The sequence below is a fragment of the Mixophyes fleayi genome, chromosome 3 (genome assembly GCF_038048845.1).
Source record: "Mixophyes fleayi isolate aMixFle1 chromosome 3, aMixFle1.hap1, whole genome shotgun sequence".
Lineage (NCBI taxonomy): Eukaryota > Metazoa > Chordata > Amphibia > Anura > Limnodynastidae > Mixophyes > Mixophyes fleayi.
Window position 1 is genome coordinate 262,890,632 of NC_134404.1, and position 131,684 is coordinate 263,022,315.

The 131,684-nt window shown below is 43.4% G+C and overlaps 2 protein-coding genes across 6 annotated transcripts; both read left to right on the plus strand.

Moving 5' to 3' along the window:
• Positions 1 to 43,974: 43,974 nt before the first annotated feature.
• LOC142144539 (histone H3-like centromeric protein A) lies at positions 43,975 to 113,511 on the plus strand. Of its 5 annotated transcripts, none has more exons than XM_075203540.1 (6): positions 43,975 to 44,019; positions 104,658 to 104,705; positions 106,602 to 106,721; positions 107,111 to 107,247; positions 107,347 to 107,424; positions 111,071 to 113,511. In XM_075203540.1, the coding sequence occupies exons 3-6, from the start codon at positions 106,631 to 106,633 to the stop codon at positions 111,203 to 111,205; spliced, it is 441 nt and encodes a 146-aa protein (XP_075059641.1). In that variant the 5' UTR covers positions 43,975 to 44,019; positions 104,658 to 104,705; positions 106,602 to 106,630; the 3' UTR covers positions 111,206 to 113,511. The 5 variants fall into 5 exon arrangements, with proteins under 5 accessions (XP_075059641.1, XP_075059640.1, XP_075059639.1 ...); XM_075203539.1 differs by lacking the exon at positions 43,975 to 44,019 and adding an exon at positions 44,499 to 44,578; XM_075203538.1 differs by lacking the exon at positions 43,975 to 44,019 and adding an exon at positions 44,566 to 44,639.
• LOC142144538 (uncharacterized) lies at positions 49,752 to 52,853 on the plus strand. Its single transcript, XM_075203536.1, has 2 exons — positions 49,752 to 52,231; positions 52,316 to 52,853. The coding sequence occupies exon 1, from the start codon at positions 49,752 to 49,754 to the stop codon at positions 51,390 to 51,392; it is 1,641 nt and encodes a 546-aa protein (XP_075059637.1). The 3' UTR covers positions 51,393 to 52,231; positions 52,316 to 52,853.
• Positions 113,512 to 131,684: the final 18,173 nt, after the last annotated feature.

The window sequence follows — 131,684 nt, forward strand, 5'->3', positions numbered from 1 at the left end:
CTTCTGGCATGCGTATCCCCACGCCTGAAAAATACGATGGAGATCCCAAGAAATGCAGGGGTTTCTTGAACCAGTGCTCCATCTAGTTCGAGTGCAATGCAGGAGCATTTCCTTCAGAGCGAACAAAGGTGGCGTTTATGATCTCCCTCCTGAGTGGTCAAGCACTAGCCTGGGCTTCGCCTTTGTGGGAGAATGGAGACCCTCTTCTTAATAACACCGGCTCCTTTATTGAAGCTTTCAGGAGAGTCTTCGATGACCCTGGGAGAGTAGCCTCTGCTGCCACCAGTTTGCTGAACCTGCGTCAAGGCAACTTATCTGTCGGGCAATATGCCATCCAGTTCCGGACCTTAGCGTCAGAGCTGAAATGGAACAACGAGGCGCTGGTCGCAACTTTTTGGCAAGGTCTAATCGACCGTATTAAGGACGAACTAATTTCTCGGGATCTTCCCTCTGATCTTGATACCCTAATTGCGCTATGTATTAAAGTAGACCTACGTTATCAAGAACGCACCCAGGAACGTCCTGTCTCTAAGCGGGTGGTTCCTCGTCTGGCTCCTCAATTTCAAAACCCAGTTTTGCCTATGGATGAACCCATGCAAGTAGGACGTTCCCGTTTATCCCCAGAAGAAAGAGAGAGGCGCTTCAGGCAGCATCTCTGCCTTTACTGTGGCGATTCCGGACATGTTCTCAAGGTCTGTCCTAAGAGACCGGGAAACCCGTCCTCCTAAACGGTAGCAGGGAGGCCGATTTAGGAGTATCCACAGTTGCTCCCTACTCAAAAAACACCCCTGAGCTTCTTATGGCAGTCACCCTGAGCACCCCTAGAGGTCCCTTCTCCACCACGGCCTTTGTGGATTCCGGCTCCTCCAGGAACTTCATTTCTGCCACTCTCGTTGCTGGGCTTCAAATTCCAACTCTCCCCTTGCCTCAATCATTATCATTAACGGCAGTGGATGGGAACCGTGTCAGCAGTGGCTCCATCTCCTTCATCACCTCACCTATTCGGTTAATGGTAGGAGCCCTCCATAGCGAGATGATTCAGTTGTTGGTGTTGCCAAAATCCATCAATCCCATTATCTTGGGGCTTCCATGGCTACGAAGACACTCTCCGCAGATGGATTGGGATCGAGCTCAGGTTACCCGTTGGGGTACAGAATGTCATCATAGATGTCTACCTAGTGTTCTGCCTCCTGGTTCCCAAGTTGTTGCTCAGTCCACGGTTACGGAATTTAGCCTTCCAGCTGCATACACTGACTTCCAAGATGTATTCAGTAAAACTGAGGCCGAGTTATTACCTCCCCATCGGCCCTGGGATTGTTCCATCACCTTGCTTCCCGATCAACCTATACCCAAGGGGCGAACTTATCCCCTTTCTCACCCAGAGACCTTGGCAATGTCTCAATATATCAAGGAGAATCTGGAACCTGGTTTTATTCGCAAGTCTACCTCTCCTGCTGGGGCTGGATTCTTCTTTGTCAAGAAAAAAGATGGGTCTCTGCGCCCATGCATTGACTATAGACCCCTGAATCGTATTACCATCAAGAATCGGTACCCGTTACCTCTTATCTCCGATCTATTTGACAGGATCAGCGGGGCTCAAGTGTTTACTAAATTAGACCTACGAGGGGCCTACAACCTCATTCGTATAAAGAAGGGTGACGAGTGGAAGACCGCCTTCAATATGAGGGATGGTCATTTTGAATACCTGGTAATGCCCTTCGGTCTTTGCAATGCCCCTGCCATCTTCCAGAATTTCGTTAATGACATCTTTCAAGATCTGTTGTACACCTCCGTAGTCGTTTATCTAGACGACATTCTAGTGTTTTCTAAAGACTTGAGTTCTCATCAAGAACAAGTGAGGGAGGTCTTACGAAGACTGCGCAAATATCATCTCTATTGCAAATTGGAAAAATGTGTTTTTGAAGTTCTCCAAGTGTCCTTCCTTGGGTTTATTGTGTCCGGCTCTGGGTTACAGATGGATCCCACCAAGGTGTCGTCCATCTTGTATTGGCCTCAACCGCAGGGTCTTAAAAGTATCCAAATATTCATTGGATTCGCCAATTATTATCGACAGTTCATCCAAGATTTCTCTTCCATTATTGCTCCAATTACAGCATTAACTAGGAGATCTGCCAATCCAAAGATATGGTCTCCAGAAGCTGTTTCTGCCTTTACTACTCTGAAGAAAGCCTTTTCCTCGGCCTCTGTTCTCTCTCAGCCGGATCAACAGCGACCTTTCTTTGTGGAGGTAGACGCCTCTTCAATAGGCATTGGAGCCGTTTTATTCCAAAAGACACCTTCAGGTACCCATTCTCCATGCGGGTTCTTCTCCAGAAGATTTCTTCCCAACGAGATTAATTATGGAATCGGAGACAAGGAGCTTCTCGCTATTAAAGCACCTTTGGAGGAATGGCGACACTTATTAGAGGGAGCCCTATTTCCGGTTACCATCTTTACAGATCACCGAAATTTGACATTCATTCGGGAAGCTCGCTGTCTGAATCCTCGGCAGGCCCGCTGGGCATCATTCTTTGCTCGCTTCAACATGATTCTTACCTTCTGTCCCGGTGCTAAGAATGGGCTAGCAGACGCTCTATCTCGTTCTTTTGATGATACAGACCACCTGAATCCATCGATTCCTCATTGCATTATTGACCCTTCGAACATCATTGCTATTACCAATACTGTGAAGGATGCTCCGCCCACAGGACGATCATTTGTGGAACCACAATTACGACTCAAGGTATTGCGTTGGGCCCATTCGTCCTGTATCGCGGGTCACGCTGGCATAAAGAAGACCACATTCCTTCTCTGTCGTCGTTTCTGGTGGCCTACCATACGTGCTGATATACGGGACTTTATTGCAGCATGTACCATTTGTGCCCAACACAAAACTTCCAGGAAGGTTCCTGCTGGGTTGCTCCAACCCCTGCCTACGCCTGATGCTCCCTGGGAGAGTATAGCCATGGATTTTATTACTGACCTTCCCTGCAGTTCTGGATTTAATACCATCTGAGTTGTCATTGACCGATTTTCTAAAATGGTGCATTTCATTCCTCTTTCAGGTCTACCTTCGGCCAGTCACTTAGCCGACACATTTATCAAGGAGATCTTCAGACTTCATGGTTGCCCTAAGGAAATTATCTCTGACAGGGGAGTGCAATCATCTCCCGGTTCTGGAGGGCTTTCTGTAAAAAACTGGGTACGGAGTTAAAATTCTCATCGGGATATCACCCCCAGACCAATGGTCAGACCGAGCGGATCAACCAGGATTTAGAGACTTTTCTCCGTTGCTTTACCGCGGATAATCAAAGCAGATGGTCACAATTCCTTCCCTGGGCAGAATTCTCACACAATCACCATGTCCATGAATCTACCGGGTTTTCTCCATTCTTTATTGTGATCGGGATGCATCCTATTATCCCAGATCCGTTTCCAAATTCTTCCTCCTCTGTTCCAGCGGTGGACTCACTCTATCGAGAATTCTCTCTCATTTGGGCCACAACCAAAGCAGCTCTGCAAAAAGCATCACAGCACCATAAGACCTTTGCAGATCGCCACCGAAGAGCTACTCCCCTATTGAAGGTAGGGGATCAAGTATGGCTTTCCACTAAAGATTTAAAACTCAAAGTACCATCTATGAAAATGGCTCCACGTTTTATTGGTCCTTACATCATCTCACAAGTTATTAATCCTGTGTGTGTTAAATTAAAGCTACCGGCTTCTTTACGATGTCATAATACTTTTCATGTGCCACTACTCCGGCCATTGGTGCTTAACAGGTTCTTTGTACCTACATCTCGACCTCCTCCTGTTCAAACCTCCTCTGGAACAGAGTTTGAGATCAGCCGGATTCTGGATGTCCGCATTCGCTACGGGCGACAACAGTTCCTTGTGCACTGGAAGGGATTTGGTCCGGAAGAAAGATCTTGGGTGGATAAACCGGACCTTCACGCTCCTCAGTTACTCAAGAGATTCCTCCAAACAAGGGGAGAAGGAGGAGGGCATACTGTCAGGCGCCGCTCGGCGGCCGCCCGCCCGTCCGCACTTCCCCTTCCGCCCGGCCGGCCAGCTACAGACCTGGAAGCGTTCCCATTGCTAGGCAATGGGACGCTGCATGAAGATAGCGCTACGGCGCTAAAGGATGACTAGCGCTACGGCGCTGGAGCTATGACAGCACTACTAGTGCTGAGGGCATTGGCTAGCAGCACTATTTAAGTCCCTCTGACCCCACCTCCTGTACCAGAGTTTCTGGTCCTTTCCTGTCCTCCAGCGTTCCAGTGTTCCTGTGATTATCTGTTTCCTGACCCTTGCCTTCCTCCAGTTTATTGCCGTTTGCCTGTGAACATTGTGACCCGGATTGCCTTAACTACCCCTTTTGGATCTCCCTTTTGTACCTCGCTGTCAGAACGTTATCGACCCGGCTTGATTCACTAACCGTTCGGATTCTCCTTGTGTACCTGCATTGCCCGCACCGTTGCCGAACCTGCCTGTCTGACATTCCTCTTGTGCTTCGCTATCTGACTCGTGGAAGGACCGCGACCTGCGTGTTTCCTGCAGCTAAGTCCATACCTCCTTGCGGGGGTCCCTGGAGAACACCAGGGGCACGTTAGACTCCGCACCTTCCTCCGAGTAGTGCCAACGATAGCAGGTACGCTATACTAGTCGTGACACCAGCCATGTGCGGATGCTGATTGTATCTGTTGTATTGCCAGAGACTATACACTATCAGTTTCACACTATGGTTAGGTTTGAAACCGTCTTGAATGCAAATGACATTTGTCCTTTACACAATAGAAATATTTATTTTCAGGACAAAGGGTCTCTGGGCCAAAGGCAAACTGTAGTAGCATCATGGTCTGGTAAATTTAATGTTACAGTACACACATTATGGGAAGTGGAAAATGCTATATGAGGCATAAATATGCCATTCAACAGAACAACGTATCTAGGCTTTATTAAAATTGTGTAGTGAAATTATGGACCTATATACCAAAGCACTGTTAAGGGTTGGGACGGATTCTCTACTTTAACCTATAAATTAAAATTTGATATGTTGAGTGATAATACACTCTGTACTATGCAGTGAAGATGCAGGAACACTAGAATAAATAACTAGAATCTGATTGGCTGCTATAGGCAACATCTCCACTTTTCAAACCCACCAGAAACTAGCAGTTTAATAAATTTACCCCTAGAGTATAACAGCTTAAGGAATTAAGGCAGAGGATTTGTTAGGCCTCGGATATTTTTCAAATTGGTTGTTTTTTGAGGTTCATAACTTATTTGACATAAATGGTTGCATTATTTTAACATCCATATAGATTTTTTTGGGGGGGAAATCTGTGTTTCATTATGTAATGCACTGTTACGGTGACATGGTTTTAATCATTTTTTCAAAATAAATTTACTGATTCCTAATTTGTTTATTTTTCCTTACAGAACTAGCCTTAGACTAGCTCCTGCTTTGTGATGTCTAGCTTCAAGACAGAAGCATACTTTGCCTGACTTACCATATGATTATGGTGCACTACAGCCCTACCTCAGTGCTGAAATTATGCAGCTCCACCACAGTAAACACCTGCTTATGTAAACAACCTAAATATTGCAGAGACAAAATATGCAGAGGCTCTAGCTAAAGGTATCAAAAATCACTGTATGCAATAACGACTCCAGTACCTGTCACAATTTAGCTGTGTAGCCACCTGGTGGACATTATAGTTGTGTTTGTTACTAGCACCTACCTCTGAAATACCCTTGGGCCTGCCACTTCATTCTAGCTCAGTCTCTCATCTCAGGTTCTTGTGGGAATTCAGTGAACAGGAGCCCTAAACCATGCAGGTTTAGTAATAAATACTTTGTATGTTATGTAGCTGCAGCAAGTATAGTGGGGTACAGTTATCACTTGATATAGTAATGTGCTCTAGACCATACTTACCAACATAGGCAAGTTGTTTCCCGGGAGATCCGGAGGGCAGGAGGGTGTGTGGGGCTCAAAGAATCATGTCATCACTATACTGGGCCAATAAAAACAAGGGGGCACAACGACGCGAGCACGCCGTCACAAAGCCCAGCCCCCTCCGTTCGATTTACAGAGGTGGCCAAGATTGGGGAGAATTGCCTGCTCTCCCGGGAGTCTGGGAAGACTGCATGAAATTTGAGAGTCTCCTGGACATACTGGGAGAGTAGGCAACTATGCTCTAGACCATGGTTGTCCAACCCAGCATGCCTGTAAATGTGGCCCAGCAGGAGTTTTGGTTGTGGCAAGGGGGCAGCACTGAAAAAAAAAATAAATAAATACTTACCTTGCGGTCACGTCAGCTGGCGCTCCGGCTCCCTCCCTGGCTACTCAGTGTGGCGCTCGCAGTGAATGTCGGGGGTGACGTCATCACACCCGACATCCATTGCGTAGCACAGCACAAGGGAGTCACCCGCGCGAACTATCAGCAGCAGTGAAAGATTATCCAGTATCTTATTGTTGTTACTCTGAATTATTTCTGTACCATGCAATTATGAACTAGCTGTGTTCTCTGTATGTATCTAATATAAATATTAAGAGATAATTGTATTTTTAATATTTTAAACCATTTTAAATGTGCAGTGCTGAGTAGGGTGAAATTATCACCCACTGTTACCCTCATTGGAGGCGGCTCCATGAGCCATTTTTCCCGCCACCCTATCTTTGAATCTCTGTAGATTTCTATTAGTCCTCCTGATGCTACCTATACCAGTGACCATTTCAAACCGGTCAATAAAAAAAATGATTCATGGCTGCAGAAAGAGAGGAAAAAAAAGTTTTTGGCATTTAATTCCCCGAACCCCACTAAGGGACAGATGCAGGTAAGTTAAATTGTAGCTGGTAATGGGACTACTGCTTTAATCATGATTCTGCAACAGGTTTCCTAACTCTTACTAACTTCATTTCCAAGTAAGTTTAATATGTTAACTATGTTTTCTATGTTTTTTTTCGATGATCAGCTATCGTTATTGTTAGTGTATTTTATGTGCGGCCCAAACCAACTCGTCGTCTTCCAATGTGGCCCAGGGAAGCTAAAAGGTTGGACACCCCTGCTCTAGACCATCTCTGTCTTTAATGGAAAAAAAAAATGTAGCTTAATTGACAATCATTAGCATCATTGACAATTTATGCTCAAGTACAGTTCTTGGTTACTTGGCAATATTTAACAAGTGGCAACACTGGACAAAGCAGCATTGCATGATGGGCCTGTTGTCCTGTATGTAGCAGTCACATTGGATACATATACACTCCTCACTGGCCTCACTCAATAAGCTAACATAGACAGTATCACTACTCACAAGTGTCTCTCATGGGCAGAGCTGGATTTAGACCTCATGGGGCCCTAGGCAAGATACTGGTTTGGGGCCCCCTCCCTGAAAAAATCCATAGCACTATAGTTTTTTAGCATAACATATACCACTATTCAGGGGCTGGCTGGCAGACTTTAGCCTGGGGGGGGCAAGCATATAGAACTAGACCATAAGTAGCGGCCCATTTTTAAAGGGTGGTCTCACTGCAGGTCCTGGGAGGGCCCTGTGGGGACCGCTGGGCCTTAGGCAATTGCCTAGGTTGCGTAGTGGTAAATCCGGCCCTGCTCATGGGAAACTATGACTCGGACATCACTTTTCAAAAAGGTAAACACTCTCCCAAAAGACTAGCAACTTTATCTCGACTCCTGGTTCTTATTTTTTAAACATTCAGATCCCGAAAACCATTCCAACCATGGTTTCAGGGTGTTATACTTGCTCAAACATCCCATGGACCTCTGTCTCGTGTTATATTTGGAATTGTAGGCCCTGGTTATGTCTGGCAAAAACCTGGCTGCACAAACTATTGCTTTTGGAGGAGTGAACTTTGGTTTTCCATTGAGACAAATTTAGGCATCTTAGTAGATCACAGATAATATTTAGACTTTTTTGAGAAAATAGAGTTGATAGAATAATCTTTTTTTTTCTCTATTCAGTTTTTTAAATATGTTGGGAGAAGCCCTAGAAGAGTATGATTATTAAACTCTTTTTTTTTTTTTTTTTAATCTTTTTATAAAATAGCCTGAAGTATAATAAAGTTTTGGATTTTTAAAACACCTGCTAGTGTGATGTTGTCATCTCACATTTTGGATTCATAGTCCTATACAAACCTAAATTCATTGTAGTTTAAAGTATGTCTGTATTTGGAATCTAATTATCATTCCATTTTTAGGTGATGTTACTGTCAGGTCTCTCTCCAGCCTGCCCTTAAATTTAATGGTTGTGGCCATATAAATCACACCATCTTCTGGACAAATCTTTCTCCCAATGGGGGCGGAGTACCTCAAGGTCAGTGTATGTTTCATATCAAATGTTTTGTTGTCTACCGACTTACATGACATTGTTTTGTATTTTTTCCTCATGATAATACATTTTGCTGTATTAGGTGAACTTTTACAGACAATAAAACGTGACTTTGGCTCCTTTGAGAAGTTTAAGGAGAAGGTCACCACTACATCCGTTGCAGTGCAGGGATCAAGATGGGGCTGGCTAGGTTACAACAAAGAATCCAATCGACTACAAGTGGCTGCTTGTGCTAATCGGGACCCCCTGCAAGGAACAACAAGTGAGGAGGAACATTACAATGTATTCTGAAAGATACTAATTATTGGTTGTGGTTTTTCCTTTTTTCCCCTGCCCCTTCCAGCCTGAGGTGCTGTTTTAGAAGTGTTATTGGGTGTAAAAATATAGCATAATTAATTATAATTTTACATTTTCTGAAAATGAGACATATTGATTAGAAATCACAAAATGGTAGCGTGTGTAGTAGGTATAACACTCTCGGGAGTAAGTTCATTTTGACGACATTAACTCTACCTATCAGGGAAAAGTCCTTCTGAAGCCAATCCCTCAGATTGGAGCATATGGTCGCCGTAATAGGTAGGAAGTTATCTGCGTATATTTTTGAATTGTCTTTGTTTATGATCACCCCAAATACTTAAGGTGCGTGGGGTGCCAGACAAAGGGAAAAGCCGACTTCAGACCTTCAATTATGTTGGGTGGGGAGGAAATATTAAGGGCCACTGACTTTGAATAATTAATTTTAAAATGGGATAGTTCTCCATAAACACGAAATTCCGACACCAGGTTCGGAATTGAGACGGTCGGATTCGTAAGGATGGCTAGAAAGTCATCCGCAAAGAGGGCTAATTTGAATTCCCTCTCTCCCACCCAAATCCCGGAAATGTCTGGGTTTGCTCTAATAGCTCGCGCGAGTGCCTCCATACATAGGATGAATAATATGGGAGAAAGGGGACAGCCCTGCCTCGTTCCGTTAGCTATATTAAAGGGTTCTGATAGGTCCCCGTTAATTCTAACTCTTGCCGTTGGGTGTGTGTACAATGTTTGAATTCTCGCCAACCCCACCGGCCCCAGACCCAAATGACTAAGTGTTCCCTGTATGAAATCCCAATCCACTCTATCGAAGGCTTTTTCCGCATCTGTAGATAATAAAACGGTGGAAGATTTGATAATAGTGGCATGCTGGATCAAATCAATTATTTTAGTAGTATTGTCACTAGCTTCGCGCCCTGGGACAAATCCTACCTGGTCTGAGTGGATAATTTTGGACAGGAGTGGTTTCATTCTCCAGTGCTGGTACACTTGGACTGGTACTTTTGACAGCTTAGTATGGATCAGGGTGCTGTGGATGGATCCCCCCTGGCCTATCACACCGGCCAGAGCTGCTGGGTAGCAGCAGAGCGATGGTACTGGAGAGCTGGGTCCAAACCTCAAACGGCCGGAGGACGGATTAGATTTAGGGTCTAATCTGTAGGTCACAGAAGTACAGCAATATTGAAGAAGTTGTCAAGTAGGGTCCTGAAGCAAAGAGTGATGTTTATTTCGCTCAAGTGTCCTGACAAGGACAGTTCCACTGATTAAAGGTATCAGTGGTCAGGTCAGATGAAACATCAGAATGTTACATTTCAGTTTACAAGGGCTCTTTTTTTTTTAATACAGTATTAGACACAGCCTCACAGGCTATTTTTAGAATCGGGATGCAATTTGTTTATCCAAACATGGATTTACATGCAATGCAAAGCTAGTAATATTTACGCTTTACTGTGATATCCTAAAACCTTGCTGTGATTTCCTGCATCTTACAGTGGACATCTGACAGCAAGTCTAATTATCCCTACTTTTCCCTTAAGGGGTATTGGACACTCACATTAAAAGGTCTAATTAACATGAGATTAGCATGGGTGCTTTCTTCCAATAGTTGCAGAATACCCATTTCATCCAAAAAAAGAATTCCCCAAGAATAATGCATTTCCTCTAGTAAGGTTTAAACTGAAAAAACAAACTTTCTCCCCAGGTCTCGAGAAATAAACAATTCCTATATTAAAATATACACAATATCGTAACTTTTGAGCTTTTGACATCTCATTCTGATCCTGAAGGTCGTTTTCTAATCCTAGTGGGCAAACTCAATAATACTATATGCACCCTAGTTAATGTATATGGCCCAAATCAAAATTGGCGTTTATTCCTGGCTACCCTGGATTCTTTGCTCTCTCAGGTACGCCAGGGAGAAGTGATTATGGCAGGGGACTTTAATGTTGTAGTAGATACTATAGATAGGTCGTCCACTTTGCTCCCTCCCATCAGTGGCTCGGAGTCCCGTAAATCTAAGGCCTTTGTATCCCTTCTTTCCCATCATCTCCTCTTTGACTCCTGGAGGCTCAGGGAACCCTCATCCCGAGATTACACATTTTACTCCCTGGTCCATGGTACCTACTCACGAATAGACATCGTCTTTCTCAGCCACGATCTGTCTTTAAGACTCAGGGCGGCTCACATACACCCGATGGTTTGGTCTGACCACTCTCCTATATCAGCTGACCTATCAGACATAGTACCCCGTCCTCGTCCCGCCTCGTGGCGCATTAATGACTCCATTCTCCATGATCATTCACTTATCTTAGAGCTCCGGACCCTCCTTGACGAGTATTTTCTATTTAATGACCTTCCTGATACTTCCCCTATGACCCTCAGGGAAGCTCATAAGGCAGTGGTGCGTGGCCATCTTATTAGCATGGCCTCACGCCGTAAGAAGCTGGCCACCTCTAAACGTGCGTCACTAACTATTCAACTCCAGACTTTGGAGAGACAGCATGAACTCTCCCCTAATGAAGAGGTACTGACCAAACTTCTAAAGGTGAGATCTGATTTGAACCTCCTTCTCTCTGAATCCACTGCCTCGGCCTTGAAACGGCTGAGGCAGACGTTCTACGAAAAGGGAGATAAAGCTGACAGAATACTAGCTTCCCGTCTGAGGGCTCAAAGATCTCAAAACAACGTCATGGCGCTGAAGTTGCCTTCCGGCCTACCTATTTACCGTCCCAATCAAATAGGACGAGAGTTTCTGAAATTTTATTCTGCACTGTACAACTTGGATGCTCTAAATCCCGGGAGTGCCCCTCCTGCGGACACAATAGCAGCTTTCTTGAGGCAAGCGAACCTCCCTACCCTTTCCAACAGCCTAGTCCAACAATTAAATGAGATTACTTTGGAGGAAATAATGGCAGTTATCAAGGCCCGAAAGACCTCCAAGGCCCCAGGGCCCGATGGCTTCTCCGCAGCCTACTATAAAAGATTTTCCCAGAGTTTGGTTCCCCACCTCCGCTCCCTGTTCAACGCTGTCTTACATGGTGAACCCTTTCCGAAATCAATGTTAGAGGCGCGTATTGTAGTTATACATAAGGAGGGAAAAGACCCTAGCGACTGTGCAAGCTACCGTTTCATCTCCCTTCTCAATGTCGACATTAAGCTATACGCAAAGATCCTGGCTACCCGTCTGAATAAAGTCCTTCCGGGTCTAATCCATTATGATAAGTGGGTTTCATCCCGGGTCGCCAGGCGAGGGATAATACTCGCCGCGTGATCGACCTTGTTCAAATCATAAATCAAAGGCGCCTCCCGGCCATGATGCTCTCACTGGATGCCGAGAAGGCGTTCGATCGGATTTCTTGGGATTTTATGACCTAGCTTTGAAGGTGTACGGCTTTGCGGCTGAATTTCTGACCGGAGTATCTGCCCTCTATAACTCTCCCTCAGCCAGGGTTCCGGTTAATGGATCTCTTTCCGACCCTCTCTTCCTCTCCAACGGGACAAAGCAGGGCTGCCCCCTTTCGCCCTTAATTTTTGCATTAGTGATAGAACCTTTGGCGGCGATGATCAGACAGTCGACGTCGATTTCAGGTGTGACAGTGGGACCGCGGGAATTCAAGGTCTCTCTCTTCGCAGATAACATACTTCTTTCTCTGACGAATCCTCAGGAGTCTTTACCCGCCCTTTATAAACTTATGGATGAATATGGCCTCCTGTCTGGCTACAAAATTAACTTTGTTAAATCTGAGGCCATGCTCCTCCATGCTTCAACTTACCTTAGGTCCAGTTTACAGACTAATTTTGCACTACGCTGGCAGGTAAATAAGATAAAATATCTTGGAGTTTATATCACCTCGTCCTATGAGAGATTGTATCGGGAAAACTTCCCCCCCTTCTGTCAAAAATCAAACAGGACCTGGAGACTTGGAAGAGCTATATCATATCGTGGCTGGGGAGGATTATTGCTATTAAGATGAACTTGATCCCTAAACTTCTATATCTTTTCCAGACTCTCCCTGTGAGAGTTCCCGACTCTTTGTTTAGGGATTTGCATTCCTCCTTTCTTAAGTTTATATGGCGTGCCAAGCCCCCTAGAATTTCGATTGCAGTGCTTAAGAAGCCCAGTGTCACTCACCGGACTGTGAGTGCTACTTCTAAGGTAGCTAGGAACCGTGTCCGTCCATTATAATGAGGTACTGCGCATGTGCAGTCCCTTTTAACCTTCAGTTCTGTTCCTTTAACTTAATTGGCTGATCAGGCAACACTCCCTATATTAAGCACCTGTGGTCAATACCACGTTGCCTGATCTTGGAGTCTCATTCCTCATGAGTCTCTGAAGGTGTTCCAGTGCCTGCTCGTGTGTTCAGCTGATGCTGATTCCTGTTTGCCGTTTGTGGTTTCCAGACCACTTCTACTCCTTGTGTTCCTAGTGTCTTCAGCAGCTGATTCCTATCCGCTGCCTCCGTATATCTACAGTTACAGATTACTTCAAACTCTCCTGTGTTTCATCGTGACTCCAGCAGCTGATTCCTACCCGCTGCCTCCGTGTGTCTAACAAGTTACAGATCTCTCCAACTCTCCTGTGTTACATCGCTACTGTTCCAGCTGATTCCTGTTAGCTACTTCAGCATGTCTACAGAGTCCTGCTCGTCTCAGCGCTCCAGTCTGCATTCTACCTGCCGTCAGCTGACCCGCTGCCTACTGCTTCTACAGTGTGTCCATTTGTGTCAACTTGCCTGTTAGCATCGAGTCTACGCTCCTCGGCTTCCAGCTCTGCTACATCGCTTCAGCTCTCCCGTGGTCTCCTGCTGTTCAATTCGATATACTACTGCTTCCTGAGTATTTGTCGTCCTTGCTGGCCTACCTACAGTGCGCTGCACCTACCTGCCGCTTCCATTCTGCAAGGACTTCTCATCTCGTCAGTTCCCTGCCGCTCAGGTATCCCTGCAGCTATCTCTAACAGCCTGCTCATCTGAACCACGGTATGCATACTTCTCATTGACTGTGCTGGTGTATTGCATATCCATCTGGACTGAGTTGTTCTCCTCCTGAGTTTCCATCCTCTGAGACTATTGCTATTATTGAATGTGTTTCCTTTTGCTGGACTATTCTAGTGACTTTGTTTATCTGTGCAGTGCTGTTCATTCATTATTATTATTGTGTGCAGTTCAACGTGGGATCAAGTTCAGTGTACCCGTGTAGACTCTGCATAGCATTTATCTCCTCGTGTCCTTCCTCACATATATATTCAGTGGTACAACTTGCTAGAGGCAGACCACTGATTCCTGTTTCCCTGTGTCACCAGTTGCATATATCCTCTCACATAAGCAGTGGTACAACTTGCTACACGCAGACCACTGACTTCCCCGTTACCTTCACCTGGATTCCATTCCTTCACTACAGACAGCGGTACAACTTGCTATACGCAGACCGCTGACTTCCACCTCCTTATTACTCCTGGACATTCTTCTCACTATAGCAGTGGTACAACTTGCCGTGCGCAGACCACTGACTACCCTCACGTGTCCTTGTCCATCCAGATCCTCGTGTTCAGTTACCTATTGTTTACCAGTGCTGCTAGTCATAGACTTTCTGAGCATTCTCTAACCATCTGCTGTTTCCAGTTCCATTATCACCCTGCCATCAGAGTATCATATACCAACTCTACTGCTCTGATAAGACCATCAGCGGGTGATACTGGGTAAAGACTCCTAGTGCCCGTGACAGTAAGATCAGGCCATGACAGACCCAGATTCGGAACCCACAGCTAAAGAGATGCTGCAGCATCTGGTCACCCGTGTGGAACAACAGGATGTTCGTCAACAACTATTACTACAATGTTACCAGACGTTAGTCTCCCAAAGAACGTCTGGGCAGAATATTACAGCTTCTGTTGATGCTCCTGTGCTTTCCTCCGTTTCCCCAGTGCCATCCCAGGTGTCTACGGCTTCCACGCTTCACCTGCCAACTCCGTCAAAGTATGATGGAGATCCCAAAACATGTAGAGGTTTCCTCAACCAATGCTCAGTACATTTTGAGCTCCAACCTCAAAACTTTTCGACTCATCGTTCCAGAGTGGCCTATCTCATCTCATTATTCTCCGGACATGCTCTCGCATGGGCTTCCCCTCTGTGGGAAAGAAATGATCCGTTGTTACAGGATAGTGCCAAATTTATTTCCATGTTTCGTAATGTATTCGATGAACCAGGTCGTGTTATTTCCGCTGCCTCCAGCATTCTTCGTTTACGACAGGGTTCTCGTACAGTAGGACAGTACGTCATTCAATTTAGGATCTTAGCCTCTGAGCTTCAGTGGAACACTTGCCGCCTTCTGGCAGGGGCTCTCGGACAAAATTAAAGATGCACTGACTACTCAAGAACTCCCTACGTCTTTAGAAGATTTGATTTCTCTTTGTCATCGTGTGGATCTCAGATTTCGTGAGAGGGACTCTGAGAGAACTACTTCAGCTAAAACATCTCTTCGTCCCACTTCTCAAATTCGTCCTGCTTCACCTCCGGTAATACCGATGGAGATTGGACGTTCCAAACTAACCTCTGCAGAGAGGAATCGAAGAATTAAGAATAGACTTTGTATCTATTGTGCTGATGCCACACATATGCTCCAGTCATGCCCCAAAAAATCGGGAAATGCCAGGCCCTAACTAGTTCTGGAGAGGTGAAGTTAGGGTCCCTGGAGTCCTCTCCATCTTCTACGAAATCAAAAATCTGTGCATTTGACGTTACCATTTCATTTGCTACTAAGTCTTTTGAGTCCCAAGCTCTGATTGATTCAGGAGCTGCGGGAAATTTCATTTCTGAATCCCTTGTAAATCAATGGTCCCTACCAGTGATTACCCTGAAGACTCCTATCACGGTGACTGCTATCGATGGATCACGTATTATCAACGGTCTCATCACCCAAAGTACGTCTTCAGTGACGCTTCAGATTGGTGTCCTACACCGAGAAGAAATTTCCTTTTTAATCCTTCCTGTTACTACAAGTCCGATTGTTTTAGGCCTTCCATGGCTTCAATGTCATTCTCCCCAGATTGACTGGCGCACTCCTCAAGTTACGTCTTGGGGACCTGAATGTCACCAACATTGTCTTTCTCGTGTTGTTCCTCGTAAAATACAGCAAACCTCCATTTCACCTTCCTCACCGGGACTTCCTCCTCAGTATGCTTCATTTGCCAACGTCTTTGATAAAGCTCAGTCTGAACGTCTTCCCCCTCATCGTTCATGGGATTGTCCGATTGACCTGTTACCTGGCAAGACTCCACCTAGGGGTCGTGTTTATCCACTTTCATTACCTGAGACTCAGGCTACTGCTGAATACATCCAAGAGAATCTCCAGCGAGGATTTATTCGACCTTCTACTTCCCCCGCTGGAGCTGGGTTCTTCTTCGTGAAGAAGAAAGATGGATCATTACGCCCCTGCATAGATTTTCGTGGACTTAATGCTATCACTATCAAAAATCGGTATCCCATTCCTCTGATTACTGAGTTGTTTGATCGGATCAAGGGAGCCCGGATTTTTACTAAGTTGGATCTTCGTGGTGACTACAACTTGATTAGAATCAGGTCCGGTGACGAATGGAAAACAGCTTTTAACACCAGAGATGGGCATTATGAATACTTAGTAATGCCCTTCGGGTTATGTAATGCCCCTGCTGTTTTCCAGGGCTTCATTAATGAGATATTTCGGGACTTGTTATATGTATGTGTCGTAGTATATCTGGATGACATACTCATCTTTTCCCAAGACCTGCCTTCACATCACCAACAAGTGGCCGAAGTTCTTTCCAGACTCCGTAAAAATTCATTATTCTGTAAATTAGAAAAATGTTCATTTGAGTTGCCCCAGATTCCATTTTTGGGTTATATTGTTTCCGGAGTTGGTCTACAAATGGATCCAGAAAAGGTGAATGTTTTGTTACTTTGGCCTCAGCCAACTACTCTTCGTGCCATTCAGCGTTTTTTAGGCTTTGCCAACTACTATAGACGCTTCATTCAAGACTTCTCTTCAATTGCATCTCCCATTGTGGCTCTAACTCGCAAAGGGGCCAATACTAAGCAATGGTCATCTGAGGCTCTCCAAGCCTTTCAATTTCTTAAAGAGTCCTTCTCCTCTGCTCCCATCCTTCGACAGCCTGATGTGACGCTTCCCTTCTTCCTAGAAGTAGACGCCTCTAATGTTGGTTTAGGAGCCATTCTCTCCCAGAAATCGGAGCAACAAAAATTCCATCCTTGTGCCTTTTACTCTCGGGGTCTTCTGCCTGCGGAGAAGAATTACACCATTGGGGACAAGGAGTTGCTGGCTATTAAAGTAGCATTGGAGGAGTGGAGATATTTGTTAGAGGGAGCTCGTCATCCGGTGACAATTTTTACGGATCATAAAAATTTGTCATACCTACAGTCTGCTCAATGTTTAAATCCTTGTCAGGCAAGATGGTCTCTTTTCTTTTCCCGTTTTGATCTAATCATAACCTTCAAACCAGCTGCAAAGAATAAAAAAGCAGACGCTCTATCTCGAGCCTTTGTGGCGTCCTCAGACGTTGAAGAGATTCCTAACCACTTTATTTTAGACCCCAAATGTGTTTCTCTGGCTGCTTCTTCCACTAAAGTGCTACCATTTGGGAAGACCCTCGTGCCTCCTGCTCTTAGGAAAAAAATCCTTTCATGGTTTCACTCTTCTCGTTTCTCTGGACACGCTGGTGAACGCAAGACCTTTGAAATCCTCTCTCGAAGTTATTGGTGGCCTTCTATGAGGAGAGATGTCAAAGAGTTTATCGCGGCATGCGATTTATGCTCCCAGTTCAAGACCCCCCGCAGAACTCCAGCGGGGTTGCTTCAGCCACTATCCATTCCATCTAAGCCTTGGACCCATATTAGTATGGACTTTGTTACTGAGCTTCCTCCTAGTAAGAATTGCAACACCATTTGGGTAGTGGTGGATAGATTTTCGAAGATGGCGCATTTCGTTCCCTTGTCTGGTTTACCTTCTTCTTCTACCCTGGCTGAACATTTCATTAGAGAAATTTTCCGTATCCATGGATGTCCGTCCGAGATCGTGTCAGATAGAGGAGTACAATTCGTTTCCAGATTCTGGCGGGCCCTTTGCAAGACCTTGGGCATACGATTAGCACTCTCATCTTCCTACCATCCTCAATCGAACGGACAAACTGAAAGAGTCAACCAAGATCTTGAGACTTTCTTAAGGATGTTCTCGTCAGCCAATCAAGACAACTGGGTAGAATTACTTCCTTGGGCTGAATTCGCTCATAACAACATGTACCATGAGTCATCATCTAAAACTCCATTCTTTGTGGTTTACGGTCACCATCCGTCTTTCCCGGAATTTCCTGCCCTCCCGCCCACCCAAGTTCCTGCTGTTGAGACTTTGTGTCAAACCTTCAAAAATATTTGGGCTCAGGTAAAAACCTGTTTAAAGAAGACATCTCCCAGATATAAGTCTTTTGCGGACAAAAAGAGACGGGCTATTCCACCATTGAAAGTCGGAGACCGGGTGTGGCTATCTACTAAGAATATTCGTTTGAAGGTTCCATCTATGAAATTTGCTCCCCGTTTTATTGGTCCATATAGGATCATTCAAGTTATAAATCCAGTTTGCTTCAAACTTTTACTTCCCAAGAGTCTTCGTATTTCCAACGCCTTCCGTGTTTCCTTGCTCAAACCTCTCATCATCAACCGTTTCTCGGTCCCTCCTTCAGCACCTCGGCCACTTCAAGTTCATCAGGAGGAAGACTTTGAGATTACTCAGGTTTTGGATGCTAAAATTTTGCGAGGAGTTCTTCGTTTCCTCGTGCATTGGAAAGGCTTTGGTCCTGAGGAGCGTTCATGGATCAAAGCTGAAGATCTCAACACTCCAGCCCTCTTGAAAAAGTTCTATACCAAATTTCTGGACAAACCCGGTTACAGGTGTTCTGTGCCCACCTTTAAAAGGGGGGGTACTGTCACTCACCGGACTGTGAGTGCTACTCCTAAGGTAGCTAGGAACCGTGTCTGTCCATTATAATGAGGTACTGCGCATGTGCAGTCCCTTTTAACCTTCAGTTCTGTTCCTTTAACTTAATTGGCTGATCAGGCAACACTCCCTATATTAAGCACCTGTGGTCAATACCACGTTGCCTGATCTTGGAGTCTCATTCCTCATGAGTCTCTGAAGGTGTTCCAGTGCCTGCTCGTGTGTTCAGCTGATGCTGATTCCTGTTTGCCGTTTGTGGTTTCCAGACCACTTCTACTCCTCGTGTTCCTAGTGTCTTCAGCAGCTGATTCCTATCCGCTGCCTCCGTGTATCTACAGTTACAGATTACTTCAAACTCTCCTGTGTTTCATCGTGACTCCAGCAGCTGATTCCTACCCGCTGCCTCCGTGTGTCTAACAAGTTACAGATCTCTCCAACTCTCCTGTGTTACATCGCTACTGTTCCAGCTGATTCCTGTTAGCTACTTCAGCGTGTCTACAGAGTCCTGCTCATCTCAGTGCTCCAGTCTGCATTCTACCTGCCGTCAGCTGACCCGCTGCCTACTGCTTCTACAGTGTGTCCATTTGTGTCAACTTGCCTGTTAGCATCGAGTCTACGCTCCTCGGCTTCCAGCTCTGCTACATCGCTTCAGCTCTCCTGTGGTCTCCTGCTGTTCAATTCGATATACTACTGCTTCCTGAGTATTTGTCGTCCTTGCTGGCCTACCTACAGTGCGCTGCATCTACCTGCCGCTTCCATTCTGCAAGGACTTCTCATCTCGTCAGTTCCCTGCCGCTCAGGTATCCCTGCAGCTATCTCTAACAGCCTGCTCATCTGAACCACGGTATGCATACTTCTCATTGACTGTGCTGGTGTATTGCATATCCATCTGGACTGAGTTGTTCTCAATCAAGTTCAGTGTACCCGTGTAGACTCTACATAGCATTTATCTCCTCGTGTCCTTCCTCACATATATATTCAGTGGTACAACTTGCTAGAGGCAGACCACTGATTCCTGTTTCCCTGTGTCACCAGTTGCATATATCCTCTCACATAAGCAGTGGTACAACTTGCTACACGCAGACCACTGACTTCCCCGTTACCTTCACCTGGATTCCATTCCTTCACTACAGACAGCGGTACAACTTGCTATACGCAGACCGCTGACTTCCACCTCCTTATTACTCCTGGACATTCTTCTCACTATAGCAGTGGTACAACTTGCCGTGCGCAGACCACTGACTACCCTCACGTGTCCTTGTCCATCCAGATCCTCATGTTCAGTTACCTATTGTCAGAGTTACACCCCAATAGTGTAACTTATCAGCTCTGGTACCTGTGAAACAAATGGGTTATCAATCGATAGAGAAGAGACACACTCAGTTTTTTAGGGCTGAATGAGAATCAATTCTGACTGCCCCCTAGTCAGAATGCTTTATTTATACATGAAAAGTGTGCTCGCACGCACATTTGTTATCTAGAAATTATTGCATTTTCTCAAGAGAAAATTAGACATAGTCTCAACAGAAAGAGTCTATACATCTATTATTTCACTTCTCAGGGATGCTGCTATAAATGTCAAGGCCTGTAACTCCTGTAACTCCTTATCTTCAAGGACAGTCCATAGCCTTAGTCTCCACCACGGCCTCTGGGCGTATTGCCAAGCTCAGCATATTCACATGAGAAAGAAACAGAAAAGAGCTGGTGTCAATATCATATTCAGAAAAGCAAAGAAAAGCATCTTTTATTTTACAAGTTTGATCAATATATGTACTTTTTACCATATTAACTCTCACAGATCCTCCTTTTTATCATACTTTTAAAATGCTACCTGTCTCTTTTTATGTCTGTGGATTACACCTGCCCTTTACCTACTTCAATGAATGGAATCCCTTCTGGACCCTAGACGCTGGTAAAGATACATTCAGTCAAAGTCTTATAATCCACATACATTCATCTTATTATGGTATGACAATAGGAGGTATCCGGGGGGGCTTAGTAATATAAATCAGGGGTAGATTAGGTATAAAAATATGCAGTGCGCTCAGCAAGTGTCTTAGTCACTTATTTCACTAAAAGGGGGATCACCTTTTGTGCTGCATAGTTTGAATAGGAAGGTGAGGGTAAGGTATCAATATAGCTGAAAAGGTCTGGGGGCGCAAAACATTTTATAGGCAATAAAGCAGTTCCATAAGCGGAGTAGTAAAATGATTATACATAGTATCAATACTGGGTGTATCAGCATATTTAACATTGCAGATACTGTGGGGGATGCCCCTGTGAATACATCCCACCAATGCTTTTCCAAATCCTCCTTCAATTTGGTAGCCATGCCTCTTAGCTCATTTCCTTCAATAATAGTTACCATTTTAGCATGATTATTGGTATAATTTACCTGTTTAAGATGCTCATTTAGTAACTTGGTTTCATTAATTACCCTCACTATCATCCCTATATCTAAGGTCAGTTGAGGTAATGTTAAATCATTATACATGAACATTTTGTCCACCTGTGTCATTTTATCTTTATAGAACATTAGCAACTTTCCTTGCCATTGTAAGTGTGTTACATTTATTAAGCACCCTGAGAACGGGTAAACTAGTCCATAAGTTTGTGTTATTGCTTCATCATATGTGATGAGGCAAACCATCTGAGGAGCTACCTCTATTAATGTCTCATATTCTTTTCCTTTTGGATGCAATGTCCATATACAAATGTTGGTATTATGCTGTAGTAAACATGGTTCAAACATAACAGTCTGTTGTGGGCATACTGGTCCCATGTCCGTGTCATCACAGAGGTCTAAATTATGTGACCTGTTTTTGTTATCAATATAATGTCCCTTAAATTCAGGTGTCCATAGGTTACCATCCTGCAAAATCATGGGCATAACAATAAATTTACATACTTGAACTTTTGTTTTTATTGTATATGTTTCTAGAGTCCCTGCACAGAAGGTTCCTTCACATCTTATTTTTCTTCCATCTAACTTAAACCTTTCTTGGTTTGTCAGATTAAACATTTTTCTATAGAATAATATGTTTCCAGTCATAAGCTTTGTTTGTGCAGTGTCCTTCTGCTGCTTTTGATACAAATATTGCAACGTACACTGGGTCCAATTTACAAATTTCGTAATGTTTACTTGTGTACTCCAGCTATTAAGTATGGTTCTGTTGTATATCTGCAAAAACTCTTTATCCCACTGTATGTTTTTAGTCAAAGGGTTGAAGACTGTGGGCATCCAATCAGCTTGCATGTGAACTATTTTACTGAGATCTGCTCCTGTTTTGCTAAGTTTCGTGTCTATGACCTCAGTGTCTATTGTATTCATTATGCCTAATCCTGTCCCTGTAGCTCCTAACAAGGTATCATACCACTTGCACTTTTTTTGACTATGTGCCGGGAAAGTAATGTTCCACCTTATTATTGTTCTTTGTTTTCTTATTCCCATCTTTAGACATGTAGATGGGACCCTTACAATTGTGTTGGTTACCACCTTAGGCTGTAATTGCAAAATATAAAATCTAAGCCTTAACCCTAAGGTGGAATTTTGCATCTGTGTATTATTGGCACAAACTATTACTCTATCTTGATAGTTTGTAACATTATTGGTTTGGTTATACTTTATAGTATCAGTTTTATTTCCACACTGATCTATTTGATTCGTTGCCTCATAGCTTTCTAGCCATTTCAGAAAAGGCTGCTCACAACATTGAGTTTCATTGGTTCCTTTTAGCTCAAAAGTACTATTCAATTCTGCTGCCCATATTATGTGAGTGTGTGTATCTCCTAGAATTTTGTACACCTTTCCACCTTTTATTTTTACACTTAATTTGTCACATGGCCAGACAAATTCCTGAGCTCCAGTTTTATTTTGTATTGTGTCTTCCATGTCCCAAGTGCCATCTCTCAAATAGCTTTTAAAACATGAATCTGCAGTTACATTTCTCCCTATGCTTGAGAAATCTGTAATATTCCATTCGCATATAGTCATATTGTTTTTTGGTAGTTCCTGGTGTATGTAACCTCTGCCTGTACAATTTGCTATATTATCTTGAAATAGGTCTGGAGTGGCAGACATTACTATAGTCATGTGATGAAAAAGGAAAACACATATGTGCATACTGTGTTGCATTTTTCACATGTTCCGTGTTATCCACATATATTACCTCAATTAGTGGTCAGGATTGGGATCTGGTGCTGTAGCTTTCTTGCAATGACTAGCATGTATCCAAGATCCTTTTCCTTCCAGTTTTACTGAAGTGGAGGTAATTAGTAGGACTTGGTATGGTCCTTCAAATCTGGGTTCCAAGGTCCTTCTGACGTGCCTTTTTACGAAGACGTAATCTCCTGGCTTCAAACAATGGGTACCAGACAAGTTATCTGGATCTGGAATGGAAGAGAACACTAGACCATGCACTTTAGTTAATTGTCTTTGTAACTCTCCCATATAAGTCACCATATTGCCATAGTTATGTTCCATCTGTTGTGGAAAATAGCACCCTGTTTTGGGTGGCCCACCAAACAATATTTCATAAGGGCTAGCTTATTCTTTTTGTTGGGGGTCACTCTTACAGAATAGAGAGCTAAGGGCAGACATTCTACCCAGGATTTACCAGTTTCTCTCATAGCTTTCTGTATTTTTAATTTTAGTGTCCCATTCATTCTGTGCTGTTGCTCCCCTTTTTTTCCCACTCTCCCTTTTCCGTGGGCATTGCTTGTTTCTGTAATTGTTTCAACACCTGCAAGTCTATTGGTTTCCCTCGGCCTAGGGTGACCTCATAGTATATGGCTACTGCTTTTAAAGCTGCATCCTTGGCTGCTTTATCTGCTAATGTATTACCTTTTACTTCAAACATTTGCTCCTTAGTGTGTGATTTTACCTTTAGAATAGCCACTTCTGTAGGGGCTGCTAAGGCCTCAAATAATTCTTTTATGAGGCTTGCATGCTTTATTGGCTTACCATTTGCCCCCAGTAAGTTCCGGCTACGTCATATGGGGCCAAAATCATGTGATACCCCAAAAGCATACCTGGAGTCTGTGTATATATTAACTCTCTGCCCTTCAGCCATAATAAAGGCATCTATTAAGGCTTTCAGTTCCACCTCCTGTGCTGATTGCCCTGGGTCTAAGGCCTCTTGGACGAGTATTTGCTGTTCAGTAGTTACAGCATACCCTGTGATAGTATCTGGAACCATCTACGAATAAGATCATATCAGGATTTGTTAGTGGCTCTTTGAACACATTGGGAAGCCCTTGATGCTCAGAATCCATCAAAGCTAAATAGTCATGAGAAAAATTTGTAGTGTGATCTGAGCCCTGCGCATTAAACTCCTCACTGAAGTCATCATGCTTATGGCTACTTTACAGACTACTACTCCCCTCTTTTAAATCCTCTTCCTCATCCTGTGGTAACAGGGTGGCTGGATTTAAAACTGTACACCTTTTAATGGTTAGGTTACTTGGACTTAATAATGCAACCTCATATTTAGTAAGTCTGGCAGTTGACAGATGTTTGGTTTTAGCTTGATTTAAAATTTCTGTTACTGCATGCGGTACTTGTAATGTGAGGGAATGGTCTAACACTATATCCCCCACTTTGTCTTTTAGCAGAGCGGCCGCAGCTACTGCTCTTATGCATGAAGCTGAACCTCTGATTACAGGGTCTAGTTTTCCTGAGTAATACCCCAAAGGTCGTTGTTTACCACCATGCTCTTGCGTTTATACACTGTGTGCAAAGCCCTTCTGCTCATGACAGAATATACAAAGGGTTTATCATAATTTGGTAACTTCAGGGCTGGTGCTTGTAAAGTAAAACATCAACCTGTTTATCTGTAAGTTGCAATGGGCCCTTGTTATTACCCTTGGTGGTTTCATACAGAGGGTCTAATAATGCAGAGATGTTGGGTATCCATTCTCTGCAATAACCTACCAAGCCTAAAAAGGCTCTTAATTTTCACACTGTAGTGGGCACAGGAACATCTTTTATAGCATTTATTTTGTTCCTTTTCCTATACAGTGTCCAAAAAGATTACTTGGGATTGTGCCACATGCAATTTATCCTTGCTTATTTTGCATCCTACCTTATGTAAAAACATAAGTAGTTTTATTGTTTCTGTTTTACATTGTTGTTAATTTGTTGCACACAATAACAAATCATCCACATATTGTAACAACCTTGTCTCTGGATACTGTGGCTGCCATTGCTGCATTACTGTCTTTCAAACCATCTGATATAAAATTTGGTTTAAAAAAACCCAAAAATAAACTTAAACACTATTTCATATTCAACTTCAATGTTAGTCTATTTCTCCTTTTCCCTTTAAAAACATCTTCTCACCTTCTTCGACATACAGAAAAACCACCTAGTTCATGCATTTTACTATGCGAATAGCCCATAAACTCTAATATCTCTTTCCAAAACAAGGTAATCATTACTCAGCAGAATCTACGTTCTTTAAATCCTTCATTAGTTTATACTTATGTTTGTTGTGGCTGTTGACCAAAACATATTGCAACTTCTATTCATTGGTAGTTGGATCAATGCAATCTGCATTGCCTAAATGGTCTTTTTTGCTGGAGATCTGTGAAGAAAAAACTTTTGCATAGAGATTAACATTTATTCACTAGGAATTACAGTAACTGTTATTAATTCACATTGAACAGCTGCTAATACAACACTTGTTTAAAAGTTTCTCTTTGTAGCTTAACTGTGACGCTATGCGTTCCATGCAATGAAAAACTGATTTCCTCAAAAGGGCAGTCCCCAATATCACAAACAGGGAATGTCAAAGTGACGAGACCTGGGCGAGTGTTCAAAGCCACTCCTTTCTCATCATCTCTTTGTAAACCAAATATTCAGACATATTTCCAGATTCTGTGATTTCCATGTTTAAAATACAAATATATATTCACAATTCTCGCTCACAGACGACATTTTATCTCGTAACATTTCATTATGGGCATAACAAACCCTCCTGATTTCTGAGAACATTTATCAGCGCCATTTTACACAGATAAAAACAGCTTGTAATATCTCTCCATGTAAAGCTCACTCCCACAATTCTCAACTTCAGAAACGAAATTACTTTGTTCAAATACAGAAACGGCTTGTTGGACCCCAGCCAACTTTGTTCTGCAACCAGTAATAGTGATAATGCACATTATTTACAGTCTTGTGACGAACCAAAGATTTTAAAACTTTTTTGCATCTCTTCAAAAGCATTACATTTGCAACTGTACAGCTTTTTCAACCTTGAAACATGTCTCTTAAAACGGTCAAGACAGACAAACACGAATCTCCCTCACACGCAGTAAGACGGAGATCAAACTCACATACAGAAAAGAAAACTTAACTGCTATCTTCCAGCCTACTGCTGTGGAACTACAAGTCCCAGCATTAGACTAAATACACATTAGCTTCAACATGTTACTATCAATCAGCACTCCGGACATATTTTCCCTCTTGAAATATTGAAGCAATGTTATATACATTTTCAGATAACAAAAAAACAGCGTGCTTCTTATCTCAACACTGAAATCTTTTACACAGAATAAGGGAGGGGCACATCTCACTCTTTAAGCTGCGCAACATCAAACATACATTTTTAGTACACAACCTACTTGATTCATTGTTTTAGTCATTATATCATTTAGCTTGTGATACATTGTTCAAGATAACCTTCTTTTAATGACTGCTTGTGATGTCCTTTAATAAATTTTTTCCATTTGTCTGCTTTTAATGTCCCTTGCTTAGGAAATCCTGCCGCCTTAAAAACTTTTTCCATGCCTGTAGTGAGGGAGCTTCCCCCATGCCTGTATGCATATTCCCAGGGGGTATACCCCCAATAATTTTCTGAATCCTTATCGGTCCTAGACTCTTTATTACCCACGTCTGGGTACACCTTATGTCTTTACTCTTAGCGGACCGTCAGATAATTATATCTTTATTGTTTATATAAAGGCAGGATTACCAGGGGGACAACAAATCTGTAGGGTTCAATCCCCTTCTTATGTTGCAGACTATCTTTATGCAAAGTATAAGAAATAATATTGTTATTACACAGCTAAGTATTATTATTCCTTCTGGGCAATCTAGAAATATCCACTTTATAATTTCTGTACATATTCTTGCAATAGTTGCCTTTAGTTGTTTGTGGTGTTGTCTTAACAACTTTTGCCACCAGTCTAATTTTAGTGTGCCTGTTTCTGGAAAACCTGCTGCTTTATCTACCAAGGAGATAACAGGTCAGTGGCACTACGTCCTCTCTTTATATTTAGAACTACTTTAATCAACAGGGCAACAGGGTAATGAATAATATTGCAAGTATACAACAAAGTACTGTAATCCCGGACGAGCCCCCACTGAAACTGTCAGAGTTACACCCCAATAGTGTAACTTATCAGCTCTGGTACCTGTGAAACAAATGGGTTATCACTCGATAGAGAAGAGACACACTCAGTTTTTTAGGGCTGAATGAGAATCAATTCTGACTGCCCCCTAGTCAGAATGCTTTATTTATACATGAAAAGTGTGCTCGCACGCACATTTGTTATCTAGAAATTATTGCATTTTCTCAAGAGAAAATTAGACATAGTCTCAACAGAAAGAGTCTATACATCTATTATTTCACTTCTCAGGGATGCTGCTGTAAATGTCAAGGCCTGTAACTCCTGTAACTCCTTATCTTCAAGGACAGTCCATAGCCTTAGTCTCCACCACAGCCTCTGGGCGTATTGCCAAGCTCAGCATATTCACATGAGAAAGAAACAGAAAAGAGCTGGTGTCAATATCATATTCAGAAAAGCAAAGAAAAGCATCTTTTATTTTACAAGTTTGATCAATATATGTACTTTTTACCATATTAACTCTCACACTATTGTTTACCAATGCTGCTAGTCATAGACTTTCTGAGCATTCTCTAACCATCTGCTGTTTCCAGTTCCATTATCACCCTGCCATCAGAATATCATATACCAACTCTACTGCTCTGATAAGACCATCAGCGGGTGATACTGGGTAAAGACTCCTAGTGCCCGTGACACCCAGGGCTCGGGGAGGCAGGGGTTTTCCAGACATTAAATTTTACTATTTAGCATCCCACTTGACTGAGGTGGCGGTAACTTATGCGCCTTATCAGTCCATAGCCTGGGTGGACCTGGAGACCCACTATGTTGGGGTCCCCTCCATGGCATCACTCTGGGGTTTGGCTAATATAGATAGACCACTAGCGGCCTCCTCTCTTCCACCTCTTAAATTCTGTTTATCCCTCTGGGACACATGCCGGGTCAAGTATAAATTGTCCTCCCCTATTTCACTTCTGACCCCTCTCTGGGGCAACCCACGCTTCCCTCCTGGGAATTCAACCCAGCAATTTAAACACTGGATAAAAGCGGGACATCGGGTGGTTTCGGACCTGCTGGTTAATCAAACTTGGGCTTCTATGTCAGAACTTTATCATAATTTTGAACCGTTTCGTCTGCTCTTTTTTGAGTACTTCCAGGTTCGACACTTCGTCATGTCTTTGCCCCCCTAGGAGGCTCTTCGGACCCCAACCTCTTTTGAGTACATGTGTTTACATTCACCTCTCACTAAAGGGATGATCTCCCAGATATATAATTGGCTCATAGATTACACTTTCGATACTCCAGGCCGACATGAGCGGTAATGGGAAAACGACTTGGGTCCTCCTCCAGATGACTTATGCTGGGAGGAGGTCAGGGAGGGGATTGCCAAGAGCTCGATCTCTACACTGATTAAGGAAACTGCTTATAAAGTGTACTACAGGGGGTACTATACTCCTGATAAGCTGTCTCGGATGTTTCCTACGGCCACTCCGAGCTGCTGGCGGGAATGTGGCCAGAGAGGTACGATGCTACATATATGGTGGACCTGCCCTCGCATAGTTTCTTTCTGGAACATGGTTCATACACTCATAAACTCTGTGTCAGAACAACAGTTAAGTAAGGATCCTTGGTCATTCCTTCTCTCTCGCCCTATACCTAATGAGAGCGCGCCTTCTAACAAGCTTATCTCCCATATTCTGGCAGCCGCTAAATCCCTAATAGCAAATCACTGGATAGACCCTAGGGCTCCCTCTATGCAGGAGTTACGGTCATACATAGGGCATGTCGCAAGCATGGAGAGTATAACGTGCTACCTCCGTGATAAATCATATAACTCCGATAAAGTGTGGGCCCCGTGGTACTTTCTAGAAAGCCGTAGCTGCCTATTCAATACGGCTCCACCTCCTGTAGATGTAACATAACTCGTGGGCCGCCTCTGGACCCCCCCAGGCTGGACATGGCGCGCGGCTGGTGAGTAATGTCTGTATGCTACTTCTCTTTCGGGTAGTCATAGTAACTGTGTGTCCCAGCTTTTCTTGGCAATGTTCCAAGACAGCGCGCCTATTTATTTATTAGCTATATTGTTGACAATGTTTGTGCCTTTCTTAACCCCTCCCTACCTTCCTTTCTCACCCTCCCCACCTATATAAAAGTATAAAACTCAGAGGAAACACCTTGATTACTAAGATTTTTCTTGTCAAAAATGTTGTCTGTACTGTTCCTGTTGTTTCCTCTTCAAATAAAGAGTTTAAAAAAAAATAAAAATATACACAATATCAAATATAAGTGCATTGGCAAACTAAAGGAAATAGTGCAGGGCGCTTATTTATATATTTAAATTTATACCATAAGTTACTTCTAAGTAGAGATGCTCATTGACTGATTTGGATTACCGTCGGGTTTTGTTTTTCCAAACCGTCATTGCGTGTTTTGGTTTTGGTTTTGTTTGGTTTTGTTTTGCTATTTTGTTTAAAAATCAATTTTTGGGGCCTAAAATAACCAAATTTAGTGCTCCACCTGTTTCTTGGATAACTAATGTAATTGTAAAGCTAATAAATTATCCAAAAAACAGTTTAATTCCTGGTAGGCCTTCATTAATTCTACACACAAACTAGATTGTCTTCCTCTCCATCTATGCATATTGGCAATACAGCCATCGTCTTTGGATGTATATTACACCCTACACTTATAGTTAAATATGTAAACAAATGGACAAAGGCAGTTTGGTTTCTGTCTCTATAGGCCCTCCTCCACTTGTATAAAATACCAAAAAATTCAGCCGTTATAGACTGTACAATATTAATTGAAATGGACAAAGCCAGTTTGGGGTCAGTCTGTGTATGACACCCTACCCTTAATGAGAAATTGCCCAAACAGCAGCCTTTCAAGACGGTACGTGATATAGAAATGCCCCAAGTCCCTTTCCTCTTTGGGGGTAGATTGCACCCTACACTTAAATAGAAAGTTTTAAAAAGATGTTATCGTCATCATCTTCAGCTTCATCCTCACCCTCACCCTCATCAGTGTGTACGTCATCATCACAGACTATCAATTCATCGCCGCTTGAATCTGCCATTAGAGAACTGTCAGTGCTTGGATGTTTTTGATGGTGAAGGCCTTCCTCATTAAAGATATAGTTCATTTTTCTGAACATCATTTTCTCTACATTTTTGAAAGTAACCTCCTAAGGCGATCACTGACTAGGTTCCCGGATGTGCTGAATACTCGTTCAGAGTACACACTGGAGGGTGGGCAGCTTAGGTATTGCAAAGCAAGTTTGTACATGGGTTTCCAAATGGCCTGCTTTTCTTCCCAGTAAGGAAAGGGACTGTCTGCAATTTCCATATCAATTACCTCTTGAAAATAATCCTCCACCATTCTTTGCATGTTAATACTCGGATTGGATGGAGTTATGGGCATGGTCACACATTTTCTTGAAAAATCTTTCAAACCAGCCCAGATGTTCAACTGTTCTGGTCTGCCAAATGCGTCTTCCCTGCTTCGCTTTGAAAAATTTAATTTTTTACGAGCAGCAGCTGCTTGAGAAACTGAAGGAGGACACGTCATCAAGCCAAGGCCCAGTTCAGTGGCCAACTTGCTGAACAATAGCTCCTTGCAAAAGTTCACATCTCGCTCATTTTGAAGCAAAGACTCAATGTAGGTCTTAAACCTTGGATCAAGCACAGTGGCCAAAACGTAGTGATCCGAGTTCAAGATTTTAATAACTTGAGGATCATTGTAAAGCGAATTAAGTACTTGATATACAAGGCCAACATACTTTGCGGAATTGCTTTCTTTCATCTCCTCCTTCAGTTTCTCAAGCTGCTTTTCCAATAGTCTAATTAAAGGAATGACTTGGCTCAAGATAGCAGAGTCTGCACTCACTTCACACGTCACAACTCCAAATGGTTTCAGCACCTTGCACAGCACTGAAAGGATTCCCCACTGTGCAAGAGTGAAATACATTCCCCCTCCTTTCCCAATGTCATGGCTTGTGCAATACGCTTGGATGGCTTTGCGCTGTTCCCCCATCCTCTGAAGCATGTACAGGGTGGAATTCCACCTAGTTAACACCTCTTGCTAAAGTTGGTGGTAGGGCAAGTTAAACTGTTCTTGGAGCTGCTGCAATCCCCTACATGCTGTGGCAGAATGCCTGAAATGGGCTGAAATTTTACAAGCCACCGAAAGCATCTCCTGCACCTCACGGTTATTTCTTAGGAAGCTCTGCACCACCAAGTTGATGGTGTGAGCAAAACAGGGAATGTGATGGAATTCACCCAGCTGTAATGCTCGCACTATATTGTTGGCGTTATCAGAAATGACATATCCTGGGGAGAGTCCAAGTGGTATAAGCCATGTATCAATCACATCTCTTAGTTTTCGTAACAAATTGTCAGCTGTATGCCTGTTAGTGAAGCCGGTGATACAAAGAGTAGCCTGCCTGTGAGATGTTACTTAGTGGTGTACATGCTGCTGCTGTTCCTGCTGGTGAAGGCGAATGACCAACCTAGTGGGCTGTCGCAGTCATATAGTCTTTGGTTTGTCCACATATCTGTGGTTAAGTGGACAGTGGGCAGCATGGCATTTTTCAGTGTAATCTCTACATTTGTACACACTTTTTGGTGTAGTTGTGGAATAGCTTTATGGGAAAAATGGTGTCGGGATGGAATTCTGTAATGCGGACACAAAACCTCAATGAACTGTGAAAAACCAGCTGCGTTTATTGGGGATATTGGACGCAGATCTAACACCAACATGGTAGCCATGGCGTCTGTGATTCGCTTGGCGACTGGGTGACTGCTGTCATATTTGCTTCCCCTAGCAAATGATTGTTTCACAGTTAATTGTTGTAATGTAGGACTGCTCTTTTTCTTGGCCTTCCTCTGGGCTGACGATTCACCCCCAGCAGCAGCAACAGTGGGACCAATGCTTTCTTCAGAGGAATCAATTAGAGTGCAGGAGTCATGCAGCCTTAATAAGTGGGATGCAGGGCTAACTCTGAGCGCTACTGAGGATATTGATGAGGATAGTGTTGTGGGTGTATTTTGTAGCCGTCGGAATGTCGGTGACCGAAGAGTCCTAGCTGATAATGGAGTGCTTGTAATTTTTTTGGAAGAACTTTCAGCTTTTCCCAACACTTTGCCATGAACTCTCGTCAAATGGCGTAACATAGATTAGGTTCCAAGATGGTTAAGGTCCCTCCCTCGACTGACTGTGGCTTGACATACACTACTAATGGCTATACAACTGTTGTCTGGATTTGGGTAGAAATAATTCCACACATAAGAAGTGGATTTTTTTGTTTTATGCCCAGGCATGACAATGGCCTTTTTCTTGTCACGTGCCAGAACTGCTGCTACTGGTGCAGGACTTAGACAAACAACCTCATCCTCATCAACATCCTCATTAGCGCCCTCGTCGCCTACACAAATCTCCCCCTCATCCTCTTCTAATTCCATAGTGGCATCCTCAATTTGTGTATCACCGGCTACACTTGGGCTGTTCTGGCACACATCAACAGAACTGCTGAAAGGGCCCTTCTTTATGGGTACACAAACAGAATGCTCACGATTAGACATACCACTGGTGGATGTACTCTCCACAGGGATTGGTGTCATTTCTGATTCAGAGCGTACATTATCCTCTAATGCCTTACTGTTTTCTTGCAGCTCTGCTTTCACGCGTAACAGTAGTTGTGCACCACTTTTAGACTCCAAATTACTTGGTCTTGCTCGGTCACGAGTGACTGTGCAAGAAGGCTCAGTAACATTTTTAGATCTGGCAGTAATAGAGAAAGGTGAAGGCCTCATTCTTTCTTTGCCAATGCGTGTGTAGAATGGTATGTTGGCAATTGGTTACACTTTTCCGCTTCAGCACGGTAAAAATTTTTGGGGTGTGTGTTTTTTTCCCTGATTTAAAAATACTATGTACTCTTACATAGGCTTTACCAGATGACGTACTGGGAACACTACCATCAGGAATGGTGCCAGCACCTGCTTGCTGATCCTGCTCATATGTGGACTGCTTTGAATCCATTTTAATGATCCCATTTTGTACTTGTAGTGCAAAATATTCAATAGATACTGCTGACTTTTTACAGCCAGAAAAATTAGTGTTTCACACTGGGGAATATAAGACACCCCAAAGCACTTGTAGTGCAAAATTTTGGGGGAAAAAAAGCCCCCTTTATCCTCTTCTAACAATTGCTGATAGAATTGGTATCAGAATTGCAATAATAATTTAAAGAATAAGATATACAATTAATGCTCTGTCCCTGCTCTAATACAGCCTGTGACCTAACCCTGCTCTCTCCCTCTGTCAAATGGCGATGGATTGCTGTGGAGGCGGGTATTTATGCATTTCAAATATCGCGAGAACCGAGCCCCGAGATCCGACGACATCACAATGACGTTTTGCCTCGATTTCGATTCCGAACGGGCGGGAGAGTACCGAGCCTGCTCGGCTCGATACTCGCATAGGCAAAGTTCGGGCGGGTTCGGATCTCGGGGAGCCAAATTTCCCAGTTAAAGCATATTTCCCAATCTAATAATCAGAATGCAACAGTGGCAATTCCAGTTAAAATCATATTTAAATGTTTTAGCACCTCTAATGATAGATGTGTGGTGGTCGAGTATTGATGGGAAATCCTTCCCTTACCGTGTCTTCCAGATACGAGTCAGGTTCTTTTCAGTTTCGGATATCCGGTGGCCAGGAGATGAAAACTTCAATGAAAGGGACAAGGATTGATCAAACAACTTGGGTTTATTGAGAATGCGGTAAGAATGGATTTAGTAGGCCACCGCACCACTGACCCCCTCAGCCCAATAGTAATGACAAAATAATGCGTCTGGTCAGTATAGAGCACAATAGCATTTAACATATAACATACACCTGATGCGTATAAGGCACAATAGCGATAACATCTACAATGTTCTTTGTCTATTAAGGCACACTGGTAATCACAGGTACTACTTTCAAGTTAACGATATCTGACTGGTGATGATGCAAGTAACCATCAATAATAACCAATCAAGACTCTTACGGTCACTACCGCGCCCACTAGAGGGCTCCTTCCAATTCAGGTGTTTGGGGTACCGTGCTATTCCCTCTGGGTTAACTTGAATCGCAGCGGTACCGCTAACACTGAATGTCACACCTTAACTATCACTAACTCTTAGGTAAATCACATAACATTAACATCCATCTAAAACATTTGGTGCACCAATATTATCCCCGGTAACGTTACCATATTTTCAACTCGGTCCTGGGCCGACCTGTACACAGGAATTTGGTAGTGTTGAAATGTCCTGCAGAGGTTTCCAGAAAGGTTAACAGTCCCGGTTAAGGCTCTGTATTTTCTCTGAAAAAGGGAGCTGTTAAAACTGTAGGCTGGGTTCATTATTATAGTAAAACACAGGGCTGTTGCTCAGTTCAACCACAAGATGGCGCTGTTCTCTCACAAGTCAATGCGTCTCTATTAGCACATGTGCTCTGAAACAGGGGATAGGTCCAGATATCAGCAACACACAGGATATAGCTGAAACGACAGTCTTAATTGTTCCCTGCAGCCTGTGTAAGGTATGATCTGGGGGAAAAGCTCTCACAAAGGGAACAGTGTCCTACCTTGTACAAGAATGCAATGTCAGTTTTGGATAGATTCTCTCAACACTCTTCCCTCTGACACTGGGGTGTGTGCAGTACACTGCAGGCTAGGGTTTTACCTTGAGAGGGTTCTGCAGTTAGTGGAGACTGTCTTTGGCGCCCCACTGCGTGTCCCCAGCCGTTCTCCGTCCGCGTGTGCTGGCAATGTCACCTGTTCCGGCAGCAGCTCAGTCTCCTCTCTGCTCGGCTGCACATCAGCTCCCCTTTCTCCTACCATGACACTCTCTCCTCCTCCTTCCTGCACATCCTCTTCCTGTTACTCCCCCAGCCAATCAGGGTCTTCATCCTCCTCCTGTCAATCACTCCTGGGCACAAGTCTCCAGGAGCACAATTAACCCCTTGTAGCCCTGCATTTTAAAAGCGCTTATGCACTCCTCTGTGCTGTAAAAACAGGGCTTTGGGGCACCACAGATGGATGAGTCAACATTAATTTGCACAATTGTTGGTAATACCCCCTATGATCCTTTTAAACTGACAACTGTATGTAAACATATACTCACAAGTAATGCTTGCAGTTGGAAGCTGTGGGTTGAAAGAGATGGTATTAACAGGTAGCAAATTTAAATTATATCATAAAAGGCTCATTTACATATTGGGGGAATGACATATTGGCACTGAAGTGAACTAATTACGTGTTAAAATGACTGATTCCTATGCCTGTGTACACAGGGCTGCCAAGAGGAATTCAGGGCCCGGGTACAACAAATTCATGGGGCCCCCCTCATAGTCGAGTAAGCCCCCAAAAAAATTTGCGCTGTCAAGGGTGTGGTCATACATTCAGGGGCATGGCAATGCGTCGTTGGGGCGTGGCTAGCCTAACAGCGGTGCAAATTTTTTGGGGTGTGTGGTCATACATTTGGGGCGTGCCAATGCGCCGTTGGGGCGTGGCTAGCACATCAAAATCACTAGGTCCTGAATTCACCAGAGCGTCACATATGTCCCAACACTCTTGACTTTTAAGACATCTACCACCACAGTGTAGTATACAAAGAATGCAGTGTGTACACAAACAGTTCAGTCTTGGCCTGCACCTTACATTGGGCACGACACTCACCAAAAATTCCCATTGTCCCTACTAGAATCACAACATTTCACACACTCTGCTGCTCTCTCTTACCTGTTCTTCTCACTTTCACCACCTGTAGCTGCTGGTTTCTTTAGTTGCGACTTTGTCTGGATCCTGGAATGTTGAAGGACCTATTTGGGGGAAAAAATGGCTACATTTAGAAAATTACAGCCAGACGCAGCGTTAAAAAACAATAGCACCCACGATTAATAATTAGGCCTTCCTCCAGCCCCAACATTAAAATAATAGTATTCACATTTAATAAATAAACCTATTTCCCTTCCTGCAAACAGCCTAGCAATACCTATTTCCCGCAACCATCACTGCCATTAATAAATTCATAGTCACATTTAATAAATAGACCTCATTCTCCCTAAACTCACCCCAATATTCAATAGCCCCCAAACCACCCCATCTTAAATTAATAGTCCCCACTATTAAATGTGCCTCTCCCCTTTTTTTTTTAACTCTGTGCTTCTCTCCCCTTTTTTATTTATTCTGTTTCTCTCCCCTTTTAATTTTAACTCTGTGCTTCTCTCCCTTTTTATTTATTCTGTGTTTCTCCCCCTTTTTAACTATTCTGTTTCTCTCCCCTTTTTTATTTATTGTTTCTCTCCTTTTTTATTTATTGTGTCTCTCCCCTTTTTTATTTATTGTTTCTCTCCCCTTTTTTATTTATTGTTTCTCTCTACTTTTTTATTTATTCTCAGCCTCTCTCCCCCGTTGTTTTACTCCCCCTTCTTTATAGCACTGTCCCTTTACTCCCCTTGCCTCTCCGTTTCTTTACTTACCTCCTGTCAGCTTCTTTCTTCTTCTCTTCTTCTCTGCTGTCTTCTCTTCTTTCTTCTAGCTGTGTCTTGTCCGGCGCTCCTCACTGACTGACGGGCGTGACTTGATGACGTCACGCCCGGCAGTCAGTGTGAAGGGAGAAGAGGAGGGACGCGGCGCCGCGGTCACGTGAGTATTATTTTGTTTTATTGTTCCAGCTTCCCCCATCAATGAACCGACCCGACTCCCCCCCCCCCCCCCCCCCCGCCCGCCGTGGAGAAAAACAAATACATTAAAAAAAAAAGCAAGATAAAAAAAAATAAATTAAAAATTAGAACCGAGGGCCCAGCCCGGGCCCGGGTAAAATGTACCCGCTCCCCCCCCCTCTCGGCGGCCCTGTGTGTACACCCTCCATTCACATATTAATGTGTGTTAAAGTTCATTGCGTGAATTTCTCTAACTCACTAAACATGTCATGGCCATTAGGTCATGCTACTGCAATTACTGATGAGGAAAGACACTGATCATTTAGTACAGTATTGCACACCTGACACTGACTTTAATAGAATTTGATTGCAGCTTGTCTGACCATGTTACTTACTAATTGTTATTAAGCTACATAAAATAGTAAAAGATAATGCTGTACAAAGAACCAATAATGCAATTTTTTTATATTCTCATTTAACCTACAAATCATTTTGTCATTGGGTTAGTTACACTGACATAACTACTGTGGTGGCAGGCTACAGCTGTTTGCAGATGTGGGTAGAAGAAGACAAGGGGGCAGGCAAGGGGGGATGAGATTCCTTCCGAAACTGGGACCATGACCCAAAAGGTAAACTGTTATTCAATAAGTAACTAATCTAACATATTCACTAACAAGCCACTGTGCACTTACCACTCCTAGTCCGTATAAATTCAATCTGTTAAAGTAAAAATTTGGATTAATACAAATAAAATATACATCAAACAGAACTATATAATGTATATCTATCCCTGATTGATAAGAAAAGCTGTTGTGAGAGAAAAAGAATCCAGGGGCACAGCACAAGATTAGGAACATTCCACATTTGCTTTACCTATTTATATATTATGTGTATACATACTCGTTAAGTACTACCTACAGTATATGCAGCTAACATTATATGTATGGAAGCCCTAACAAAGCCTACAAATTACTTACAATTGCATGAAACAGAAGATAATGATGGTCCTTTCAAAATGAGCTTACAACCTCTAGAGGTATGGGGAGCACTTGGTACATAAGGTAGCAGAATAACATTTGTATTTGCAGGTAGGGAAGCTGTGTGTAGCCACAATAATAAAGCAGACATTAGTGACTGGCATTTCTGTGAAGTTACCAGTGGAATGAGGAGAGACAGTGCCAGGTGGAAACATGAGAAATGAACTAGTCATTGTAGAAATCTTAAAACAGCAGCTGGCAACCATAAATGTACTTAATCATTTATCTTAAATGAACCTCCTTCCTATTCTAGAAAAGGCTGTCATGACAATACAAATTGCTGCTAAACAGCATATTTAATAAATAATGACCCTTTAAATAGTGTCTCGATATCTGCTTCAATATCATTATAGAGCTTTATAGACATTAAGAAAATGCTCTGGCATATTGAAGAGCTTTCCTTCTTAGTTATGAAAATATCTTGTGTGATATTACTAAAACAGGGACAAATTATTAGCGCCTAATTATTTATAGCAATACAAAACACAGGTGTAGATCAGCTGTTTCTTTTCATTATGAGGATTGAGAGCCCAGCAGAAGGAGCCGGTAAACAGACGATGATCTGAGATCCCTATGAGCGACCGCCTACCCTGACAAATACAAGTCCTCCTGTCACCTTCTATCACGGGTTCTCTGACCTCCCTGTTACCTATAGGTGCTGCAGGTCCGCTGGCCCCGGCATGTTGTAAGATAGGGCTGGTATACTGGCTGCAAGAAGGTCTCATTGTATATAACTGGGATTTTGTCCACCTGTCTCAAACAGACCCCTGTGAGAGAGCTACAAAAAAAAGGAAAACAAGGCAATAGTTTCTTGTTTGACCAAATATACCATGGCTAAAGTACAGTATACACAGTAATAGGCTATATCCGGGAGATATCTAATTAACTGCTAGTACCAGTTTTTTTTAAAAAAATAATTTAATTTATATCCACTTCTATGTCTATCTATAGACAGCAGGAGAACAGCGCCACCTGGTGGGCAAGTCATGACAAAGAAAAGTTGTAAAATGCACTTTTGACAAGATAAGACAACAACCTTTAAATACAGCATCTCTCCTTATTTTACAGGAGACAAATCCCCATATAAAATATTTTTTGTTACTCTAAATATATACGTTCACTCTGCATTAGTCAGGGCTAATTGCAAGATTTCAGAGATGGCTTCCAGACGCTAAATAGGAATTTAAGGGAAAACACACAGGGGTGGAACGGTGCCAGGACCCATAACAAAATTTGGCTAAGGGCCTGGCAGTGGCCTCTGGGCTTCAGGAGCCTGTGATCTGATTAGTGGTGTGCCTTTTTTTTCCCCCGGAAGGCCTGATTAGTGGTGTGCCTCTGGGGTTTGATCGGGTTTTACCTTTGTGTGAGTAACTTACCCGTCCCCGAATCCGTTTCTCCCCACTTCCCATTTTCTTTATGCAGCTATGCTCCATGCTCGTCTGATGGGCTGCCTATGTCATCCTCTATGTGCACCATGGTGCTGTGTGTAATGGTCATGCAAATGTTGCAGTGCTTAACACTTTATCTCTTCTTGCAGGTGGTGTGGTAGCTGTGAAAAATATTTGGATCATCGGCCACTCATACATATTTTGGGCAGCTAAACAGACAGAGGTTAAGACAAAGTTCAATAGTATGTGGAATAGTCGGATTTATTGGTTAGGTAAACGGGGTTTGGTTTGGGGTAATCTCTTACCCTGGTTAAGACAACTGATAGAGCGGTGGGGAGTCCCCAAAATACTAGGTATCCATTTAGGAGGGAATGATTTGGATAAAGGTAAATCCCTGGACCTGATTATTCAGATGAGAGAGGACTTGCATTATATTAAGGCTACATGGCCAACAACCAAAATCTGTTGGTCCGCTATGATACCAAGGTTGTCTTGGAGATCTCCAATCCCGTTAAAAAAGATCCTTATAATGGCGCGAAAGCTTAATAGTGCAATTTGGAGAGTAACTAGATCCCTCGGGGGATTTGTGGTGGATCACCCAGGTATAATAGCAGACAGGTTGAGTCTCTACAGGAGAGACTGTGTGCACCTCGGGATGAGGGGTTGCAGATGTTTATGGAGAGCATTTGGTTGGAGCTGAGGAAGGTGCTCGGTTTGGTGGCAGGCTGCTTTGCCCATAGGGCAGCAGCGCGGGAGGAAGGCACTGCGATCAGCAGCTAATATATACGGCTTTATCGTGATTGGCCGCAGGTATCTGTCCCCTTTCGATGCAAAGGTAACTCTTGTCCCTTCGGTGGGGAGGGGCCTCGCCCGGCTCAGTGAGTGAGTAGTGAGGTGAGAGCAGTTTACTCTGACACCAGGTTAGGGCCGGCCAAGCAGTTTGGGTCATAAGAGGAATGGGTGGACTACAGGCGGTACACCATGTACACGCTTGGTTACGGGTATCAGCTGGAGCTGATCCGCACTGCTCTTTCTCCGCCACCAAGATAATTAGTTTATAATAAAATACTTTAGTTTGCCACTTTACCTAAGTCTCTGTGTCTTTATTTTATATAAGTTGGTTATTTTATATAAGGTATTGTGAAGGTGATGAAGGGCATACACGGTGAACTATTTATCAGAACCAGAGATATTTCAGATAACGTTCATTGTGATAGTTGTTTGGGGGATATTTTTTTCCTTTGCATACCAGACTTCTTGTCAATAGACTTTCTGAAGGGCACAGGAAATGGACCATATTTTATCCAGTAAGTTACTGACAACAGAGGACACTGAGTTTATATTTACATGTGCAGTGTAAGCTAAACATCTCAAGTTATGGAAATCTTTATACACATATCTGTACACACATACACCATTAGTAGCTCGTTTATACAGGGCATCTCATATTTTAATGGTTATTTCATTGTACTATCATCATGGGCAGTGGTCGGGTTACGTTGGGAGATTACATGCTACATGCAATGTGCATATGGTCACCAGTCAGTAGTATAATATCCATGGAAAGTATTTACAAATATTGACACTTGTTTGTGATATATATTGGTGAGCAGGGTGAGAAGATAAAAAAAAATATCTTTCCCTCTGACTTCCCTGGAATCCTGTTCCTTGACGCCCGCTTATCTCACTCCTGGCACTCAGTCCCCTAATACCTCCTCTCTTATCCCGACACCCTCTACGCTGTACATGACACCCTCTCCTGGTACCATAACACCCTCTATTCTGACACCATCTCTCTGACCCGCTATCCCAGGTCCTCCAACACCCTCTCCTCTGACACCCTCGCTTTGGCCTCCTCTTCCGCTCCCCTGGGGCACCCTGTCTGCTGCCCTGGGATCACATCACTTTGTATCCTATCCCCTGACACTCTCACTCTAGCCCCATCTCCCGCTCCCCTGGAGCACCCTGTCTGCTGCCCTGGGATCACACATGTCTTTGTATCCTCTCCCCTGACACCCTCGCTCTGGCCCCATCTCCCGCTCACCTGGGGCACCCTGTCTGCTGCCCTGAGATCACACCCCTTTGTATCCTCTCCCCTGACACCCTCGCTCTGGCCTCCTCTCCCGCTCCCCTGGGTCACCCTGTCTGCTGCCCTGGGAGCACACCCCTTTGTATCCTCACCCCTGGCACCCTCGCTCTGGCCTGATCTCCTGGGGCACCCTGACTGCTGCCCTGGGATCACACCCCTTTGTATCCTCTCCCCTGACACCCTCGCTCTGGCCTCCTCTCCCGCTCCCCTGGGGCACCCTGTCTGCTGCCCTGGGATCACACCCCTTTACATCCTCTTCCCTGACACCCTCGCGCTGGCCCCATCTCCCGCTCCCCTGGGGCACCCTCTCTGTTCCCCTGGGATCACACCCCTTTGTATCCTCTTCCCTGACACCCTCGCTCTGGCCTGCTCTCCTGGGGCACCCTGTCTGCTGCCCTGGGTTCACACCCCTTTTGTATCCTCTCCCCTGACACCCTCGTTCTGGCCTCCTCTCCCAATCTCCCGCTCCCCTGGGGCACCCTGTCTGCTGCCCTGGGATCACACCCCTTTGTATCCTCTCCCCTGACACCCTCGTTCTTGCCTCCTCTCCCATGACACCTTCGCTCTGGCCAAATCTCCCGCTCCCCTGGGGCACGCTCTCTGCTACCCAGGGATCACACCCCTTTGTATCCTCTTCCCTGACACCCTCGCTCTGGCCTCCTCTCCTGCTCTCCTGGAGCACCCTGTCTGCTGCCCTGGGATCACACCCCTTTGTATCCTCTTCCCTGACACCCTCGCTCTGGCCTCCTCTCCCGCTCCCCTGGGGCACCCTGTCTGCTGCCCTGGGATCACACCCCTTTGTATCCTCTTCCCTGACACCCTCGTTCTGGCCTCCTCTCCCAATCTCCCGCTCCCCTGGGGCACGCTCTCTGCTCCCCTGGGATAACACCCCTTTGTATCCTCTTCCCTGACACCCTCGCTCTGGCCTGCTCTCCTGGGGCACCCTGTCTGCTGCCCTGGGATCACACCCCTTTGTATCCTCTCCCCTGACACCCTCGTTCTTGCCTCCTCTCCCATGACACCTTCGCTCTGGCCAAATCTCCCGCTCCCCTGGGGCACGCTCTCTGCTACCCAGGGATCACACCCCTTTGTATCCTCTTCCCTGACACCCTCGCTCTGGCCTCCTCTCCTGCTCTCCTGGGGCACCCTGTCTGCTGCCCTGGGATCACACCCCTTTGTATCCTCTTCCCTGACACCCTCGCTCTGGCCTCCTCTCCCGCTCCCCTGGGGCACCCTGTCTGCTGCCCTGGGATCACACCCCTTTGTATCCTCTTCCCTGACACCCTCGTTCTGGCCTCCTCTCCCAATCTCCCGCTCCCCTGGGGCACGCTCTCTGCTCCCCTGGGATCACACCCCTTTGTATCCTCTTCCCTGACACCCTCGCTCTGGCCTGCTCTCCTGGGGCACCCTGTCTGCTGCCCTGGGATCACACCCCTTTGTATCCTCTTCCCTGACACCCTCGCTCTGGCCTCCTCTCCCGCTCCCCTGGGGCACCCTGTCTGCTGCCCTGGGAACACACCCCTTTGTATCCTCTTCCCTGACACCCTGGTTCTGGCCTCCTCTCCCATGACACCCTCACTCTGGCCAAATCTCCCGCTCCCCTGGGGCACCCTGTCTGCTGCCCTGGGATCACACTAAACCAAACAGAGTGTAGCACCTTACTGTCAATAAAGTCCTCACCAGAAATCATCTCAGAGTTTCTTCACCTGGCTAAATACCACATAACGCTGCTCGTTGGTTTCTAATATCCTTATATTTTATAGTAAAGGGTACATTATTCACATTATATTTTATTGGGTAATGTCATAAATGCACCATGTGGTCTAACAAGTCTTTATTGCTGTAACGAAGGTTTCACTTTCATGGAGGAGCCATTTTCTATGTAAATAACCTCAGTATACATGGATGTTAACCTTTGATACTCACAATGCAAATTACAAAGTTAAACAATACTGTAAAACTTATTTTGAATTACCCCGAATTAAAGCAGCGTATCCTGCTACAATGTTTCTAGGTCTGCATGGCTGCAATCTTGTTTTACACACAAGAGTCCAGAAACTAAGGATCGCTCCCCCCTATTGTGGCATCCATGAATAAAAACTAAACTCAGCATACTGAATAAGAGAAGTGGCACTGAGCACTGCGTGCAGTTGCCAATACAGAGTAAGGACACACATTGACGGCAGAAGTGGTACTGTGCAATTATCCAAAAATACTCTGGTTGTAGAGCCTTCGCATTTGGGTTCTTGCTATAGTTGCCACCTGCCCCTATTTTCCAGGGACTGTACCAATATTAATCAGTGGCACGATAATGTGCATGTTGAAGCGTTTCTTACCAGCTTATTCCAGGTGATTTCAAAATAAGTATTTATTAACAAGTAGTATTTAAAAGGAAAAAATGCATGTTATAATCCAATTTAGTAAAGTGGGAGTGTAGTGGAATAAGTTCGACCTCGATGCACCAAGTTGTTTTAAAATGTTTGCACAGTTTAGTAGTCCTGCTTGTATCCGTGCTGTACCGTACATTGTTGGGGCCCCGGGGCAGATGATAGGCACTACCCTTGGAGCCCCAGCATAGATACGCCCCTGGCTTGCAACATATTTTATAAACAGGTACCGTACTGGCTTACTCTCCTGGAACGTCCGGGAAACTCCCAGATTTCGAGGAGTTCATCCAGGCTCCCTGATCCAAACCAATCTTCTTCTAAAGAGGGAGGGGTGGGACCTAGTTGACTCGGCTTACACTATGAGACCCCGCTGGGCAGGTCACGATAGGGCAATTTGCACCATCATAGCCTGTTCCAACACTGTACAGCGGGTAGGTCCTGAAAGTAGGCAAACGTGAGGAACACTTTGCATGTAACCAGTTGATTTGACTAAGATTTCTGCTGGGACAAATGGCTGCACCTACAGTATGTTCAGTTTACATTGCTAATAATGATCAGAAAGTAAAACTGGTGGCAACGGCTACAAAAATTACACCCTGACTGACTTTTCCTTTTTCAGTATGTGTAATTCAAGCTTTATAGGGTTTAAGATATACTTCTAAAACACGTCTTTGTTCTCTTATACTGGATATCTACGATAAAAGTCATAAACACCTAAGGGCCTTTTTCTTAAGAACACAGAGGTCAGGTGTGGAAAATGACGTCTGTCTCCTGGGTGTGGCAACAGAAAGATAAACGATAATTGCATATTCCATACCCCCCAAAGGTCCCAATGTTGGATGGACATCTTTATTCGCTGACCGCAAAAGGGGTGGGGCTTAACAGAAAAGCGGGTGGAGTTTCACCCAAAGGCACCCATTTGTGAGCGGAGTTTTATCAGAACTGAGTGGGCTTGTTTTGTCCAGCTTTCGGGATTCTAAATGTTGGGAGGTATGATACTCATCCTTGTCTGCACCCAACAGGGAATACCCCTAGTCAGGACAGCTAAACGGTACAACATATTAACCCTCCCCCTCTCACACTCTTTTTTGCAGTTACGTAAATAAGCATTTGAGTGATACAACATATGACAAAGGAGGAGAGATTGGGAAATGAACTATATGTGAAGCAGGTAGATTGAATAAAGAAAAATATACATGGGAATGGGACAAATGTATGGAGGTAAAATAACTACATGAAAGTAAAGATCTAACGGATAACATTTCATTACATAAGTTATAGTTCTGTGTTTATTTAAACCATACACAGGATCTTTGAGCATATCTGTTACTGCAAAGCCTACACGTCTACTGTCTTTCACAGAAACAAGACTCTAGAAGCGGAGACTTCAACTCTTGGTCTAAAACCCCCGAAGGCACGCAAGACAGGGACCACCATAGCCGGGATTATATACAAGGTATGACAAAGGAATGGAGCAGGGGCTGGTCCTTACTTTGCTTCACTGATTAATCTGTGGTTGAATATACAGGACGGAGTCATCCTTGGAGTGGACCGGAGAGCTACTAATGACATGGTCAGTGACATCACTGAAGTTCCTCAGTGACATCACTGGTTCCTAGTGTACTGATTGGCTTATGAATCTTGGCTCAACACCTAAAATGGCTGCCTCCACACTATGCATTTCCACATTACTCTTAACGTTGAATTTATTTTATTTTTCATGCCCGGTTTTATTTTTCTATTGGCGTTTAGGTAGTAACGAGAAAATATTATCATTATTTATACAATTTTTTTTGTTTTTCAGATTTTCTGACCATAATTCACAATCTCCACTTATGAGAATATAACAGTTGGTGTACACCAGTGCTGTCCTAGTCTATACATGAAGAGGGCTGTATATACGTTTATGTTAGAATCATGAGCTTGTGGCACAAATTATATAAAACTGAATAAGTAAATGTCACAAAGTGGAGCCTATGGAGATTGTCACTGATAGTGATGGCCCCTAAAACTCCTCAAATTGCCCTGGGCTGCCGATTGGACAGCCTTGGTGTACACTGTACAGATTTTTTAAAATAGCAAGGGAAGTACCTTTTAAGCATTTGATAGTCATTTTTCTTAGCTGCCCTCCTCCAAATCAATCTCCTTTTCAAAATATCTTTGGAGGGGGGGCGGGGCCAGGTAGCCATCTAAGACGGTCGCATTTGCCTGGAGCTCCGTGCCAAAAGCATAAAAATACCAATTACTGGCGACCCACACCCAAATAAAATTATCCTGAAGCGCTCTACTTTCCCCCTGAGAGTTACTGCTGGCATATCCAACGGCCTGGAGCCCTCCCCACAGCCCTGGCAGTTTGAGAAGCGCTGCTATTTTAAAAATCTGACAGCTCCAATCGGACGACCGTGAGGCGGGTGTCTCGCTACTTACTTACATTGCCCAGACGATTGGGACCTTTTTCCTGGGTGTTCTTGTTGTCCCTGAGGATTGGGGAAACTTGGTGCTGCGGGACCGGAAGTCCTTGGACGCCATCGCGCCCTTCTCTTCCGGCGAGTGGACTCTCGTGGTGCCTGCTGGAACATGTTGTGAAGTGGAGAGGGGTGGAGTCACACTTCACTACACAGCGGAGGTAGGAGAAAACATCCCTCCGATAATAACAAGCTCCCCGGCAGCAATCTCTATTGCTCAGAGAGGCAGTTAGTTTATTCATTCAACCATACTGCCGCTGAAGACATTCCTGAAGGCTAGTGAAGCACATAGTATATAGTGGCTGTTAAAGCCTCGTTGAGACTGCTTCCATTCACATTCAGATGCAGAACGGGGGAGTGACTTAGGTCACAGAATGAAAGACAATCTGACTGCAGAGCACCACAACAGATATCAGCACATTAAAAGTTTCCAATAGGGCAGAGAGAAGTGTCAGTCATTACAGCGATGCCTGCATGTTTGAGGCTGCGATGAGAGATTCTAACTCACACTAACAAGTAACTAATGGAAGTTAGTTTATCTTAAAAAAGTCTGCTGTTTCTGTCTCTACGTTACCTTGGCAGCACGCCAACAGCACCTAAATAATCATTGCTGCCATCTAGTGTGCAATACACCACAATACAATTTGTGCCTATTGAATCTATGCACAATCCCAAAGGAAAAAAAAACAAAAAAAAACACAGCTGCTGGAACTACATGTGTTTAAAAAATTAAAGGGGGTGTGAGAGATATCCATTTAATCAGTTTCTGAAAAATGATACATTTTGTATAATTAATGTCTGAGCAACAATCTGCAGGGCTCTGCAGATTGTTACCACGTAACCGATACCTAAACCTTTTTGTTCTTCTGCTTTGTTTCACATGTTCTTAAGAAGTCTGCACATCTAGCAGTTTCCTGTGAAAACCCCACACCATTGAAACCGCAGCCATTTCCGCCTCAGGTCTGCGCGACTGAAACAAGAACATCTGCTGATCCTAAATGTCAAACTGCTGTTTTGTTGTGTAACCATATATTTTTTTATGTCATCTTCTGTGTATAAATAAAACTACTCTGACTGGGGGCTGGTCAGAACCAGATGGAGTTTCAGCCTTACAACTGAACTTTGTCTGTCTCTCTATCGATCGATACCCACTTAAGACAGGTGCCAGGGCTCGAGAGAAAGGACCCAATAGAGGCTATCTCTGACAGTTTCAGTGGGGGCTCGTTTGCCGGGATCCCCAATACATCAGACCTTTCGACGCCTTTGGGACCTCTTCTTTGTACACAGACAGACATCAACAAAATCCAGCTGGTGAGTAAAAAGCTTTATTTTTACTCTTTTACAGTGCTGTCTCTGTATAAGGAGGTAGTGTCTTAGTTCGAGGGTACCTCAGTCTGATTGACGGGGATCTCTGAGCTCTGGCAACAGATACTATTAAGGGTATCAAGGTAGATTAAAAGGTTGAATTTTTTGTTTAACAAAATTACTGTATTACATCTATATGATAAATGTCTAATGTGACCACATCTGAAATAGGAGAAGTGAGTGAAATCACTTTAGAAATTGTTACAGTATAGTTTATAATTGTCTTTTTCTGTTGGATTTTATTGAAAGTTATGAGAAATATTAAAAAAAGGCAGAAGTCCTGCAAATTTGTTATAAAAATCCTCATTCAAATAAAGGGTCCATAAAGGGACCATAAGGTAATTCCTAATGGGAAATAAAGGGTCCATAAAGGGACAACAAAGACCCGAAATATATGACGGTCTGAGTCCAATACAGTACGTGTCTAAACGTGGAGGTAAAGACCTCACTAAGGGAATGAGGAAATTATTTAAAGTAGTAGGACTGTCTGAAGAGGGCACATTAAAAGTTGCATTCTGGAAACAGTTTGTGAAAGACAATGAGAAAGTTTTAAAGGAAAAAGGATATTTTAAAAGGTGTCAGATGTGGTGCAAATTGGCAGAACAGTTAGAAGATGATGATATCCCCAGTAATATGTTACAACTGACAAATTTAAGTGATACAGAAGAAGAAACACCAGTGGTGGGGGTCCCTGGTGTTCCAAATAATAATAATAATCCATTTCTACCCCCATATCCACCCTCCCCATCAGGACCCATCATGTACCCTGATTTAAGACCCCTCTCTAATAACCAATCAGACTTGAATTTAAGACAAAGACCCACGAAACAGCCCGATTTCTATGGACAATGGGCGTTTCCTCTGGTCACCGGACCACCGCCATATAATCCTAATACTAAACCTTTCAACAATAAAGTCAAAAGTGATCTCCCTTACGGAACCACTTGTAAAAAATGTTTTAGATGTGTCCCCCCATATTCAGAAGTCTGTCCATTCTGTGGCCGTCCCCAGGAATCCACTGATGAGAAGTGTGATCCCCCACAGTTAACCACGGATATGTTCCCCTTGGGAACTTCCACCACATTAGATAATACAGACCCCCCTGCAGTAATATGCAGAACTGTCCAACATAGACCATGGACCCCGAGTGAGTCAAGGGATATCTGTGATAAGAGTCCCGATCCCAGAAAACATCCCACCCAGTGTCTTGCCTACTTTAGAAGAATGAATAGAATTTACACTTGTACATGGTCAGACTTGGAAGAATTAGCCAATATTATAATCGGCCCGAGTGGAACTGCAGTCCTTAAAAACTCAGATAATGTAGAATGTCCCGTAGATAATATCTGAATCTGCAACTACCTTTTTAGCCAAAATGAATGTATGGGCAGCTGCAGAACAACGTAAAGTCCCGGTAGGCACTCCCTTAAAGCAAGATAACGGGAAAGACTGCCGTAAGTGGTATGATCGGTGCTTAATCAATCACACGGACGGAGGATTCGGCACTGCTGAACTCCGTGAAGTACAATTACTAAAAAATACCTTTCTCATGGGTCTTAAACAAGAAATGAGAGAATCTCTATTCAGAAACAGACCAGAGGCAGGTAGTATGGACATGGAAGTCCTACTTGATATATTACGGGTAATGGAAGATAGGGAAGAGCAGAAAAAGAAAAAAAACCCTATTTATATTATCCAAACTACCAGTGATAAAAGAGGGGCAAGAGACCCTAGTGGCACAACCCTCGGAGCATGTTTCTTTTGCAAACAGACAGGACACATGAAAAGAGATTGTCCCAAATCCCCATGAATTACTCAATGACATTCCAGCATCATTTACCAGGTTTTCTGTAATTGATTTAGCAAATGCATTTTTCTCTGTACCACTACACCCAGATAGTCAGAAATGCACTGCGTTTACAGTAGATGATGCACAATATTGTTGGACTAGATTGCCCCAGGGAGCGGCCATTTCCCCATCGGCCTTCTCTGAAGCCCTGCATACAGTCCTAACTGCATGGGCACCAGAACATGAAAATACACGTTTAATACAGTATGTAGATGATTTGCTGCTCTGTGCAGACACTGAAACAATTTGCTTAAAGGAAACAAAAAGTTTGCTAAAATTTCTAGCACAAGAGAAATGTAAAGTCTCAAAAGAAAAATTACAGTGTGCTTTACCTCAAGTACAATTTTTGGGTCACTGCATATCAGCAGGCGCTAAACACCTGTTGAGTTCTAGAGTAACTGCCATACAAAAGTTCCCGCCTCCCACCACAGTGAGACAGTTACGTGCCTTTTTAGGACTTGCTGGCTACTGCCGGGAGTGGTTAATGAATGCTTCAGAACTCCTAGACCCTCTTTACACTGTAACTAAGGGAAACGCCACAGGCCCAATCACTCTAACAAGTGAACAACTAATAGCCTTTGAAATAATAAAGGAATTGATTGCAAGTGCCCCGGCTCTTGGCCTCTCTAACTATGAACTACCGTTCAATATGTTTTGCCACGAACAAAATGGTCATGCACACGGGGTACTGACACAAGAACATGGGGGTAAACAGAGACCACTAGCATACTACTCTCAAAAGCTAGACCCTGTTATAACAGCAGCTCCCACGTGTATAAAAGCAGTAGCTGCGGCTGCGTTACTGCTACAAAAAGTTGCAGACATAGTGTTGGACCACCCACTCACCATTCAGGTTCCACACTCAGTAATGGAAATACTTAATCAAGCCAGAACAAAACACATTTCTGCAGCCAGACTAACCAAATATGAAGTGGCACTTCTCACACCCTCGAATGTCACACTAAAAAGATGTACAGTTTTAAATCCAGCAACATTGCTCCCAAGTTGCATGGATATAAAAGAGGGGAGTAGCAGTAAGAAAGACGGTGACATCCGCCCGGGCACTAATGACAGTGGCATCTGCCTAAGCACTGATGTAAGCGCAAACAGCACACACAGTGACAGCGCAGAGAGTGCACAATCTGTGACAGGGCAGGAAATGCAACTCAAAAATTTTCACAGTTTTAATGATCATGACTGCTTAGCCCTAATGGACTTGGAAACCACACCTCCAGGCAATGTAAAAGAAACACCACTAGCAAATCCTGACCTACTACTATTCGTAGACGGGTCCAGGTACTACGAGGAGGGTTCCCCTAAAACGGGGTATGCAGTCACAACTGAAACTGAAATATTGATTCAGCAACCCCTTCCACCCAGCTTTTTAGCACAGCAGGCTGAACTAGAAGCACTAATCAGTGCATGCCAATATGCAGAAGGGAAAACAGCTAATGATTACACAGATTCCAGGTATGCTTTTGGGGTAGCACATGATTATCAAAGCATCTGGAAAAACAGACATTTTATGGCCTCCAATGGGAAACCAATAAAAAATGCAGACATCATTTTGAGATTGTTCACAGCTTTAGAACTGCCTGAAGAAGTGGCAGTCATAAAAATAAAAGCGCACACAAGGGAACAAACCTTAGAGGTAAAAGGAAACAGACTGACAGACCAAGCTGCTAAGGCAGCAGCAGATTTACCATTGGTCAAACATTATCTACTGACCACTGCCACTCCCACATTCCCTGTAGACCTAGAGATGCTTAAAATTTTACAAAAACAGGCTACAGAGTCAGAAAAAGAGGAGTGGAAAAAGAGAGGAGCAGAACCTGAAAAGGGATTATGGGGATCAGCAGACAAACACTGTCTTCCCAGAGCCCTTTTCCCCACACTGGCCACACTAGAACATGGTCCCACACATGTCTCAAAAGATGGGATAATTAACTCTGTGTTTAAACACTGGATTGCACCAGGCTTCAGCACTGCTGCCAGTAATCTGGTAAAGGCCTGTGCCATCTGTAACACAAACAATCCTGGTCACACAGTGACCGTACCCCTCAGAGTAACCCCAAAACCTCTCTACCCATTCCAACGTATACAAAGAAACTACTGTCAGAAGTAGTATGCAGATATGGTGTCCCAGAAGTGATAGAATCAGACAGGGGCACCACCTTTACGGGTGAAGTAATGACAACTATCATGTCAGATTTGGGGATCAGTCAGGCATTCCATACCCCCTACCATCCACAGAGTAGTGGCAAGGTGGAAAGGTTAAATGGCACTCTGAAACTTAAGATACAAAAAGCCATGAAAAGCACAGGAATGCCCTGGTTACAGTGCCTCCCCCTTGCCCTATACTCAGTCAGGACGACACCAAACAAAAAACACAGGCTAAGCCCCTATGAGATATTATTTGGGGGGCCGCCAAAAACAGGGTGTTATTTTCCTCAATCTATGGTAAAACACCAAGGTGAACTGACTAATTATGTGAAAGAATTGCAGAAGTCCCTCACTAATACACATTCTCGAGTTTTCTCTTCTATCCCAGATCCAGAGGATTGTGTTGGAACACATGTCTTAGTACCGGGAGACTACGTTGTTGTGAAGAGACACGTCAGGAGGGCTCTGGAACCACGATTTGAAGGACCATACCAAGTCCTGCTGACCACACCCACTTCAGTGAAACTAGAGGGGAAAGATCCTTGGATCCACGCCAGCCACTGTAAAAAGGCCACGGTGGCTCAGGATCAATCATGAAGGGTGTGTTCATTCTGTGTTTTGCAATAACTATAAATGTATGTTTCAATATGGATAGCCAAGATATGCATTTCAATATTGATACTATATGTTGCTTTTAAACTAAGCTTATGTTTTTTCCAATGCTGTTTGAAAAGATGCAAAAAAGACATCAAGATAAAAAGGTCACTTAAGAAACATCTAAAGTCCGATCCAGAAACCCAGGTCCAACTCGCTCTCACTAGACTCTGAATAAGTTACATACTTAAAAAGGTTCTCCCTTATGTCTTATTATTTTCAAGAACCCAGGTGTACATAAACTATAGACCTGGCTGAATGTACATTTACCATCCTCTAAGGGCCTGCTAGGGGTTCCATTGAATTGAATGAAGTAGGTCAGGTGCAGGAATACTTTGTGCACACCAAAAGGATAGGCAGGATAATTATAAAAATGATAAAAAGAGGGGTTTATGTGAGAGATATCCATTTAATCAGTTTCTGAAAAATGATACATTTTGTATAATTAATGTCTGAGCAACAATCTGCAGGGCTCTGCAGATTGTTACCACGTAACCGATACCTAAACCTTTTTGTTCTTCTGCTTTGTTTCACATGTTCTTAAGAAGTCTGCACATCTAGCAGTTTCCTGTGAAAACCCCACACCATTGAAACCGCAGCCATTTCCGCCTCAGGTCTGCGCGACTGAAACAAGAACATCTGCTGATCCTAAATGTCAAACTGCTGTTTTGTTGTGTAACCATATATTTTTTTATGTCATCTTCTGTGTATAAATAAAACTACTCTGACTGGGGGCTGGTCAGAACCAGATGGAGTTTCAGCCTTACAACTGAACTTTGTCTGTCTCTCTATCGATCGATACCCACTTAAGACAGGTGCCAGGGCTCGAGAGAAAGGACCCAATAGAGGCTATCTCTGACAGGGGTAACCTGGATATCGCTTTGGGCAAACAAGATACTATAAAATACTGTATTAAAACTGGGATAAAGTTAACCCATTGCATCCCAACGTCAGGAGCCCTTATTAAGATCTGAGCCTGTCTGACATCTACATAGACCCTTGAAACCTATCTCGCCTATCTATTCTGACTCGCGACCTAATTGAACGGCTGATATCTGGTGCTGCCTGTGGACTCATTGCATTTGGATTCTCTAGGTTCCTTCCTTGCTCCAGACCCTCCAGCGGTGCTACTGGGACTTGTGATTCGCAATTGGCTGTATGGTCGCGCCACAGCTTAAAAATTCTACTCCATTGCATCGGACCTTATTCACACTATTGCCTCTTGCTATCTTGAGTAGTGGACTGTCGCTATCTTAGATCCTTGGACACTCATCCTGCTCAGATGACTGACTGAAAACCAAATATAAGGACCTCCGGAGGGTGGTACACCTGGATGACCGCGTTTTAACAAATCTCTTCAAGCAACTCATTTCCATCGACGGCTTCAATCTTGAAAGAAACGGAATACACTCCATTTGAGAGTTGGAGTGGACACACGATTCGTTTTAACTGAAAAGCTGAGTGCAGAAGAATTCCTCCTATCCTTTTCTCCCCGGAGTCCGGCCACACAAGTGGGCCTACAAAGCAGAGACAAACACTGAAGCGTTCCTGCAGTTGGATACGTATAACCATATATGTTATGTTGTTCAATACCTTATATTCCTTAGTAGTTTTGAATTCGTAATATAAGTGTTCAAATTGATAATTCGAAATAGATACTTTTAAACTTTGATATCATTTTGACGCTGTTGGGATAGATAATTAAGATTAGAAAATAACTTTGGTATCTCTATTTTCTAACATTTTTTCTCTTTAGTATGTGATCAATTCAATGTAAGAGAAGAGAGTTCACAATATAACTACAGTCACGTGTTGTTGAAATCCTTATATATTAATTCTTAACAGACCTTTGGATTGGTGTCTTGCATTAATACCTGGTTGGCTAGGATATGGAGAAGTATTGTAGTAAAAATACATCCAAACGTGCAAATAGTAAGCCAGACCAGGTTAAGGCGGGCAGAAACAAACCTGGAGTGGGTAGGGGTGCTTCCTCTCCTTCCTCGCCCCTCTCTGCGGGGGAGATGGAGGAGGGGGACCAAACTCCTCTTACTAGACCTGCAACTACTACAAGTTCAGATACGGCCCAAACCATTCTAGATATCCTCCTTCCCATCATAGACAAAAAGTTTGGAGCTATTCAGGACACTTTTGATGCAGCTGTCGCTAAAATAGCAGAAAATACAACCAGAATAAATACGCTGGAACAACGTACCAGCGACGTGGAGGATAACGTTCTATCCTTACAAAATGGGGCTGAACAAGATTTGCGTAAATGGTCACAAATGCAGGAAAAAATGGATGACCTGGAAAACCGTAGCCGAAGGAATAATCTCAGGTTTATTGGTATCCCAGAGTCGGTAAAAGGACGTGATTTATTCTCATATCTTAGACAGGACCTAATAGTTGCCCTAAATTTGCACGATGAAATAGACAACTTACATATAGAAAGAGCTCACCGTCTAGGCCCAATCAAAGAGAGAAACTCTGCTAGACCACGACCTGTCTTGGCTAGATTCTTAGACTTTACTGACAAGGAAAAAAATTTGATAGCATTTAGGCGAAAAAAGCAATTGGAGATTGAGGGCAATAGAATACTAATATTTCAGGATTATTCAGCTATGTTGTCACAAAAAAGGAAGGAATTTGCGCCGGTTTGCAAGTTCCTGGCTGGCAACAATAAAAGCTTTGCCCTCATTTACCCAGCTAAGCTTAGAGTGGTGGAGAATGGTCGAACACTAATCTTTGAAAATCCGGAGACAGCTAAAAAACACTTTCAGGTGTTGACTTCACATTCAGGGTCACCAACTAGTGCTAGCTCACTCCCTAGGGCACCAACTTGAAAGGTGTGATGCTCTGCAGTCAATCAAAAAAATGTAAAATGGCTACTAATATACATGATGACTATATAATATCTGTTTATTATTGATTCGTGAATTCTCAATATATGAATATAAGTATAGACTTAGTTATGTTACAAATGTTACAAATGTTTATGGTTGTAGATTCTGTGATCTCTGGCATTATCTCCAGAGATCATACACAGAATTTGGTTAGGAAAATGATTAGAAAAGGTTTGAGGTACAAAAAATGTAATGCATTATCTAATTTGCTTTTAACTTTCACAATTTTTTTAAACACACAATGTCCCACCCTAAAAGTATGGGATAGGGGAACTTATTACTTGGGTCAGACTTCCTTTTTGATGGTTTTGGAGGAGTTTTTTTTATATTCTCCTTCTACACACCTTTGGTCTACTTGATCTCCCCTGTGTGGGGATAGGTTAAAGATGCAATCTGCACGGTCAGGTTCTCAGTGGTCTGACACTCCACAGACCCTTAACTTGTCGTCCTGGAATGTGGGTGGTCTAAACTCTCCCATTAAACGCAGAAAAGTCCTTACCCACCTTAAGCGAGCTCATATTGACATAGCATTTTTGCAGAAGACACATTGGAGGAAGTCTGATAGTTCGGCTTTGCGAGCTGGGTGGATTGGAGATTGCATCTCAGCCTCATATAAAACAAAAACCAGAGGAGTAGCCATAATAATCGCTAGGCATCTTCAATACACAGTTTTAGATACTCTCATAGATCCCGAGGGCAGATATTTATTAATTCATTTACAAATTAACGATGAGAAATTTACTCTTCTGAACATTTATGCCCCTAATGGATCACAACGTGATTTCTACCACTCTCTGATTCAGCTTATTTTACAACGTGATACCCCTAATCTCGTGATTGCAGGTGACTTCAATTCTGTCATTGATCCAAAACACGATAGGTCAAATGCACCTTCCACAACTAACCCAAGGGATTCTGAGGGTTTCTTTGGTTTGGTGTCCGGGTGTGGCATGGTTGATCCGTGGCGCCTTTTAAACCCAACAGACAGATCATACTCTTTCCATTCTGGTGTACACAGATCCTTTTCACGAATAGATTATATATTAGTCACTGACACTTTAATGCCATGGGTTCGTAAAGCAGACATTGCTGATATAGTTATCTCAGATCATGCCATGGTTTCTCTTACTATTCAAAATCCAAGCTTGAGAAGGAGACCTAGACATTGGAGATTTCCGTCTTATCTATATAACTCAGATCACTTTCAACAATTTTTAAGACACAGATGGGCGGAGTATTTAGATGATAACATTGACCAATGGGATGATAAAATTCTTTTTTGGGATGCCTCAAAAGCGGTAATGCGGGGCCATATAATTGCATATGTGTCTAGACATCGCAGAAAGTCGAGAGAGGTCTATGACAACTTACACAAACTATCGACCGAGGCTTATACTAGATATACTTCCGATCAATCTGATATGACATGGACGGCTTATTGTGAGGCGAGGCAAATCCTAGAAAGCTTTTTGACGGCTCAAGCAAAGCAACAAATTGAGTTTTCAAAAAATAAATTTTTCAGATGGGGAAATAAAGCCGGCAAATTGCTTGCAAACATAACCAAACCCCAGAAACGCAAAAGTCACATAGTTGCCCTTAAAGTCCCCAATTCTTCTAAGCTTCTTACTAAATCGGAAGAGATATTGGAAGCCTTTCAAACTTATTATTCAGCTTTATATAAAGGCTCTGCGCCAAATCCTCAGCTAATGTCCAAACTTTTGACAGAGGCCAAGTTACCTTCACTAACACCAGACCAGAGGGAATCTCTGGCGCAGGACATTACATCCCGAGATGTAGAATTGGCAATTAAGCACTTGAAACTCAATAAAACACCAGGCCCAGATGGCCTCACGGCAGAATATTATAAAATCTTAGAGGGAGACTTGGCCCATGTCCTAGCAGACTTGTTCTCAAAAATTCATAGAGAGCGCCCAACCTACCCTTCATTTAATTTGGCCCATACAGTTCTTATCCCTAAACCAGGTAAGGACCCTACATTGGAGGGGTCTTATCGTCCTATTACTCTTTTGAACACAGATTACAAACTTCTAGCAAAAATCATGGCAGACCGCTTACAAAATATTCTTCCTGGGCTGTTAACACCCCACCAGTTGGGATTTGTGGCAGGACGACATTCGGTTAAGGGTATTAGAACTGCTATCTCAGCAATTGTGGCCTCAAATTTGGGAACCACCTCTAACATGCTCCTTAGTTTGGATGCCCAAAAGGCTTTTGACTCTGTCGCATGGCCATTTTTGAATGAAATCCTTTCATATAGGCGTTTCGACACGGATTTTAGGGCTGTGATTACTTTTCTTTACACCTCCCCTAAGACATCCTTATTGGTCAATGGAATCACAGGTTCTCCGCTGGAAATGTCTAGAGGGACCAGACAAGGTTGTCCACTCTCCCCACTTCTATTTAATTTAGTACTGGATCCCATGCTTAGGGTCTTGCAAAACTGGAGACAATTGGAGAGGATTAAAATTGGGGATCAGGAAATCAAAATTACAGCTTTTGCGGACGACGTAATGATATATATATCTAATCCAGAAGCCTCACTTAAACCTCTGATGAATAGAGTGGTTGAGTTTGGATCTGTCTCAGGCTTCTCTGTCAACTTTGAGAAGTCCACCGCTATGTACCTAGGTAAAGATGTCATAACCCCAGCCTGGGCAAGGGATATTCCTATTACTTGGGCAGGATCGACCATGTCATACCTGGGCATCCGACTACCAAAAAATATCCACTCTTTATATGACCTCAACATCTCTAAAGCGATAAGTGCGGTGGAACATGAGATGAATAACTGGAAACACTTATGCCTCTCTTATGGAGGTAGGATAAATATAATTAAAATGATCATATTTCCTAAATTGTTGTATCCTCTACAAGTCTTACCACTACTATTGACAAGATCAGATGCAATTAGATTGGACGCAGACTTTAGACATTTCATTTGGAACTCCAAAAAACCGCGTATTGGGCTGATCAAGTTACAGCAGTCCAAAGATAGAGGGGGGCTGAATCTGCCAAATATCACCAGATATAATCAAGCGGCTCAATTACGGCACCTTAGAGACTGGTTGCATAAGACAGACATCTATACTAACACTACACTGGACCAGAGTTTTATACCTAATCTTAACTTATTGGCCTTTATCCACTTACATGAACAAGAATTACCAACTCAGACTATACATAATCCACTCTTATATACCACACGCAAACTCTGGCACAAACTCTGTCATATAAACCACTTAAGTCCCTATACTTCAGTGCATGTCCCCCTGTTAAAGAACCCGAATTTTCAGAATGGCTCAGCCTCCTTCCCATTTACTGATTGGGCAAAGTTGGGAATTACTAAAATAAGACAATTAATCAATATAAACACACGTAAACCAATGACTTATGCCCAAATTAGCTCAACTTATCCACAGCTGGCTCCCTACCACCTAGCTGTATTCCAATGCCAACATTACATTAGTACAGTTTTGTGGAAAATTCCTCCCTCGGATTGGGATAACCCCTTGGATGTTATGCTTTCAAAGCCTCCCTTAACTCATCAGGCCATATCGCAACACTACTCCTTGATACGGGATCAATTTGATTATAATCACTCTAAAACTGGTCTTTCGTTATGGCAGGAACGGTTCCCTCATCTGACTCCAGAAGTTCTCCTTAAAGCACTTGCCAACTCCATTAAAATTTTACCGGCCATGACCTATACAGAAATGTTTCTTAACATTTTTCATAGAGCGTATCTATCTCCATCTCGTAGGTTTCAGATAGGACTATCGGAATCTCATTGTTGTCCGAAATGTGGATCTCCAAGAGCGGATCTGACACATTGCTTCTGGGAATGTCCCCCAATTAAAAGATTCTGGACTCAGATTTGGAGATTCTTTAATACATATTTGGTAAACTATGCACCCCTATCTCCGGAATGGGCGATATTTGGAATACTTCCAAGTAGCTGCAAAGTTAGCAGGGGATGCAAAATTTTATTATTAGCAATTTCAGCTGCGGCTAGAAAAAGCATACTGCAGGTCTGGGCCCAGAATTCTCCTCCTGTGTTCTCTCTTTTTAGAGAAAAACTCTATCATATATTTCGAATGGATTGGATAGAGACTTCCTTGCAAAAAGAGTCTAGAGCAAAAAAAACTTTTTTAACACATGGGAGAGTTTTATAGACCTTTTACCTCACGCTATACAAACACAACTCTGGAACAGTTTCCACAATACTCAATGGTATGAGTTGAGAATGGTCTCTGCAGACCCCCCAATCAATATATCTATATCTAATGACAGTTAAGTCCTGTGGAAAGGGGGATTTTTGGAATGGAATGACATGTAATTGTGATTGCACATTGGAATGTTAAAAAAAAAAAAAATTGTGAATACATACTTGTACTTTATAATGCATCTAATTGTACTTGACATATTTTTCTTTTTACCTCAATAAAAAAAATTTTGAAGAAAAAAAAAAAAAATCTCTTTGGAGAGCAGACAAGTATGGCTGCCTGTCACACGTACAGACTCAGGCACTCAGCATGTCATGGGATGACAGAGCTCAGATGGGCGTTAAAAAGCCTCTCTGCTCACTACATCATGAGCCATATGACTGTGGTTGCCAAGGTAGTCACACGACACTGTGGAACTCTGCAGAACTCTAAATCATTACTAGCAGCCTGAAGAAACAGAACAAGGAAAATAGTAATGACCAAGATTCTTCTTGTAGCCTGCCTCAGTTATTTATGTTTAAAAAAATATATATTTTTTTTCATGGGGTTGCTGCTTTATGTATTTTATTGGGGATGAGACAAAGACAAAATAGGAGGGGTCAGTGTCAAGTGGGTGGAGCTAGACTATAAAGTGAAACTATATCACCTATTTATGTGCACTCAGTTGCTGCGGAGCCGGAGTTGCCGCCGACGCAGAATATGTGACCCAACTCCTGTCCTCCAACCTGACTCTTCATGCCATGTCGACAGGATGACAGGTACGTGTGTGCACCGCTAACAGGATACTGAAACAGCAGCTGTACAGGTGAGACAGTGCACGGCTCATCAAGAGGAACTTCCATGTTTTTTATAATCATTTTATATGGGGTAAGGGGAGGTTAACTTAAATTTAATTATCAAGGGCAAAACACAGGGGGGCTGATTTATTAAGGAAAGTAAAGCAAGAAAATGAGTAACTTTGGACCTTGGTAAAACCATGTTGCATTGGAGGGGGAGGTAAATTTAAAATGTGAGGACAGATTTATAGTTGGGGTAGGACATGACCTAGATCACCTTTAAATGTCAGTGCAAAAATAAAATAAAAGTATTTGTGTGCTACATGAAATAACAGCCAGTATTTATCGTATGTGCAAAATAATAAACTAATTTGCACCCCTTGCATCTTAACATGGTTTTGCCACGGTTCAAAGTTAATCATTTTCTTGCTTTACTTTCCTTAATGAATCAGGCCCTGGATTTCTCCAAATGCTTAATTTCAGAATAAAGCAAAAAAAACAAACTAGAAATAGAAAAGTACAGTGTATATAAATGTAATAACATATTAAAAAAGAGAATGAGACATAAAAAAAGTTGTACATGATTATGAATGTACAGTTAGTGTTACATCACCCTGTGCTTCACATCGCTTTCAGCAGCCAAGAAAGTGCAGAGGAGCACGGCTAAATCACTAGAGCCAAAAGATAAAGATCCATAAGCTGCCATTTTGTTGAAGCCAAACTTCACTAAAACATAGGCAGTTTCTCAGAAAAATACAATTTAGAGAGCAGATAAAGGGGATGAAAATGAAACAATTTATTTAAAAAAAAAAAAAAGGGAACAGAAAACTCTCAAGATGGGGTCACCTTCACGGTATATGTGCCTGGTACAACATGTCGTCATCATCGTCGTGTAGGGCAGGTGCAAGAGATAAGTCGTATGTGCGTGCTTCTTCAAGTCCACGTGAGTCGCAGTTGTGTAAACATGCTTTTACTGTGCGTGGTCAACATTAGAACGCTCCTCTCTGGGGCAAACGCAGGATTTCTAGAAGGTTTCCAAATGTTTGATTTTGGAACAAAGCAAACAAGAAAAAAAAAAACTTGCTGCAATAAGCTGGCAACTTACACTTTTTTTTTGTAAAGAAATTGTTTGACTGTAAATAAGAAGTTTGGTTAAGTGACAGAGTAATACAGAAGTGAAAGTTACTCAATCAGTTTCTAGGTTCATAGCAGGTGCTTGAAAGGGCGAAGTTATCCAGCAAGGAGCAAACACAGAGAAATACCCCCCAGCACACTGCTATAACCAGTAAGGGAGGGACAAACATAATCTAATAACTGGTGCAGAAACAGCTACTGAGAGGTGCTTCTCCACTTGTCGGTTTTATTCCTGGTTTTCAGGAATTTTACCCTGATCAAGAAAATTTAATGAAACCCCGATAATTCTAACTTATTTTAATATTTTTGGATTAAAAAAACATGGCTGCCACCGGACTTTTGGTGGTGCATGCGCAGCAGAGATTTTCACAAATGTACAGTATGAGAATGACATAAAGAGAAGTGGTACTGTGCAGTGTTCATATGTACAGTATGAAATGACATATAGAGAAGTGGTACTGTGCAGTGTTCTTATGTACAGCATGAAATGACATATAGAGATGTAGTACTGTGCAGTGTTCATATGTACAGCATGAACATGACATATAGAGAAGTGGTACTGTGCAGTGTTCATATGTACAGCATGAAATGACATAAATAGAAGTAGTACTGTGCAGTGTCCATATGTATAGCAATGAAATATCATAAAGAGAAGTGGTACTGTGTAGTGCCCATATGTACAACACAGACATGACATAAATAGAAGTAGTGCTGTGCAGTGTTCATATGTACAGCATGAAATGACATAAAGAGAAGTGGTACTGTGTAGTGCCAATATGTACAGCAATGAAGTATCATAAATAGAAGTAGTACTGTGCAGTGTCCATATGTACAGCAATGAAATATCATAAAGAGAAGTGGTACTGTGCAGTGCCCATATGTACAGCAATGCAGTATCATAAATAGAAGTGTTACTATGCAGTTTCCGTATGTACATAAATAGACGTGGTACTGTGCAGTGTTTATATGTTTAGCACGGAAATGACATAAAGAGAAGTGATACTAAGCAGTGTCCATACTTTCAGCGTAGCAAAACAATTCAGAATTGCATACAAAACAGAAATTAGACAGTAGTGCTGTAGTCAGATATGAAAACTGAAATTACAACTGTAAAATGTCCATAAATGTAATAAAATCTTACATAAAAAAATGAGACATAAAGTAGTTGTACATATTTTGAACACTGCTTTACATATATCTGACCATCTTACCAAATGAATGTTACTCTACAAAACTAATATTAATCTCCACTCACAGCCAATTAAAATAAAAAAACGATTAAAATTATTGTTAAAGTTACTTACCCAGTGCTGCACATCAGAAGATGAGAACTGGTCATTTACTTTCTGCATTTTCTATATGTCAGACAAACACTAGAGCACTAAATACAAAACTGTAAAAATAATACACTAGAGGCAAAAGTGGCCATTTTGTTGAGGCCTAAACTGCAAACAATGGGCCTGAGTCATTAAGGAAAGTAAAGCATAACAAAGGAGTAACTTTGCACCATGTTGCATTGGAGGGGGAGGTAAATTGTAAATTTAAAATGTAGGGACAGATTTATAGTTGGGGTAGGACATGTCCTAGATAAATTTTAAATTTCAGTGTAAAAATAAAGCTATCAAATATTTGTGTGCTAGATGAAAAAACAGCCGGTATTGTCCTTATGTGCAAAATAATAAACTCATTTGCAATCCTTGTATTGTAATATGGTTTGTCCAGGAGCAAACTTACTCCTTTTATTTCGCTTTGCTCTCCATAATGACTCAGGCCCAATGTGTTATAGTAAGTTTAATATACATACTGACCGAGATGTTCCATGATTAGAGAAAGGGGGGTTTCTGGGTAACTGGAAACCCCACCTAAGGGTACCCCTGATCCCCAAGCGTGTCGGATGAGCGCCGTCCTGCAGTCTCTTTCTAAACATGTGCAGAGCGTAAATAAGCAATTTACATGGCACAAACTGGCTCACTCTGCATCACCGTCAAGCTCATGGCTAAGCCCCATCAGGTAAAGATTGGGTAAGGCCCAGACCACTGCTGTCACCACTGAGGTTCCCGCTCTGCTCTGATGAGTGTGCATGAGCAGCTCAGAAGAGGAATCTGCTCTGCTCTTTTCACCGGTATCCTCAGCGGGTATTGTAAGGGACCTGGAGGTGGGGGGCATTGGCATTGCCGGAACTTCCTCCCCACATAGCAGCCGCATCCTCTGCATCCATGGTAGGCGCTAATTGGGAGGTGCATAGAAAGTAAACCACAGAACTGATGGGGTTCGAGTCGGGGAAGGGTTCAGTGCAACCAGACCGGACCACGTCCTTCACTGCCCTTGATCTGCACCTGCCCTATATTTCCCTCCAGTACAAACATGCACATTTTCCGCATATCAGCATGCACTGCTCTGTTCAGGTTGCTGTGCCAGATTTATTGCATGTTTTAGAAATATATCAGAAAATATGACCCACGACCACTATTCCCTATAAAATGAGCAATTTGAACTGACGGTGTTAAAAATTTAAGTTGCTAGAAAACCCTGAATCTGAGTGGCGGACTCATTAGATGGACCTTTAAATGTTTTCCTTGATCTATTCAGAGGGAACATTGCCCATGGCAGGCCAAGTGATGCCTCTGATGTATCTCTAAGGCAGTAAGAGAAGAGAGTGCGTAAAAGACTGAAATTCACTCCAAACAATGCAGATTACAGAAATATAACAATGCTGTCAAAAAACATGTTATTATTTTGAATAAAGATAATTTTGTTTGAATATCAACAGATACATTTCAGTTACAAACCTATAATCTAATCTAAATCTATAAATTAAGTGGAAATAATTTAGGGAAATCTATAATGGAAAAGGATTTGGGAGTGCTCGTAGACAGACCATACTTGCCAACTCTCCCAGAAAGTCCGGGAGACTCCCAAAATTTGGGTCAGTCTCCCAGACTCCCGGGAGAGCTGGCATTTCTCCCGCATCCCGAAATTAACTTGAAACTTAAAATGACGCGATTCACTGGGAATTGTGTCATTTTGGCCCCTCCCCCCATGAAAAATCGGCATTTTACTCGAGGGGGGGGGCAAAATGACGCGGTTCAAGGCGCCCCGCCCCCTCCTGCCCTCTAGCTACGCCCCTCTCCCCGGACGTCGCCTATTGGAAGTAGGCAAGTATGCAGTAGACTTAGCAATAGTGCTCAATGTCAAGAAGCAGCTGTAAGGGCAAATAAAGTATTGGCATGCATAAAAAGGGGCATAGATGCAAGGAATGACAGTGTAATTTTTCCACTGTATAAATCGTTGATAAGACCTCATCCTCAATACAGGGTACAGTTCTGGGCACCACTCTATAAAAGAGATATTTTGGAACTAGAAAGGGTACAGGGAAGGGCGACAAAATTGATAATGGATATGGAGTCATTAAGTTATTATTATCGTTTATTTGTTAGGCGCCACAAGGTTTCTGCAGCGCCTTACACAGTACAAACAGTAGACTATACAAGGTAAAACCGTACAGAACAATAAACACAAAGTACCAATACTTCAGAAACTCCAGACAGGCAAATGCAGTAAAGACGGAGCGGAAGAACAGGTATGGGGACGGGAGGGAAGAGGGGCCCTGCTCATACGAGCTTACATCCTAAGGGAGGGTAAACAAAATCAGGCACAAAAGGGAGCCAGTGAAGCATGGGGGATAGAAAAGAGGGGCCAGGGGAGAATGAGCAGAGGAGATGAGGGGTTAAGTGGATGGTTGGTAGGTTTTAAGGAACAGGTGAGTTTTAAGTGCCCGTTTGAAGGAGCACAGATTGGGTGAGAGATGAATGGAGTGAAGGAGGTCATTCCAGTGAGGGGGCAGCAGTGGAAAAATCTTGGATTCTGAAGTGGGAAGAGGTGATCAGAGTGGAGGAGAGGCGGTGGTCGTTGGCCGAGCGCAGGGAGCGGGCAGGAGTGTGAATGGAGAGGAGGTTAGAGATATAAGGGGCAGTAGACTGGGAGAGAGCCTTGTAAGTGGTGGTAAGGAGTTTAAAAAGGATTCTGTAGGGGAAGGGGAGCCAGTGTAAGGCAAGGCAGAGAGGGTGGAGGAGAAGCGGCGTAAGAGGAAGATGAGTCTTGCAGCTGCATTGAGTATAGAGCAGAGAGGGGCAAGGTGGGAGTGGGGGAAGCCAGTAAGGAGGAGGTTGCAGTAATTGAGGTGGGAGATGATGAGAGCATGGATGATAGTTTTGGTGGCATCTTGAGAGAGGAAGGGACGGATGCGGGCGATGTTACGGAGTTGGAAGCGACAGGCTTGGGCGAGGGATTGAATGTGGGGGGCAAAAGAGAGAGAGGAGTCAAGAGTGACACCCAGGCAGCTGAGTTTGGTGACAGAGGAGATGGTGGAGTTGTTAACAATGATAGAGAGGTCATGGTGGGATGGGAGTGTGGGCGGGGGAAAGACAGTGAGTTCAGTTTTAGAGATGTTAATTTTACGAAACCGTGAGGACATCCAGGAGGAGATGGCTGAGAGGCAGTCAGTTACGCGAGAGAGGAGGGAGGAGGAAAGATCAGGAGAAGAGATGTAAAGTTGAATGTCATTAGCATAAAGGTGATACTGAAGACCAAACGAGGAGATGAGAGCATAAAGGGAGGAAGTATAGAGCGAGAAGAGTAGAGGGCCGAGAACAGAGCCCTGAGGGACTCCTACAGGGAGGGGTGGATGAAGAACCAGACGTGGATACAGAGAGGGAGCAGTTAGCAAGGTATGAGGTGAACCAGGCACCTCATTAGGTAATGAGGAAAGGCAAGCCAGTTTACGCATGTTTACTTTAGAAAAGAGGCGTCTAAGAGGAGATATGATTACTATGTACAAATACATTAAAGGTCAACTTTTTTCCCCAAGGACTATACACAGGAAACGCGGTCACCCCCTAAGGTGTAACGATCTGCTTAAAGCTTGCCGCTTGTATTGGCAGCTCCTGTCTCCTGGAGTTTTGGACTGTATTATTGTGTTTCATTTTATGTGTTAGCAGCAGTACCTCTGATAACCAGAGGTGCTGCAATTGTGCCTGCTTCTTGGGTTTTAGGAGTTAACCTTTCTGTTCACTCATTATCCCATGCACCTGGGTGTGTTCCATTTAAATCTGTCTCTCCCAGCAGTCATTGCTGGTTATTGTTGTCCCATCCTGTTGTTGCATTCCGTTGTTCCTTCCCTGTGCTGTGCTTGTGGTTTCATGCTGCCTGGATCTCTCCATATCACTGCCTACCTGCTATCTGGGATCTCTCCATATTACCACTTACCTACATCAGCCATCTACCCGGTATTTATTCCTGCATTTTCCTGTATATTCAGTATTACACCATCAGATTGTTATTCCAGGAATAAACTTTGTGTTTTCAACTCATTCTTGGCTCCTGAGCTGCACTTTGTATTTGAACCGTGACATAAGGTTAGAGAAGAGAAAAAAAAATTGTATTTTTTTTTATTATTTTTTAAAATTTAATTTTTATTGGGTTTTACTCACATATACAGGTTATAAATGCACAACCGACCAATTGGCATGGTTTGTTATTGACACTGAGAAAATGACATCCTGGCACCAGTCCACAATGTACTCAGAAACCTGTAAAAGAAATATGCCAAACCATGCACATACCTGCTAATAACCATATAACCAATAACATATAGACAAAGACAGAGCTAAAGGAAGGAAGGGAAGGGGGAACCACATTGGGGGAGGGGGGGGTCTAGTAAAATTCCTCATTCAAAACTTCAGTTTAGTTTAAAGCTCTGTCAACCTAGTAGGTTATGTATCTGCCAGGCACACGACGAGCCCAAATGGTCCATCCAACCAAACCAGCCCTCGGGTGTAAAAATGGAAACAAAACCACTCAAAACCAGTCAAATTTGAAATCGGGGACTCTGGAGAGTCTAAAAGATTTAACCATGGACCCCAAATAGCATAATACATTTCAAACGAGTCTGTGGTTGACAGATGCATCTCATCAATGACCCTAGAGTGTTCCAATCTATTAGACCAGTCCCGAATACTCGGAGGAGTAGTTGATCTCCATTTTACTGGAATTACTGCCTTCGCTGCCGAGATAATACATTTTAAGAGAGATTTTTTAAAACGTGATAGAGGCATGTCAACTTTATTTAACAGCCAGAACACCGGGGTGTTGGGTATGTTTTGACCTAGCAACTTCCGTGTGATGCTTACCACCCGGGACCAAAACGTTTGCAACACGGGGCAGTTCCACCAGATATGTAAAAGAGAACCAGAACCCTGGTTGCATCTCCAACAAGTGTCGGGCACCCCGCGGAAGACCCTCGCCAGATGAGCCAGGCATCCGTACCACCTGGTAATTACCTTTATAGTGAGTTTCTAGGATTGAAACACTAGGAGAACACGCGTGAGCTGCCTGGAAGATTTTAGACCAGTCTGCCTCTTGTAACTCCTAGATCTCTCTCCCACTCTATGGTAAATTACGGAGGGGATATATAGTTGAAAGGGAATGTGAGGGACATGGTGACCTAAAACACAAAGATTCAAAAACCGTTAAACTCCTAGAAGTGTGTTGTTTTGGGAGGCGCTGTGACAAAAGGTGTTTAATCTGTAAGTATCTCCAGATCTCTGCATTAGGCAAATCCCATTTGGATTGGATCTCTGTGAATGAGAGAACCCCCGTAGCACCCACCGACTGGCCGACACGATGGATCCCTGCTTGAGACCACTGTTTGAAAGCTAGCGGTGTAATCCCCGGAGGGAACATTGGGTTATTACATAATGGGGTTAGTGGAGAAATTGGAGAGGAGATACAAGAAAGGGCTCTAAGCTTAGACCACTTCCCTAACGTGGGACCTAAAGTAGGATGCGCAATCCTAGGAATGCTGGATAGCCAGAGCAATGTGTCAGCAGGGGATTCCAGAGAAAATGACTCAATTTCCACGCATTGTTTCGACCCGACCCTACCAGACATCTCCATTATTGTAACCAATATTGCCGCCTCATAGTAAGAGGAGAAGTGAGGAAGTTGCAAGCCTCCCAAGTGTCTGCGTCTAAATAATATTTCATGCTTGAATCTAGGGCGTCTCCCACACCACACAAATTTGCGCACCGTTCGTTGGATGCCCTGAAACCATGAGTCCGGCATGTGAATCGGTAAGATCTGAATGAGATATAAGAGACGGGGAAGGACATTCATTTTGATTATATTAACCTGACCTATCCAAGTAAAGTTCTTACTCTGCCACTCCCTCAAGTCTGCTCGGATCCTGCCCAAAAGTGGTCTGAAATTAAGATCATAAAGACATGTGAGGTCACTAGGAATTATCACCTCAAGGTATTTTAATTGGGAAGGGTGCCAAATGAAAGGAAAGGCAAGTTTCAACCCCTCTACCACTGAAGCTGGGGTCTTCATGTTCAAAGCCACCGATTTACTATAGTTAATTTTAAAATTAGATAACACACCAAACTTTTGAAACTCACTGACCAAATTGGGTAAAGAATCAACTGGATTGGAGAGAATGGCTAAAAGGTTGTCTGCGAATAACGCAAGTTTATGTTCTTTCTCGCCAACTTGTAGACCCGAGATATTTGGGTTGGCCCTGATAGCTCTTGCCAGCGCCTCCATACACAACACAAAAATAAGTGGTGAGAGCCTGTCTAGTGCCGCTATTCAACACGACTGGCTCCAACAAGTCTCCATTTATTTTAATCTGAGCCGTAGGTTGTCGGTATAGTGCCAGAATTCTGTGGAGACCAACCGGACCTAGACCCAGGTGCTCAAGGATCCCTCTCATAAAAGGCCAACTTACGCGATCAAAAGCGTTCTCTGCATCAGTGGACAAAAGCATTGACGGTGCTACTGAGCGAGAGGCCAGATGAATCAGATCTATCACCTTGGTGGTGTTGTCCCGAGCCTCTCGACCTGGGACAAAACCCACTTGATCTGAGTCAACAATTTTTGGGAGTAGCATTTTTAATCTATTTGCAATAAGTTTGGCATACAGCTTAATATCCACATTAATCAAGGAGATAGGCCTATAGCTCGCGCATTGAGAGGGGTCCTTTCCCTCTTTAGGGATCACGGTTATGTGCGCTTCCAAACTCTGAGAGGAGAAAAAAGTATCCCTGGAAATCGTATTGAAGGCTGACACCATCAGGGGTATCAACTGGTCTTTAAAGGTCTTGTAGTAAGCAATGGTAAAGCCATCAGGGCCCAGACTTTTATCCCCAGGTGTAGATTTAATTGCCTCCCTTAGCTCCCCCTTGGTGAAGGGCTGTTCTTGCATGTCACTGTCTAGACTTGAAAGAGTAGGAAAACCCACCTCCTTCAGATATGTCGAGATCCGAGATGAATGAGTGGAGCCGTCCGCACAACCAACCTGGGTCTCAAGATTGTACAATTTGGTATAGTAAGTGCGGAAAGCAACGGCTATGTCCGAGGTCAGCTTACAATCTCGGTCCTTACCATCCTTAATCGAGGCAATATACGCCTTAGCTCGTTGTTTGCGCAAGGCCCTCGCTAACATAGAACCCGGCCTATTACCCCACTGGAAGAAACGATGTCGGCACCTACTAAAGTCTAATTTAATTTTATCATTTAACAGCTTGTTAAGTGCTGCCCTAGTCTGTCAGCTTATTTAACAGGTCGTTGGTCGCATAGGATTTATGTGTCGTCTCTAAGTCTCTAATCTGCTGTAATAATTTATCCTGTTGAGCAGTACGTTCTCTCTTAATACGGGAGCCCAATTCGATGAGTTTCCCCCTCATGACACACTTATGGGCCTCCCAAATAGTAATTCTAGACACATCAGGACTATCATTATCTGTGCTATAGTCATCTAATGCTGTGGCCAATTTATCTCTATAAGTTGTGTTTTGCAGGAGAGCCTCATTAAGATGCCAGGTGCATTTTTTGGTCATGTATTGAGTGAGTTGGATAGTTATTGATATGGGAGCATGATCTGACCAAGTAATTGGGCCAATGGATGATGCTAAGAGGTGAGGAAGGGTCCTATGTGAAAGAATCATAGTCAATTTGTGAGTAAACGTTATGTGTATGGGAGAAGAAAGAGTAATCTCTTTCTCCAGGGTGTTGAAGGCGCCATGTGTCGACCAGTTGGTGTTCATGAAGTGCTCGTCTAACCTTGCAGTGTTGAGCTCTACGCATTGTCGACCGACCATTAGAGGTGTCAAGTTCATGTTGCAGGGTTCAATTGAAATCTCCTCCTATAATCAGAGTTCCCTCTGCTAGCTCTGCAACTTTTTCGAAAACCTGAGCTATAAACAGTATTTTGACCCTGATTAGGCAAGTATAAATTGACAAAGGTATACATTACATCGAATAGGCTACATTTGATCAGGAGTGCTCTTCCATCAACAAGGCAAAATGTTTGGATATTCGTGAAAGGGAGTCTCTTAGAGAACAAAGTAGCAACCCCCAGAGTCTTACCTCCGCTATTATTACTGAAATACGAATTAATATAGAAGCCATCTGAAAGCCGAGGGGCCATTCCTTGCTTAAAATGTGTCTCTTGGATAAAAACTACATCCGCTCCCATATTTCTCATTTCTTTTAAAGCCCGTGATCTTTTCTCAGGGAGATTAAGACCCTTGGCATTAATTGAGACCAATTTGAGTTGAGCTGTCATGGAGGATCTACATACATCGGAAGAGCACCTCTGATGTCAAACAGACTAACAAATTCAATCAGCAGTTGTAAATACCAGGCAAACCTGAGCTTAAAGAATAATGAGAGGATTGTAAAAGTTGACATTACCAAGAGGACTAGGGAAGGAAAGCCACAGGAGGAAAATAACAATACAGACACAGACAAACCTAATGACATATAAAGACATAATGAATAACATACAATTAAACCGCTCCAGGGAAACGGGAGAGGAGGAGCCACTCCCATCTCTCGGAACTCTTGCTGCGGTGTGGGGAGAAAACAGGGGGTTAGCAACAGTGATTAACAGAAACATCCTATAAAAGTAGCAAACTTTATGTCAGGAGCCGCGGCGGCCTCGGGCACCGCCGCGACTCACTTCCGGTGTCAGTGAACGTCCCGGCCGTCTCCATGACGACCGGGGCGTCACTTCCGGTTTCTCGGGCCCGACTGTTGCCAAGGCAATGGCCGGATGCCGAGTATAACAAGCGATGCGCCCCGGCAAGTGAGGCAGCCAGGCGCATGCGCTAGTGTAGCCTGCGGGCTAATTTAGCTGGGTAGCGCACCTGGGATGTATTTCAGGGCTAAGCCCTGATTGGCCAAACTCTGTATATAAGGCAGGGAGGGCTTAGCCTCCCTGCTGGTTATAGCGTCCAGTTCCTGTCTGCTTAATCTGCTCCTGTTCCTGCCTGAAATTGGTGAAAACCTGTTGGACTGTTACCCGTGTATGACCCTTGGCTTGGATTTGTGAATCTCGTGACCCTGACCTCTGGCTTGAATACTGACCTCCCTGTCTGCTCGTGACCCCTGACCTCAGCTTGTTTATTCGTACTGTTGTCTGCTACTGGCCCCTGACCTCTGCTTGGATTCCACTCCGCTTGCCTGGGTGCCGGTGCACACTTCACGACCCTCTGTCAGTCTGCAGCCCAGTCTGTCCCCACCATCAGGGGCTCCAGTGAACACCTGACTGGCAGAGTAGACTCCGGGCTGTGTTGTGCCGGCTAGAGGGGTTCCTAACATTATAACCGGCCCAAAAACAGACGTTCTGGAGACAAAGTTTAAGAAGGATGAAAGCGGAACCAAATTGTCTCCATTTCAAGCCCTAGCAGGTCATGTTGAGACCCTGTACCAAACGGTCCGGGGATTGTCCCAGCGGTTGTCCTCTCAAGAGGAGAACTCCCGGTCTACATTGCCCATTTCCAGTTCTGTTGTTGAACCCAAGTTAAACTTGCCGGATCGGTTCTCCTGAAATAGAGCCCTGTTCCGGAATTTTAAAGAAAGTTGCAAACTCTATTTTCGGCTGAGACCTCAGTCTTCTGGTTCGGAACAGCAGAGAGTTGGAATTGTCATCTCCCTCCTGCAAGGTGACCCCCAGTCCTGGGCTTTCACCCTACCGCAATCAAGTCCTATCCTGCAATCGTTGGAAGCCTTCTTCAACGCATTAGGTCTCCTCTATGATGATCCCGATCGAGTTGCCTCTGCTGAGGCTCATCTACGGGCCTTAAAGCAAGACCGGCGCTCGGCAGAAGAATACTGCGCTGAATTCCGCAGATGGTCATCTGACAGCGAATGGAATGATCCAGCATTACGCAGCCAGTTTCGCTTAGGACTGTCAGAGGAGATTAAGGATTCACTTGTGCAGTATCCTTCACCTACCTCGTTGGAGAGCCTTATGCCACTTGCTATTAAAATTGACAGGAGGATCAAGGAGAGGAGAACAGAGAAGGAGGCGTCTTCTTTTTTGTCTGCAGTTATTCCAGCTTTCACAGACGTTGGGAAGTCTATGCAGTCAGGGGTGTTTCGCTTCCCTCCTGAGGAAAGAGACAAGAGACGGTCACTAGGTCTATGTCTTTATTGTGGCAATAAGGGCCACTTCTCCTGCTCTTGTCCATATAAACCTGAGAAAGGAGCATGTCTGGGAAAGGTCCACTTAGGATTGCAAATTGTTTCCCAAAAGAATGCTGTCCTGGTTCCCGCACAAATCTCTTTCGCTGCCAGCTCCGTGGCCCTGTCGGCCTTTATTGATAGTGGAGCTGCAGGCAACTTCCTCAACATCGGATTTGCCCGTTCTGCCGGGGTTCCTATGTTCAAGCTTCGTTCTGCAGTTACAGTTTGTGGCCTAGATGGGAGTCCTTTGCCTGGAGGCAAAATTGTTTGGGAGACTCCATCACTACAACTGAACATAGGAGCTCTTCATTCAGAGTCCATAATCCTCCTCCTTATCGACTGTCCGTCAGTTCCGCTGATTCTGGGTCATCCGTGGCTTTCTCCTCATAACCCTGTTGTGGACTGGGTGAAAGGAGAGATTGTCCAGTGGAGCTCTTTTTGTTCACAGTCATGCTTGACCTTGCCACTCCGGATCCTGCAATCAGTTCCTGAGCAGCTTCCTTCTCAATACCATGAGTTCCTGGACGTGTTCTCCAAACAAGCTGCTGACTCCCTACCGCCTCATCGTGCTTTTGACTGTGCCATCGAGCTAATTCCTGGGTCCAAGTTACCGAAGGGGCGCTTGTATTCTCTCTCTGGTCCCGAGACCAAGTCCATGCAGGCTTATATTGAGGAGAATCTTGAGAAGGGGTTCATCAGGCCATCTAAATCTCCTGTAGGTGCCGGATGCTTCTTTGTGGTGGACTGCGGCCCTGCATTGATTACCGGGGTCTCAATCAAATTACAGTCAAGAACACCTATCCTCTCCCTCTCATCTCAGTGTTATTCAATCAGTTAAGAGGTGCCACCATCTTCACCAAAATCGATCTCCGTGGAGCATACAACCTCATCCGCATCAGAGAGGGAGATGAATGGAAGACGGCATTCAATACACACTCTGGCCACTACGAATATCTGGTCATGCCGTTTGGCCTCAGTAATGCACCTGCTGTGTTTCAAGACCTGATTAATGAAGTGCTACGGGAGTTTCTCGATTATTTTGTGGTTGTTTATTTAGATGACATTCTCATTTACTCCAAATCATTAACTATACCTCGGGGTCACGTCAAACAGGTCCTACAGAAATTGCGAGAACACCACCTTTACGCCAAGTTAGAAAAGTGCGAGTTTGAGGTGCAGAAGGTATCCTTTCTAGGTTACGTAATTTCTTCAGAAGGGTTCTCTATGTATCCAACCAAGGTCCAAGCTATCCTGGATTGGGTGCAACCAAATAATCTCAAGGCGGTGCAGAGGTTCCTGGGCTTCGCTAATTATTATAGAAGGTTCATTCATGGCTTTGCTGATATTGTGGCTCCTATTGTCACCCTGACCCGCAAAGGAATGGATTCCGCTAATTGGTCGGCTCAAGCAATAGCTGCATTTGAAAACTTGAAAAAGGCCTTTGTATCCGCTCAGGACCTTAGACACCAGATCCTAAAAAAACGTTTGTTCTTGAAGGCGACGCCTCTGATTTCGGTGCTGGTGCTATATTATCTCAGAAGGACTCTCATACTCACCGTCTGCACCCATGTGCCTACTTCTCGCCGGAGCCAACTATGATGTGGGCAATAGGGAACTACTGGCAATTAAATGGGCCTTTGAGGAGTGGCGACATTGGCTGGAGGGTGCAATACATCAAATTTCTGTTATCACGGACCATAAAAACTTGCAATATATACAATCGGCCAAACGCCTGAACCCCAGACAGGCCCGTTGGTCGCTGTTCTTTGCCCGTTTTAATTTCGTAATCACCTACCGACCAGGTTCTAAAAATGTCCGGGCAGATGCGCTATCTCGGAGCTTCTTGGCACACCATGTTCCAGTTACTAATCCGGAACCCATCATTCCTTCTTCCATAATTCATGCTGGGCTAACTCAAGACCTGAGCACAACACTTCAAAGGTTCCAAAGACTAGCTCCTGATAATATGCCAGAGGGACGTCTTTTTGTTCCGGTTCATTTAAGGAAGGCGGTTCTTGCAGAAGCACATAAAAGTAAGACTGCTGGACATCCTGGAGTTCAGAAAACGCTGGAGATTCTCTCCTGAACAGTCTGCTGGCAATCATTGTCTGCTGACGTCAAAAGTTATGTCCTCTCTTGTGATAATTGTGCCAGGAATAAAGTCCCCAGGAGTCGACCTGCAGGTCAATTGGTTCCATTGCCCATCCCTGCGAAGCCTTGGACACACGTATCAATGGACTTTATAGTCGATCTACCACTCTCTGCAGGACATAACACGATATGGGTGGTAGTTGACCGCTTCAGCAAAATGTCACATTTCATACCGTTACCTAGGCTCCCTAGTGCCTGAGATTTGGCTATCCTGTTTATCCAGCATATATTCCGTCTTCATGGACTTCCTACCGATATCGTGTCGGATCGTGGTTTGCAATTTATAGCACAGTTTTGGAAATCCTTTTGTACCCTGCTTGGAATCAAGATTAGCCTGTCGTCTGCATACCACCCGCAGTCTAATGGGCAGACTGAAAGGGTTAATCAGTCCTTGGAGCAGTTCTTACGGTGCTACACGTCCGAATTTCACGACAACTGGTCGTCCTTATTGCCTTGGGCAGAATTTGCCTATAACAATTCATATCATTCATCTACGCAAATCTCGCCATTCTATTGCAACTTTGGTTTTCACCCCAGATCAAATTCCTTGTATTCCCTCAGATCCGCTGGTATTCCGGAGATTCGTTCCACAGCTGCTGACCTCAAGGTCATTTGTAAAAAAGTGCAATCTGCTTTAAGACGGGCTTCATTTTCTGCAAAAAAAATTTGAATCGCCACCGTACCACCTGCTCCCTCAAAGTGGGCCAGAAAGTGTGGCTTTCTACACAAAATATTAGGCTCAGACAGCCTTGCAGGAAATTGGGTCCTAAATTCATCGCTCCGTTTCTCATTGTTAAGCAGATCAATGCCGTGGCATTTAGGTTGAAAATTCCTGGCTCATTAAGGATACCAAACACGTTCCATTCTTCTTAGCTCAAACCTTCCGGTGTCAGTGAACGTCCCGGCCGTCTCCATGACGACCGGGGCGTCACTTCCGGTTTCTCTGGCTCGACCAACGGCCGGACGCCGAGTATAACAAGCGGTCCGCCCCGGCAAGTGAGGCAGCCGGGCGCATGCGCTAGTGTAGCCTGCGGGCTAATTTAGCTGGGTAGCGCACCTGGGATGTATTTCAGGGCTAAGCCCTGATTGGCCAAACTCTGTATATAAGGCAGGGAGGGCTTAGCCTCCCTGCCGGTTATAGCGTCCAGTTCCTGTCTGCTTAATTTGCTCCTGTTCCTGCCTGAAATTGGTGAAAACCTGTTGGACTGTTACCCGTGTATGACCCTTGGCTTGGATTTGGACTTTGCTTGTGAATCTCGTGACCCTGACCTCTGGCTTGAATACCGACCTCCCTGTCTGCTCGTGACCCCTGACCTCAGCTTGTTTATTCGTACTGTTGTCTGCTGCCGGCCCCTGACCTCTGCTTGGATTCCACTCTGCTTGCCTGGGTTCTCCCCAGCCAGACCCTCTGTCAGTCTGCAGCCCAGTCTGTCCCCACCATCAGGGGCTCCAGTGAACACCTGACTGGCAGAGTAGACTCCGGGCTGTGTTGTGCCGGCTGGAGGGGTTCCTAACACATTATAAGAACTTTCCAAGTAAAATCAGTAACAATACCAATATTAGTAACTAAAGCACAATAAGTTTTGTGGTTAGAAGATCCTCCGACCTAGACAGACCCTGAACTCCAACTTGCCAAAGAAATGCTTGAAGAACAAAGATTCTGTGCCTAATAGAAATTCGGGTACACATTTAACCATAACTATTTAGGTGTTCATCTATAGGCCCATGTAACGACATGGAAAGACATGGTGAGTGCAGGAGTCCCTCATTCCCATATCCTGGTCACCAGATAGAGATCCACACAGATAAACTGAGATGGGCAAAGTCGTGTAGAAAGAAGAGGCTGTACTATAAGTTTTATGGTTGAGAGTACCTCCAGTAGGAATAGCCCAAAAACTCAGACAAACCAGAGAAGAAACTTGAAAAACCAACACTTTTCTTTTACGCGATGTCAGGTCAAGAGCTGGGTACATATCCTTTGATAACCGTTCCTGCGCCCATCTTCAGATAGGAGAAAAGTCAGGCAGAATCATGGCAGGTATGATAGACCATTACTCCAGTATCTCAGCTACCAGAAGGAGCCCAGTATAAATAAGTTGAAGAAAGGCCATGCAGACCAAGTGCATTAAGTGTAACAGTATAGAGCCGGCCCCAGCTAACTGAGTGGCTAGTTGACCCAGAGATTCTCTGATCACATCGCGTACAGGAAAGAAGTATCTCCGGCTAAAGCATCAGATTATGTGTCCAAAGTGTCGAAGTCAGCAAATTGGATAAAGTCATTTCAATTAAAGTCTAGCAAACTTGGTTGTCTTTGTCTGAAAAGATGCGTACGGTACGCTATGTCGTACAAGGGCACGCTACGGCGTGAAAGGGCGTACGCATCCACTACACGTGGCAGCAACAGTAATTGGTCTTTTACCATACATTTGCACAAACACGCATACTTATAAAATAGTACACATTATTGGTAGTTGCAACACATAGTCAGTTATGTCGAAATATAGTAGTATTTATATGTTATATCAGAGTTACATGCATATTAGTGAAATACACAGAACGGGTTAAAGGAATAACATCATGAGTGGTATCATAATGAACCTTGTTACATATCCTACTGTTTGGTGCGCTCTGCGAGGGAATCGCAGAGTGCATACGCAAGTTATGAATGATAGGGAATTATGAACTACTTAAGACTAAGGAATTCTGGCGGGAAGAGCAGAGCATACCCCCTGCAGAGATGACCCCCTCCTTTGGATTCCTTAGGATGAACCAGCCAATGATTGACGACCCCTTGGACATTCCTGAGACCCGGACCAATAGATGCAAGCCATACCATCTTCATTGTATTACTGTACTTGATTGTGTATATAAGCAGCAGCTTGTGATCCAGAGGGCAGACTTCTTGTCCCCAGACTTCAGGATTGAATGACTGCACTGGATCCAGAGCGCCTGCGTTAAGTAACGGCTGTATTTACTATTACATCGCTTGAGCATATTTTTTCAACTTATTGCGAATAAATATTTGTGCGTTGGAAACACAAATCGAGGTTCGACAATCGTTATTGGTTAGCGACAATAGGCACATTACAATTTGGGGGCTCGTGAGCTTTGGAGGTTTCGTTGCCGATGATACGCAAGACCAACGGATTTCGGTTCCTCAACAAAGGGTGGAGACGCGTCATAAACGGGTAAGAACGCATTGTGTTCAAAACCTGAATTTTACTCTGTGTTGTGAAACCGAATGTCCGTTTTGCATTATCTAGGGCACGCTAACTAGAACCTAGGGACAAAAGAGAAAACTGTTTCTTTTTTCTGTCATTGTGCGTTTTAACTGTATTGCATTGTTTAGCGTATGTGTACTTCCTGCTGTGTGTACGCGAACTTCCGGTAAATTTGCCACGTGGTTAAACAATCGTTTTGATAGTTATTATACATGCATAGAATAATTACTTGTGAAAGCCTCTGAGACATTATTACTATTGTTGGGAACTTTTGATTTTCTGCGCAGAAAAGGTGTATAGTGTGTGATGTTGTAACGTAGATACACTGTTTTATTGTTGAGGTGCTCAGTTGCTGTCTGACGAGGCGGATTGCCCAACTGAAGGACGGTATACAGGGCAGGTATACCGAATGCGAAAACTGGGTTTTCGCAAAGCGCTACCAATAGATCGCAAGGTTTGCTAATAATTAGTATTGGTAGGCAGTGCGATCCGGTCGCACCGTTAGTGCGAATTGGTGAAGCAGCTAGGAGGAATTATACTGGAAAGGCAGGTTGATTGTATCGACTTTGCGCTCCCAGCGATAATAAACTCAGCAGATTTTGTGGTTTAGCCAGGGTATCGAGGAGCTGATAGCCCTTGGGGCCCACAGTGATATTTCTGTATTAGGGATCCTCGCCAGGGGCGAGAAAAGCGAGTGAACGCGGCTAAAGGAAATACGTTCACCGAGGATTATAGATCTCTAGCGGTGAGTATAGCAACAGAGTTGAAATTATTAGGTGGAAAGAACAGAGCATTGCGGTGTGTCTGTATTTCACATTTGGCCGGAAGGAACAGAGCATTGCGGTGTGTCTGTGTTCCGGGTAGAAGGTATATTGTTCAACATGGGTGCTAAGCATACGCTAGAGATGGTCAGTGTACTGCCTAAGGAAGGCCCTATTGGTTCAGCGAGGTTTCTCATGTGTAAGAAGTATGGTGCATATGCAACTGTGTATTGTGACACGTGGGTCGGGATGACCAAAGCTTGTGATAGGCCTTTCCCAACAATAGGGAGTTTTAATGCAGAGGTACTGAATACTGTAAAAGATAGAATATGGTTGATCAAGTCAACGAAAAAGAGAAATAGACATAATGATTGTTTAAAATTGTGGCAAATGGAAGGTAACACGTGGCAGAGCAGCGAATACAAACCGGAAATAGGCGTGGCGAAAAGCGCGCGCAAGGCGGATGTAACCATTGAGAAGCGTGGCGAACTCAGCGCAAGCGCGCCCCCGCCACCTTATGTGGCGGGAGGGGTAAGTACAGCCGTTGTTAAAACTGAAAATAGAAAAATTACTAAGTTGTACCCTGTTTTAAATCAGTTTCAATCAAGTGTATCTGAAAACGAAGATGAACCCACTGTGATTTCGGCCATTGCCCATGCTGTTAATGTACTAGAGGCTCAGCGCAAGTATGAGAAAATGGCTGAGATAGGTGAGAGTAGCGTGATCACTAGGAGTGAAAGTGTTCTAAATCTAGGGCCTGTAAATCCTGTAGCGTCCCCTGAAGTTAGTGTACCAGAGGGTGTGTTCCCGGTCCGCACAATATCAGTTCCCAATGGGAAACCAGATAAGGATGGTATAGTTCCTTTAAGAAATGTTACAATGCATTGTCCCTGGACTAGATCAGAATTACGTTCCATTATGACTGAATTCCCAGATCCTAGAAAAGAGTTAGCTAAATGTCAGAAATTTGTTAAAGACTTAGGGAATGCTCATGAACCAACCAGTAAGGATTGGCGGGTAGTGTTGAGGGCGTGTCTTCCTCCCAATACTAACATACAAAAATTTATTAGAGATTGTTTGTTGGAGGAAGATGACACCCTGACTGATGAGATTAACCAACAGAATATAGAACAAATTGTCAAACACTTAGCCATCTGTTTTCCAGTAGTAGTAAATTGGAGTAAGATTTTCACCATCAAACAAAAAGATAGTGAAACTGCCTCAGATTACTTTGCTAGAGCTATAACAGCGATTGCACGATTTACTGGGATATCCAACATAAGTGAGGACCCACATCACAGAGAGGTAGCTGTAGGGGTACTGATGGATGGCCTTAGGGAAAGTTTAAAGACGAGAGTACAAACCACATTACCTAATTGGAGAGGCGTCACGGTAGACTTCCTTAGGGAGTCTGCTGTGGAGCATGACAAGAACCTTTTTAGAAAAAGGGAAGAGAAAAGTGATAGGTTAATGACGGTAAGTATACAGGCTCTAGAAGGGGTGCATACACGACCACCAGCATACAACCCATATAACAGGAAACCTAAAGTGATCAGGTGTTTCAACTGTAACGAGGAAGGACATTACGTTAGAGATTGTAATAAAGAAAGACTCAATACACATAAGGGTGGGTCACATAGATATCCTCCAAGAAAGGATTCACATAGATTAGAAGACTCACATCTACCCGCGCATATTACGGCAGCAAATGCTGCGCGGGAAATCACTAGTCAGCGCTAGGGGTCAGGTCATACCTGTAGTCTACAGCCAGTGAGGTTAACTGAGAGTCAGAGTGAAGAACCAACAATGATAGTTGACATAGCTGGCAGGAAACAAACTTTTCTTGTAGATACAGGGGCGGCCCGATCTGTGATAACCTCTCCTTTCAATCTACAGGTGACCAGCAAAACTATTCCAGCTATGGGGGTGACGGGAAAAGTGTTACATTATCCTCTAACTAAACCCGCCGAAGTTACTATCGGGCCTCTGCATACTAAGCATTCGTTTCTCTTGGCTGCAGCGGCTCCTACTAACTTGCTAGGGAGAGACTTGTTATGTAAAATGGGATGTGTCATATACTGTACTTCAGATGGTGTGTTCCTAGATATACCCGAGAAGGTTGCACATGAGGTACAGGACATATTGGACACCCCTCCAAGGTTAATGTTACACTCTCCTGTTATAGAACAAAGTCCATCTCAAGTAAAGGGGATGTTGCTGGAAATACCAGGTTCCCTATGGACCAGAGATGGACAGGACACTGGACTGATGGCAAACGTAGCCCCTGTCATGGTCAATCTAAAAAGTGGTAGGATAGCTCCAAAAATCCCACAGTATCCATTAAAACCGGAGGTGGAACTAGGGGTATATCCTGTTATTGAGAGGCTGTTACAACAAGGGATTTTAATTCGTACAGCCAGTACAGCAAATAGTCCCATTTTCCCTGTGAAGAAGAGTGGGGGGAGGGGCTATAGATTAGTCCAGGACTTAAGGGGAATTAACAAAGTTGTTGAGAGCCAATTCCCCGTAGTGCCGAATCCAGCTGTCATCCTCATGCAGATTCCACCGTCTGCCAGTCATTTTACTGTCATTGATCTATGTTCTGCTTTCTTTTCAGTCCCTCTTCACCCTGACTGCCAATACCTTTTTGCATTCTCCTACAGGGGAGTGCAATACACATGGACCAGACTACCCCAGGGGTTCATTGACAGCCCCAGTATTTTCTCCCAAGCCTTACATGACTGTTTGCAATCCTTTCAACCCCACAATGGGTCTGTTCTAATTCAATATGTGGACGATTTGTTGTTGTGCTCTGATTCTTTTATGTCATGTTTACATGATACTAAATTGTTGTTGCTTCATCTTTCACAAACAGGGCACAAGGTGGCAAAGGATAAATTACAGCCATGTCAGACTAAGGTCAAATACTTAGGACACTGCCTCACTAAGGGGCTAAGACACCTGACAACCGACAGAATTGAGGCCATACAACACATGACCCTGCCGCAGAGCCAGAAGCAGATTCGTACTTTCTTGGGGATGTGTGGATACTGTAGGTCCTGGATCCCAGGTTTTTCTATTCTGGCATTACCATTGCAGGAGCTAGTCTCTTCCTCAAAACCAGAACGTGTCATACACACAGAAGAGTCGGAGCAAGCGTTCTTTAATCTTAAAGATAGTCTGACAAGAGCACCTGCATTGGGAATACCTGATTATGAAAAGCCTTTTGAGCTATTTTGTACAGAAGCTGATGGCTGTGCAGCAGGTGTCCTCACACAGAAACATGGTGACGCTAGCAGACCGGTAGCATACTACAGTGCACAATTAGACAATGTGGCAAGGTCACTCCCAACATGTCTCAGAAGTGTAGCAGCAACGGCCCTTCTAGTAAGTAAGAGCGAGGATGTAGTATTAGGACATAATTCAACCATCTATACACCCCATGCTGTATCAGCTCTGTTAAATTCAGCCCAAACCAGACATGTTTCTTCAGCTAGATTCACAAAGTGGGAACTAGCCCTGATGGCACCCTCAAACATCACCATTAAACGATGTAGCACCCTAAATCCAGCTACATACCTTCCGTATGTGTCTCAAGAGACACAAAGGGTGGGAGGTGAGGAGACCCTGGTTGATGATGAGTTAGGCAAGAATACTGACACGCATGACTGTATGGAACACCTGAATCAGACCTTTACTGCAAGGCCCGACATATGTGACACCCCCTTAGAAAATGTAGATTTTACGTTTTATACAGACGGAAGTTGCCATAGACAGACAGAGACAGGAGAGCTATGTACTGGTTACGCTGTTGTAGACGATCAGGATGTGGTAGAAGCTGAACCCCTTGGTCCACCTCACTCAGCCCAGGTGGCGGAACTAGTAGCACTAAGGAGAGCGTGTGAATTGGCAGAGGGTAAATCAGCCAACATATATACTGACTCTAGGTACGCCTTCGGGGTAGTGCATGATTTTGGGGCCCTTTGGCGTCTTAGAAACTTTACGACAGCAGCAGGTACACCAGTGGCACACTCACAACACATAAAAGGACTTCTGACAGCGATACAGTTACCCAGAACAGTAGCCGTCATAAAGTGCAAAGCCCATACCTTTGAAGAAGACCCAGTGTCATTGGGCAACAACAGGGCAGACGAAGCTGCTAAATGGGCAGCAGGGCAACCTATGACTGTATCGACCGAGACTATGATGGTTTTTCAGACATTAGACACGCAGAAATTAATTGAAATGCAAGATTTGTGTTCCCTGCAGGAGAAGGCGGTCTGGAAGGCGAAGGGATGTGGTCAAGAGTCCTCAGGACTCTGGAGGGATGGACAAGGTAAGCCTGTAGCTCCCCGAACATACTATCCAAGCCTGGCTGAAGCAGCACACGGCCTGACTCACCTAGGTAAAGAAGGTATGTGCAAACTGGTGAGAGCATACTGGTGTGCTCCCGGATTTTCCTCTCAAGCTGGTAAGAAAGCAATGTCATGCCTTACTTGTTTGAGGAAAAATGTTGGGAAAACTATTCCAACTGAGCCATCCCACATCCCTCCTACAGACGGACCTTTTCAGGTAATACAAATTGACTATATCCAACTACCACCGTGCAGGAATCTGAAGTATGTGTTAGTGTGTATTGATGTGTTTTCCGGTTGGGTAGAAGCATATCCGGCAGCCACTAATACTGCTGTGTTCACTGCAAAGAAAATTGTACAAGACTTTGTGTGTAGGTTCGGTATCCCTAGAATCATTGAAAGTGATAGGGGTACCCATTTTACTGGTGATGTCTTCCAAAATATGTGTAAACTCATGGGAATCAGTAGCAGACTTCACACCCCTTACCGACCACAAGCCAGTGGTAAGGTGGAGAGAGCAAATGGTACTATAAAGAACAAACTAGGTAAGATAATGGCTGAAACTGGGTTGGCATGGCCTGAGGCTTTGCCGTTGGTCCTCCACAGCATTCGAACCACTCCTAGACCTCCTCTTAATCTGTCCCCCTTTGAGATACTGTTCGGACGACAACCTCATTTGATCGTGAGTCCACAGGACGACTTAAAGTGTAATAATGAAGTGACTGTACAATATCTTATAAGAATGAGTAGACAGCTGAAACAACAACAACAAAAACTAAAAATGCTGTCACCTGGTATGCCAGAAACGAACTGTCATGATGTTGAACCTGGAGACTATGTTATGATCCGCAATTTCTTACGTTCAGGTTGTTTAACAGACCGTTGGGAAGGCCCGTACCAAGTGCTGCTGACCAGTACTACATCACTGAAGGTTGCAGAGAGAGACACTTGGGTCCATTCCACCCACTGCAGGAGAGTCCATAATCCGGAGAAAGTGCAAGACAAGACTCAGACCGACGACATAGAGCTGTCACTTGTGAGCCTGTTCCGGGAGACCTAAAGCCTGCAGTTAAGACACCTGAACCAGAGACGTTGCCTCAGAACTATCTTTCCAGCGATGGAGTGGCGGTTTTTGTTTTTCTTTTGTTCCAGGATTTTCCTTGTTTTTACTTTTTCTAGGACATTCTATTTTTGTGAAGGAGAATGGAGGATGGAGGAGAGTTCTGGGAGTGATACGGATGAAATGGAGGCCGAAGAAAAGTTAATAGGATATCCTGAGCAGCCCATTATCAAACTTGGTCCAGGGGTTATGAAAAGGTCTGCTAGCTCAGGAACTCGGAGGCAGTGTGAGGGGCTATTGTCTGATGAGTATTGTATCTGCAAGTTCTGCAACTCCCTAGTTGACGAGAGATGCATCCAACGATGCCAGTCCCCCAGTACTCTGAATATAGGCGGGCATCCATTGGAGGATTATCACTCCCTGGTGGGTAAGGTGCTAAACCAAACTGAGTGTTGGGTGTGCTCTCACGTGCCTCAAGGGCAGCATAACATAGGACTAGTGCCATTCCCGCTAAACATATCCGAAGTACTCGAATTAAGGGGTGGGAGGCCCATAGAAGGGAGGTACAATAACACTAGGTCCCCTAGTCTGACGCTTCGACAATACTCCATAGGCAGATCTTTGCTGTGCCTAAACATATCTCATGCAAAGCGCCTGGAGAATTGGGAGGCTGACCTATCAGATCAGACAATGGCTCGCCACACTCATTTTAGAGAGAGACTCACAAGGTCACTACTAGGCAGGAATGCTGATGGAAGTCACAAGTTAGGGCGCATAACCAAACATAAGAAGGTATCTATTGGAAAAGTCTCTACAGATAAATGTGAAAATATCATTAATGCCGACACGTGTCTAGAGCAGATGGAGACACTAGGCATGGGTAGTTTTATCAAAACTCTGTGTGATATAATTCATGGGCATACTGCTCCTTATGTTCTCCCTGATGATGTGTATTTTGTTTGTGGGAGGAAAGCTTATTCCTGGGTGACTCCGAGTTCCAAGGGCTTGTGTTTCTTAGCTAAACTGGTTCCTGAAATCATGACTATTACTCATGAAGAAATGGTAGATATTCACAAGACTACATCACCACCATACATACACACACAGTATGAACACCGTGGCAAGAGAAATATGATTCCTGGTGAGGAACCCATAGCTACAAAATTGATTAGTGAAACTGCTGGTTTCCAAGTTATGGTTGCTCTAGATCTCACCAGGACCGCTCGGGGAACATTAAACTTTAAGTATATCCAAGACCTAGCTAAATTAATAGATAATATCACCGAGATGTATGATGACACTTTCAGGTATACTGGAAGGGAGCTACAAGCGTACAAGAAGGAGTTGGTGCAACATAGACTGGTACTAAATTATCTCACCTCTATTACTGGTGGGTACTGTGTGACACTGGCCACCCAGTTCGGTGTCAAATGTTGCACGTACATTACTAATAATACGGAAGACCCTAAAGAGGTTATAGACCGGAAGATGGATGAAATTTTGCAGCTGAAATGGGAATTTCGAAAGGGCCATAATTCTTCGTTATATGAGGTCGGGGAAAAGGTGGCGGGTTGGTTCTCATGGTTGAACCCAGCAAAATGGTTCTCTGGTCTGGGGGAGTGGGTACAGGAAATGATTGCGAGTGTAGGTAAGCTCCTTCTCCTTATACTGGGTGTCATCTTAGCAATTGGTTTAGTTGTCAAATGTGTTCCTACTGTGTTGAAGTGTGGAAAACGGTCTCATAAGAGTAACACTGAGAAAGAGACTGAAAGGGTGGTACCAGATACCGAGATCATGGTCTGTGAAGAAGTATTGTATAATCCTGAACTTGAAACGGTGATTGGGTGATAGTTTATTACACTATCAAAGGGTGGAACTGTCGAAGTCAGCAAATTGGATAAAGTCATTTCAATTAAAGTCTAGCAAACTTAGTTGTCTTTGTCTGAAAAGATGCGTACGGTACGCTATGTCGTACAAGGGCACGCTACGGCGTGAAAGGGCGTACGCATCCACTACACGTGGCAGCAACAGTAATTGGTCTTTTACCATACATTTGCACAAACACGCATACTTATAAAATAGTACACATTATTGGTAGTTGCAACACATAGTCAGTTATGTCGAAATATAGTAGTATTTATATGTTATATCAGAGTTACATGCATATTAGTGAAATACACAGAACGGGTTAAAGGAATAACATCATGAGTGGTATCATAATGAACCTTGTTACATATCCTACTGTTTGGTGCGCTCTGCGAGGGAATCGCAGAGTGCATACGCAAGTTATGAATGATAGGGAATTATGAACTACTTAAGACTAAGGAATTCTGGCGGGAAGAGCAGAGCATACCCCCTGCAGAGATGACCCCCTCCTTTGGATTCCTTAGGATGAACCAGCCAATGATTGACGACCCCTTGGACATTCCTGAGACCCGGACCAATAGATGCAAGCCATACCATCTTCATTGTATTACTGTACTTGATTGTGTATATAAGCAGCAGCTTGTGATCCAGAGGGCAGACTTCTTGTCCCCAGACTTCAGGATTGAATGACTGCACTGGATCCAGAGCGCCTGCGTTAAGTAACGGCTGTATTTACTATTACATCGCTTGAGCATATTTTTTCAACTTATTGCGAATAAATATTTGTGCGTTGGAAACACAAATCGAGGTTCGACAATCGTTATTGGTTAGCGACAATACGCACATTACAAAAGACTCTGGGGATCACGCCGCCTTCTCCTGGAACTTTCCGCCGTTTGTCAGGAATCTGGACCCGTCGGCTGCAGTCAGGCGAAGTGTTGTTGCCATTCCGGCAGCGGCATCACCTGTATTCCCAGCTCCGAACAAAATGGATTGATATCTTGAGATGATCTCAGAAACTCGGTCTTTCCATTATTGGACACTTGTAAGTTAAAGGGAAATCCCCATCGATATTTAATATTATTGGCCCGTAGTGCATCAGTCAAGGGTTTAATCATACAACGCATCTGCAAGGTATTCCAGGAGAGATCCTGAAAGATCTGAAGCCTATTTCCATCGTACTCTATGGCATCCAGCTTTCTCGATTTTTGGAGAATCGCTTCCTTCTGTACGTAATAGTGCAAGCGACAAATCACGTCTCTTGGCCGTTCAGATGGAGAACCCCTTGGTTTCAGGGCCCTGTGAGCCCTATCAAATTGAATACTTGTAGAGAGATCCTGCTCAAGAATCCCGTTGAAGACTTTAGAAAGAAAGGCAATTAGATCTTGTGTGGGTATTTCTTCAGGTATTCCATGAATACGCAGGTTATTCCTGCGGCCCCTGTTATCCAGGTCATCAACTCTACTTTGTAGCAAAAGAAAATCCTGGGCCTGCTGCGCTACAGTGTCGCTCAAAAGATCATGTCGGGCCGTAGACCCATCTTTAAAGTCCTCTAATGTGGAAATTCTAGACGAGAGACGAGTTAACTCAGCTTGTAGAGTGGCGACCCCTTTTTTGACATTATCTTTAAGTCTGGATTCCAGTAACTCAAAGTCTTTCTTAAAGGCAAGCTCGGCCTTTGTTGGTAGGGATTTGACTAATTGCAGGATCGCCCCAATCTCTTGACTGGTGCTCACAGGGCATTCGCTAGATGAGGAGTCAGTTGGGGTAGCCATTTCTGCGACCTTAGGTGCTTCAGGTGAAGACGGTGGGCTATTATCTTGTTCTGAAGGAACGACTGTAGGATGTAGATATTGCCGTAGATCTTGACGTCTGGGAGTATCCACAGATGTTCCGGGTTTCCGCTTAGACTGGCTTTTCTTATCTTTGCCCATTAGATGGATGCACCACGGTCACCAAGTAGGAAGTGGAGATACCGAGATTAGGCTTAGATTTATTATAAACTGATGTTCTGCTTTATCACATGTCACTTCCCCCCCAGTGGATGGATCACTCAGCCATATAGCTAAGTCGCAATACAGTATAGATGACCCTTGTGTATAGGCAATGCACCAATTTTAGATACATGGTTGGAACCCGGGTGAGCCAATTCGCCTTAATGTGTGTAGAATTCCAGGCAATAGATATAACCAGATGAGGCACTCTGTATTCCCAAATCTGCCAGCCTGATGTATATTCAAAGCGATGTAACTGGGAGAGAATTTTACAATAGGGCAGCACGGTGGCGAAGTGGTTAGCACCTCTGCCTCACAGCGCTGGGGTCATGAGTTCAATTCCCAACCATGGCCTTATCTGTGTGGAGTTTGTATATTCTCCCCGTGTTTGTGTGGGTTTCCTCCGGGTGCTCCGGTTTCCTCCCACACTCCAAAAACATACCAGTAGGTAAATTGGCTGCTATCAAAAATTGACCCTAGTCTCTCTCTGTCTGTGTGTGTATGTTAGGGAATTTAGACTGTAAGCACCAATGGGGCAGGGGCTGATGTGAATGAGTTCTCTGTACAGCGCTGCGGAATCAGTGGCGCTATATAAATAAATGATGATGATGATATGCAATAACAGAGCCTGCACCCGATAAAATTCACCACAAGGTGGCAGCAGAGGTACACTTTTACAGCTGTAGAAATCAGTAGTATTGAAAAGGCTGCCTTCGTGGGTAGTTAATGCATATAGATGTATGGACACTGACCAGTGTAGCCAGCTGCCTGCAGGGAGACCTCTACAGAAGACTTGTATTTTATAAGAGCCTGACCCTCCTCATTTACCGGCAACTCACAGCTCCAAAGACCACAGGGAGACCCACTGCCTCCTGGACCAGCAGATCTTGACAGGTGCGCCTCGCTGCCAGGTCTCTTAGATGAGCAGAGTGCCCTGATGGATCCAACTGCGCCAAGGAACTTTTTACCCCAAGGACAATACACAGGACACACGGTCACCTCCTAAGTTTAGAGGAGAGGAAATTTCACAACCAGCAGAGGAAGGGGTTCTTTACAGTAAGGGCAGTCAAGATATAGAATTCACTGCCAGGGAAGGTTGTGGTGGCAGATTCAATATATATGTTTAAGAAAGGGTTAGACAAATTTTTAGCAGAAAAGTGTATCCAGAGATACGACTTTTAATCAAAATCAAGGATAGTAATAGATTCAGGGAAAAATAGGACTGCAATATTGGGTCTGGAGGGATTTTTACTGATTGACAGTTGCTTAATCTGGATCAATTTCAAATATAAGTGAGGGATCGCAGGAGATCCAAAATAGTTTGAACTTGAGGGACTAGTGTCTTTTTTCCAACCTCATCAATTATGTAATGTATGTAAAAGTTTGTGATTGTTCAGTTAATAATAAGAAATAATGTAAAGCAGAAACACAAATCCAACACTCAATTGTAACCAAATACACACAGTAAATATAAATAAATAAAATTGATGTAAACCAAATATCTATCTGCCAATAAATGTGAACACTCGCCTTCCAATACTGCGTGGCGCTTCAGGCAGTCTCCAGCATTAGTTAAGTCTGAAAAAATATTCATGTAATTAATCGATTAAGTCATCAATTTACTTAACAAACAATGTCATTTCTGGTTATGTAAATATATTTAATTGCTACAATACAGGTGTTCTCTTCATATATCAGAATATTCTGAGTGTAATATTTGAGTATAAGTTATTCTGCATTATTTTTATTTCCAACCGGATGTCATGTTGGAAGCCCCAATATACCATCTGAGTCATTTTACATCATATGTATTACAGCATTTTATTGATGTTTGGGTTCTTGCCTTCTAATGAATGTGTATTATATCAGCAATCTGATAGGTGCACTTGATTTTCTCTTATACTTGTTTTGTCTCTTTTTCTAGGATCTGGCGCAAGTGCTGCTATTGCCGCCTTAGAAGACCGCTTCAAACCCAGCATGGATGTAAGACATTTGCTGTCATGTGAGACCATTTACAACCCTGAGCAGAGACTCACCCTTAATTTTCTATGCAAATGCTGCCAGGAACACCCTAATAAGGGCTTTCTCTACCCAATTATCTCGTATAATCTCATCCTGAAAAACAACATTTTGTTTTTGCACGTTTGTGCACAAGTTCCTGTACTCATGCCCCTAACCCATGTCCGTTACTGCCCATACTGTCACCTTAGCAACAGATCCATGCACTTGTGCCGCAGTATTACACTACTGCAGTTCATATATTGTATGTGTGTATTGTGTATGTTTGCTATCTCTCTATATTGGGTATTAAACGTAGAGGTGGCTGACACAACTCCCTATCTTATATCATGGAGAAAGGAATTATGGGTAAGACATGACACACAATGGCACTGCTTTGGTATGGCGAGTTTTGGAAGCAGGGTCAGTAACACCATAACTCCCAGCACCTAATGGACGGTCCCCAATTGTTGGAGGATGAAATATCCGTCCCGTATTATATATATATATAAACTGCGAGAGAAGGCCAGACAAGACAAGAGGCATAACAGCCCCTGAAATGGGTATGCTGTGGGTGCGACAATTTATGGTTTGGGGAGACTTGAAGAGTGGGGGGTCTATAGCAAATTAATTATAATTTATTTGGGTGGGTGTCTAAAAAGAAGGTATTGTCCAAATGTGATCTGCATATAATCAGCATGGCAGAACTATTAACCTGTGCTAGTATTCAAATCATGGATGTTACATCATCTGAGTAGTACTCTCCATTCGACATTCAATATTCAGCACCTGATAGAAAATTGTATACAGATATAGCTCTTAAAAAGATAACATTGTTGCTAGTCAGACCTCATTAGGCTACATAGAAGGGGCACGCTTTATTCAAAATGAATTGCCTGCCACTAACCCCCTATTGTGGGGATGCTCCTTCTTCTGTGCCAGGGTGCTCTCTCAGGAATCCTGCCATTCATAAAGGGGGTCTCCGCTATGCCTACTGTTTACATTGTATAGTTCTGGTGCACCAATGTAGTCAGATGTGAATGTATCAGTAAATACCCTGTACATCCTTATTGTCCCCCTAACCTGTTCTCTGTTACCCCCCCCCCCCCCCCCACAGCTGGAGGAGGGGAAGCAGCTGGTGAGGGAATCCATCACAGCCGGCATTATGGGCGACCTTGGATCTGGCAGCGGGGTGGATCTATGTGTGATTACACGAGGGGGAGCCCAGGTGCTGAGAGGTCACACCCAAACTGAGACCAAGGGGAAGAGGTAATACCCTCAGGGCTGCACTAATAAGTAGATTTATGCAGCTGCCTGTGAAGGAATGCATTCTTAGGGGTATATTTACTAAACTGCGGGTTTTAAAAAGTGGAGATGCCTATAGCAACCAATCAGTTTCTAGATATCATTTTGTAGAATGTACTAAATAAATGACAGCTAGAATCTGATTGGTCTCTATAGGCAACATCTCCACTTTTTCAAACCTGCAGTTTAGTAAATATACCCCTTAGAATACAACCATCACCCATCATCATACAGTTAACATTCAGCAATATATTGTATTTGTTGTGTTTGTCAAAGCGTGCATTTTATTCACCATGTTTCACAATTATAAAACATCTAAAAACTTGTGAAGACAGTGGGAAATTATTGTGGTGGTACAAATGAGTGTCATCATCACTCCAAAGACAAGGACATACCATCTATCCCTGGCTTATCTGCATCAACTGACCTACTGTGTACCGACCCGGCTTGTCAGTTGGCCCTTCTCCTGCTGAATCCCTGGCTTATCTGCATCAACTGATCTACTGTGTACCGACCCGGCTTGTCAATTAACCCTGCTCCTGCTGAATCCCTGGCTTATCTGCATCAACTGATCTACTGTGTACCGACCCGGCTTGTAAGTTAACCGTTCTCCTGCTGAATCACTGGCTTATCTGCATCGACTGATCTACTGTGTACCGACCCGGCTTGTCAGTTAACCCTTCTCCTGCTGAATCCCTGGCTTATCTACATCAACTGATCTACTGTGTACCGACCCGGCTTGTCAATTAACCCTTCTCCTGCTGAGTCCCTGGCTTATCTGTATCAACTGATCTACTGTGTACCGACCCGGCTTGTCAATTAACCCTTCTCCTGCTGAATCCCTGGCTTATCTGCATCAACTGATCTACTGTGTACCGACCCGGCTTGTCAGTTAACCCTTCTCTTGCTGAATCACTGGCTTATCTGCATCAACTGATCTACTGTGTACCGACCCGGCTTGTCAATTAACCCTTCTCCTGCTGAGTCCCTGGCTTATCTGTATCAACTGATCTACTGTGTACCGACCCGGCTTGTCAATTAACCCTTCTCCTGCTGAATCCCTGGCTTATCTGCACCAACTGATCTACTGTGTACCGACCCGGCTTGTCAGTTAACCCTTCTGCTGCTGAATCCCTGGCTTATCTGCACCAACTGATCTACTGTGTACCGACCCAGCTTGTCAATTAACCCTTCTCCTGCTGAATCCCTGGCTTATCTGCACCAACTGATCTACTGTGTACCGACCCGGCTTATCAATTAACCCTTCTCCTGCTGAATCCCTGGCTTATCTACATCAATTGATCTACTTTTTACCGACCCGGCTTGTTAGTTAACCCTTCTTCTGCTGAATCCCTGGCTTATCTGCACCAACTGATCTACTGTGTACCGACCTGGCTTGTTAATTAACCCTTCTCCTGCTGAATCCCTGGCTTATCTGCATCAAATGATCTACTGTGTACCGACCCGGCTTGTCAATTAACCCTTCTCCTGCTGAATCCCTGGCTTATCTGCATCAACTGATCTACTGTGTACCGACCCGGCTTGTCAATTAACCCTTCTCCTGCTGAGTCCCTGGCTTATCCGTATCAACTGATCTACTGTGTACCGACCCGGCTTGTCAATTAACCCTTCTCCTGCTGAATCCCTGGCTTATCTGCATCAACTGATCTACTGTGTACCGACCCGGCTTGTCAGTTAACCCTTCTCCTGCTGAATCACTGGCTTATCTGCATCTACTGATCTACTGTGTACCGACCCGGCTTGTCAGTTAACCCTTCTCCTGCTGAATCCCTGGCTTATCTACATCAACTGATCTACTGTGTACCGACCCGGCTTGTCAATTAACCCTTCTCCTGCTGAGTCCCTGGCTTATCTGTATCAACTGATCTACTGTGTACCGACCCGGCTTGTCAATTAACCCTTCTCCTGCTGAATCCCTGGCTTATCTGCACCAACTGATCTACTGTGTACCGACCCGGCTTGTCAATTAACCCTTCTCCTGCTGAATCCCTGGCTTACCTGCATCAACTGATCTACTGTGTACCGACCCGACTTGTCAGTTAACCCTTCTTCTGCTGAATCCCTGGCTTATTTGCACCAACTGATCTACTGTGTACCGACCCAGCTTGTCAATTAACCCTTCTCCTGCTGAATCCCTGGCTTATCTGCACCAACTGATCTACTGATCTACTGTGTACCGACCTGGCTTATCAATTAACCCTTCTCCTGCTGAATCCCTGGCTTATCTACATCAACTGATCTACTTTGTACCGACCCGGCTTGTCAGTTAACCCTTCTTTTGCTGAATCCCTGGCTTATCTGCACCAACTGATCTACTGTGTACCGACCCGGCTTGTCAATTAACCCTTCTCCTGCTGAATCCCTGGCTTATCTGCATCAACTGATCTACTGTGTACCGACCCGGCTTGTCAATTAACCCTTCTCCTGCTGAATCCCTGGCTTATCTGCATCAACTGATCTACTGTGTACCGACCCGGCTTGTCAGTTAACCCTTCTCCTGCTGAATCACTGGCTTAACTGCATCAACTGCATATAAAACATTATTTTATATATGCCATTATTTTGTTTTTCCTGATTGTACATTTACAAGTAACTACTTTTTACCTGTTAATATTCTACTATTTATATGCCTTTATCTTGTTTTTCCTGATTTTATATTTACCAGCAACTACTTTTACCTGTTATTATTCTTGCCTATTTCCATTGTCCTTATTACCTCTCCTTCTATTATTCCTTGCCTTCCACGCCCTAATTGGTTATTGTCCTCCATCTTGCTATTGTCTCCCTGCTTATTCTTACCTGTTATCCGCTGTCCTTATTATCTTACTGTTCTGCTATCATTCTTACCTGTCTTCATTGTCCTTATTATCTCACTGTACTGTTGTTCCATGCCCTCCACGCCCTAATTCATTATTATCTTCCACCTTTTCATTGTCTTCCTGCCATTGTTCTTACCTGTTTTTCACTGTCCCCACTATCTCACTGTGCTGTTACTCTCTCTCCCTACTATGCCTCCCCGCTCTCACTCCATACCCATACTCTCCCCCCGCCCTACCTCTCCCGTTCCTCCCCGCCATCCCCCGCGCGCTGCTCATCTTGCTAACCTCATCCCCATTTCCCCCCTCTCCTCTCCCCCTTTCTTCTGTGCCCTCTGGAATGCCAGATCCGTCCGCAACAAGCTGACTGCTATCCACGACCTCTTTCTATCCAACTCCTTTAACCTGCTTGCCGTTACTGAAACCTGGCTCTCTGATTCTGATACTACTTCCCCCGCTGCCCTCTCCTATGGTGGCCTCTCATTCACCCACTCCGCCAGGCCTGGTGCCCGCCCAGGCGGTGGAGTTGGCCTCCTCCTCTCCTCCACCTGTACTTTTCGTGTCATTCCCCCTGAACCCTCCCTCTCCTTCTCCTCTTTTGAAGCTCACTCCATCCGCCTCTTCTACCCCATGCATCTCCGCGTCACTGTCATCTACCGCCCCCCTGGCCCCACCTCCCTCTTCCTTGACAACTTTGCTAGCTGGCTTCCTCACTACCTCTCCTCCGATCTCCCCTCGATCATTCTCGGTGACTTTAACATCCCCATCGACAACCCCACCTACCCTGCTTCCAGCAAACTGCTCACCCTCTCTTCCTCCCTTGGTCTCACCCAATGGACCTCCTCCTCTACCCACTGCCTTGGTCACTCCCTTGATCTTGTCTTCTCCTACCTATGTAATCTCTCCGACTTCTCCATCTCTCCCTTTCCTCTATCCGACAACCATCTCCTCTCCTTCTCTCTCTCCTCTTCTCCTGCTCCCCTCCCCCTGCCCAAACCTACTCTGTCCATACGCAACCTCGACGCTCTTGACCCTGCCTCTCTGTCCTCCTCTCTCGATACCCTTCTTTCTCCCCTTTCCTCCCAGGCCTGCCCCAACCAGGCGGTCTCCCTCTACAATCACACCCTCACCTCCGCTCTGGACGCGGTCGCCCCTGCCCAGTCCGTCGACCCCCGCTGCTCCAAACCCCAACCCTGGCACTCCAAATTTACCCGCTTCCTCCAAAAATGCTCCCGTTCCGCCGAACGTCACTGGAGAAAATCCCGCTCCCTGGCTGACTTCCTCCACTTTAAATTCATCCTTTCATCCTACAGCTCTGCCCTCTCACTCGCTAAACAATCTTTCTTTAAATCCCTCATCTCTTCCCAGTCCTCTAACCCCCGCCGCCTCTTTGCCACCTTCAGCACTCTCTTGGCCCCCTCCCCTCCCCCCCCTGACTGCCTCCGATTTCGCCTCCTTCTTCTCCTCTAAAATCGAGGCCATCCGACTTGAAATCTCCTCCTCCACTCTCTTTTCTACCCCTCCCACTCTTCTGTCCTTCCCCCCCAACCACCTTCCCCTCCGCTCCTTCCGTTCCACCACCGGCGAGAAAGTCCACTCTCTCATTTCATCCTCCCCCCCACTACCTGTCCCCTGGATCCCATCCCCTCCCACCTTCTTCGCTCCCTTTCCCCCACCACCTGCTCCCACCTTGCTCACCTCTTTAATCTCTCCCTCTCCACTGGCATCTTCCCCTCCTCCTTCAAACATGCTCTCGTATCCCCCATTCTTAAGAAACCTAATCTCGACCCCACTTCTCTCTCGAACTATCGCCCCATATCTCTTCTCCCTTTTGCCTCCAAAATTCTCGAGAGGCTCGTCTGCAGCCGTCTCACCTCCTACCTTTCTGAATACTCCCTCCTTGATCCTCTCCAGTCTGGTTTCCGCCCCCTCCACTCCACTGAAACTGCCCTGGCTAAAGTCACCAATGACCTCCTCTCTGCTAAAGCCAGGGGCCACTTCTCCCTTCTCATCCTCCTTGACCTCTCTGCAGCCTTTGACACCGTTGACCACCCCCTCCTCCTTCACACCCTCCAGTCTTTCGGCCTCTCCGGCCCAGTCCTGTCCTGGTTCACCTCTTACCTTACTCACCATTCCTTCTCTGTCACCACCTCTGGGTCTCTCTCCCCCCCCATCCACCCTTCCAGTCGGGGTTCCTCAGGGCTCTTTTCTGGGACCCTTACTCTTCTCTCTATACACCTCCTCCCTGGGTGAACTCATCAGCTACCACCTTTACGCTGACGACACTCAACTATACCTCTCCTCTCCTGATCTCTTTCCCTCCCTCCTCTCTAGGGTGTCCGCCTGCCTCTCTGCCATCTCCTCCTGGATGTCCTCTCGATTCCTCAAACTTAACCTTGCCAAAACTGAGCTCATAGTTTTTCCTCCCTCTCATACCCCATCCACTTCTGACCTCTCCATCACTGTCGACAACACCTCTATCTCCCCTGTCCCCCAACTTCGCTGCCTTGGTGTCATCCTCGACTCCTCTCTCTCCTTTGGCCCCCACATCCTCTCTATTGCTAAATCCTGCCGCTTCCAGCTGCGCAACATTGCTCGCATCCGGCCCTTCCTCTCCCAAGATGCCACCAAATGCCTTATCCACTCTCTGATCATCTCCCGCCTGGACTATTGCAACCTCCTCCTCACTGGCCTCCCCCACTCTCATCTCGATCCCCTTCGTTCCGTCCTTAACGCTGCAGCTAGGCTTATTTTCCTCTCTCGCCGCTCCTCTTTTGTCTCCTCCCTCTACCTAGCCCTTCACTGGCTCCCATTCCACTTCAGAATCCTCTTTAAGCTCCTCACACTCACCTCCAAGGCCCTCGCCAACTCCACTGCGCCCTACATCTCCACCCTCCTCTCTATTCATGCTCCATCCCGCCCTCTCCGTTCTGCCTCTGACCGTCGCCTCTCTTCCCCCCTTATAACCTCCTCCCACGCGCGTATCCAAGACTTCGCCCGCGCTGCCCCCCTCCACTGGAACAAGCTCCCTCCCTCCATCAGAACTTCCCCTAATCTGTCCAGTTTCAAACGGGCCCTAAAAACCCACCTTTTTCTTAAAGCCTTTCTGTCTCCCACTTAACTTCCTACCTTATCTTCTGCCTCCGTCCCCCTACTCTCCCTCTCTCCCCTGCGTCTTTCTGTCTGTCCACCCCTCCCCTTAGATTGTACGCTCCTCTGAGCAGGGCCATCTCTCCTCCTGTTTCCACCACTTCTAACTCTGCTCTCCAGCTACTTAGCCCTCCTCCTCGAGGGTCCTCCACCCCACGTCCACTCTCGCTCCCTCCTCCCCCCTGGGGGTCTCCTTGTCTTCCGCGCCCTCCTTCTTGGGCCCCGTCGTTTGCGGATCCTCCCTCCCCCTTCCCCGCCCTCTCTAGCTGTGCATTGAGCTTACTGAGTTGCTGTGTTTACTGTACTGTGCTGTCTCCCATTGTATTGTAATTTTGTTTGTCTCTGTACGGCGCTGCGGATGCCTTGTGGCGCCTTATAAATAAATATTAATATTAATAATAATAAAATGTTTCGTCTCAATATCAGTTTGTTACCAGGTCTAAGTCGGGGCTAGGGCAGCCTGCAGCCAATCATGTCATTTAAAATACAGCAGCACAGATTATTTTAGGAGATGAGTTTGTGAGGGAGGCTGTGATCTTTCCACTCATTTGATTGAGCCAGTGAGTACATGGTGGTCTCTGTAGCTCAGAGCAGTATCATGATGCCAGGAACATGAGCAAATAGGAAGCCGCAGACCGAGAGGGTTATTAACAAAGTGCACCCAATACACTGCTGTGTGCACAGACCCTCTGTGCAGCGCACGTCAATGTGCACGCCTGCTTGCAGAACTGCCCCTTGGTGTGCGGAAAGGGGTAAGAGCGGGAATATCTGCAGACAACATTGTGCAAAAGTATAACCTTGTTACACTTTACGAGAGCCCTTTCTCTTAAATAAACTTTTTAAATTTTCCTCCTAAAGTGCTACTGGTTGTTGCAAGTGTAAAGTGGAGGCGCAGAACAGGAGCCAATAAAAGTAAAGGATGAGACCCAAAGGCCGACAGCCCTGAGCAGATGTAATGCGCCCCTCCGCGCAGCAAGGAACGCACCTAAAAGTAAAAAAGCCCTCTCGACTTCCTTGCCGCACTTCAATAATCTTACAATGGTAAAGGAAATCCTGTTTTTGTACTGCTTTGCAAAACTAGGCTCAACGGTGCTGCAATAGCATCTTTTATTCCCCCCGTTAGCCAAACTTGGCAACTTTTTTGACTAGTCCTCCGGGAGAGAGGACAGGTCATGTGACAAAGAGTAGGGGGGGGGGGGCGTGGTGATGTCGTCACGTCACCATAGCCCCGCCTCCTACTATAAAATGCCGAATGACTACGGGGCGGGACATAATGGCACAATCGTGTCATTGAGCCCCGCCCACGATATGCAATTCAGTGAATTTCAGCATTTTAAAGAGGGGGCGGGGCCACACACCCCTCCACAAGAAACCAGGAGATTGCCTACTCTCCCAGGGGTCCAGGAGAACTCCCTGAAATTCCGGAGAGTAGGCAAGTATGCCATTGCCCATGCAAATTTCTCTCCAGTGCAAAAGCTGCCATCTTGTACCAGAAACCCATGCATCTCAGGAACGCCATGAAATAATTATAAAAGAATCGGGCATGTGCCATATTAACACTGGCAGTAATAAACACTATAGTATTGACAATTGCTCCTAAAAGGAGAACTAGAACCAACCTACCAAAAAAAAAACAAACAACAAACAAACACAAGGAGCGCTAAATGTATCCTTCCACAACAATAAACATTCATAAAATGTAAAATTTAAAAAGAAAAATGTATTCATAAAAGCAACAACCAATAAACAAAGTGAATAAGTGAACAGACAGCATAAATAAGGCTTTGCCAGATAGAAGATGGTAATTTCACAATATGGAAAACTTGACAAATGGGGGGGAATTCAATTACCGGAGATGTGCTGCAAGACATCACCGCGATTACTGGCCATTATGGTAGGACATCTCGGCTCATTTTTCACCATAGAGTTGTGAGGAAAATTCATGGTGAATCGCGTCATTTTGGCCAAAATGACGCGATTGGCCGCACCTCGACCCTCCCTCCAACCACGCCCCTGCCCGGGATCTCCCGGAATTAACTTTTCAAAGGTTGACCAGTATGGTTTATCGTCAAAATAAATAAAGATTATAGATACAATTTTATCCTAAGCAATATACATAATAAAAGTGTCTGATATAACTGTATGTGTGCCATGTATACAAGTTAAAGAAGCCATGTGATGTATATTTGCCTACACGAGTCTATATAAGCCTTCTTCCTGTCATCCCAGGTTAGCCTCATATCATTACCCGTTGGGCACCACGGCTGTACTGGATGAGCACATAACTCGCTTTGAGCTGGTGGAAGAAACTGTGCAAATAATGGAAACAGAATAACCAGGCCGTCCGAACACACATAGGGGAGCTGTATGCTAGCAACGTGCCAATGTGCACGGTAACCCAGAGCAATCCAACCAATCAAACGTTAGCTTTCATCGATCTAATGCACGCTAGACATTGAGAGCTAACTGCCAATTGGTTGCCACGGGTGATGGCATTTTTGTGCTTAGCTAGCCAATATGTAGGATATTCTGGCAAAATGACCAATAAAACACTGAGATCATGCACTACAACAGCGGTTTAGTATTACATGTTTCAATGTTCATGTACCATGTTCATGTACCAAGTCATCAAACCATAAAACAAGATAATGTGATAACAACATACTAATACATGCCTTGACAATACCGTTACCTTACTGCTCTGTCCTATCTGCATTATAATCCTTTGCTATAACATTGCCGGTGTCTAATTGTTGTGCTCTTTTCTGTACTGAAATGTAGATTTTCCTGGATCAAACCTGCTTATTTCATTAAAAAACTACAATTCCATAACTGTATCCTGGCTGATTGTGTGTGATGCTGCACAGGCAACTGAAACCTCTTTTTTGTGTGATGTAAAGTTTCCTTTGTCCATAAATACATACATACTTTTTTCTCAACAAATACATTCAAATTATTTTATAATGAGTTTAGAATACACATTGGTGTAAACAGATTCATAAACTCTTGTACATGACGGTTCTGATTCATCTTTGGAGAAAACCAGCAGCTTGCGTTTAAAAAATAAGCGCGGAACTTGAGCGTATTTTCGACTGCATTCAAATGGGTGGTTTCAAAATATTATTTACTGTTCTAAACTTCATTTTATTAATTAGACCTTGAGATATATAAATATGCTGCTGATGATGATGATTATATAACATTTTTTAAGGAGAGGTGGGCCCGGGATCAAAGATTACCTGGGGGCCACACAGTTCTTACAGGTGGCCCTGTCAGTCATGTGTGTGCGTTAGAGAAATTGGACTGTTAGCTCCTAAGGGGTAGAGACTGATTACTCTTTACAGTGCTGTGTAATATGGTGACACTACAGCGCTATATACATAACACATAGCTACATTTAACAATGGTAATTGCTGCTGAGTGTAAATGTGAAATCTTCACACACTCTGTAATACTGCACCCCAGCCCACCCTGTATAATACATATACAGATGCTGTAATAAGAAGTAAAGCTCTGACATACAGCGCTCCGGGGACGTTCTGCAATACACATTGTATTGTGCATTGCCCTGTGCAATAAAGTTAATTGAGAAAAAAAAAGAGAGCAGCGTGTAGCCCGCGCCCCTGCATAGCTACGCTCCGTGTGCTTGGACTGGGCGGATATTTACATTCTAACCAGCGGAATACACGAGCTGACAGTGTGGCGACTGCAGACACCAGAGACCCGTATGTGCTATATACTGTATCCTATAGTGTTATATATTCTGCCGTGTGTCTGTCCTATAGTGTTATACAGTACTGTGTGCTATATACTGTATCATACACTGTTATATATTCTGTTGTGTGTCCTATAGTCTTATATTGTGTGCTATACGGTATCATACACTGACATGTATACTGTGCTATATAATGCTGTGTGTGATATACTGCTGTCTGTACATGTGTGGCTGCTTTATCAGGGGGACTGGGAGCAGTTGCACAACTCCTGCTGGGTGCAAAGAACATGCCCTCTGTATGGTGCATCGAGGGGTAACAGACTAAATGTGCAGGGTACATGGATGGTGGTGGCTGACCTGCCCCCCCCCCTGTGCATGGGTGGTGGAGACTGGCCTGCCCCCCCTCTCCACCTGTGCTGGGTGCATGGATGGTGGAGGCTGACCTGCCCCTGATGGACATGGTGCATGATGGGTGGTGGAGGCTGGCCTGCTTCTGATGGACAGGGTGCATGATGGGTGGTGGAGAATGACCTGCCCCTGATGTGCAGGGTGCATGGGTGGTGGAGGCTGACCTGCCCCTGATGGACAGGGTGCATGATGGGTGGTGGAGGCTGACCTGCCCCCCCTGTGCAGGATGCATGGGTGGTGGCCTGGTCTGTCTCCGTGCAAAGTGAGTAAGTTGTGGAGGGCTTCATGTGATGGTACATACATACACCGAGGTGGAAGTAGGCTGGTATATGGTATTCCATACTGCCCTTTTTCCTACTGCCTTGATTGTAAATAAAACCATCAAATTCCAGTAATGATTTCATCATTAATGAAAGAGATCAGTGAATGTAATGAATTTAAAAGGGTCAGGTACAATAAGCTATGAGGTTTCAAGTCTTTTCAGTTAGCAATTAATTGTTTGGGAGCTGGGTAATGAATAATAGTGTATAAGAGTAAATACAGGCTCCCGACTGCTGTTTTGACGGCCATCTACAAATGTGATTTTATTTAAAATATTCTATCAGTTTAAATATCATTAAATTTAGCATTTCACACATACCGTATTTTTCGCTCCATAAGACGCACCTAGTTAAATCGTGGTATAAACAAAAAGTCTTCGTTAAATAGCCCCAATGGGACAGTGTAAGGCCGGTGGAAAAACAGCTAAGACTCCTAATTGTCAGTGACCTCCAGCCACATAGTACAAACTGATGCTGAAAATGCAAAATGACCAGAATGATGTCCGTTGCCAGTGTGGTCTAATGATATTTAAGTGATGGTCCACACAGAACCCGTGTCCTGTTATACCAAATAATCCAACCGCTATAATGTGTTGCTGTAGAAAAAATCTATCCAGATCACACTAGAGGATAATAAGTAATCAAGTAGGTAGTTCTGTTATCAGCGCTATTATCAGATATGGAACGAGGTGGATATAGTGATACTTGCTGTTTGCTCTCAGTCTCTTCCAGCCGCGCGGTAGTTCCGGGGGTGTGCCTGCGTCAGTCCGTGTACAGGTCAGCTGACCGGCAGGCTGAGTGTTAGAGTGGGGATTCCCGGCGTTCGTGTCGGGTCACAGATGACGTGTAGTGGGCGTATCCCAACGAGTTTCGTCCCATTCGTGACTTTTTCAAGGGTAGCGTCTTGCCAGCAGTATTCGCTCCATAAGACGCACACACTTTTTCCCACACTTTTTTGGGGGGGAAAAGTGCGTCTTATGGAGCGAAAAATACGGTATATAAAATATATATAATTTGAATGCAGTGCAACTTCTGACCTGCAGGTGTCACTGTGACATTTGCTGTGTACAGAAGCTATTGGGCCAAGTGCTATACTTTATATCACATGCATCTATTATTTATATAGGCATATTATATAGCACTTCAATTAAATGTTCAATCATTCACATCACACCATGCCCTAGTGGAATTTACAACACACTAAAGTCAGTTTTGCCTAAAGCCACATGGGGAGAACATACACAGATAGGTAGGATTCATTGTTTTCAATGTCTATAGCCGGGTATTTATGAAGTGTACGTTATGTTGTCTGGAATAAAGTTATTTTTTAAGTTACGTTTGTTTAATTCCATTTCATGAAAGATCAGCACATTCTCTGCTAGGGCTTTTGCAATGAATTGAATCTCCATTGATGTGGGGAAAAACAAACGTCGGTGAGCTCTATTCATTTTGATGTCCTATTACTATGATCTTTTATTTTTAAGGCGCTGATATATTATTGGACATTGAATTAAGGGGTAGTGACAGAGCCGTAACTTAGAATTCTAGCGCCTGGGGCGAGAAAGACAAATGCTGCCCTCCTAGCCCTCAATTTTACCCAAATGAACCTAAAATATTCCTAAATTGCGCCCCTCTTCAGCGTTGCACCCTGTCACACAGCCTTAGTTACTGCTCTGGGTAGTGACACAAACAAATGGTATACAATGACATAATGTGCAGCAACTAAATCATTAATACAGTATAACCCACAGTGGCATTAATTAGTTGGGAGGGGAAAAAAAAATCTGTGTTTCTGAAAACTGTCATCATAAGTCCCAATATCAAACTCACATCCTCTGTGGCGAGTGCCCCCTCATTCACTTCCCCACGCTGTAAAATGGTACATACGTCCCAACATATCTGTCCCAGGCAGCGGGACAGGGGCGTGGCCATTGCGTGATAGGGACACCCCCAGATGACTGCCTAGCACTAGGCTGACCATTAGATATCTTCATTCCCACCCGCAGGGGCAGAGCTGTTTGAGTGATGATCTTGTTTCTTTCTACCAATAGTATTGCTCCTGCTTGCTGCCACTATCGTATATTAATTACAATTACCCGGGGTTATCTGTTAAAAATAAATAAATTGTGAACTCTGTTTGCTGCTGGTGCAGGAGCACGTAAAATTTTATTTTTTGTAATTTCAAAATTGCTGAACCTGCTGTATGTGTCTCTAGTGCAAGTGTTTAAAGCAGTGGTCAGGGAACAAAGGTAAATGACCCCAAATGGGGTAAAAATGAAATTCCTGGGGGTGATGCTGCCGATTCACATGCTGTCAGTTGGATTGTAGATCCCTTTAAATGTGAAATTGCTGTTGTACCAGAAGAGCCTCAAGGGTTGACAGAGGCACTTTTTGAGCTTCGATGCAATAATGAAGCACGTATTGCATTTGAAAACAAAGCAGAGAAATTGATTGGGCGCTGAAGACTGTATCCAAATTGCTCTGACATCAAAATGCCCCAATATTGATGCTCTCATATCAAAAATGAAGCAACATCATTTCTCCAAAACCTGAAGTTTTGAAGTTGAAACTTTCAAAGAAATTTTGAATAGATTCAATAAGATTTTGAATTCCAATAATTAAAAATATGATTTCCTTCCTTTCAAATCACAGGGGTAACGTCGGTGTATCTAAATATATTTGGGGGTAAAAGGTAAAAAAGTTCCCTGGTTTTCAGCATGTACAAGATGATGACAGAATATGCTTTGTATGTGTTAGTTTGGAAGATGTCTGATGAATTATTGGGCTCCACCAAATAAATTTGGACTTGCTGTGCTAACCCATGCCCCTTGTGTTGGTTTGTTTTGTAGGTCGCTGTAACCAGCAGAACTGTGACTAAGGAAGCAACGTGTTTTATGGTACGGATTATACATTTGTCAGTCGTGCTCATTTCTGGAAGTGAACGATGAAACCCTCTCATCGCAAAGTTATTAAATTCATGATTAATTGTAGCTGCAACAAATCCAATCTATTCTATTAATGTATTCAGCATGCTGGTAATCTGCGGCAGCTGGCGTATTTATGTCTGCCTTTTCCTATTGGATGTTTTTCATTTTGTTTATATCTTTTATGTTTTGCATCAGTTGCATTTATTAATAGCATGTTTGCAGGTTTTCAAAACGCTCAGGCTAGCTGTGAATAATTACTTGGAGTTCTTTTTCTATCCCTTGCGTATAAAACTGTGTTTAACAGAGCCCTCAAATCAATATATAGATATCTTCTATTAGACCATGGATACTGATGTGAGTGAGAGAAAAATGTAAAATTTCTGCAGCTCATTTTAGAGGGGTCCAGTTACCTCTGCTTCAGCCCCATTGTCTCCGGGGGTCCTGATGAAGTCATGTTTAGTCTGCAATGTCGAAATAATACATTCTACCTTTTTAAAAAAAATCCATATGTCCACTCTAGTCTTACAGTTGAGTATTTTACAGTTTGGTGCTACAGTGGTAATTGCTTGTGACGCGTTTTTTCTTCTGCCATGGAAGGCGGTTGGAGTGCCAGAGGTAATCAGCACTCCGAGAGATTTAAGGCATGAGGAACCGCTTGCTGAACGCAACTCAAGCGTCACTGTAAATATAGGATCCGTTGAACCTTATAGAAAATGGACTGACACGCATTTACAGTGGAGACTGAGGGGCGATGGGCACAAGACAATAGAATTTCCATATTGCATCTATAGTTCACTATGAATGACATGCCTTGTTGGCCACTTATTGGCTTCTGTGAGCACTGTCTGCAGCACCAGACTGTAGATTGTAACATACCACATGCGCAAGGACAGCCCTTGTGCAAGAGAATAGGTGTAATACTTAATAACAGAGGGGTAAATGCTAGAAGTTAGGGTGCACCTGAAGATGGTGGTGACCAAAAATTTTTATTTCATTACTTGCCAAATGGTAAAATAAATGTCTTGGGTCTCTTCCCAATGGAAAAACAAAACAAAAAACCCTACTTAATTTACTATAAGCTTTCAGTAAAATATATGGGCCTCACTGCACGGACAAACCTCCGTTCTTATTAACATTGCCCAATGGTACAAATCTGCACTAAAATCTGTAACAGCCAATCAGATTTATTGTCTAACTTCTACGTGGATAAAATCTCATTGCTGATTGGTTGTTGTGCACCTTTTGAGCAGTCCTCATTGACTGAAATGGGGCAGTGCTCATACTACCTAATTGAAGAATATTTTCTTGATCTCAGCCTTGCTAAAAGAAGGATATTTGCAGCCACACATAAATAGTTGCTCACCAGTCATCCCCCCCCAACCATCTTGCCAGAGACCCCGTGGGTCTATAGTACTTCCCCCCCCCCCCCCCTTACTGGAACTGCACCAGATTGTCTCCAAACATCAACCACGGGGCAGAGGGGGGGGGCAATTAGTACTATGTCAGTTTCTAATGGGGGCTGATAGCCCGTTGCTTGTGTCCAGTGGGCTCCACAACACACAGCGGAATGGTTTTTCAGATTGTGAAGAGAGGGGTCTGTGAGATTTCCTACTGTGAAGGGGTCTGGTATAGGCCCCTGCAATTCTGTTTTGGGGAGGGTTGAAAGTCTGTGGGTAAAAATTAATTTGTCACACAGCATGTTCTTGAAGAAAATAATCATTTAGATAACCATCCACCTTAGTTGTATGTGGTTGGAAGAATTTTAAGTGGCGTTATAGGTGTTTAATTGAAGTGTCTGCCAAATTAGAACACTTTGGAAACTGCTTTATATTGTATGTTCTGTCAAACAAGGATTTGTTTCTGCAGGTTTTTGCTTTTATTCATATCTTAAAATTATGACTCAACCCCCTGGAGCAATTAAATCCCGCAGGAAGTCGACTCATCCGCGGAAGGTGCCCCCCGTGGCCTCAAACACATCCCCTGCAAGTAAGAATCAATTGCTCTTTGTTTAAAAAATGTGGGATCGAGCTTTCATTATAAAAGAGGGAGACTCTAAAGCAAAATTTAAAAAACATTCCACGGAGCAGGGTTTGCCCGAGGACTTTGACGTTTCTGGTCCTGCCCCGACCCCACTGCAGAGGTGAATGGTCATTGTCCCATCTCTATTCTTAGAGATGCGAATTGACACAAACAGTGTAGAATGGTGAAGCAAAAACAAAACTTGAAGATTGTGTCGGTGGGACCTGTTCTCCCGCAAGATGTCAACAGGAAGATGAGCTTATTGCCTTACACAATAGAATTGTATTTAATATTATTGGCATAATGGGCTACAGAAACCAAAAAGAAGTGGATGATAAGCTTTCTTTAACACCTAGGGAATTCAGATGCCAGCCACAGAGCGAGTTCAAGCCGTAAAAGGCGTTATCGTCCGGGAACTCGGGCACTGATGGAAATAAGAAAGTACCAAAAGTCGACTGACCTGCTCATCAAAAAGGCCCCATTCGCCAGGCTGGTGAGAGCTCATCTTCTCTGCATCCAGTTCTCTCACTCTTGAGTTTCTTTTTTTTTTTTCAGATTTTCTGTATAATTTCTGGTTCTTCTTTTGGTTCAGGTGAGAGAAATCTGCATGAAGATATCCCGTGGTGTGCCGTACTCGTGGCAAAGCAAAGCGATCCTGGCGTTACAGGAGGTCAGGATCTTTATTGAGAGAACAACACTGGCATCAATCCATTGTTAACAGTGATTATTATAGATTTGTAAAGTTCCACAGCGCCGTACAGTAGGGAAAACAGGACATACGTAAAACTAGGACATACAAGGTAGACAAAATAAACACAGATATGATAATGGGTATGGAGGACCCTGCTCGTTAGCTTACATTCTAAGTGGAAGAGGGCACAGCTGAGACAAGAGGAGGGAGTGTGGCTCAGAGTAAAGTTTGGGATAGTTGTGAGGGTGCATTAGTGTGAATAGTATCAGGGATAAGGAAAACTCTAAAAAAAAAAATAAGAGATGTGTTTCAGAGTGCGACTAAAGATTCGAAGGCTGTGGGAGGGCATGATAGAGAATCCCATAAGTGGGGAGGGGAGCAGCACAAGAGAAGTGTTGTAGGAGGGAGTGAGGGGTCCTTACCAGAGACAAGACAAGGCGCAGGTCAGGGGTAGATAGGGAGGGAGAATATTTTAAAATGAGATGTTTGAAGGTGTGGTGTTGAGGACTTTGTAGGTAAGGGTGAGTAATTTGAATTGGATTCTGGAGGACACAGGGAGCCAGTGTAGGGATTTGCAGAGTGGTGCAGCAGATTTGAAGCGGTGAGAGAGGAAGATTAGTCTTGCAGCAGCATTTATGATGGATGGAAGTGTGGTTACATAGGTGTCAGGAATGCCAGATAGCAGAAGGTTGCAGTAGTCAAGATGATGAGAGCATGGATAAGAGTTTTGGTTGAGTGTTGGGTCAGAAAAGAGTGTTTTCCGTCATTGTTTTTATTTTTGAAATATGGCTTGTATTCTAAGATTTGTAGTGGTCACACAGAGCTCAACAAATACAGTCACCAGAATATCAGAGTGTGCGTTATCTCCATGCTGTACTATTTATCACAACGTTTCATCGCAGCATTTTCACCTTAGTCACAATGGGCCTGTAGTGATTCTCATTAAAATTGGTTCAGCCCAACATTGTCTGGTTGGGTGTACTTTAAAATTGTTTCGCCCTAGATTCTAGATGTAATCGTGATGAAATGCTTGTACAAAGCTTTGTTGCGGACCTTGTATTTAACTGTGTTTATCTTTAGAAACTACTAACAAAAGCACAAATGCCCCAAAAAAAGACACTGGGGTGTTGTCCATAGCAACCAATCAGATTCTAGGGATTGTTTTATAGAATGTACTTGATACATGATAGATGGAATCTGGTGGTTGCTATAGGCAACACCTCCACTTCTCCTTTGTAGAATTTTTCATTAATCTACCCCTTTAACTCATTATATGCTGTTCAAGACAGAGAAATATAAATTTCATTTTGAAAAATAATTCTTGTATCAGAAGTTTGTTGGGCGTAGATATGAGTTATTACTCCTAACCCAAACATAATTAGTTTGTGCCCAGCCATTGCTAATGAGTATTGATGGCGATTACAGAATGAATGTATTGCACAATGCACCATAATTTATTATTCGTGTTAATCTAAATCATCCAGTAAATAAACACAACAAAGCTTCTCAATCCATAAGGAAAAGTACTAAATGTGTAAATTAATGTCCAATACTAATATTAGCGGTAGTGAACCATTTAATATGAAAGTTCCCGTTGGATTAATATCGAAAAGGACATTTAAAAAGTTGCTGAAAAACTGTAAAATCGAACTGCTATAATTGCTAAACGCTGATACCTGTAACTAGTGCGGTTCTCTTAACAAGAATGTCACAACAAAGCGCTATATGTTACTCATTTTATATTTCTTTAGAAGTCATGTACCACATATACTATCAGCAAACTCCAAATGCTCTACAAGAACAGTAAAGGAAATGTGTTTGCAGGGGGAAAAGATGAGGGAATGGGGAGAGGAGAGATAAAAAGAGGAGACTCATTGTCTCAGTTGGGGGGGGGGTTGTGTCTATAAAAGAGTGGGGTGGACATATGAGTTATGTTTAATAGCAAGAGATCATTATTTACTCATGAGTCTCTTTAAATTCTAGCTATGTGGACAGAGTGGCGGTTAACGGCATTATTTGTGCAAATCATTTATTTTCGCATCATTATTTATTTGACTTAGGAGGTCATTTAGCAGAATGGACATTTGGTAGGTTCGAACTGGGGTTGTTTTTGAGTTATCAAAGATATTAAAGGATGTTATTGTTATAGGGCTGATTTTATCTTTTTTTTTTTTTCTTTTTTAGATTGCAAACTAGATCTTATATCAGGGGTAGGGAACCTGTGGCTCTCCAGGTGTTGTGAAACTACAAGTCCCAGCATGCTTTGCCAGTAGATAACCAGCAGAGAGGTGGCAAGGCATGCTGGGATTTGTAGTTTCACAACACCTGGAGAGCCACAGGTTCCCTGCCCCTGTCTTATATAGTGGAGTGGATGCAGTACACTTAGGGTTATATTTACTAAACTGCGGGTTTGAAAAAGTGGATATTTTGCCTATAGCAACCAATCAGATTCTAGCTATCACTTGTTTAGTACAGTCTACAAAATTACAGCTAGAATCTGATTGGTTGCTATAGGCAACATCTCCACTTTTTCAAACCCGCCGTTTAGTAAATATATCCCCTTAGATTTACTACACAGCACTATAGGACATGTTAGTGATATCAAGGCATCAGCATTGTAGTAGAACAACCAAATGTATTTGAGTTTTTGGATTTTTGTTTTGTTTACAGTAGTACAATCATTTTTATGGGTGTGATGATTTATGCATTTTCAGAATTCAGAAGGGGCAAGGTCTACTCTTTCAAGGCTGAGGATAGATTCACAGCACAGTCTACGATATTGACTTTGATCTTGGATTTGAGCTGTATGGCCTAGCATCCAGGGGTAGGGATAAAGAACTTGGGTTATATTTTGGGCTTTGACTAACATCAGTGTTAGAGTTATGTCTAAAAATGAGTATTAGGACTATCAAGAGGATAAGGTTGAGGCTGGTATTGTTTATAAAGTGTACCGATCACCTACACACAGTGAAAGCAGCATTTTGTTGGCTGAACCAATTTTCATGAGAGATAATCTGGAAAAGAGAGGTGACACACAATATACACAGTGTTCCTGATTCATTAAGGAAAGTAAGACTAAAAATGAGTAAGTTTTCTCCTCTACAAAGGGGTTGTAAATTAGTTTATTATTTTGCACATAAGATAAATACTGCCTGTTTTTTCATGTAGGACACAAATACTTGATAGCTTTATTTGTACACTGAAATTTGAAGTTGATCTAGGACATGCCTTACCTCAACTATAAATCTGCCATCACGTTTTAAATTTACCTCCCCCATGCAACGCAACATGGTTTTGCCAAGGTGAAAAGTTACTCATTTTTTTTGCTTTCCTTTCCTTAATGAATCAGGCCCTAGGTGTCTCTTTGGTGTCTAGTTCTTATTGGATTGATTGGCCTAATGATCTCTCGCTTTAGAGTGAGGTCTTCTCTTTCAAGGAAGGAGGCTCCCGAGATCCAGGTTTAAGAGAAGGCTGTAAGCAAGGCAGGTTTAGAGGCATTTTTTTTGTCCAGGCTTCGTTGCCAGGCACACAGAACCTTTTATTGTGTGTATTTGTCATGTATTAGTATAATGTTTTCATGACCTTTTCCAGGGCTTGAACTGTCTTGTGTGTGTGTCCTCCACAGGCAGCTGAGGCCTTCCTTGTCTTGCTCTTTGAAGACTCTTGCCTGTGCAGCCTCCACGCCAAGAGGGTGACTGTCAAGGATAAGGATATGCAACTGGCACGGCGAATTCGGGGTATGCAGCATGGACTGGGATAGAACTCCGCCTATAAACTCAATGCCCTTGACATTTTGCGTGTTTATTGCTTTGAAGGAAAGCACTAGTCTGCCAAAACTGAATTTGCCAAGAGAATGTCTCACTTGTAATTATAGAGGAACATTCAGCTATCAAGGCACGGACTGGTGTTGTGTATATACAGAATGAGAGGTTTATAGTTAAATCAAGGTGTGCAACGTGAGAGGAGTAGCTTAGTCATTCGCATTTGTTGTATATACTTGTGTACTGCTAAATGGTGCAATCCTAAATCAGGGAGATATGTAGAACAAGTAGAAAATTGAGATGTTGAATAGCAAAACTTCTTAAGCTAAATAAATTATACTCTCAATGCTGATACATTAAGTAAACAATATTACCAAAAAGGAAAAATGATAGCAAGATGAATTGTAACAAATTAAGTTAAATTGAGTATTTGAGTAATGTATTCAATATGTCTCCGATGCTAGTTATTGGGTATAACGTATAAACAAATTTGGCCCAACGCGTTTTGTCCCTAGTGCTGACTTTCTCGTAGGAAGTATTGTTTACTGAATCATGGCATTCTTTTATAGTAGCTCTCATCCTTAATGGTTTAATTTCCTCCTAATTAAGTGCTAATTGTCATACACGTGTGTTGCTGGTGTTCCAAGGACCAGAGTAATGCCTATACATGTGGTTAATTAGGTGAAACAAGTTGAGTACTAGTTTACACGTGATGTCTAATAATTAGCATCAGAGACATAGTCCAGTCTAGCAGGATACCTACTGACTGTTGAACTGCAAAGTCTACAGCAATACGGTACTTGCCACAGATTAAGCCTCAAACTACAATGAACCTATGTAGCACACTTTTTTTCCTCCAATATTTAAATCTTAAACAGTACTTCACTATGTGCCCATCTGTCTCCTTTTATTAACCCACAACCACACTTATCCGTACAATTTGGAGTGGCACTTCTGCTGTGAAATCTGAACAGACATGCAGCACGACACATATAATCTGGGCAGTCACAGATCGACTAGAAGGATAACAACAATACAAGGCTCCAATCAAATCTAAATGTAAATACATAAGCTCACGATCTTACTAATTTCGCCTGAGTACTTCAGTATCTCGATTTTCTGCTGGTCTGTCCATACACATCTCCCTGATTTAGGAGTACACAACTATATACAGTCAAAGAGCAATCGCAACAAATGTCAATTACTAAGCTAATCATTTCATGTTGCACACCTTGATTTAACGTAAACCTGTCATTCCGTGTGTGTGTGTATATATAATATATATATATATATATATATATATATATATATATATATATATATATATATATAATGTAAATAAAAAATATATATATATATATATATATATATATTTGTATGCATGCAATCTCAGTCCATGATTTGATCGCTGAAAGTTCCCCTGTTTTATACTACACACTTTATCCCCTACAGTATAATATAAGGATATTAGAAGTTGGTGGGAAGGCCTCCGTCTCTGAGTGGCTTTTATACAGGTTGGGGAGCTCCTTGGTGACTTCTAATACCCGTATTTTACATTAGGGCAGGAGGTTCCTCATTTCTCATAGTAACCCCGTTACACATAGATGAACAGAGCTACATATAGACATTGGAGTATATTTACTGAACTGCGGGTTTGAAAAAGTAAAGATGTTGCCTATAGCAACCAATCAGATTCTAGCTGTCATTTCGTAGAGTGTACTAAATAAATGACCGCTAGAATCTGATTGGTTGCTATAAGAAACAACTCTACTTTTTCTAACCCGCAGTTTAGTAAATATACCCCATTTAATTCTCCCGCCTCCGAGTCGGCTTTGAAGCGCTTCTACATAACTTGGATAAACACTGTGATGAAAGTAATATTAAGTCAACTCTACTTCCATGTTAAAGTCTGTTGAAGTTGTTATGGGGTCAGTAGGGGTTCTCGCAACTGGGGCTTAACTATAGGTGTATTTGTTTTACTCCTTTAGAAGTTTACTAACTACAGCAACCAATCAGGTGCTTGTTTCCATTGTCTAACCTCTACTAGCCAGATAGAAGCTAACAGCTGATTGGCTTGCTATGATTTTATTGCGGATTTGTGTACAGTTTTGGAAAGTTTCTTCCTTTTAATGTACCCTTGCACAGCAGGGCAAAATATAAGGATATTGGACTTTTATCATCACCTTGCACTGAGGTGACTTGTAATGTTTCTTAGGGCATTGAGATACAAATTTACCAGTTGCCAAAGGAATAAAAACTTGTTTTATATGTTTATATTACTGTTATTAAACTATGTTTTGCATTTCTTTGTTTACTTTGGGGTTTTTATTTGAGGGAAAAGAAAGCTCTCCACATTGCTCCCCCGTTCCTGTGTAAATGGATTGGATGTCTCTGACTGGATGTTCGATGAAGGTGCAGTGGAGGTCTCTCCCCTTGTTATATTATAGGCCATATAACCTCTGGCTGCAGGAATTAAAATAGAATGAGGAATAAAGCAGATATGAAACGCAGTGTATGAATCACTGAGATTCTATAGGATTGTCCCTAGTATCTGGTTGCTATGGGCAACACCACTACTTTTACCCCAAAGAATATAAAGTATGCCACTGCAGGCGCTCACAAGTGGAAGTGTTAGGTTATTTCACTTCTTCAGCTCCAGCTCAAACAAACAAGCATTGCCTGTAAAACAACATATAATTCCATTATTAGTCTGACCAGTTTAGTGTGCACTAATTAAAAAAAAAAAAAAAAATTTAAAAGCACACATATTAGGCACTTCCCTAAACTACAGTACACAACACACATATAGGGGTACATTTGCTAAAGTTTCTTAAAACAGAGAGTGGAAGTGTTGCCATAGCAACCAATCAGATTCTAGTTATCCTTTATCTAGTAGATTGTAGAAAATGATAGCTAGAATCTTAGTTGCTATGGGCAACACCTCCACTTGTCCTTCTTTACAAGCTTAGTAAATCTATCCCATGGTCTTTAAATAAACAAGAGAAACTGGTGAATCTACAGGCTTGTAAAGTGGAGATGTTGCCTATAGCAACAAAATGACAGCTAGAATATGGTTGCTATAGGCAACATCTCCACTTTTTCAAACCCGCAGTTTAGTAAATATACCAAATAGCAAATACAGCATTTGAAGAAAGTAAACCCAGACTTTGCTTCTTTACAATAGCAAGGTAAGATGACTTCAATACTATCTACCCTGAGCTCAAGACTCCCATCTCCATAATGTGTTCTCCTATTATATAGATATATACAATTGTTGCACAGCTTTCTCCAGCCGTTCAGAAGCCTGTGTTCTGCAAATCATACGCAATGGGAAACGCTGATTACTTGTGCTGGCACTGCAGTCAGCCTTTCTACAGCGTATGCGTTCTGTGTCAGCTGTGCAGCATTTTCCATCGAATATTCTATACAGGACATGAACTTCCGAACGCTGCGTTTAACTGGCTGGAAAATGCTGTGTGTGTTGGTTACCAGAAGTCTTTTTGCTGCTCTCAGTAATAATAAGTTACACATGGCTGAGTATGTGTTTGGCACAACTTAAATCAACAGAGCTTTAAATATATTATTGCTTGTATTACATTCTTTTCACATTTGTATTTTGTTTGTTTTGTTTTTTAAACATTTATTCATTTGACTTTTTTTGGGAGGGTGGGGGCGTGGATTGAAAAGGAGGTGGCCAAAAGTTTTCCTGCAAGCCATGTTGTTGCTCTTATATTTATCAAGACTACACTACATGTTATCAACCACCTCCCCTATGTACCTCTTTGTTTTTGGGGAGGCTCACCATTACTTAATTGCAGCTGTGCTTTGTTAGGACTGGAAGCCAAGAGAAAAGGTCCCTGGCAGTGGAAACTGTCCGGAAATTTAAACTCCCTGTCCGTATGTATATATAATGATTGCAGTGTGGATTGCGGTTTACCCCCCTATACTACACATGATCATGGCTGTCTGATACTGTCTGGATGGGACATAGCTGGACAATCCCTTCAAGATAATTCTGTTCCCAGAAAGATGGCGGAATCTCAGTTGGCAATATTGTTTGATTTACACTGTATTCTCTTATCACAGCTACTGTCAATTAATAACGGTAAAAAGAGGACAGGGGAGGGAGAGGAAAGAAAAGGAGTCACCCAATAAGAGATATATGTATGGTATTAGAGATCAATTTAATCCTATCATGGGGAAGGGGCTCCATAGTGTGTGGTCTACGCATCCCAAGAACTAATTTGGAGTTTCATGAATATCTCTAGATATAGCAAGTTTACGTATTTAATATATATCTTATTAGTAAAAGGAGAGTTTGTGGTTATGTTTTTTTTCCGAAAGTAGTGCAATTTGGCATTTTGTTGCACCTAAGATATATGTTCCTAATCTCAATAAGCTTGGGTGAGTTTTGAATGTTTACATGGTAAAAGAGAATCAGGTATGTGAATTTCCTTTATGTATTCAATGAGGCAATGTCGTTCTGCCCATAGGAGAGTTGTTGTAGGACAGAGCCCCCATATGTGAGACATAGTTCCTTCACCACTCCAAGGCCTCCAACCGAGAGGGAATGTTTTTTTGGAAAGGTACCAATGGTAATATATTTTGTAAGCATTTTAGCTTTATCTAAAACGGCTTTTTGAGAAGTTGTTTCTAACCTCAAGGTCAGGAGTTTCTCCCATGTCGTCTTCCTTTCCATGGGTCTCCTTAGATGCTTGATTGTTTTAATATTATTTGATATAGGGTTGATATTAGGCCTCTGGGAGAAGTTCTGTTTGAGCAAAAGAATTGGGCGGGGTAGGGACAACAAGAGGCGTGTAGAAGTGTCTAAGTTGGGGATATTGGTAAAAACAAGAGTTTGGATTGTATAATTTTGGGAAGGATCATAGAGGGGCCAAATCAAATAGGAATGCAACATTGAAATACATTAGGACCAAAGCAGCCACTTCTATTAAAAATGGTCATCTTTTCCCATGTCATAGTTTGTTTCATATAAAATTATCCGATTGTTTTGAAGGCTTTTTCTGCATCTAGGATCAGAGAGGTGGGCATTTCCACTAATTGGCTATATGATCAAGGTCACTGTACGTCTTGTCTGCCAGGTATGAACTTTACCTGATCCGGGTGGACAGAGACGTCATCCTTCTGTTCAGTATATTTGCTAACAGTTTTGCAAATAATTTAAGATCAACATTTAATAATGAGGGAGCTCTATAAATGCTACTGTGGTAGCAGGTTTGGGGATAAGTACAATTTTGTGGTGGAGTCAAATTTATAGCTGCAAGGGATAGAGTTGAAAAGTTCCAATAGCATGGAAATGAGGGGACCTGCAAAAAATTTTTCTAGTAAAAGGCAGTGAGGCCATCTGATTCGGGAGCTGTTTAAGTTCTTTGAGGGTTTGGTTAATTTCCTCGGCCGCTATCACCTTTTATTTTAGAAATTCTTCTGAGGAATCTATAAATTCTTTAATTTAGGACGTTAAATGGGATGGATCAGCAATTTGTAAATCTAGGCTATATAGCTAGAAGTAGTAGTCTCTGAATGTGTGGGCTATTTTTTTCTTGGGGGGGGGGGGGGGGGTCATATAGTTGTTTTTCTGTATAATTTTTTTTGAGGTTTATCTCTTGATTTTTGGGCTACAAGTTAGTCTGCTCAGTCTCCTTGTTCATAGAATTTTTGGTGGAGCCACTGTAGTGTTTTAGCAGCTTTCTTTGATACGGTTGGCCCCTAAGAACAATTCATTTAAGGTTAGTCTTGCATTTAGGATCTTATTGATGTTTTATGGTTAGGGAAGTAATTTGTGTTTCTGGTTCTGTTATACGTTGCTTACTCTGCGTCCTGTCTAGCTGAGGTTAAACTTAGCAGTGTATCACAAACGGTGGCATTATGTGCCTCCTTAGGATTAAAGGAGGTATGTCAGGGATCTTATGTTCAAAAGATTCTCTGATTCAGTCAGTGATTTTCATCTGTTCCTATTTAAGGAAGAGTTTCATTTAATCTCAATTTTGGGGAAGATGAGAAGAGTAGTGTGTATATTGTATGCTTGAAGGATATAGGATACTCCATTAAATTAGTTTTCTAGATACATGGCATGATCCTAATTGGATAGAGGAAGGACTGGATCTTACCCGGGCCCGGGCTTGTTAGGGGGCCCGGGCCGGGCCCTCGAGTGCTAATTTTTAATTTTTAATTTTTTTTAAAAAAAAATTGTGTGTTTTGTTTTTTTATTTTTATTTATTTTTTCCCGGGGGGGAGGGATTCGGACTGTCGTTGGTGGGGGGAGCTGGAACGAAAAAAAAAAAAAGGAAATAATACTCATGTGACAGCGGCGCCGCGTCCCTCCTTCCTCTCTGCTCCATTCACACTGACGGCCGGGCGTGACTTGATGACGTCAGTGAGGAGCGGCAGACAAGACCAAGCCAGAAGAAAGAAGAGAAGAAAAGAAAGAATCTAACAAAAGGTAAGTAAAGAAGCGGAGAGGCAAGGGGAGGGAAACAGAAAGGGACAGTGCTATAAAGAAGAGGGAGTAATAAAACGGGAGAGAGGCTGAGAGTAAAAAAAAAAAAAAAAAAAAGGGAGAGAAGTATTAATTAAAAAAAAAAGGGGAGAGAAGCACTGACTAAAAAAAAAAAGGAGAGGCACAGAGTGAAAAAGAAGGGAAAGCAGCATGGAGGGCGCAGTGTGAGCATAAGGGGGCACAGTGTAGTTGTGATGAAGGGGCACAGTATTGTGTGTGTGATGGCACAGGGGGCTTGTTGCAATGTAGTGTGTGTGTGTGTGTGAGGTTGGTGGTGGCTAATTAATGGGCGCTATTTTGTTTGTAGGGTGATGGTGGGGCAATTTAATAGTGGGGACTATTATTTTAAGATGGGGTGGTTTGGGGGCTATTGAATATGGGGTGAGTTTAGGGAGAATGAGGTCTATTTATTAAAGTGACTATGAGTTATTTAATGGCAGTGATGATTGCGGGAAATAGGTATTGCTGTTTGCAGGAAGGGAATAGGTTTATTTATTAAATGTGAATACTATTATTTTAATAAACAAATACAAAAGAAAAGGGGCGCCAAACATAGTGCATTAAATGTATGACATAATAAGTAAATTCAACATATATAGATTAGTCCCGTACCGAAGATCCAGAAAATGACAGCTTAATCAGTGCTGATAGGTCCTCTCTGGATACCGTCTGTATTGAATCACTGGACCATAGATGGATGAATATAATATAGACTCCTTACAATAGAGACTCCAGAATGACTAGAACTCAAAGCATATCACAATAGTATAACACCATCACAAATAGAATATGATAAAAAATTATTTTAATAAAGGCAACAAGCCTTAATACTGCAACTTAAGTAAAGTGATGCTCGTACATAAAATTGAATAAAAAACAGCTTATCTGTCCTGTCCACGTGTAAGATGTAAATCTAGCAGGGCAAAATCTGGGTAGTAATGTCCACGCTACCACGAGTCCAAAGACAGTCAGCAATCCACTACCCAATGCGTTTCGTTTACTTAAAGACTTTCTCAAGGGGTAATGGTTAGAACAGCAAACATCCGACTTAAGTAGTTAAGTACAAACTCCAGATCCAATTGAAACATCTCCAAATTGTGGGCGGAATCCCGGCATTTCCCGATACCTCACTTCCAGGATCTCACTTCCGGGCAACGGACAGTACAAATTTACAAGTATATAAAATACTAAAAACAAACTGACATGTTAAAAACATTGATATAAGGTGAGATGAAGCTGGATATATTTTAATATTTTAAAGCTGGATATTTTCGAAACAGAAACGATGCGCGAGTCACCATAGCAACATGCAAACCGCATCTTTATGCTAAGTTGACGCCCACCAAAATGACAGATGCCTGTCATTACCCTATCTGATGCTGTGGATTTTGGCTAAGGGGAGCCACTGCCCAAGTCACAAACAAATATACATAAGTAGCGATCTAGACAAAGGTACACATAAGACATTGACAACATGAATATACAAATTAAGCTACTTCACAGTCATTGAAGCAGCAGCATGCAGAACCAGCATGCAAACCTATCTAAGACAACATAGTCCTATCTAAACAATTGGACAATAAGCTAATAGAAATGCACAGCTATAAGCTGCCAATGCAGGTAATCACTCCCCATATTGAAGGTGGACTACTGCCAACCACTCTAATACCATAAGTGAATCTAACGACATGAAAGATACCACATGCAGAGCTGACTGATACAAAGTGCACCTAGCTATAAACAAGTACACATACCTGGAAGAGATAAGAAAGGAATTAGTACATTAGATCAGAAACGAGGCCATTTCAAACCTCTAGGTGCCAGGGTGTCTAGACGATACACCCAAAACATCTCTCTATTACTAAGTTTTTTAGCCTAATCTCCACCCCGTGCACCCAACACCACGTGTTCAATACCTTTAAATCTCAGGCCACTAGGGTCTGCGTTATGCGAGGTCAGAAAATGTCTAGAAACAGTATGTAATTCAGACTTATTTTTTATAGCCCTTACATGTTCCTGAAGTCGTAATTTTAAAGCCCTTTTGGTTTTACCTATATACATCTTCCCACAAGGGCATTCTAGTAAATATATGAATGATGTAGTCTTACAGTCAATACGATCTTGAATTTTAAATTCTCTCTGATGTGATGAATCCATAAAGGTCCTATTCAAAGGAGAAATTAGTCTACACATGATGCAATTATTACATTTAAAGAAGCCCTTTCCTAATTTATCCAGAAACGTCCCCTTGGGATCCCTCAGACCTTTTAATAGACTGCGTGCCAGAAAAGACTTTAGATTTTTAGTTTTCTTAAATACGATATCAGGTTTCGATGAAACTACAGGTCCCAGAATTGGATCCATAAGGATCAATTTCCAATGCTTATTCAGAATGAATTTAATCTTCTTTTTATCCCTACTAAATTCTGTAATGAATGGAACAGTATTATAATTTCCCTATTTTTTATTCTTATCCTTGTATACCAACATATCTTTTCTCTCTATCTCATCAGTTTTATCAAATGAATCCAGAATAATCTGATCAAGATAGCATCTTTCTTTAAACCTTTCGACATAAGTACGCGATTGTTCCCTATAGATAGTATCATCAGAGCAATTACGTTTAATCCGATTGAACTGGGATTTGGGAATACTATTTTTCCATTTCTCAAGGTGACAACTATCATAGTGCAGATAGCTATTAGAATCTACATCTTTAATAAACATTTTAGTATAGATCACATTACCCTCAAACCCAAGAATTAGATCTAAAAATTCTATACTCGTGTCACTGATCTTGGATGTGAACTTTAAATTGAGTTCATTTAGATTATTATAGCTAAGAAAATCATTCAGGGACTGTAGAGAACCATCCCAGATCAAGATGATATCATCTATATATCTGCGGTAAAATATAATATGACTAGCAAACGGATTATCACTTCCATGGATCTGATCTAATTCCCATTTCCCCATAAACAAGTTGGCGAAACTGGGGGCAAAGATAGTCCCGATCGCCGTCCCGCAAATTTGCAGAAAAAATTCATCTAGGAACTTAAAATAATTCCCCTCATACCATCGCCCTGAAAGGAGTAAAGGAGTAAATCAGGAGGCCCGGCTGGGTGGTCCGGAGAGACGGGCGCATACTGACTGACTGCCGCTAACCTTCTTGACATATCTGGAGGCTAACTGCGGCTAGATCCGATCCTCTGCTGGGTGATCTGTTTTTTGGTGTGCACTAATCGAGAGAAGCTGCATGGTGGCTGGCGGTGGTGAGTAACAGGGATTGGAGACGCGGGAACAGACAGCGCTGAATTGGATACATTTACCTGTGAGATTGCGCTGGTGCACAAGCGCCTCTCTGAGCGCCCTCTCATCTTCTTGGGTTGATGTGAGATGTTGGACCGGATGCTGTAGACGCCATTCCAACCTTCTTTTCCGGTGGTCTAGCTGGAGCAGAGCATGCTCGGAATCCCACTTAAACCCTGCAGATGCTGAAAAGTCTCAGACTAAACTGACAAGATTATCAAGTGGTGCCTGCGTTTATGCCTACACTGCTGAGGCTGAGGTGAGAAAAGCTCATGTTATCAAATGCTGAATTGAAGTCAGATCTCCCAATAATAATCGCCTGGACGGCACTCCAGATAGACAACATACTGCCGAGCTCTGCATCAAAACCTGAATAAAGCTGGCGTGGCCTGGACGCCATTTCGATCAGTCCAGATATTGCTGAGCTCCGTATAAAACTTGCAAAAAAGCTTAATTTAAGTGGTCTGACCCCACCGCTGTGGATATATTTCAAGATCTAAGCCCTCCAGGCATCACCAACGACCTTTGAGGCTCAACATTTAGCCCTACAGGCGGACCGCTGATCGCCAGGCTGCCTGGCCTGGTCTATGGCCGGCGCTGAATATTAAGGTGACCCTACTGTGACGCTGTTACCCGGCGCTGAAAGAAGTTCTTCTGGAAAAGGTATCTTACCCTGCTTGTGCGGCTCCGGATCCTTCAGTGGCGCTTCTGAGACTTGTGGCCTATAACTGCCCTCATCGCCGCGGTCCCCAGTGAGCTGGAGGCCCCCCTGACTCGACTTCCGGTCCGCGACGCATGCAGCCTGAGGAGAGCGGTCTTGGCTGCAGGTAAATGTGCTCCCCGCTGCCGATCCAGTGGGACCAGTTTGGAGCCACTTGTGGGGAACTTGCCAGGGGACACTCCCATCGGTCATCTCTGATCCGGCGCTTCAGTGGACGGAGCACAGGGGAGCCACTCTCGGGGATCCAGGCCTGGATTTGTCGCTCTCAACCCCTCCAGCGCTGCCCAGACTGCCAGCGGAACAGTCTGAGGTCTCCAAACCGGAAGTCCCCTTTCCACCATTGTGGCTTCGCTTACTGTAGGAGTAGCTGCGTCTGTACACCTCACAGCTCACTTGTGAGTATACACTGCCATCTAGTGGTAAAACAAAGAAAGTGCAGATAACTATATCTCTGAATTACATATAAGGGTTTTCTAACCCCTTTACCTGACACCTGCCACACAAAAGATATCTACCAAGGAGACCTTTCCTACATCTGAACCTCCTGACATCCCATCACGTAGAGGTCATACAGGAACTTATCTTTCTCTACAAGCTCTCACATGCCAATGTAGCCCTGACTATGGCCGTATAGCGAGCGCCCCCCTGGGGAGGGGACTCGGCTGTCTCCTGATCAGTACCACCCACATGGGTTTCCACCTGTACTCGGGGATGTCGATGTATATGTAGTCATTGTATAAATGGGGAGAGACAAAAAACCTCCTGCTCAAAAAGCACCGAAGAAAACTAGAGATTCTACACCTCGTGGTGCTTTTCAACAACTCTTCACTTCCAACGCCTCTACAACACCCCCACAAACAACACCTCAAACACCCTCACGGGATTCTGCAGATTCTCCTCAATCTACTTCGTCGGTATCTTCTATCATCATGTCAGAGAAAGGAGACTTAGGGGAGATTTTAACCCATCTGAAATCTCTTCCAACTAAAATGGACTTTCAAGCCCTAGAGTCCCGGATACAAGAGGCCTTGCAAACACAAATTGCTTCAATCAAGTCGGATCTTTCTCAGATGGCTGAAAAGATTGTTTCCATAGAGGACCACTCAAAAACGGTTGATACACGAATTGACAACCTCCAGAGTATGGTCACTCAACAATTCGGTGAATTTCGTAGAAGATTAGACGACCTCGACAATAGAGGCCGTCGCAACAATTTGAGAATAAGAGGTGTGCCAGAAGATATCCCCCCTCTTGGGATTACGGATGCTCTCACCAAAATATTTAATGAGCTTTTGGAAGCAGACCCAGATAATCAAATTATCTTTGATAGAGCTCACAGAGCGTTACGCCCTAAGAGTTCTCAGGTTGACAACCCACGTGATATCATCTGCAGGTTGCACTACTTTTCAGTCAAAGAAGCTATCCTCAGGAAAGCAAGAGGTGTGTCTAGTATAGACTTCAACGGTCACGAAATTCAAATATTTCAGGACTTGTCCTGGTATACATTGCAACAAAGACGGGCTTTAAAACCCCTTACTGATGAACTTAAACAACGCTGCATCCGGTTCCGATGGGGATTCCCATTGAGTATCCAGGTCAACCACGATGGGAAAACGGTGACCCTCCATAGCCACTCGGATGTTGGATCTTTCTGTGAAAACCTGAATCTGCCTAAAATCCAGATTCCTGATTGGGACAATCTAGGGATGGCGCAAGTCCCCCTCCCTGCCTCCAATGGAGGAGGCTGGCAGAAGGTCTCAAGGAATAACAGAAGATCTCGCCCAATGGTTCCAGTTGGTTCTCGGAGTGGGACTTGACATCGAAGTTGTGTTTGTTTTAGTTACCTTGTCTATTTACCACTACTACTTGTCCCAGTCTTGGATCATTGATCCTGACTAGGATTGTATAGTTGCATACCTCCCACATAGGTTGTCAGTTGCTTCTCTATTATTAGCAATGTTCAATAATAAGATTTCTGTTAATCTTTCTCTCCCCATTGATCTTAGTTACAATTATTTACACTAGTACCAATAATACTATTGAAATATGAATGGTCTGAACCGGGGTTATCCCAGGCGAGCCATTCCATATACATCCCCCTTGAGTTTATTTTGATATCTTGATATTAACCCATAATTACAAATATAGTCTCATTTCTCATTTCTGGTCGGTAGACTCCTGACGTCCCCTGCTAACCCTTGATTTTTCCGTCCTGTTAGATTTGTCCAGGGGTCTTGTTGTCCCCTGGTCTGTGTGACGGTTGTTTACAATGTCTTCTTCTATGTTCCGATTATTAATGATATGTTTTTTGTATGTATTCTGTTTTCTTTCTCTCTTGCTCTTCTCCCCCTCCCCTTTGTGCTTCCCCTTCCTTCCCCCCTCCGGGAGCTTCTCTAGTGTCTACAAATTTGCTGGAGCGAATCCTTCCTCATGGTTTATACCCGGATTTCCAGATGTCATAGTCGGGATCTCGACTGCCGACCTCCTCTTCAATGGATAAGTTGAAATTTATTTCTACTAATGTTAGAGGTCTGAATATACCCCAGAAACGTTCACGCCTTTTGCACACATTACATATAGATAAAGTAGATGTCGCATTTGTCCAGGAAACCCACTTTAAAAAAAGCCATGCCCCCACACTCGCCTACCACTACTACCCCACAGGTTTTTTTTAGCAATTATTCGTTATCCAAATCTAGAGGTGTCGCAATTCTTTTCGCGAAACACCTATATATCCACTACGGAGATAGTAGAAGGTAGAGTCCTGCTCGTTAAAGTAAAGATCTTTGACCAACAATTTTCTCTAGTAAATATATACGCTCCCAATACTTCCCAGGTTGCGTTCTTTACCAAAATTCTGACAAAGATTGAAGACCATTTAGAAGGTGTGGTTGTCCTAGGCGGGGATCTGAATTGGTCCTTTCTCCCCCAAATTGACTCCTCGTCTGGTGCTCCTAGGACCTCTCTTCGAGATGCCCGTAAGGTTAGGAGGGAGTTTCACGATCACCAGCTGGCCGACGCGTGGAGAATATTTCATCCTGCAGATAGAGATTACACCTTTTTCTCATACCCTCACTCCTCTTACTCTCGCATAGATTATCTATTTATAGACCACAGAAGTCTAGACCTGGTAGTCGACTCCTGGATAGGACAAATAACGGACTCTGACCATGCCCCGATATATTTGTCTATCAAATTGGTTTCTCCTTCCCCCAGACAGTGGTCTTGGAGACTCAACGAATTGCTGATGCAGGACCCATACTGTAAATCACAATTGAATGATGCTATCGGGGAGTATTTGGATATTAACGATAATGGAGAGACGTCCAAGTTGTCAGTCTGGGAAGCTCACAAATGTGTTTTAAGGGGGAAATGTATTCAATTAGGCTCATTTCTCAAGAAGCAGAAGGACGAGGTTCGCAAAGCACTCTTGTCAGATATCAGGGATTTAGAAACTAAACACAAAAATACTTTGTCCCCTGAGACCTTGGTAGAACTCCATAATAAGCGGTCAACTTTAAATTCTCTACTAAATGACCGCATGAAAAAGGCCTGGCGGTGCTGTAGAAACAAATTTTATCAATGGGGGGATAAGCCGAGCCGCTTTCTTGCTAGAGCCCTTCGAGCCCAACGTAACCGCTCCTACATACATAGCATACAAGACTCTGGAGGCACCACTAGGCACACAGATAAGTCCATTGCTGAAGCCTTCCGTTCCTATTATGCAAAGCTATATCACATTAGATCCCAGGTATCTGATAACGATAATGCCCGGGCTGAGGAAGCTATAGGAGATTATCTTCGGGGTATTGATTTTCCAAAAATCTCCCAAGAGGCAAAAGATCTTTTAGACTCCCCCTTTTCTCTTACAGAACTAAGGGGAGCTATAAAATCTTCCCCCCTTGGAAAAAGTCCTGGCCCTGATGGGTTCTCCATATCATATTACAAAACATTTTTGGATAAGCTATGTCCCATTCTGCTAGATGCTTTCAATGAAGTGTCGGACACAAAAGGTTTTTCACCACAGTCGCTGGAAGCGCATATTACAGTTATCCCTAAAGAGGGTAAAGACCCAGCTCTATGCCCTAGCTACCGCCCAATCTCCCTTCTAAACGTAGACATTAAACTTTATGCGAAGATTCTTTCAAACAGGTTAAAGAATCTCCTCCCGGAATTAATTACAAACGATCAAGTAGGATTTGTACCAGGCAGAGAAGCAAAAGAGAATACTACTAAAATTATTAATCTAATACATTACGCCTCTTCTGTTAACCTGCCCACAATTCTCTTGTCAACCGACGCTGAGAAGGCATTCGATAGAGTGGACTGGGGCTTCATGAAGGGGGTACTTCTCCATATGGGACTTGGCCCCTCTTGTTTACATAAAATTTTAGCCCTGTACAAATCCCTTTCCGCTAAAGTTAGAGCAAACGGCATTTTATCTGACTCCTTTACCATCTATAACGGCACTCGTCAAGGTTGCCCATTATCCCCTCTGATATTTGTACTCTGTATGGAAGCCCTGGCCAGGGCGATTCGATCTAACCCAAACATCACGGGTCTGCAGATTGGTAAAGAAAACTACCGATTGGCCCTATTTGCAGATGACTTGCTTGCGATCATCACAAACCCCATTACATCATTACCTAACCTGATGTTAGAATTCTCTAAATTTGGTACTCTCTCCAACTTCAAAATAAATTTCTCTAAGTCGAATGCTCTTAACATCTCAGCCCCAGAACAATCAATAAAGGGCCTCAAATCAGCATTCCCATTTAAATGGCAGCCCTCACATTTTTGTTATCTTGGGGTTTCTATCGCAAGGTCCAATGACCAGCTATTCCATTTGAATTTCTCCCCTCTCATAAATAAAATTAAAAAAGACTTGGCAACCTGGTCGTCCTCCAAATTCTCATGGTTTGGCAAAATGAACATCATAAAAATGAATGTTCTTCCCAAAGTACTCTACCTGATGCAAGCACTTCCGATCATAATCCCTCAGAGATTCCTTGATAGTCTCCAGCGTCTGATACGCGACTTTGTCTGGGGAGGTAGGAGACCCCGATTTAAGCATGCTCTTCTTTATAGGCGGAAGCATCAAGGAGGGGCGCAATTGCCAATGCTCCAGGGTTATCTTCAGGCAGTTTTCCTTAGTAGGATAGTGGACTGGACCAGAGGGGGTGACCTCAAACAATGGGTGGTTATTGAAAATGAATTTAACACAACTCCGCTAAATGTGGTACCTTGGTTATCTAAGATACCCAGAATCCTTCACCCAACCATCGGCCCAACCTTAAAGGTTTGGAAGAAAATCCGTTTTGGAAAAAGCATCTCAACTTTTCCTTCACCTATCACCCCCTTCGTGTTCAATCCAGACTTCCCACCGGGCCAATCGGGTTCTGATTTCAGAAGGTGGTCTCGGGCGGGAATCAAGGGCCTCGGCCAGCTGGTGACGAATGGTAGACCCCTCTCTTTTGCGGACCTACAGTCAGCTTTCTCGCTTCCCTCCTCTGAACATTGGAAATATGTTCAAATCTTCCATTACATTAATTCTATTAGAGGAACCGGAACTCTTAACAGACCTCCAACTCCATTCGAAAACTTATGCTTATCCAAATCTGCTCCAGTCCATATTATCTCTGAAATTTACAAAATTTTGTTGGAGGACCAGTTCAGTTCCCCGCCTCCTTTTGTCAGATTATGGGAACGGGACCTAGCGCCACATATAACATCGGCTTCCTGGCAAAAAAATTTCACAAATACACACTCCTGTTCATTAAGCATCTCAGTAATAGAAACTCACTATAAGCTCTTGACCAGGTGGTACAGATGCCCTACTCTATTACATAAATTTAATCCCCAGTTATCTTCTTCTTGCTGGAGATGCTCCCGTTCCCTGGGTTCTTTATTCCATATTTGGTGGGAATGTCCACTCATTACCCCATTCTGGAACGAGGTCATTAGATTATCCAGTACTATTGTGGGACACGAGGTTCCCAAGGATCCTGGCTTCTGGCTACTTTCATACTCCCCTATTCAATCCTCAAAATATAAAAAATCTCTACTGAAACACCTCAACAATGCGGCCAGGGCAGTTCTACCTACACGCTGGAAATCCCGAACACCCCCCCTGATTATAGACTGTTTCAATAGAATTGACTATTATATGTCCATGGAAGACATTATCCTTTCAGCCAATGACAAATCCACAGAATTCTTAGCCACATGGTTTTCCTGGATTGAATTTAAAAATTCAGAAGATTTCAAGATAGTTTGTTCTTTACCTGTCTGCGCTTGTTAGCTCCCCTCCCCTCTCTCCACCTTCCCTATGTGTTTTCTGCTCCCCCCTCCCCCCTATTTCCCCTTTTCTTTCTTGCTGTCAGTCTTTGTCTCCCCTTCCTTTGGGGAGTGTTTTTTCTTTCTAAGTCTGTGTACTATTGCCAATTTAAAACTTTTGCGTAGTGAGTTACGCCAATGTTACGAGCTATTGATGGTCCATGTGTTACAAATGTTATGTACTGACAGTATCTCTTCCATATGGATCATTTTTTTGGTCAAGTTTGTTATAATTCTTGCTCACTCGCAATGAAAATAAAGAATTAAAAAAAAAAAAAAAAAAATAATAATTCCGGGACAAAATAAATCCAATTAGTCTACATATAAAGTCTTTACGACTGGCATCTAGATCATCATCTAGCTGGAGGAAATGATTAACAGCCTCTATCCCTTTAGTGTGGTCAATAGAGGTGTATAAAGCCTGTACATCAATTGTTACCCATTTGAAACTGGGTTTCCATTTAATTTTCTCCAAAAGTTGTAGCAAGGAAGTGGAAACCTTTAAAAATGCAGGCAAAAGGTTAACATATTTTTTAATGAAAAAATCCACATATTGTGAGGCATGAGAGGTTAGGGATCCTATCCGATCTATAATAGGCCTCCCAGGAGGTTTTTCTAGCGATTTATACACCTTAGGCAAGTGATAAAAGATCGGAATCGCTGGTGATTCCTGTAAGAGAAATTGAAACTCATCACGAGTAAGTATATTCATCCTTAACGCTTCATATAGGATCTCTTTTAACTCGTCAACAAATACAGGTGTGGGAACTTTACTGAGTCTTTTATAAGAAGATTCATCATTAAGCAATCTCAAAGCTTCTATAATATAGTCACTTCTATTAAGAATGACAATGCCCCCCCTTTATCAGCTTGCTTTATCACAATCTTCTCATTACTCATCAGAGCGTCCAATGCCTTTTTTTCCTGATATGAAATATTTTTCTTATATCTAACATGTCTAGTAGCTTGGCATAACTCGTTTTTAACAAGTTGATAGAACGTTTCTACAGAACTTCCCTTTGATTCAAGAGGGTAGAATTTAGAGGGTAGCTTTAATCCCGTTACTGATTCAATTCTATTGACATCATCTGTATCATTAGCATTATTTTTCAAGAAATGTCTCAAGCGTGAGCCTTCTAGTGAATCTATTTAGATCCAGGAACAGTTGAAAATCATTAGAACTATTGGTGGGAGCAAAGGATAGTCCCTTACTTAATAATTTTAGTTCATCTTGAGTTAATTCATGGTCCGACAGGTTAAAGATACCAAGTGATTTAGCATCTAGGGGTTCCTCTAAAAATGCCTTCTCTTTCTTTCTCTTGATTCCCCCTCGCTTTCCTCTTCGTCTAAGTACCTCCTTTTCATAGGAGAGGCTATTTGTATATTTTCTCTTAGATTAAATTTTTTTGTACACCGTATCCTCCTTGGGTGTTGGGGCAGGGGATAAAAAATCCTCCTCTGTACTCCAAAACCTGTCCCTCTGTAGTGGGGAGAATCTATTTCTAAGTTCAAGATGCTGTGGCATGCACCTATTTACACGTGAACCATAGGGTTTTGATGGTATAGAAACCCAATCATTTCTTCCTCCAGGTCTACCTCTAAAGTTATTATTACCAGTCTGATTAATTTCTTGTGTGTTCTCAGGACCTTCATTGACTGGTTGTTTAGCCCACCGATAGACCTGATTAGTATCATAGTCTTTTGTTATCTCTCTGATATTTCCTCTCTTTCCTCCCTACAACCTCCGATTCCAATCTGTCTAATTTCTTATGTAACACTTTCTCATTCACTTTATAATCCTCCTTAGACTTATAGGCTTCAGCCTTGGATTCCCTATCCTTTAGCTCTAATTGGACTTGTTTAAGATTTTTCTGTTTCTCAGAGATAATCAATCTCATAAGGTTAAATGCACATTCATCAAGTGTCTTATCCCACTCTTTTAGGAATACTGGATCCTCCAGACCAAAGGATGGAACCTTTTTAAGTCTTAAGCCTCTGGGGATCCGTTTAGATTTAATATACTCCTCCAAACCAGCTATATCCCACCAAAGTCTAATCTCCTTAGCTAGTAGCTTTTCCAAATTCCCAAAAAATGTATCCAATGGTACATCTTCATTTGCTAGAGTATTATTATCATTAAAAATTCTTTGACAATATTCATGTCTCCTATTATCATAATTCTCAGATCTAAACATGTTAGAGACTGAAAGTCAGCAGCCCAGCTTAAAGTTCAGACACACCTAAACCACTCCCAAAGATTTCAAGCTGAAAGGCGCTTCAAAGTGCAAATACAGTGCGAAAGTATAAAATCAAATAATTTATACTCAGTGTATGAGATAGCAGCTCCCAATAACATTCAACATCTGTCTGCAGATGTCAGCCTAATAAACAAATACAAAAGAAAAGGGGCGCCAAACATAGTGCATTAAAACTATTATTTTAATGTTGGGGCTGGAGGAAGGCCTAATTATTATACGTGGATGTTATTGATTTAACGCCGGGGCTGGCTGTAATTTTCTAAATGTAGCCATTTTTTTTCCAAATAGGTCCTTCAACATTCCAGGATCCGGACAAGCCGCAAATAAAGAAAGCCACAGGTGGAGAAAGCCATAGGTGAAGAAAGTGAGAAGAACATTTAGGAGAGAGCAGCAAAGTGTGTGAAATGTTGTGATTCTAGTAGGGACAATACCAATTTTTGGTGAATGTTGTGCCCAATGTAAGGTGCAGGCTAAAACTGAACTCTCTGTGTACACACTGCATTCTTTCTATACTACACTGTGGTGCTAGATGTCCTGAAAGTCAGGAGTGCTTGGACATATGTGACGCTCCGGCGAATTGAGGGCCTAGTGATTTTGATGTTAGCCACGCCCCAATGGCACATTTGCCACGCCCCCAAATGCATGACCACATCCCCGAAAAATTTTAATTTCTAATGGTGGCCCATGAATTTGTTGTAGCGGGGCCCTGAATTCCTCTTGGCAGCCCTGTATAGATTGGGGCACTCTGGGATGTTGATTGTAAAATATTTTTTTTATTCTTTGTTGAAAACATATTAAAATACTTATGATCACTAGAAGCTAGCAAAATATACTAAAAACATAGTAAAAATTGTGATGTGATTGAGGCATACAGTGAAATAATGTGATTTAAGAATTGCAATATGACTTGCAATAACCATGTTGCCCTATATGATTAAATGTATAGAAACACATATTTGGGTATCAGCTAATATCACCACAATGTAGTGTTGCTATAGAAAAATTATGCTATCACTGGATCAGTCAAAATTAATAATGTCCCTATATTGTTAATTACTCATTGATAGATATACATATAGATATATATATATATATATATATATATAGATAGATAGATAGATAGAGATATATATATATATATATATATATATATATATATCATCATCATCATTTATTTATATAGCGCCACTAATTTAGTAGCGCTGTACAGAGAACTCATTCACATCAGTCCCTGCCCCATTGGAGCTTACAGTCTAAATTCCCTACTATAGACACACACTCACAGACAGAGAGGGAGAGACTAGGGTCAATTTGATTGCAGCCAATTAACCTACCAG

Excerpts from the sequence above, each read along its gene's own strand:
- LOC142144539 (XM_075203540.1), top strand. The coding sequence starts at position 106,631 with ATGACTCAACCCCCTGGAGCAATTAAATCCCGCAGGAAGTCGACTCAT. Across the intron at positions 107,248-107,346 it reads AGGCCCCATTCGCCAGGCTG|GTGAGAGAAATCTGCATGAA; the intron begins GTGAGAGCTCAT and ends CTTTTGGTTCAG. Across the intron at positions 107,425-111,070 it reads CGATCCTGGCGTTACAGGAG|GCAGCTGAGGCCTTCCTTGT; the intron begins GTCAGGATCTTT and ends TGTCCTCCACAG.
- LOC142144538 (XM_075203536.1), top strand. The coding sequence starts at position 49,752 with ATGAATGCTTCAGAACTCCTAGACCCTCTTTACACTGTAACTAAGGGA.